This window comes from Gossypium raimondii, chromosome 9 (assembly GCF_025698545.1).
Source record: "Gossypium raimondii isolate GPD5lz chromosome 9, ASM2569854v1, whole genome shotgun sequence".
Lineage (NCBI taxonomy): Eukaryota > Viridiplantae > Streptophyta > Magnoliopsida > Malvales > Malvaceae > Gossypium > Gossypium raimondii.
The window spans coordinates 39,166,888-39,275,265 of NC_068573.1; the positions used below are offsets into that span (position 1 = coordinate 39,166,888).

The 108,378-nt window shown below is 32.3% G+C and overlaps 8 protein-coding genes and 1 pseudogene across 17 annotated transcripts in view; 3 read left to right on the plus strand and 6 right to left on the minus strand.

The window, feature by feature from the left end:
• The first annotated feature begins 17,543 nt into the window (after positions 1-17,543).
• On the plus strand, positions 17,544-18,855 carry LOC105799573 (F-box/kelch-repeat protein At1g15670). The gene has a single exon (XM_012630208.2). The coding sequence runs from the start codon at positions 17,559-17,561 to the stop codon at positions 18,642-18,644; it is 1,086 nt and encodes a 361-aa protein (XP_012485662.1). The 5' UTR covers positions 17,544-17,558; the 3' UTR covers positions 18,645-18,855.
• Positions 18,856-19,461: 606 nt separating this feature from the next.
• LOC105799577 (serine/arginine-rich SC35-like splicing factor SCL33) lies at positions 19,462-21,936 on the minus strand (annotated as a pseudogene).
• Positions 21,937-22,255: 319 nt separating this feature from the next.
• LOC105799572 (rRNA biogenesis protein RRP5) lies at positions 22,256-41,501 on the plus strand. 2 transcript variants are annotated; one of them, XM_012630205.2, is made up of 40 exons: positions 22,256-22,557; positions 22,697-22,905; positions 23,504-23,644; positions 23,793-23,966; positions 24,845-24,944; positions 26,263-26,381; positions 26,478-26,600; positions 26,721-26,792; positions 27,407-27,499; positions 27,985-28,098; positions 28,179-28,301; positions 28,448-28,633; positions 28,729-28,803; positions 29,358-29,494; positions 30,238-30,372; positions 30,646-30,791; positions 30,875-30,940; positions 31,971-32,077; positions 32,268-32,348; positions 32,445-32,519; positions 32,622-32,723; positions 33,491-33,659; positions 33,747-33,895; positions 34,076-34,159; positions 34,243-34,343; positions 34,626-34,779; positions 34,887-34,961; positions 35,067-35,202; positions 35,736-36,387; positions 37,027-37,087; positions 37,525-37,670; positions 37,753-37,936; positions 38,132-38,230; positions 38,798-39,180; positions 39,278-39,454; positions 40,148-40,244; positions 40,341-40,496; positions 40,576-40,806; positions 40,891-40,974; positions 41,084-41,501. In XM_012630205.2, the coding sequence occupies exons 1-40, from the start codon at positions 22,395-22,397 to the stop codon at positions 41,189-41,191; spliced, it is 5,787 nt and encodes a 1,928-aa protein (XP_012485659.1). In that variant the 5' UTR covers positions 22,256-22,394; the 3' UTR covers positions 41,192-41,501. The 2 variants fall into 2 exon arrangements, with proteins under 2 accessions (XP_012485659.1, XP_052476539.1); XM_052620579.1 differs by lacking the exons at positions 22,256-22,557; positions 22,697-22,905; positions 23,504-23,644; positions 23,793-23,966; positions 24,845-24,944 and having other exon boundaries at positions 26,291-26,376.
• On the minus strand, positions 41,260-42,531 carry LOC105799576 (strigolactone esterase D14). Its single transcript, XM_012630212.2, has 2 exons — positions 42,065-42,531; positions 41,260-41,764 (listed from the first exon to the last, which is right to left on the minus strand). The coding sequence occupies exons 1-2, from the start codon at positions 42,451-42,453 to the stop codon at positions 41,329-41,331; spliced, it is 825 nt and encodes a 274-aa protein (XP_012485666.1). The 5' UTR covers positions 42,454-42,531; the 3' UTR covers positions 41,260-41,328.
• A 5,335-nt stretch (positions 42,532-47,866) lies between these two features.
• Positions 47,867-61,437, minus strand: LOC105799578 (uncharacterized). The gene is made up of 15 exons (XM_012630213.2): positions 60,934-61,437; positions 59,270-59,404; positions 58,984-59,063; positions 58,780-58,863; positions 58,541-58,625; positions 58,274-58,434; positions 56,164-58,147; positions 54,384-54,691; positions 53,842-54,157; positions 53,598-53,753; positions 52,539-52,680; positions 50,664-50,740; positions 49,170-49,309; positions 48,848-48,956; positions 47,867-48,490 (listed from the first exon to the last, which is right to left on the minus strand). The coding sequence occupies exons 1-15, from the start codon at positions 61,120-61,122 to the stop codon at positions 48,293-48,295; spliced, it is 4,164 nt and encodes a 1,387-aa protein (XP_012485667.1). The 5' UTR covers positions 61,123-61,437; the 3' UTR covers positions 47,867-48,292.
• An 11,265-nt stretch (positions 61,438-72,702) lies between these two features.
• On the plus strand, positions 72,703-78,027 carry LOC105799582 (uncharacterized). Of its 7 annotated transcripts, XR_008188927.1 has the most exons (5): positions 72,703-72,896; positions 74,031-74,966; positions 75,569-76,200; positions 77,692-77,739; positions 77,837-78,027. XR_008188927.1 is itself a non-coding variant. In XM_012630218.2 (3 exons), exons 1-3 carry the CDS (start codon positions 72,888-72,890, stop codon positions 76,145-76,147), a joined length of 1,524 nt encoding a protein of 507 aa, XP_012485672.1. In that variant the 5' UTR covers positions 72,703-72,887; the 3' UTR covers positions 76,148-76,416. The 7 variants fall into 7 exon arrangements, 5 of the variants coding, with proteins under 5 accessions (XP_012485672.1, XP_052477340.1, XP_052477341.1 ...); XR_008188928.1 differs by lacking the exon at positions 77,837-78,027 and having other exon boundaries at positions 77,698-77,713; XM_012630218.2 differs by lacking the exons at positions 77,692-77,739; positions 77,837-78,027 and having other exon boundaries at positions 75,569-76,416.
• A 3,771-nt stretch (positions 78,028-81,798) lies between these two features.
• Positions 81,799-86,599, minus strand: LOC105799580 (eukaryotic translation initiation factor 3 subunit C). 2 transcript variants are annotated; one of them, XM_012630215.2, is made up of 4 exons: positions 86,361-86,599; positions 85,780-85,838; positions 83,864-85,654; positions 81,799-82,918 (listed from the first exon to the last, which is right to left on the minus strand). In XM_012630215.2, the coding sequence occupies exons 2-4, from the start codon at positions 85,801-85,803 to the stop codon at positions 81,977-81,979; spliced, it is 2,757 nt and encodes a 918-aa protein (XP_012485669.1). In that variant the 5' UTR covers positions 85,804-85,838; positions 86,361-86,599; the 3' UTR covers positions 81,799-81,976. The 2 variants fall into 2 exon arrangements, with proteins under 2 accessions (XP_012485669.1, XP_012485671.1); XM_012630217.2 differs by having other exon boundaries at positions 86,333-86,599.
• Positions 86,600-97,600: 11,001 nt separating this feature from the next.
• Positions 97,601-101,813, minus strand: LOC105799579 (eukaryotic translation initiation factor 3 subunit C). The gene is made up of 4 exons (XM_012630214.2): positions 101,732-101,813; positions 101,437-101,495; positions 99,527-101,317; positions 97,601-98,723 (listed from the first exon to the last, which is right to left on the minus strand). Exons 2-4 carry the CDS (start codon positions 101,458-101,460, stop codon positions 97,782-97,784), a joined length of 2,757 nt encoding a protein of 918 aa, XP_012485668.1. The 5' UTR covers positions 101,461-101,495; positions 101,732-101,813; the 3' UTR covers positions 97,601-97,781.
• Positions 101,814-105,152: 3,339 nt separating this feature from the next.
• LOC105799584 (homogentisate solanesyltransferase, chloroplastic) overlaps positions 105,153-108,378 on the minus strand; it is a 5,673-nt gene continuing 2,447 nt past the window's right edge. The window contains exons 4-10 of one of the 2 annotated variants that reach the window (XR_001135616.2): positions 108,361-108,378; positions 107,912-107,985; positions 107,371-107,463; positions 106,982-107,099; positions 106,753-106,892; positions 106,472-106,504; positions 105,153-105,402 (exon numbers count right to left, since the gene is read on the minus strand). The exon at positions 108,361-108,378 is cut by the window's right edge and continues 208 nt beyond it. Coding sequence is in view for 1 of the 2 variants with exons in the window: in XM_012630220.2 (XP_012485674.1) it covers positions 105,328-105,402; positions 106,472-106,504; positions 106,753-106,815; positions 106,982-107,099; positions 107,371-107,463; positions 107,912-107,985; positions 108,361-108,378 (474 nt within the window). In the remaining variant the exon portion in view is untranslated. The remainder of the gene's footprint in view (positions 105,403-106,471; positions 106,505-106,752; positions 106,893-106,981; positions 107,100-107,370; positions 107,464-107,911; positions 107,986-108,360) is intronic. The other variant, XM_012630220.2, reaches the window with a different exon arrangement.

The following is a 108,378-nucleotide window of genomic DNA, read 5'->3' on the forward strand; positions in this document are numbered from 1 at the left end:
TACTAACATTGTCATTCATATACTCCAACTATAGCTTAACACATTACCAACATATTCACTTATAGACACAACAAGTAACCATTCAAACTCAAACATCATTTATGGTTCAAAATTACCATCTTTCAAGGTAAACACACACACATATATATATATATAAACAAACCTATATACATGTCATAATCATATAACTGAGCCTAGATTTCAAAGGTCAAAATTAAAAAAAATTACCAATTTCTAAAACTAATGTAGACAATTATTATAAACTGAAAAATTAACTACTAAAACATAAGTGTTGAAAAATAAGTACTAAAAATTAAGTATTTAATTTAATTTATAAAATTTATTTAATATATTACTTAATATAAAATATTATTATAATTAAATTGTTTGATAAAAGAAAATAGAATCTTAAATGAAATAGAATAAAATAAAAACAATTAGATTAATTCTCTATTTAAGTGATAGGTAGGTCCTTGTTTACTCATTATTTCCCACATTTTTTTACGAAAAATAATCTATCTAGTATATTTCATTTCGGGTTATTAAACATGTCTAAAAAAATTAAGTTGTGCTTTAAAAAAATTATTGAAAATATTAATTCTAGGTTAATCGAATTTTTTAACCATATATCAGACAAGGAATAAGTTCATAGATTAACTAGGGGTGTGCAAAATTCGGGTAAGATCGAAAAAATTCGGTTAACCGACCGAATTCGGTTAATCAGTCGGTTAACTGAATTTTTTCAATCGGGGGTCGGTTAATTATTTTTTGATTTTTCGGTTAACGGTTAATTCGGTTCGAAACCGGTCGGTTAACCGAATTTGTTCGGTTTAACCGAAAAAATTAATAAATAAAATTATAATATATAAATAGGCCCACTATTCACCTAAACTCAATCCAAATCCAAGTATTCAACCCAACCCAATTACCCAACTCAACCCAATCATAAAAATTACAAATAATTTAATAAATAAAAATAAAATTCTAAAACTAAAACTAAAATTAAAGTCAAAAAATAATTTAATTATGTAGTGATTCAATTCGGTTAATTCGGTTAATTCGGGTAATTCGGGTAATTTTTAACCAAAAATAATATATATAATTTTCGGTTAATTCTGTTAACCGACAGAATTAACCGAAAAAATTTCAGTTCGGTTAATTTTTTTTGAAAAAATTTCAGTTCAGTTAACGGTTAAAAATTTTGAAAGGTCGGTTAATTCGATTAATGTTATTTCGGGTCGTTAACTGGTCGGTTAAACGAATGAACACCCCTAAGATTAACTGTAACTTTATTCCTAAAATAATATGAATGTATACTACTACATATAAAAAGGAAGGCCGTAAGGCCTAACTTGAGACCTGCCCATTTTCAATTTTTTAATATAATAGTCCTTGAGCCCTTCCTTATTTTTCTTTTTTTTTAAATTTTTTTAATGTGTCATTTTATAGGCCCATTAATGGGTAGATATTAGCCACAAGTTTTAAAGTTGCTCTATACCCAAGACAATGGTCGAACCTTCAACCAGTAGTTAAAGTAATAGAGACCCTCAACCATGAGTTTTTCTTTTCTTTTTAGATAATAATATAATGGCTAAATTTCAATTATAAAATCTCTATATTTTAGAGATTATGTAAGAATAGTTAATTTTCAATCTTGATCCTTATATTTCACTCAATTTTAGGATTTAATCTCTATACTTAAATTCTGGAAAAAAAAATTGGTACCTCAATTCTTATAATGTCATTAGTTAGTCTAAATATTTTATTTCGATTAAAATGTTGATGTGAATTTTCAAGAATTGTTAACACTGTTAAAATTCTCTATTAAATTTAGGTCCATTATAACCTTATTTTTACATGAATACCAAATGAGTTTTTTTTAATTTCAAATTGTCAAACCAACAAATTTAACAAACGGATTTTAGCAGTGTTAACAAATAAGCCTACATTTTTAACTAAAAAATAGAAGGATTAAATTTCTAAAATTAAAAATAAGAAAATTAAATTTCAAATATATAACTAGTACAAAATTTAAAGCATATTACAAATTTTAAATTTTATTTATAATTAAAAATAAATAAATATTTAACCCAATGCCAAGCATGAAGCAATCATACATTCATACTAGTTACAATAAAAAAATTGAATAATTTATGAGGTTGAAAGATAACTATATTGGACTTGGAATTAGAACCTTAGTAAAATCGTGGAGACCTGCTGTTTACTTAAAAATTTTATTGGAAACTGGTGATGCCCAATTTTTTTTATCCAAGTGTGTGTGATGTTAAGTTATATTCTATTCGAGTTATATATGTCGATAATTAATTGAGTCTTAGTTCGATTGACATGAATATTGTTGTCAATACAGTAGACATAAGTTCGAGTACGCTGAAACACATTAGCTTCCTATTTATGGGTTGGAAATGGATTATAAATAATTATAGGCAACTTAAAAAGTTGCTAAAAGGAAAAAGAAAAAGTAAAGCTACCAAATTGCACTAAGACAAGTTCTGTTTTTTTCTTCTTTTTCATAAAATTGTTTTCACTACGTCATAAATTTAATTAATTTTGTGTTTATAAATTATAGGGTAAATCAATTATCTCTTTCATTTTATTTTGGCTATCCAATTATTAATTCTCTTGATTTAGTCATTAAATTTTTAAAATTAAATATTTTAGTCACTTTAAGCAAATACGAGTTCTTTTTATTGGTCTAGTAACAAAATTATCCTCTATGTTTACACATTCTATCAATTTGATCTTAAATATAAAAAATTAACAATTTAACCCTTAATATTTACAAACTTTTGTCATTTTAGTTCCAATTCCAAAAATTCAATAAATTAGGCACTCAATATTTACAAAACTCTGTCAAATTAGTCCTAACTCTAAAATTAAAAAAAATTAAAAAATCATTTTTAGCCCTCTATAACCTATCGGTTAACCAACGTGAGATGTTAAAATAAGAAAAAGAGTACCCTCTTTCAAGTCACTTGCAATATAAATATAAATGTTTTATATTGAAAATAAAAATTAATATTTAATGTCGAAAAGTTTACTATGTAACTGCCCGGTCTAGACCCTAGTCAGAACAGTGGTTTCAGGACCACAAATTCGAAGTCATAAAATTATTTTAATATTATTTTTGGTGTTTATAGCATGTTAATTGAGATGTGTGAAGATTTCGTGATTTAATTTTACCGATTGGATAGTTAATTCGATAAAAGGACTTAATTGTGTAAAATGCAACAGTGGCATACTAAATGTTTAAGCGTTTATTTGCTATGATTACTTAATTATGAAGTCCTTAAGTGGTTATTTGACCCTTGGTTATTTGAGTGGACGGTTTTGGGTTTATAATATATGGTTTTCATATTAAATTATAAAGGTTAGTTTTGTAAAATTAGTAAAATATGTTAATATAATAAAACATAAAAAAAAACATGCATTAGTTCATCTTTCTTTCACCGAAACAAGAAAAGAAAAAGGGGGTTTTAAAGCTTTTGAACATTAGGCCTTGGTTCAAGCTTGATTCAAGGTTTGTTTTTGCTCGGTTTTTGATAATTTTTACGTTTTTGAGATTGTTGCTTCAAATACTGGCTAGTCCATGTAGAAATTTTTGAATTTTTTGATGTATTTATGATTTGCCATTGATGATAGCTTGTGATTTTTGTTGTTTGATGATGAAAAATAAATATATGTTGTTAGATTGTCAAGTTTAATTAAGTGATTTTTAGTAAAAATGTCTATCTAGGATTAAATTGTAAATTTTGAAAATTTAAGGGTCAAAATGTGAAATAAATGAAAGAAATGGGCTGCTAGGGACCTTAGTGAAATTCGGCCAAGCTTGGGTGTGGTGAAATTTTGAATATTTTGTGTTTTGTGAAATAGGGACTAAATTGTAAAAAATGTGAAATGTTAGGGGCTAAAATATAATTTTCCTATTTATGTGTTTTTGGATGAATTTGAATAAATATATGATTAAACAAGTCAAATTTGTATTAATTTAGATCAAGAAAAGAGGAAATTGGATTTGGATCGGGGAGAAATCAAAAGTGGTCGAATAGTCGTCCTGGTCCGTTTGTCTTTGTCCGAGGTAAGTTCACAAGTAAATAAATGTTGTAAATTTTGAATGTATATGTTTTGAATATGTCGAATTGGAATGTATATATATATATATATATATATATATATTACATATTGTCGAATTGTTATAAGTATGGTGTGACTTGTATCGAGCTCGAATCGATCAAATTACGACGTCCGAAAGCCTCGTACGAACCATAGGAATAGTTAGGATACATATGTCATGACATAGGATTTCGATATGAGATTTCGTGTAAGACCACGTCTGGGACAGTGGCATCGATGTTTAACTACATGTAAGACCACGTTTGGGATGTTAGCATTGTACGAGTTTTATGAATTGTCCAAGTATCCTTATTGATTTCGAATGGTTCAACGGACAATGTCAAGATGAGACCGAATGTGAATTTGAGTTAAATGACTCAGGTACGTATATGGTTTAAATGTTCATGAAAGTAAAGGTAAGTAAAGTACTTACATGATTATATGAATTTGCAAGCATGATAAATGTATATGTCGTAAAGATTTGCTTGATTGGCCTTGTTAAATTGAATTATGTATGTTATTGAAATAATTTTATTTGCTTATAATACACTAAGCTATTTTGGAAGATAGTTACGAGCTCGGGGATCGTCAAGGAAATCCGTCACACTATCGAACGCTATTTCGGTATTTTAAAAGCTTGAAACTTTGAACATATGACATGTTAGGCTAGCATTTGTTTTGGTTGGTTTTCAAATTTGTGTATATTTAGCTATGCGAAAATGGCTCAATCTTAATGCTAATGTTCTAATGTTTAAGTAATTTTGGTTGTGATATATGTGTGTGGTAATATTGATATACGGATGTGTTTTGATTGTGGATTGTTAATGATGTTTAGGTTTATGCAGTTTCAGGTCATGGTATATGTTATGTAGTGTGTTTAGTATATGATTTCGGTATGAAGTAAAGATATATATATATATATATATATATATATATATGTGGCTTATGATTAGTTCACTTAGGTATTTGCTTATTACTTGAGTTTATTATGGAGAAAGGTTCCATTGTATATATGCTTGTAATGTTTTGAATTATAATTGGTAATGGATGATGAAAAGGTTGGTCTATAATCAGTTATGAAAATAGCTCACTTTAAAAGTGTGTTTTGGTATATGAAACATAGGTTAAATAATGTTATGTCATTATTTTGGATTGATTATTTAGGTGCGAATGGTGATGGTAAATTATGGATATATTTTATGGTAGCTTGGTTTGATCACATGAGTTTGAAATTGTGGACCGAATATATGAATGTTGAAATGGTTGAATATATGTTATTTGGTTAGTCATTGAACATGTGAATTTGGGATACTTATGATATGATCATTTGTGATTTGGCTATCTTGACTCGGTTTGCAATGACAAATATATATACATCTATATATGCGAATTAGGTGTGCAAGGGAATGTTAAATGTGTTCATTAGATTAATGTGTTAATTTTTTTAGGGTAAGATGCATTATACATATTTATATACATCAATAGTATTTTTGACCAGGTTGTAATGTTACTAAAGTCGCATATGTGATTGCATAATAATTATTGTAATATGGTTCGGATGGCTTTATTATGTGCTTGTGCAGAAATTATGAAATGTTATGTTTGATATTTAACTAATGAAATATACAAATGCCATTAATATTAAGGTTATGTGGTTCGAACATTAATCTGAATTAAGTACATGGAATTTGGCTTTGTTGCATATTAGTTAAATTGAATATGTGGTTATATAGATTATATTAATATGGTCTAAATTTGAAGCTAGTTTGTATATGTGTTATAAGTAATAAAGCATGACAAATTTTATCTGGTTACATGTTCTTTATGTGCAAAAAATTAATTAACATGATTTTGGTGGATGGTTGATATTGGATATAGAAGTTGGTATAGCCATGTGTATAAAAATGATAAATGACTATGCGAAACTGTGTTTTGTCCGGTAATGTCTCGTAACTCTAATTCGGCGATGGATATGTGTTAGGGGTGTTACATAGTAACTATATTGAAAAATTAATAGTTAGATGACCAAAATAGAATAAAAAAATAATTGGGTAATCATTTTTAAATTTATTTAATATATTACTTAAGATCAAATATGATTATAATTAGATTGTTTGATTGATTCTCTATTGAGTGAGAGGTGGGTTCTTGTTTACTCATTATCTTTCAAAATCTATCTAATATATTTCATTGCGGTTATTAAACATGTCTAAAAAATTAAGTTACTCTTTTCGGAAAAAATACTGAAAATATTAATTTTCAACCATATATCAAGTTTATAGAGTAACTGTAGCTTTATTCCTAAAATAATATGAATGTATCCTACTACATAGACCTGCCCATTTTCATTTTTTAAACAAAATAGTCCTTAAGGTCTTCCTTATTTCTCCATTTTCATTTCATTTCTTTTCTTTTTAGATAATAATATAATTGCTAAATTTCAATTATAAAATCTAGATTATGTAAGCATAGTTAATTTTCAATTTTGATCCTTATATTTCGCTCAATTTTAGGATTTAATCTCCATACTTAAATTCTGAAAAATTTTGGTATCTCAACTCTTATAATGTCATTAGTTAGTCTAAATATTTTATTTCGATTAAAATATTGATGTGAATTTTAAGAATTGCTAACATTGTTAAAATTCTCTATTAAATTCAGAGTTCATTATAACGTTATTTTGTTACATGAATACCAAATGAGTTTTTTTTAATTTCAAATTGTCAAACTAACAAATTTAACAAATGGATTTTAGCAATGTTAACAAATAAACTTACATTTTATAACTAAAAACATAGAGAAATTAAATTCCTAAAATTAAAAATAAAAAGATTAAATTTCAAATATATGACTAGTACAAAATTTAAAGCATATCGCAACTTTTAAATTTTTATTTATAATTAAAAGTAAACATTTAACCCAATGTGAAGCACATACTAATTGGAATTTTTTTTTTTTTGAATAATTTATGAGGTCGAAAGATAATTATATTGGACTTGAAATTAAAACCTTAGTAAAGTCGTGGATAGGTCAGCTGTTTACTTAAAAATTTGATTGGAAACTGGTGAGGCCCAATTTTTTTGTATTGAAGTGTGTGATATTAAATTACATCTATTCGAGTTATATTGTCGATAATTGATTGAGTTTTAGTTTGATTATTATGAAAATTGTTGTCAATGCATGAAAATAGGTTCGAGTACGCTGAAACGTATTATTCTCTTATTTATGGGTTGGGGAGGAACTATGAATAATTCTAGATAACTTAAAAAGTTGCCAAAAGGAAACAGAAAAGCAAAACTACCAAATTGCACTAACATATCTGCTGGGACAAGTTCTGTTTTTTTCTTCTTTTTCATAAAACTGTTTTCACTATATCATAAATTTAATTGATTTTCGTGTTTAATTATAAATTATAGGGTAAACCAATTATGCCTTTCGTTTTATTTTGGTCATTCAATTACTGATTCTTTTGATTTAGTCACTAAATTTTTGAAATTAAATATTTTAGTCACTTTGAGTAAATATGAGCTCTTTATATCGGTCTAGTAACAAAATTATCCCTCTAATGCTTACACATTCTATCAATTTGATCTTAAATATAAAAATTTAACAAATTTAACCCTTAATATTTACAAATTTTTGTCATTTTAGTTCTAATTCCAAAAATTTAATAAATTAGACCTCAATATTTACAAAATCTGTCAAATTAGTCCTAACTCTAAAATTAAAAAATTAAAAAATCATTTTAGCCCTCTATAACCTATCGGTTAACCAATGTGAGATATTAAAATAAGAAAAGAGTACCTATTTCAATTTTCAAGTCACTTGCAATATAAATTTAAATGTTTTATATTGAAAATAAAATTAATATTTAATATCGAAAAGTTTAATAACTATATCGAAAAATTAATAGTTGGATGACCAAAATAGAATAAAAAACATAATTGGTAACATTTTTAAATTTACCCTAAATTATAAATAAGGATGAAAAAATTAATAAACTATATTGAAAATAAAAGTTAAATATGAAAATATAGAAAAAAGAAGAAAACAATAATAAAAAATATTAATTTCCTCAATGAAAAATCATTTATAATAATTAATTAAAAATTAAAGAAATACAATAGACAAAAATGTAGTACAATAGAAAAATATTAAGTTTTCTCAACTAATAACAAACATGAAATAACTTATAAATTCTTGAATCCAAGTTCAAATATTAATTTAAATATAATTATATTGCATGCACTTAATTAAGGGATAAATTTTAAAAATAATTACATAGAGATAAATTTAAGGTCAATTTCTGTTATTAGATTTTATCTTGGTAATATTGTACTTTAATTTGATTAATTTTAAAATTCAAATAAGAATATTATTTTTAAATCTTACACTAACGTGAAAATATGAAATTTTTTGAATCAAATGTGAAGTTAAGAGTCGTCATTCAAACTGTGGTTCTTAAATTGTTGCGAACGAGATAAACATCAATTCATCATATTTCTCATAAAGCCGTCAACAATTTAAATGTGTTTCACCTGAATATTATTTTCTGTTCGAATAAAATTAAACTTATACCATAAAACGGATGAGAATCTATATAATTATAAAAAATTATTTAAACAAATCAAAAAAAATATGATGGTAAAAATATAACTTTTAACACAATCAATGTTAGTGGAATTACATCATATATCAGTAAAAAAAGAATGAAAATTGTAACATCTCATAACAATTGTCCAGTTCATTGTAAAGAAGAAAAACATGTAAGAAATACCTTAACTAATAAATGGGTGAGAAAGTAGCCCCCAAAACACAAAACTAGCTTTACAGCAAACAATGAGATGCAGAACTCGTTACTTTATAAGTGTGAGTTTGGATGTGTTTAGTTTAATTTTTGTCTCATGTTATAATATTTAATTTCATCTTTATCACTATTTTTACACTAACCGTAAATAAACACACCATCCATCTAAACTCACATTAAATGATTATCTTTCAGCTTGTCATTTGCTTCTCTTGTGGATGTGGCCAATATTGACGGCTAAATTTGTTTTGATAATTCCTTTTAATAATATTATAAATTAGTTAAACATTTTTTATGAGTTTTATAATTTTTTAGAATATCATAATTATTTATATTTTTTTCATTTTAAATATATTTTTTAAAAAATTATCATTGAATGTTTATGAATTTTGCAATTTTAGTTCAAATTCTAGTAACTTTAATAAATTTAGTCATTGCAAATGAAAATTTTTAATTTTTTAAATTTGAGCTGCTTAAATGGTTGAAGGGTCATTGATCTTGGGATGGCCTAGGTTGGGTGTCGGACGTTTTGGATGAAACTTGAACAGCTTGAGGAGGATCCACTGTCTAGTTTCATAGTGAAGGATCTGCCATTACCAAAGATCTTGAAAATCATGTAGTATATTGTAATTAATGTCTCACAGAATTACCTTTCGATTTCAATACAACAAAAGTGAGTTTTGAAGATATTAAGAATAGTATACGTGTAATACTCCCTGCGGGGATTGGGTTTTCGCGGGGCTTTAGGAATGGGAATGCCTTACTAGACCTGTCCATGGGCTGGGCCGGGTTCGGGGCTGGAAAAATTTTTGACCCGTCTCCTAGGCCCGTCCCGAAATATAGGCCTAAAATTTTGCCCAGGCTCGGCCCGAGAAAATATCATAAGCCCGAGCCCGGCCCGGGCTGGCCCATTTTAAAAATAAACATTAAAAAATTATTTTAAAAATAAAAAATAAAAAAAATATTTTAAAAAGTATTTTAAAATTAAAAAATAAAAATAAAAAATATATATTTATTATCTTAACGAGGGGACGATTTTCCATGAACATGTGCCATCTTGCACCGCACACTTCTCCTCAAACTTATCAGATTTTGATTTAACGACGTGGTAATTAACGCCGTTTTTGATGCTATGCTGTTTCAAAGCACCAATAAAACTATCCTTGTTGGTAAACTGATTACCAACTTCAAGTTCACTGAAATCTACCCCCGAACTTGTACGATCGCGCAACCAGTGTGGTAGATCTGGAAATTCTAACGCATCATCTGCTGACAAATCAACATTATGTAGTGGGCTGGAGGTGAGTATGCTCTGAATCGTAGATTTTCTTCATCATCTGAACTCCTTTCAGCATCTTCACATTCTGTTGGAATAGGCTCCGGTTCAGAAAATAATCCCACTTCTGCACCATCCGGCCCGGGCTCTCGAGGTGGATCCACATCGGAGTCATCTTCTAACCCACAATCATCTGCAGCGTACGACATCCCCTCACCGGTTGACGTCGTAGGTAGTACGTCATCCCTTCTTCTGGGCATTTGATAACGTCCCCAATTGGATGTAGATTGTCATCCACTAGAACTTGACGCAGTTCCCCAGTACGTATTTCCAGCATCAAACCTCGAGCCACCGACGTACATGTCCCATCCACCAACAGAGTGTCTTGCGGGGGATGTGCATTCGACACCTCTACCGAACATGGGTTGTTCCGTATTTTGTAACCCGCTAACCGAGTGTCAGCTAGGGGTCGTGTATACATCTCGAACACCGGAGGGAAGAACATCAGTTGGCGACGTAAATTGTACATATAACTCAATATAAGTTGCTCCACTAGCAAGATGAGTTTGCACCATTGCCTCCAAGCTACGAGCACCTTTTATGTCGAACGAGTCATATGTCACCGGATCAACACAAGAACAAAATCGATATGTGATTGACAGAACTTTCATTGGCGTCCTGAATATTTTACGCCTAATTCTTTTATGAAGTTCTGTCAAATCTATGTTCTGGTTAAATGACAGTCGCACCGTATTCTCCGACAAAAAAACAACACCATTCTCGGTGTGGCAAACCTCACCATCGTAGTAAATAACAGCACTAATACGTTCACAACATTTTCTGCCTAATTTATAGCCTCAGCCCAAACTTGCTACTTAGCAAAATCGCGTCCACGAGGGCGCGATTTCACAATTTCTTCTCAAATTGCATCCTGGTAGAAGCGATTTTATACTATTTGCTCGAACGTCAACAAAAAATTATTTCTTACATGACTCATCAGAGCAAAATCGCGCCCACGTAGGCGCGATTTCACAATTTCTTCCCAAATAGCATCCTGGTAGAAGCGATTTTATACTATTTGACCAGAAACGTCAACTCGAAATAATTTATTCCAGAACATTTTCGGCCTAAAAAGCCTGACCCTAAACCCTAAAAGCCAAAAAAAACCAAACATGAAAAACACGTCAAAATCGTTTCCCAGAGGCGTAGCTACGTGGCAAGACACCGCGCCCACGCTACCGACTGTTGACGTGACGCGATGTCCGCCATGTACCACGACATCGCTACCGACGTATGTGATTTCCGGAAAATGGATCATTCTGGTAAATAATCAAAAAATCAGCCCATTTCGGTAAATTTTGAAAAAAAATGGGTTTTTTCTGGTAAATTGCCCTTAATATGGCATGCAACGTGTTAACTTTTTATTGCTCAGTCAACATTTGCTAACAAATAAAATCGGTAAATGACATTTCCGTTAATGGAAGGATCTGTTTAACTTTTTCCATAAATGGTTAATTGATTTTTCTATTGATCCATCAGCCTAAAAAATAAATGTCAAATACATCCTTTGGTATTCAAGTTTTAACATTTTTTTCTAACGCAGTACTTACTATAATTTTTGTCTAATAGAGTACCTTAATTTGACAAAAGTTATATATTTTGATACTGAAAAGTAATAGTGTTGACTTTTTAGTATTTAATTTAGGTTTTAAGGTTGATTTGTTGAAAGTTAATTGCTAATATTATTAAGTTTGACTTCTTCACAATCTTGGTAATAGAATAAATTTTGTGTTAATTGTGAATTTGTTAAATTTTATGTTTAATTTAGCAAATACATATCGATAGATGTGATTTAATTGAGATTTAATGTTGATTTGATGAAAATAAATCGCTAACATTATTATCTAATTATGGATTTTCATCAAATCAACACTAAAACTCGAATTTAATATTAAAGGGTAAGGTATTGTTTGTGTCCTATTTTGGTCACTAAACTACATGAAATCTAATATGTTAGTCACCAAACATTAATAGCTATTTGAAATTTCATGGGAGTTGTTTTTTTAATAGTCTACTAATAAATTTAGTCTTCTAATATTTACACATTCTATTAATTTGATTTTAAATATTAAAAAAAATTATCATTGGATGTTTATGAATTTTGCAATTTTAGTTCAAATTCTAGTAACTTTAATAAATTTAGTCATTGCAAATGAAAATTTTTAATTTTTTTAAATTTGAGCTGCTGAAATGGTTGAAGGGTCATTGATCTTGGGATGGCCTAGGTTGGGTGTTGGACGTTTTGGATGAAACTTGAGCTGCTTGAGGAGGATCCACTATCTAGTTTCATAGCTGAAGGACTGCCAGTGCCAGCCAAAGATCTTGAAAATCATGTAGTATACTGTAATTAATGTCTCACAGGAATTACCTTTCAGATTTCAATACAACAAAAAGTGAGTTTTGAAGATATTAAGAATAGTATACGTGTAATACTCCCTGCGGGGATTGGGTTTTCGCGGGGCTTTAGGAATGGGAATGCCTTACCCATTGGGTGTTGGGTTTTTTTTTTTTTACAAAATTTTTAAAAATTAAAAATGGTCATTTTTGTAAATATTGAGAGTTAAATTTATTATTATTTTTTAAAATTTAAATGAAAATGACAAATTTTATAAATATTGAAGACTAAATTTGTTGATTTTTTATATTTAGGATTAAATTGATAGGATGTGTAAATATTAAAGAGCTAAATTTATTATTAGATCAATAAAAATACCCATGTCAACATTTTCGTCAAATTTCAAGTAGTTATTAATATTTTATAACTAAAATACTTGATTTCAGTATAGTTTAATGACCAAAATAGAAATAAGCTAAAAGTTCAAGAACCAAAATAGAACGCATAAATAATATTTCAGTGACAATTTTGCACTTTACCCAATATTAATAAATTAAGATAGTTAATTCCTGGTACTAAATTGTATAATTTTTGTCCAACACAAGAATCACATTGAATTGAAAAAGACACAAAACACCAAATTAAAAAAAAAAATATTAACTGTAGATTTTTTGCTACAATCACTACTTGGGGGAGTGCTTAGTGTTTGATGTTGAACAATAGAGGATTTTAGATAATTTGATTCTTTCTCACAGGCGAAAACATGATAAAGTGTTGATATCGACCAATAGCCTAGAGGTAGTTAAAATTATTCAAAATGGGCAACTGATAATTTCAAATTCCACCTTAATAAGGAAGATTTTTCAAGTTTTAGAGCGTATTGGACAATTAAGGTTAAGGCATGTTTGTAGAGAAGAAAACAAATATACAAATTTCCTAACTAAAATGGTTTCAGATAGGAAGGAAGGTGTTTAGGTTTTCGACGAAGCTGGAGCTCATAGCTAATATTAAAAGTTTAATTTAGTAAGCAATGATTCCGTTTTCATAGTATTTTGATGTAATTGCTGGGTTTTTTTAATATTAAAAAAAAATACAAATAACTGTGAGTGGATGAAAATGGAAGTGGTTTATGTTTGATATTTATCAATTTATTCTCTTTGCTGATTTGGTAAATTATCTTTTATCAATATAGTCATCAACCTCATAATAATGTCGAGCCAGCTCAGCAATTTATTTTTCCACTGAACTTCCGTATGTTTAGCCAACTCTTCTATCGTCTTATCCGCATTTACAACATCAACAAATTTTTTAGGCTTGACCTGACCAGTAGTTGAGATTTTTATTTTTGGAATTAATTTATTTAGTTTTTATATTTTCAAATTTTGGTTTTGATTTTGATATAAACAGTTCTATTAGTATCACATAAATTTAGTCAATATTTTTGGACGGGTTTATTTTTGTGCCTATAATTTTTCAAAATTTCAAATTTGAATCTTTGATAATAAATAAATTGATTATTGTATTATATATTGAAAATAACAAAAAATATGAATTTAACTATTACAATTTTACCAAAATATAAAGAAGTAGTAAGACTAAAAATATAAGATTTATAATTTATAAAATTTAATAACATAATTAAACCTTATTTAAAATGCAAAAATAATAGTAATTATAAATTTTTTATAACCTATGTTAAGTGGATAAAGTAGATGAAGAGGTTTATCCATATCCAATTATCCACATCCAGTCAGTGCTGGGTCTCACTGTCGGTGTAGCTTAGCTGCCTCTCCCCATTTCATCACTTTGGATAATATTCTTTGCCTTTTCTTTTATTCCTATGCAACTTCCGTATTATTAGCATGATTATGTGTGATTTTCATTTCTAGGTTTTTAGTTAGTTTTTTTTTTTATTGTTAGTCATCGCTGTATGTTTTGTATTTATTTAGATATATATTTATAATCGTATAATATTTTAGAAAATTATTTTAGGGGTGGAGATGAATTATAAAGTATTAAAATTAAGATAGTATAATTTTATCATTATACTAACATGTAATTTCATAAAAATTAAGAAATTATAAAATAAATCTACTATTTTTGAGGACCAAAGCCATGTATATTTTACAACTCAAATTATTGATATAAAATGAAACGAAAGTGTGGAAGAGTCTTTGATTTCACTAGTGAAATTAACTTTTATTGTTAATGCATAAGGAGAGAAATCTTTAAAAATTAGACCGATTTGAGTTCTCCGATATATAGGTCACTTTTTACTTGGTGGTATTATTTTAAAATTATTACCGACCAAAATTTTTAAATATACAATATCAAAAATTCAATTAATGGATTCCCTTGATTAATTTTAATGTTTATCTCCAAATAAAAAGATGATAAATTGACATTTAATCCCCCAATGACAAGCATGAGATAATGGATCCCTTGGCTCATACCCTTTTACAAGAGCAAACGATGTTGTCAGACTACCGTTAATCAAAGCTTGGTAAGAGATAATGCTAATGCATTAATATTCACAATGAATTCCCAGATAAATTTCTCTTTTTAATCTTTGAATATTTTATGAGATGTTTGTAGTCATAAGGAGAAAGAATAGTGACATTTCAATATATTCGAAATCCAATTCAGAAAAAGGAATAATTACAATAATTCTAAATAAAAAAAAGTGTAATTAAAAGATTAAGAATATTGCAAATTGCTCCTAAATAATTGAAGAGGGTACCCAGGGATCTAAGACGCAAGCATTTGTCTCCATTTGTTAAATAAGTTAAATTGGTGTGGCCCAAAAGAAAAAGTTAAATTGGAAGTTAAACTAATGAGATTTTCTATTTAACAAAATAATATTATAATATACATATTTTATTGAAAAACCCTTCAAAGAGAAGAATTGCAAAAAAAAAAATCAAATCCGAATCTTACCTCTCTACTTTACAAAACATCCAGTATAATTTATCAAAATCGATCATCGTATTTTAAAAATTATTCACTTATTGATAAACACTGTATAATTAATTTTTGCTAATTTTTTATATATAAATTATTGAATTATTATGTTTTAGGAAAAAGAATTTAAGGTCAAAATTTAATAGTATTATCCAATTGAGTTAATTTATTAACTTTTATAAAATGTAAAAATCAAATTCTAACAAACATGTTTTTCATACCAGTAATTACGGTTAAGGGTTTAAGGAATTTACAAATTATACATGTTAAAATATTAAATAAATGAAAATAAAAGATTCAAATTTATTAGATAAAATAAATATATATTCATTCTCTTCATTTTTTATTAGGATAAACTATAAAAATAGTTACTTTTATTTGTTTCACATTTAGTTATTTACGTTATCGTATTACAATATTTTAGTCATGGAGCGTTAATTGCCGTTAACGGTGTAACTGTACGCTGACATGACACGTTAAATCATTATTTAAAAAATTTTAGGTTAAATTATACATTTGATCCCTATATTTTGTCATTTTGAGCTATTTATTTATTTTTATGTTGTTTGAATTTTCATTTCTTTTTCTTTATTTTCCATTTTCCCTCTGTTTTCCTCCCTTCATTTCTTTTAACATAGTTTTTCTATGTTTTCTATTTGTTAAAACTAGTCCCTTTAGTTTTTTATTTTATTTTTTGAACAATTTAAATTGACAAGATTAATCAAAGAGAGGAGAAGCAAAAGAAAGTTAAAATAACATAAAAGAAAAAAATTGCTCAAAACGAAAAAACATGAGGTCCAATTGTATAATTTAACCTAAAATTTTGTTAGAAATGATGATTTAACATGCCATATCACCTATCATTACATTGTTAATGACAATTAACGGCTCGATGATTAAAATGTTACAAGTAAGTGATTAAAACATATCATTTTAAACATAAATGACTAAAATGTAACATGAGGTAAACAAAATAACTATTTTAATAGTTTACCCTTTTATTAAATTAAAATGTTTTCTAAAAGCCAAATATTTAATTAAAAATAAAAACTACACATCGAAGTCTCAATAAACAAATTTCAACCATTAACACAATCCGAACAAATAGGCCTAATTTTTGCTTCTTATGTTGGTGCAAAATTTATACACTTGTTTCATAGAAGGAAGATATTAGGTTAAAAATTATAAAGAAAATGAAATGAGATGAAAGTTAAAAAAGAAAAGAAAAGGGAAATGTTAAAGAAAGAAAATGATGTATATTTATTTTATTTGGGTAAATAAAATTAGTAAATGAATATTACGCAAATGAATGTTTACAACGTTTGTTTGATTAATATGTGAAAAATAAAAAAATGATTATAATAGTTTTTTAAACATATGGTTTTATCTTTTTTGAGTTCAATAATATATCATTTTATAAAATAAATTGGGTAAAAATTAATAGAATAAAATGTAAGTTCTTATCTTAAGAAAATATTATTTTCCTTTCCTTAATTTTACCTCAAAATTGAAATAAATAAAACTAGATAATTCAAGAGAATTCTTTTACTTTGCTAACAAAAACCAAAGAAGGAAATTGCTAAAATTATTTTATTAAATTCACACTCTTTATACCCATTAAAATAAAGACATACAACTTCTTTTTTAAATTTGTATTTTTAAAATTAAATTTCAAACGTAAAAAATACATATTATATAAAAATAGTAAGAATTGTAGCAGTGGTCATATTGCTATCGTCTGCATATTGATACCTTGGGCGTCTATGCCAAGTTTATGGACCTTTATATGTATTTTATAAAACATTTGGTCATAAATTATATGTAACACCCAACATTTGATGGCAGGATAAGCCCCCCCCCCCTCCTCCCCAAAGTTTTCAATTATTAAATAAATAAAATAAATGTTAAAAATTTAGATTTTGCTCCACATCATAGGTAATAGAAGATTTTTTTTTTTTGTTTCTACTTATATATAGCCGTCCTATCACATGCTAACAGCAAATAAAAAGAAAAAGAAAAAGAAGAAGAAGAAGAGAGAGAAAATGGTTTCTATTGAGTTATCACCGGAGTTGATTCCCGGTTTACCTGAGGAAATTGGACTCGATTGTTTGATTCGGTTTCATTATTCTACTTACCGAGTCGCAGCTCGAGTCTGCCGACGATGGCAACAGCTTCTCCAAAGCAGGGAGTTGCACTATCTCAGAAAGCAAGCCGGATATACCCGTAAAGCGGCTTGCTTAGTTCAATTACTCAATAACACCTCCGATTCTGCTGGGTCAAAGCCGGTTGGTCCACCCACATACGGCCTCACAGTTTTTGATCCTGTGAGTGGAATCTGGGATAGAATTGACCCGGTTCCCAAGTACCCTTACGGTCTTCCTTTGTTTTGCCAGATAGCAAGCTCTGAAGGAAAGCTAGTGGTGATGGGTGGATGGGACCCGTCAAGTTATGACCCAGTGCGGGATGTCTTCATATACGACTTCACAACTCAGCGGTGGGGACAAGGGAAGCAGATGCCGGAAACTCGATCGTTCTTTGCGCCTGGGGGGTTTGAAGGGCGCATTATTGTGGCGGGTGGTCATGACGAGAACAAGAACGCTTTAAGTACAGCGTGGGAATACGACGTGAACAGGGATGAATGGACCGAGTTGGCTCGGATGAGTCAGGAGCGAGATGAGTGTCAAGGGATGGTGATTGGGTCGGAATTCTGGGTGGTGAGCGGATATAGAACGGATAATCAAGGAGGATTCGAGGGGAGCGCGGAGTTGATGGATTTGAGGACGGGTGAATGGAGACGAATTGAGGAAGCTTGGAAGGCGAGCCAGTGTCCTAGATCTTGCGTGGGTGTTGTGAAAGAGAAGAAACTCTTCTACTGGGGCGACTGTGACTCGGCGATACGAGTGGGAGCATGTGCTGTACCTTTGGGAGAATGGACACTTGTGTCTGGATCAGCTTACCAAGGTGGTCCACAGGGGTTCTTTTTGGTGGAAGGACACGGTGAAAGATTTAAGAGAATCGATGTTCCACCCCAGTTTTCTGGGTTTGTACAATCTGGTTGTTCCCTGGATATCTAATTCCTTTTGTAATGAAGTTGGTCGGCTGAGCTGATGGCCGCTTTATGATGAAGTAAATCTAAGATCAGGAAGGATAATATTTGTTTCTTACCTTCAATGCAGCTACGGATGTTGTGTATCATTATTAAAATCTAGCAGCAACAAGATATTTGCATATGCATAAGTTTATGGGTGTGTACAAGATTTTGTAATATAACGTGGACATTAGCAATACCGGGTATGTTTTCTCCTTTCAGTCTTTGCTTCTGTAAACCAGAAGATCAATGGATCTCAACAAATAACGAAATCCCACTTCATATACGCTATGAAAAGTAACTGTAAGTATATTTATTGATAACATATTAAACACGAAAATACATGGCACCAACACATGACACCAACACAACTCAGATTTGCTAGTTCTACCTAATATCCAGTCTCTTTAGCCTTTACGCAACAATATTCACGAGAGCTTGAATGTGGCAACCAAATCTATGACAGAGAACAATAAGAAAATCAACTGTGATACTGTGCAACATATTCATCAAATCCAGGGAGGAATTCTGCCACAAAATAAGCATCTACTTACCCATGCATGAAATAAGGATGAATGAAACATGTTCAAAATATTTAAGGATATAAAATCATTTTTGACATAGAATATTAAGACCGGTATGTATGTTTAAAATTATTATTACCCACAACCAGCACTAGGAACTAAACAACCAACTTTGTTCCGAGTTATATAAGAAGCAAGGCTAAACTAATCATCCAGGCACCTACGTAGAAACATATCTCCTGAGAAATACACATATTAATCCATCCACCACCAAATTTGTCACCTAGAATAGTCCAGACTTTGACACCTGCTCCTACTATAAGGCGACCTTGAGTAGGATCACCCTCTATATCTCCCATCTCTGGGTGAAATTAACCTAAAAATATCAGAAGGCAGCATTAATATAACCATTCACAATCCATAAATGATTAAAACAACAACAGTGAACAGCTTACCTTGAGTAATGCCTTTTCCTAGAAGGACAATAATAATCTGGACTGCAGGAGAAACTTCAGTCCTATCACGGTGATTGAGAATAATGAAGCAGGGAGTGCCTATCTGTCCGACTCCTGTCGTTAATATCATGCAGATATACATTTATAATCAGAATTAACATTTTCCAATTAACAACTTTATAATCAGAAAACCTTGACAAATAGAAATCTCGTCTTCCTAAATCCTTCTATGCTTTACAACACAGGAATATCAACTGAACAGGAGCTAATTTGGGAAAAGAAATAGTGGGCAAAATATGGGCATGCATCACAAAAGAACCCATGCTTACCTTCTGCGTTCTCTTTCCCTCATTTTTGAAGGCTTCTTCCTGTTTTCCTCAGCAAATACAACAGTAAGTTCTGGGCCAAGAACATAACCATCCGTATGATATTTTGCATCAGCAGCATCAGCGGGATCTAGATACTGGACAATCCAAAACCACGTGGTTCCCTGCATCACAAATAAGGTAGCCCTCATAAACATAGCATGAATATACAAAGGAACACATTATATTTCATAAGCCACACATGCTCATTGATTTTCAAAATCACAAACATGATCTTGACTCCAGAGTTATATGAAAGATCATGATGGCAAAGCCAATGCTTCACACAGTTCAAGTAAGTGACTGCTAACTTTGAGGAGCCAAATTTTAATTGAATTGATATTCTTCAGGACTTGCAATTCTTCACAATGAATTCAAAACCAACTCCGTTCCAACCTTGATGTAAATTAAGGTCATCTTGAACAGTACTCATAACTTGAAAGTGTCTTCAACAGAGTACTCTAATACTTCATTGGTGTCTTCAACATATAAGTCTTATTACTTCATTGGTGTCTTCAAAACTTTCAATAAAAACAACCAAATTTCCATAAACCAATTTACATGACAAAAGAAAAAAACAATTCCATGACCCAAACCCTTTGCGGGACTGGATGAAGACAGGCAAGTTGATATTACCAGACAGACAAATATATACACTGAGTTATCATTCTTCAGGAATCAACAAGTATTATGCTTACCCAGTATACTTATCTCAAGGCAGGTAGATGTGCTTGAGGCGACCAAATTGCCCTAAAGGTCCACGGAGATCTTCCACCCAGCACATGAAGCCCAATTAGAAATTTATCAGCTCCAAGGAAAACACTTTGACGGGACTAAATTTTTAACTTGTATTCGGGCAATCATTTTTTGTTCTTACAATAGATAGATAAAAACAAATGATAACAAAGATGCAAAATGTTTAGGGTGTCTTCCAAAAAGCTTTGCATATAATCACTAACATGAAAACTAAAAACAAATAAAGGTATCAAAACAACCGATTTCAATGAAGAGAGACAAAATTCAAACCTGCAGTCATGGCGAAGGTTGCGAACAAGAAGACTGGTGGGAAGATCTCTACTACGATCTCCATAGCAACCCCTGGGGCTAGGGCTGCGATACATTCTACCATAATCCCTTGGCAGTGAGGGACTGTAACTTCTACCCCTCATTGGAAACAAACCTAAGACATTCAATAATTATAAAATTGCCTTTAACATCGATCAAACTTGAAAAAGTGTGTCTATTTATTGCAAATAAAAAAAAAAGGAGAGAAGAAAACAGAGAAAAAACCTGACAATCCAACAGATCCAATGCAATGAAGAAATATGATATTTATAACTTTCAGCAAAATGCATGAATTAAAAATGCATTTAAAACATTTTATCATGTTTAATAGAATAAAAGCTCGATTTTTATCATTAGCTTTTTCTATATAGACAATTTAAAAAAAGTAACAATTAAAGGGAGCCAAAATTTACGAAATATATCAACAATCATATCAATCTTCCCCATATATTTTCAAATTCTGTTATTTAATCCCTAGTTCACTTTTCCGCCATGAAAATATATTCTCTAAAATAAAACTCACAACAGTCATTCCATGATCAACAGAAAATACGCAACATAAATCAGAGTACATGCACAAAAAGAAAAAAAAGTGAACGCATAAAACATAATTACAGAATTTCGAAGGAAATAAAATCTAATTACGGAACTATAAAACTAAAATTATAAAATCTTTATGAAACAAACAAAAAAAAGATTTACCAATCAGAAAATTAAAGAAAAAATAACAAGGAGGAAGAGAGAAGAAACTGTGAGAAACTTAACTGTTTAGCGAGAAAAGCAAAGAAAATCACAAGCTTTCAGTGGTTGAGTGCTCAAATAATTTTTGGCGTTCGGAATTAGATGGGTTTGTTAATCGCTCGTGTCCTTTAGAGTTTCACCTACCCTCCAAATTTAAAATCCAGCAACTTCCTGCTACTGAACACTCAAAGGAATCCTAACCGTCCACGTGTTTTCCAACAAAATAATCAACGGTGGAACGTCATTTAAGTTGGCTTAGCTAGATCCATAACGGGCCTTGATCCAACTAGAATAGAGCAGGAAGGTACGCAAAATTAAAAGCTCTTTTTAAATAAAGTGGACCAATCATAGCGTTGATCCAAATAGGCCCTTATTTAAAACCCGACCCGACATTGCGAGCCCTAGCGGCTTCCGTTGTAATAAAATGTTTGCGCTCATGTCTTAAACCTCTCTAAAGTCTAAACCCTCGTCTCCTCCTCGCTTTCAAGTTAACTCCCAAACAAACTCAAAATTTTCGAAAATCCTCAAATTTTTTTTCTCTTAATCTGAGCTCGTTAGGGTTTCGTATTTTTTTCTGAAGTAAAGAATGGCAGCGTCTTCAAAGAAATTTCAGAAGAAAAAATCCAATGAAGGGAAACCGAAGTTCAATAAAGCGTCCAAGAAACAGTTCAAAACGAAGAAGGACGGTGCCTTTAAGTCTGAGGCTGTAGCTTTGCAACTTGAAGACGATGTCCCCGACTTCCCCAGAGGTTTTTTTCCCCCTTCTCCTTCAATTTTCTATTTGTTTCCCTAGAAAAAACAAGGGTTGTCATTGAATTGGATTACAATGATTAAATTGAAAAATGATCGTTGGTTTAACGAAACGTTCTCTAAATGGGGATTTGACAGGCGGGGGGAGTTCCTTGAGCAAACACGAACGTGATGAAATTCGAGCAGAAGTGGATGCGGAGTTTGAGGCAGAGGAGCTGGCATCAAAGAAGAATAAGAGGAAGAAATCGCAGAAGAAAATCCAGGCTATGCCGGATGACTTGGGTTCCTTGTTTGGTGATGGCATTACTGGCAAACTACCTAGATACGCAAATAAAATAACTTTGAAGGTATAAATCCCAAAGGGAACATTTTTCCAAGCAAGTTTATTTTATTTTGTTTTTATCTTTTGTATTAAATTGTTATCATCAAATCATAATCTTTGTGATACTTAATGAAATGGTTCTATTAGTTCTCTTTATGAACATGGAACTCCTAATTTTGTAAATTTGTACAATCTTGCCAACTTGGAGTTATTCTTCTTCACTTGTTGTCCTTATGATGGTCATATATATTTAAAGTGGAGTTACTGGCTTTTTTATTGGTGGAATTGCATAAATTAGATTCAACGTTGTTCACTTTAATTTACAACGTTTTATTGTTCCATTCTTTTGTCACCTGCTTTAAATGTAAAATTTCATGTGGTATTTTTTTCTTTTAAATTTCATTTTGCCTTTTTCCCCATCACCGGCATCTTTTATTCTTATTTGGATGTTCTGTCACATTACTCTAGTAGGAAATGTGGGGGCATTTGATGATCTAAGTCTTAACTAGTCTTCTTTCATTGATTTTCTTTGAACTTAAGCTCTGCTTTGATTAGTTTATATGTGTTAGGTTATTTTCTAAACTTCTAAATGAACTTAGTTTCTCTCTTCTGTATGCATATAGAATATTTCTCCTGGAATGAAGCTCTGGGGAGTTGTTGCTGAAGTAAATGAGAAGGATCTTGTAATTAGTCTTCCAGGTGGCTTACGTGGTTTAGTTCGTGCTGGTGATGCTCTTGATCCTGTTGTCAGTAATAAAGTTGAGGTACACCTGCGTATAAACCTCTTTCTCAGGGGATATAGTTGTTCTTCTTCTTTATCTTTTCTTCATTTTGGTTATCCTCCCATTTTTTCCATGTCATGCATGCAATCGTTGCATTGAGTTTCTTAGGGGATGAACCTTTTCTTGCCAGAACAATGAAGGGGATTTCCTCAAAAATATATTCTACCCTGGGCAGCTGGTTTCTTGCATTGTGCTGCAGTTGGATGATGATAAGAAGGAGACTGGCAAAAGAAAAATATGGCTTTCCTTGCGTCTCTCTTTGTTGCACAAAGGCTTCACCTTGGATGCTGTTCAAGAGGGGATGGTATGTTGATTAATCATCAGAGAATTGAGTAATCTTGGCAATCTTTGTATTTCTTCCCCTGTAGGCTTAAATCTATGTCATTGGCCATTAAATAATTGTTGTTATTGAAAAGCAGCTTCACTTCAAGGAATTGGGCAAAATTATTAAATAATTGTTGTTATTGAAAAAATTAAATTATTCTCTGCAAGTTAACTATGAGGGAATTTTTTTTAAAAAAAATTGTCCTCAATGCTGGATGCTCTTAAGTTCATATGGTAAGCTATCATAAATTTTTTCTATTTTGAAGCAGCTTTTAGTTAATCAAACTAAAATTATTATGTTGGCCAAAAATAAAACCAAAATTAGCTCATTATCCTTATTGATATTGCATTTTCTCATGGAGATTATATTATCTAAGGTGAATATGGTAGTTTGACTAGTTTATCATCCACTTGAATAGTGAAAAAGATTAACCAACAGATGATATTCTTTAAGTACCTTGAAAGTTCTTAGATATGAATATTTAGAATTTCTTGAAAATTTGTTTAGTTGTAAATATTGAATGAACTTAGATGCTAATTTTTATGAACTATTATTATTGACAGTATTAATTATAATGATTGTTGTTGAACTATGTGGAGCTTTTGATTGTAAAATGGATTGAAGGAAACAAAGTTGAATGCTTCCCTGTTATGGTGGAAATTGTTGTAGGTTGAATGTTACATATGGTGGCATTTTTTAGGAATAGATGGTCAGCGTGCTTTTTCTGGTACATCAAATTGTTATAGGTTGCTGATTTTGACATAGGTTTTCCAAATTCCAACTAGATGTTTCTTTCAATGTTAATACCCTCTTGATGATGATGTTAATTTGGTATATGAAACTGGATATGATCGCAGGTTCTCACTGGATACGTTATAAGCATTGAAGATCATGGTTACATGCTTCACTTTGGACTATCGTCATTCACGGGGTTTTTACGAAAAGATGGCCATGCTGGTACATATTGGAACTTCTGTTCTTGTTACTTCTCCTTTGTCAATTGTCATTTTCCCTTGTACTATTATTGACCTAAGTAAAATCTTTTGGGTTTTTTTTTATTTGATTTTTTTCAAAGTTCTTATTTATGCTCATTTTCTGAAACTATTGAGGTTGTGAATTTGAATGATTGTTTTGAATCTTGGAAGAGGTTCTAAGAATTTGGGAAGCATGATGAAAATCTGTGGGAGTCTGGGACAACGTCATAGTTGATATTTTCTAGACTATGGTCACTTTAGATCTTTGTCAATTATTGAAGTTTTCGAAAAGCTATGCACTGCCAGTTGTCTGTAATCAGCAAAGTTGTTGTTCATTGTGGTTTTGAGTATCATCTCTCGTATTGAGGGGGGAGGAGTTAATGAGCAATTTGAGGCGGGTCTGCAATTGCAAAATCTCTCAATTTTTTATCCACTATAAGAAAAACATAGCTATCTGAGAAATCGGTATTGTAGTCCATGCAACGCTTTTTGGGTTTATGTTACCAATAAAGCTTCTTGGGTTTCGCAACTTATAATCTCACTCTTGTAGTTATGCAAGTAGTTTACTTAAAACATACAAAAACAAGAGGCTTAGACTTGGTTTTAGGAGTTTCCTGGGATATAAGTTTGCACGCTGATTTTTCCATGTTTTTGCATTTTCATGTTTCTGCAATTGCAAAACTCTCAATTTTTGACCCACAATAAGAAAACATAGCTATGCTAAGAAATCCACATAGTAGTTCATGCAAGGTTTCCTGGGTTTATGTTACCAAAAATGCTTCTTGGGTTTCAAAAACTTATAATTGCATGCTTGTTATTTAAGTAGTTTACTTAGAAAATACAAAAACAATAAGCATAGAGTTGGTTTTAGGAGTTTCCTGGGATATAAGTTGGCACCACTGATTTTTTCATATTTCTGAAACTTTTTGGCATGCTTGGGAAGGGTGCTATGTTGTATGCCAAGTTCTATTCTGTAGTGGATTAACTTATAAGTTACCTTTTTACCTTGTCTCTCTGAACACCTAATATTATATCAGTACTTTTGTTTTGGTTAAATCTTTCTTTTTAGTAAATTCTTTCCACCATTTTGAATTAAAACATTTTGGCTTGGTTAAGGATGGTGCTATGTGGTTCTTACTGAATCATTTTCATGGTAAGTTCTTTTAGTAGAATATCTTATAACTGGCTTGCTCTGCACTTCTCATAACCACATTTAAATATGATACACAAACATTTCTTTTGGTGAACTCTTTCATGTTTTTCTTAAAATTTTTCTTGTTTTCATTTTGGTCTCTTTTCAGAAAACAAGGACGTTGAAGTGAGGACTGGACAGTTTTTACAAGGGGTTATTAAGAGCATTGATAAAACTCGCAAAGTTGTTAATTTGAGTTCTGACCCAGAGACCGTGTCTAAATGTGTAGTATGGTTCTCATGTGCCATTGTTTTTCTTGTCTAATTGGTTTCTCTTTTGTTTACCCTGACTTGACATTCTACTTTTGGTTGTTTTGTTATGCAGACCAAGGATCTTAAGGGCATCTCAATTGATCTTCTTATCCCTGGCATGTTGATTAATGCTTCGGTGCGGTCAACCCTTGAGAATGGTATCATGTTATCATTTCTGACATACTTTACTGGAACAGTAAGTTTACTGATTCTCATTAGAAAACTATCTGTAGGATGTTGATTGAATCAAGAGCTAAGTTTGGTTTGTACAAGGCTACTGGCTATAATATTTTCCTACCTTGTTTGATTTATACAGGTTGATATGTGTCATTTACAAAATAAATTCCCTAATAAGAACTGGAAGGATGACTACAATCAAAATAAGAAGGTATTTTTCTTTGTAACTTTTATTGATAATAGCACCATTTTCTTTCTGATTATTGTGATTTTGACTTTGTGCCAGGGAATCAATTCCGGACATCTCTTTAAACGTAATATATGATCTTTTACATTGTAACAAGGATCTTGTATTTTAATTTTGTCATCTGAAATGAAACAGTATGACCTAATTCAGTATTATGGTATGGTAAGATAATAATAAATCAATTTTCACTGTTCATGGCATGCCTTAAATTTAAATTTGTAGGTGCTGTAGAATGAAATACAGGCTAGATCACGATTGAGCATTTGAGATACATTGCCATTAGTTGGCTCAACTATTTTGCAGCTATGTTGTGAATGATATACTATGGTTATTTTGAAGTACCTATTCTTGGGTTGCATATTAGGTATTAGTCTTCAAAAGTTCTAGTTTACAAGCATGAAACTTGTTAGTTTAATGATTATTCCTTTGATTGTTTTGCCGCCAAACTACATTTTTGTAAACTCAAGGCATATTTTCCTGGTTATGTTTTTAAGCTATTTTGTTTAACATTTTGTTGTATGTTGAAATTTCTAAATCATCAGTCTTGAAAATATACTCATATTTTTTATTTTGTTCAGGTTAATGCTCGGATATTGTTTATTGATCCCTCAACTAGAGCAGTTGGCTTGACCCTGAATCCTCATCTTGTTCATAACAAAGCTCCTCCATCGGTATGATTACTGAGGATATATTATATCTTCATGCTTGTTTTATTATAGATTCTGGGAATGTGAAGTTTGCTGTCATGACTTGAAGGTTATCTTATAATATCTACTCAATTTGGGCTCCACACTTCTGATGAAAATTTGTTTTCTGAACCTAATGCAATTCTTATCTATTTGGTGCAAGGAAATTGTGGTTCTCTGCCTTGATTTGCTGCCTATTACTTGTTCAGTTTTGAAGTGCACAAATTATTTATCATTCACATTTAATATTGTGACTTTTGAGACTGGGTAGGAAGTGTCTGCCATCATTTGTCACTCTACTGCAAAGGCACTAATGATAATTGGCATTTCTTATAATTGTTCTGTGATTATGGTCATTCAGTTTTCTTCTGAGAATAATCTCATTTCTTATAATTGTTCTGTGATTATGTTTTTAACCTAATAACCTGTCATGCCTGTTCTGGACTAATGTGTTTTGGGTGTACATGCAGCATGTTAACATTGGAGATATTTTTGATCAGTCAAAAGTGGTCAGGGTCGATAGAGGGTTTGGTCTTCTGCTCGAAATCCCTTCTAAACCAGTGTCAACTCCAGCCTATGTGAATGTGTGTTTAATTTCTGCTTCGGATTTGTTTTTCATTGATATATTTGCATTTGCATCCTAGTTGCTAATTCAGTGTTTCAGGTATCTGATGTGGCTGAAGAGGAAGTCCGCAAGCTAGAAAAAAAGTTTAAGGAAGGTTCTCAAGTTCGTGTTCGAATTCTTGGATTCCGACACTTGGAAGGGCTTGCCACTGGTATTTTAAAGGTTGCTTTTTGCTTGCTTATAACTTGAGTGTGCATTTGTTGGTAATATAAAATTCCAAAATTTCTGCTTCATTTGAGATGCTGTATCTTGTTGATTTCAGTAGATAGCTTTATACTTAATTTTCCCCCTTTGGTTTCTGCAAGCAGGCCAGTGCATTTGAAGGGCCAGTTTTCACTCACTCAGATGTGAAACCTGGGATGGTGGTAAAAGCTAAAGTCATTGCACTTGACAGCTTCGGTGCCATTGTGCAATTTCCTGGTGGTGTGAAGGCACTATGTCCCACACGGCACATGTCTGAATTTGAAATTGCAAAACCTGGAAAGAAGTTTAAGGTCATATCTGAAATGGTCTATTTTGTTTTTATTGTTTGAGTTTTTACTGCTAAAGCTCAAAGCATTGTTTCTCATTGGCATGTTTCGCTTTGCAGGTTGGAGCTGAATTAGTCTTCCGGGTGCTCGGTTGCAAGTCTAAGAGAATAACTGTCACTTACAAGAAAACTCTCGTATGTTCCTGTTTTGCTTATATTAGTGCCTTTTGAATTTCTCATTTGTTCTGCTCCTTTCCCAGTATTAGATAAGACAGCTATATGGACAAATTCTGACGTACTAGTGTCTATTGTTGGGGCATAATAGTCTTGTTGAATGGCTCTATCTTCTATCTCATTCCTTTGGATGGGGAGTTTGTATTACTCATAATTGACATTTTATTGCTGCTTGTAGGGGGAATTTCTATAGAACCATAATTGTCTCTTGCGCTCCTTAACTGCCTGTTTTATGGTGGATCTGTTTTGAATATTTAGTTACTGTTATGAACACAATAATTGCAACTATATTGTCCATAAAGATGGAATCTATTTGGGATTGAAACTGCCCGCATTGGGAATTTCTCTCTTTCTGCCAATAGTGACATTAGCTCTTAATGCTCCTTTAAAAAAAAAAAAAGATAAACAAATTTGTATGGTTATGAGTACTTCATGAACCCTCTAATATTAGCAATCCATGTCCATTAATATTCTATTAATTCTGAACAATACTTTGCTAATGGGTGCTCTTGCAGGTGAAATCGAAACTTGGTATTATTAGTTCTTATGCTGAAGCAACTGAGGGACTAGTAACTCACGGATGGATAACTAAAATTGAAAAACATGGATTCTTTGTCCGGTTTTACAATGGAGTCCAAGGATTTGCACCTAGGTTGGTTCTCCAACCACAACAGTAGAATTCCTATAATCGGTCCTTTTTTCTTTGAGTTTTTTCTCTCTTTCCTTTCATCATCATTATCTTGTGGGCTTGAAACAATTCAGTTTATTGACTTGAAATGTTTAGTTTTGCATTCCTTGATTATATTTCATGGTATATGTTGTTTGTTAATTATTTGTCATTTATTGATGAATGTATGGAAATTAAGCAACATTTAAGATAATGTATATTAAAATTTTGAAGTGATGAATTTAGGTTATGAAGGAAATTGAATGTATTGATAAGTAGAAACCCCCAGGATTCTTGAAATTAAATATGCTAGAGTAATAGTCTTATGCCTATAAGACTCTTTATCTACAATAGGAATAAAAATCTCCACTTGTTTGAAGTAATTAATAATGCAAGATGCAGGAATGTTTGGCATATTAGTAATTGCTTCTTGATGTCACTTTTTATTTTTTGCCCTCTGCTTTTTAGTTATTGTGCTGAAAATTAGATTTGTAATTCATAATATGAAAAAAATCCGAACTGCTCAAACTGGGTGCTGAAGTGCTTTTCTGGGAATCTGAAATCACACTTTCTTCCCTTAATGCATCTTCTAACACCCCCCTCCCTGACATTTCCTTGCTATTTTTATCCATGATTTTTTTCCCTTCTTTTTTATGTTGGGCAATTCTTATCATCCTTTGCCTTAGTAATCTTCATTGATAATTGATTATTCATTGTTACAAAATCAGATCCGAACTTGGCTTAGGACCAGGAGATGATCCAAATTCAATGTTTCATGTGGGACAAGTTGTTAAATGCAGAGTAACTGGTTCTTCACCTGCTTCAAGGCATATCAATCTTAGTTTGCAGATAAGGCCCGTGAGGTTTGTTTCAATGAGTATCTGGTATATATGGTTATTATGAATATATATCTTTTCAGTTAGTGGACTTATTGGTGAACTAATACTTCTTCCCTGTCACCTTTTCCTTGCTGAAAACTTGATTGGTAAATAGCTGGGAACATCTTAATGCTGGTTTCCAGTGACATTCAGCCCAAAAAGTTTTTGCTGATATATAACTATGTGCTAGTGATTTCTTTCCTCTGTGAAGTTGTATGGTGACGCTGCTCTACTTCTGCTTGAAAATTTGAATGGCAGGATTTCTGAAGACGATATGGTCAAGTTGGGTAGCATAGTTTCTGGGGTTGTTGAGGGTTTAACTTCCTCTGCAGTAGTTATAAATGTTAACTCAAAAGCTCACTTGAAGGGTATGATATCTAATGAACATTTGGCAGATCATCATGGTATGCTTTTCTTTGCCTCTATAGAATTTTCCTTTTGTACTTTCTCGTGTTGGCTTTTTCTCAGGTTCTGTCTGGTTTTGCAGAACGTGCTGCCTTGTTGAAGTCAATCCTGAAGCCTGGATATAAGTTTGATCAACTGCTGGTTCTAGGTAATCTTGTTTGTAGCTGCATCTTGTCAGTGTTTGTTATTATTTCACCTTTCCAAATTTTTAATCATCTCATTTTCTATCTGAAATGACAGAAATTTATATTTAAGGCAGTTCCTGTTAACTAACAAATAACGAATCTTCAGTGTAGGAAAGTATATAGAAAATGGATCAAACATAAGAAAAACAGATGTACTTGAGATGGGGGGAAATTGTTTTGCAAAAAGAAAAAAAAAATGGATTGTCCAAGGATGGTGACTGCAACTTTATCTGATTCCTTGGGTAGAATATGTTTTCTCTGAGAAACTATTATGACTTGACCTCTTTGAAAATGTTCCAATCATAAGTTACAAAAAGAAAGAATTAGAATAAGAAAGGCAATTATCTTGAATTTACTGGTGTAGAATTGTATATCTGGATCATCCTTGTCAGTTTTTCTCTTTAAAGAGACTCATTATGTGAGACATTGTTTTATTCTCTTAATTAGATGCAGAGGATTTATTTAAATAACACTTAAATCAAAAGTAATTTACAGCAATACAAGAAATTTGACCTTTTAAAATGCTTCCTGCTTTGTTGCCCAGTGGATTATTGAGTTAATATCTATGCTAATCTCTTAAAAAATGCACTTGATTAGAGGCTGCTTATTTTTGGTTAATTCCATTTTTATCATGGGAATCAAATCAATTTAAACATGATTGAACTTGTATTTTTCTCATCCAATCAGATCAGGCACTAGTCCTGTCACAAAACCTTCTTTGCAAATGAAAAGCCATTTTCTGTGTAGCATACTTCTGTGTCTGACTTTCATTTATGTGTGTCTTTCCCCTTTGTACATGTTTGATGCTTCATGGTCCCTCTTAACTTACGTACTTTCTGTTTCAACCTGCATCTTCAAGAAAGAAAGATTTTAAGTTTTTTAATAATTTTCTCCTTTCTTCTAGGAATGCTGATTTGTCCATATGGTGCTTTCTTTTGCTTCAGTATTTATTTTTCCAGTTTCTGTTTCTTGAGATTTCTCATGTTATTGTAGATATTGAGGGCAATAATATTGTACTCTCTGCAAAATTCTCTCTCATAAGTTCGGCTGAACAACTGCCTTCTGATATCAGTCAGATCCAACCTAACACAGTGGTTCATGTAAGTAACTGTGTTGCTCGCAATTTTTACTAGGAAATAAAATTATAATCATATCCCCACTAAATTCAGAATCAAATCATTATCAAATCCCTAACACAAATGCTCTATTTCTTTAATGCTGTCATCCGTTAGACTACACTGCAGTTTGATTAATTTTTCTGAGATTTACTTATTCTTTTTTGTGAATCAGGGCTATGTTTGTAATTTAATTGAAACTGGCTGCTTTGTCCGCTTTCTTGGGCGTTTGACTGGTTTCTCACCTCGAAGCAAGGTAACTGAGTTCTTATAGTTTCTCATATCTATTTCATCAGTATCTAGACATGTGCACATTACCTGACCTTGTTTGTTCCTTGTACATATTTTGAAGGCAATGGATGACCATAAAGCTGATCTCTCTGGAGCCTTTTACATTGGCCAATCTGTTCGCTGTAATACAGTCGATGTCAGTGAACTATTTAAAACCAAATTCTTTAATTTACTTCATATATTTGAAGTATTTAATAAGCTGATTTTTCTTGCTCCACACTCTCACCCTTTCTTCTAGGTAAATAGTGAAACAGCAAGAATAACACTTTCTTTGAAGCAATCATGTTGTTCTTCAACAGATGCAACCTTTATTCAAGAATACTTTATTTTAGAGGAGAAGGTATATTCTTGTCATAATAAGAGCTTCTTTCTGTGATTCATGTTCAAGAAATGCTTATTTCTATTCAATTATACCTAATAATTGTAAAGCATGATTTATGAAATACTGTTGTGGTGATCCTCTCTGTGTGTGAAGTTTGGCTTTATTGTGACTGGTTTAAGTACTTTTATAATCAAATTGAAGTCTCAGGTTACTTATTGTGTCTTTTTTTATTTTTCTATTTTTCCAATTATAATTATATTTAATGGGATTATTTAAAGTGCTTAAATAGTATAAAATGCCAAGCTTCCTTTATGTTATGATGATGCACGTTTATGTTCTAGTCCTACTTCATGAAGCGAGTTCATGTGTTTATTCTTGTGAGCAATTCATACTAATCTAGAGAAATACCCAACCTAATCTTGGTGGGTGATGCTGGTGTAAAGACAGAAATATCATCTGAAATGAGCATTATTCCTTTGAGAAACATGGAATGACCTGTAGGTGCCTAAATTTCTGTACAATGGATGTTGACTGTATTATGCTGTGAACATTGAACTAAATGAACTTGTTACCTCTTGACCATAATTTATTTGTCTACATCAGTAAGGTACTGATATTGTTTATTCAGGGTTCATTTAAATGTATCTGTATTCATTATATTATGGACTGAAATGGAAGCAGTACCTTCAAATTTTGTGGCATTAGCATTGATCTTTGCATCTTAAGTTTTGCTACTGGATTCTGCTATATTTTGACAATGAACTTGGCATGTCTGTTGAATTTAGATTGCTAGGCTGCAATCACTGGGCTCTGATGGTTCTGAGTTGAAGTGGATTGAAGGATTTAATATTGGCAGTGTCATTGAGGCAAAAATTGGAGAGGCAAAGGATATTGGAGTAGTTGTCAGCTTTGACAAATATAACGATGTTTTAGGCTTTATCACACACTCTCAATGTATGTATTTTCTCTTAAATTTTTTGTTATCTTTACTTTTTAATTTTCTTGCAACAATTGACACCTAGTGTGTTGTAATATTTTCAGTAGGTGGACTTTCTTTAGAAACTGGATCTGTTGTACAAGCTGCAGTTCTTGATGTTGACAAGGCAGAACGCCTTGTTGATTTATCCTTGAAACCTGAATTTGTTGAGAAATCACAAGAGGGAAGCTCTAAAAGCCAAACACACAAAAAGGTTTAGCCCTATTTCGCACTTTATTTCTCTGCAACCTTAATATGTATTTCTATCGGATGAAAAACTTTTGGAATTAGAGTTTCTCTTGTCTTTTATTTTTGAAACATTGATCTTTTCCCCTTTATGAAGTTTTTGTGGTAGACTTTGTTTTGAGCCTAACTTGAACTTTATTGATCTTAGAAGCGCAAAAGAGAAGCTTCCAAGGCCTTGGAGCTGCACCAAACAGTAAATGCTGTTGTGGAGATTGTGAAAGAACATTACTTGGTATGTAGGCAATGCTGTTCAATTTGTTGTCAGCTTACTGCAATTGTCTCATTAATTCTGAACTCTTTTTAATGTTTTATTAGGTTATTGCAATTCCTGAGTATAATCATGCCATAGGGTATGCATCAATAGCAGATTACAATACACAGAAGCTTCCCCAGAAACAATTTGTGAATGGGCAGAGGTGAGGTTGATTTTAGTGACCAATCCTTTTTTGCTTATTTTTCGCTTATTTGTATATGTAAATTGGCTGCAGTAATCTTTACTATGTTGTAATTGGTGTTTGGAGTTAATATCCTTCATTGTTTAATTGCTTCAATAGCAGCTCCATTTTTGTCTTATGGATAAGGTGTCATTTTCATTTTTGTTTGGTTTCTTTTCAAGTCCTGTAGCGTTGTTGAATGCTTGTTGTGGATGTGTTACTAATGCCTATCAAGCTTAAATACGCTCGAAATGATTGATGCAGGGTTATTGCAACTGTTATGGCTCTTCCAAGTCCTGAAACATCAGGAAGGTTGCTTTTGCTTCTTAATTCGATTGGTGAGGTCACTGAGACATCCAGTTCAAAACGGGCCAAGAAGAAGTCTAGTTATAATGTGGGATCATTGGTTCCAGCAGAGGTGAAAAATTAGTGTTTGATCTTTTAGAACTATGTTTTTCCCTTTTTTGTGCTTGTTTGATTCAAATACATCTATTGAATACTTAACTTGTGCTAAATGCTCCATAGGTTACTGAAATAATGCCCCTTGAGTTGAGATTGAAATTTGGAATTGGTTTCTGTGGACGGGTTCATATAACAGAGGTGAAATATAAGTTTCAGTATTATTGTTACTACTTATTTATGTAATAACCTTTAATGCATGTTTATATAAAAGGCATGTTTAATTTTAAATTGTCTCATTGGCAGGTAAATGACAATAATGTTCTTGAAAAGCCATTTGGGAACTTCAAAGTTGGGCAGACAATCACTGCAAGGATTGTCGGAAAGCCTAATCAGAAGGGACACCTATGGGATTTGTCTATTAAACCCGCCATGCTTGCTGGTAAGACAATTTCTTGGAAACTTCTGTTGAATGCATGTGAATCTACTTTCAAGCCATGATATAAAAATAAAATTTATTATATATTTAAAATATTAACTACAAGGCAAATTACTTTTAGTTTCACTTTTTCTACAAGACTCGAGCTTGACTCATATGATCAAAGCACACTTTAAAGTCAAAATCAAGATCAATTCATTTGTCTGTTCCTTCTTTGGACATGATTTTACAATTAAGCGGATTCAGCCCCAACTGTTAGCAAGCATCTGTGCTCATGTCGCCAGAATAGCAGTATCTATATTATTTGAGTGAATGAATCTATCGAAACATTAATTGCTTTCTTTACTTGTTTATCAGAAATTTCCATATCATATTATCATAGAAACTGTCATGATTGCTATCCATTGCTTCACTAGTTTCTAATCCTTGGGGCTCTTATAAAGGTATCTGTATCGGTAGTCTTACCCATAAATCTGTTTGCTTGATAGTGGTTCTTGAGTCTTACTGCAGCTGTCTAAATTTTTATCTGTATGCAGATACTGGTGAAATAGGTGTTAAGACTACACTGGAAGAGTTTGATTTTTCAACTGGACAACTTGTCACTGGTTATGTGTACAAAGTGGACAGTGAATGGGCGTGGTTAACCATTTCTCGTCATGTGAAAGCACGACTATTTATTCTTGATAGCGGTTGTGAACCTAATGAACTTCAGCAATTCCAGGAACGCTTTAAAGTTGGAAAGCCTGTTTCTGGTCACATTTTAAATGTTAACAAGGACAAAAAACTGATACGAATAGTGCGACATCCTCTAGGTGCCCTTTCTACTACGAATGTTGGTGATGAAGATAAAAGAAAAGGTGAATCAGATAATAACATTTCAGATGATAGTGTGATAGCTCATATACATGAAGGAGACATTCTAGGTGGTAGAATTTCCAAAATACTTCCAGGTATAGGAGGACTGGTTGTGCAAATTGGTCCTAATAATTATGGTAGGGTTCACTTTACTGAACTGAAGGATGCATGGGAATCAGACCCACTATCTGGATATCATGAGGGGCAATTCGTTAAGTGCAAAGTCCTAGAAGTGAGCCACTCAACCAAGGGAACTATTCACATTGATTTATCCTTACGGCTATCTTTGGATGGCATGATTTCCAAGAATCCTTTGAAACTTGCGAGTGATGCGTAAGTTACTTTCTTCTGGGTATGATATATTGTGACATGTTAGAATCTAAATGTTCGTGGTATCATGTTCTCTATCTCTGCATGTGCATTCTATTTTTTTAGTGTTTTGGATGTTCATTCTGTGATGAAATTTATTATTTTGCAAATTGACATTTGTATGACCAGTAAAGGAAGTGCCAATTGGTATCATTCATATTAACAGAAAGAAGTTAGAGCTTCAGAGTAAATTTTCTCATTCATGCAGTTTACTGCATTTCTGAAAAGAAATTTTTTAGGAGATTATAGAATATTTAACAGCCAATTTATGATTTTTAGTTGCTTGTTCCTGCAGCAAGTTGAGAGTTTTATTTTTTGGCCAAGAAAGTAGCTCTTTTAACTAATAACAGTTTTCATTCTAGGATTACTCTAATGATAAGCATAAGTGTAGTACAAATACAATGTACAAAAAAGAAACTCTTTACGATCTTTGCTTCCCGCCTAGATTGGCAGCATTGAACGGTCAGAATCTCCACGAAATATGTGATTGCATAATTCCCATTCTTGAAGAATGATTAGCCATATATTGTATTAATGAGCCTTCAAAATTTCTGCTGACATGACATTTATCATTTGGTTAAAAACTAAAATGCTTCTGAACAGGGATTCTACAAGCAAGCGTGCAGAAAAAGTCGAGGATCTTTATCCCAATATGGCTGTACAGGTATGAATTTGTAATTTAGCCAAAAAAATTGCAAATGGTTTTGTAACATCAAATTTTCCTTTTTAGCAATGCATTGATTTCAATGGTGTAATTCTTTTTTTCACATTTACTCTTGAGAAATGATTTCCATGAGATCTGACATTGCAAATATGCAACTTTTCCCAACCTTCTTTATCCTAAGGTGGACCATTTGCCTTTTAACTGATGATATTTATAGTAGAGATGGTTGAATTTTTAAAATCCTGCTATTTCAATTAGTCTAATGAGCTTTAATACTGATTCCTTGGTTGAAAAATCGAGCACAAATGTTTAAATGTTCTAAAACTGTTCTATATTTTAGCCAAAAATCTATGTGGGTTGATTTAGGTTTTAAATTCTTAGATGAATAATATTTTGAATTTATACCCTTCAGCTCATGTTAGTTTCTTGGCTTACAGGGTTATGTTAAAAATGTTATTCCAAAAGGATGCTTCATTATGCTTTCAAGGAAAGTAGATGCAAAAATCCTCTTGTCAAATTTATCTAATGGCTATGTTAATGACCCGAAAAAGGAATTTCCCATAGGAAAGCTTGTATCTGGAAGGTAATTGTTTTAATCTTATTTTTTAGGTTGTTCTTTGCTGATTAAAAGATAGTGGTGCTGACAATTTATGGCAATGCTGCAGGGTATTAGCAGTTGAGCCTTTGTCAAAGCGAGTAGAAGTTACCTTGAAAAATTCAGATACTAATGGCACTTCAAAATCTGAAATTAATGATTTTAGTAGACTGCACGTTGGAGATATAGTTTCAGGCAGGATCAGGCGTGTGGAGTCATATGGTTTGTTTATCACACTTGACCACACAAACATGGTAAGGAATGAGTTGTGCAATCCCTCCCCCCCCCCCGAAACCCAAATTTTTAAATATCAATATAATTCTTTTTTAACCACATTTTGGACCAGCATCTTATCTTTAGCAGGCTATAGACTTGCCAACTTCCTAATATCTATCTCTGCTACCTGGTTTCTTTGTTTAACTGCATGTCTGTGCTTGTTTTCTGGTCAGGTTGGACTTTGCCATTTCTCCGAGCTTTCAGATGATCATATTGAGAACATCCAAACTAACTATGCTGCAGGGGAGAAGGTTAAAGCAAAGATATTAAAGGTTAACATCCTTTCTGAGAAACTTTAGGAAAGAGTATTAGGTTTGTCATTAAAGCGATGATGGTATCTATTAATGTTTAGGTTGAGCAAAGCTTTAGCTACCCTTTTTACGTGGAAAATATATTTCTTTTAATAGGTTACTTTGGTCTTCGTACATTGACATAAACAATGATAATTTAGAGTACACAAATTTGAGTATTCATTGGTATAGATAATTAAAAAAAACTAATTATTACTTGCAATTTTGTTCAATTGACTATAAACCTAACAGTATAAATGGTTATTTTCCCTTGAAAGAGTTTACATTAATAAAGTGGTATAAATTGTTCTACCAAATAGTTATGTGATAAGTAATGTAGGAAACAGAAAGAAAAAAGAGTAAAACCAAAAAATAAGGACAAAAAGTACACTGTTAGAACAACAGTGTCCCATTAGTGTCCCTTAATAGGGTCTGTCATTATGGTTAACTCCAGACTGATATAATTATTTCTAGATCATTTAATAGCGTCACTCAAAGTCTGTAAACTTGGGTACTTACTTTCTTCTTTTCTTTGAACCTTTTTGTCAGTTGGACGAGGAAAGACACCGGATTTCCCTTGGCATGAAAAATTCATATTTTACCGATGATATTGACTTCCAAATAACTGAACAAGAAGAGTCTGATGAAGACATTGAAGAGACTGGTGTAGCAGATGATGATGCAGATGATGAGGCACGGTCAATACTGTTGACAGACAGCACTGGGATGGATATCGAGTACAGAAGTGGAGTGAGCGATGTTCTTGCTCAAGCAGAATCTAGAGCTTCAATTCCTCCACTTGATGTCACTCTTGATGACATTGAACACTCTGACATGGAAAATTTTATTAGTGAAAATCAAGAAAATAATGAGGTGACTGCCATTGATGAGAAGAGCAAGAGACAGGCAAAAAAGAAAGCAAAGGAAGAGAGGTCCTTTATATCCCTTCTTATCTTTTTGTTATGCCAGTATAGGGATAGGTGTACAGACTCTTATCTCTGTTCTACTCTTGAAAACTATCCTTTGCAGGGAGAGTGAAATTAGAGCTGCTGAGGAAAGACAATTGGAGAAGGATGTACCAAGAACTACTGATGAATTCGAGAAACTTGTTAGGAGCTCTCCTAATAGTAGTTTTGTGTGGATTAAATACATGGCTTTCATGCTTAATTCAGCTAATATCGAGAAAGCTCGTGCTATTGCTGAAAGGTAAAACTTTTACTGAATTGTTGGTTGTTTAGAGTATATAGGAAACTGAGATGCTAATATAAGCAATATAAAAAGTTTTCTTTGTAATGCCGAGCTTCTTTTTCTTTGTAAACCTTTCCTAGGATTTCTAGATTTTTAAGACAACTGATTGGAGTCATAAATCTGCTTGGTTTAAATTATATTATCCACATTATCATGTTCGGTAATGGGGGACAAAAACCCATATGGTCCCTATTGTCTCTTCTGGTTTACTTGGGTAGTTGGTAGCTTGTTAACCAAATTAAGCTAGACTCTATGTTTATAGGTCTCTTTGCCTGGATGTAAGTCATAGGTTGTGGTTTAGCATATTGGGTCATTGTGGTCTGACTGAAATTCATACTTCAATGAATTTCATTGTATCCTGAAGCCTCATTCTCCCATGTGCAAGCATTCATAATTTAAGGTTTTAGATTGCTTTTCCGGCTTTATTTTTTTGTATGCGCTTCCATTTATTTCATTGTCTTCTGGGGCTCATTTTACGGTTTTATTTTGGGGGTTTGCCGCATTGATATGTAATAAACAGCTGTTGAACAGAATGTATTTATAAAAGAGTGGCAGTGCTGAATGAGAGATGCTTACCCACTTTAGGACACTGTTATATTTGAATAATTTGTTACGCTAACTTTATCTTCAATATTATTCTTTTCCTTCAAGGGCTTTGAGAACCATTAACATTCGAGAAGAAACGGAGAAGCTAAATATCTGGGTGGCTTACTTTAATTTGGAGAATCAGTATGGGAATCCTCCAGAGGTAACATTGGATCTGCAAATGCATCTTTCAATTGAGTACATCTTTTTTACCAAAATTAGTTCTTGTAACTGTAACTTCATTGGGATGTTATTTCAGGAAGCTGTGCAAAAAGTATTTCAAAGGGCATTGCAGTATTGTGATCCCAAAAAGGTACATTTTGCACTTTTGGGCATGTATGAGAGGACAGAGCAACATAAATTGGCCGAAGAGCTACTTGACAAAATGAGCAAGAAGTTTAAGCACTCGTGCAAGGTGTTTCATGAATTCCTGTGTCGATTTTTCTTTTCAGAAATTTGATTAAAGCTAGTTTTAACATGGTAAGAAATTTCAGGTTTGGTTGAGACGGGTGCAGGTGCTGTTGACGCAACAGCAGGATGGGGTTCAACCTGTTGTAAACCGTGCTTTACTCTGCCTTCCACGCCATAAGCACGTTAAGTTTATTTCACAGGCGGCTATACTTGAGTTCAAATCTGGGGTTCCTGATAGAGGGAGATCTATGTTTGAGGGAGTTTTACGGGAGTACCCAAAGAGAACGGATTTGTGGAGCATTTATCTTGATCAAGTGAGGACTTTATACTAGTTGATTTTTTGGTTATATTAATATATGTATTGTGCATATGTTACCATTTTCAATCAAACTTGACAGGAAATTCGACTTGGAGATGAAGATGTGATTCGTGCTCTGTTTGAGAGGGCAATTAGTTTGAGCTTACCACCCAAAAAGATGAAGGTTTGTATACTTTTGCTTTTGCTCTTTAAGAAATTGCATTTATGTCGTATACTTGCAGTTGGCCTTTGTTCCTTTCTCGATAATCCTTATACGCCTCTTCCATTTGCAGTTTTTATTCAAAAAGTATCTCGATTATGAAAAGTCCCGTGGTGATGAGGAAAGAATTGAATCTGTCAAACGGAAGGCAATGGATTACGTAGAAAGTACTCTAACTTGAAGTTATTGAGATTTGAGACACATATCTGATCAGTTGATCTGGAATATGCGAGTACATTGGCGTAGTCGTCAAGATAACATTAAATTTGCATTAAAATAGCCCTCGTATAGAGGAAGAAATTAGATCCATAGTTTCTTCTAATTTTTTATTTGAATAGTCTCTTTTAAAACCCTAAATAGTAAATTATGAGCTGATAGATGGGGGAAATGCCCTTCTGTATTTAGTATCTTGACTGTGGCATCGCCACCAACATTGTTTTTGATGTAAAATGCTACCGATTGAGGGACAATAACATCTTTCTTGGACTGAATGATTGTGCATGGAACCATTACTTGAGGTAACTTGTGTCTGAAATCACTAGAGAAAACAGTTTTAGCAGCACTCAATGCAATGTATGGTTTCATCCTCCCTAAGGTTTTCTCGAACTTAGCTCCGGTGGCTGTATTGTTTTGTCCCGCAGCTTTTGGTGCAAAATTTTGTACCCAACCCGTGAAATTTTGTTCAATGTTTTTGTATATCTCATTGACTTCTGATCTCTCAAAGCCTCCGTAGTATCGTCCATCATTGATGTACCTACACCACACCATTAAACCGTTGGAAACCAACTGTTAGGAATCATCATGGTTCCAACATCATTGTGAATGAATTCTAGACCTATAGAATGTTACTTCTTTTATGATTGATTGCAAGAATCAATTGAATTCTGTACATTACATGATTTTTCATAAAATAATGTGTAAAATCGGGTAACGATAAGACCAGGGTTATTATCTTATATACGATGGACCATATTTTTAAACATGAAAAAGCGGTTCATATTCATGCATAGAGGGGATGGGGGCACAAAGAGTAGAAGTAAAAGGTAGGGAGCACCTAGGGGAGCCACTGAGGAGGATAAGATGGGTAAATAGGTTAGGCCTCCTGATTGAAGCCAAGCATCCAATCATGGCAGCCATGGAGTGACCTAAATAAATAGTGTTATGGAGATGGAGGTGATCCAGGAAGCAGACCAAGTCATCTGTATACCCCTTGAAATCCGTCTGATACCTCTGTGGATCATAAAGCTTGGGGTTAAGGTTTGGGGAGAAAACCATGTCGAAGACCACCACTTTGAAGTAGCAGGCAAGCAAAGGGAGGAGGAGCTGCCATGCACTCTGGTCTTCACCATAGCCATGTGCCAGAACCAGCGTTTCACTCCCATTTCCATATATCTTTGCGTTCAATGCTGTTGCAATGCCCCCCTTCTCACACACCGTTTCCATTCTTTCTCCCTTTGTGCTACCTGGGTTACTGCAATATCACAGATTCTATTTATCCCGCCTTCTTTTGCTTCAGTTTCTTGGCTTGTATTTATAGATTTCTTAGTGTGAAATGTTGAATAAAATAAGCGTGGACTCAATCAATTGTTGTATGAAATTTCAGATTCCCCTAAATTGTGTTAATTGAGTTAATGAGACGAGGAAAACAATACAACAATTGAATTAGATAATTACAAAAATACTTTTATTTCACATAGTAAATTGTATTATTTTTAGGACAATTCTATCATTTTATATTTTTGTATAAAGAAAAACACACAACGAAATTTGAAGTTTCAACCTGAACTTTTATAGTTTTAGCCATTTAACTGCAGTACTAATTATTATTATTTATTTAATATCGACGGTATATATACTTGCCATTACTTCGAATATGTTCTAAAACCATTATTTTAGTTATATTTCTATAGTTGATATTAGCTAAAAGAAACAGAATATCTTGTCTTCTTTTCTCTTGGTTTTGTATGTTCTAAACTTTATCTAATAATATATCCAAATTTTTTATATTTAATTGATAAGGAATGCAATAAACATAATGTTATTTATTTATTTATGTCTGCTTTTGGTCAAGAAAAAAAACATTGGTTTTCATTTAAAAGACAAAAACCATCTGGTCCTATTATTTACATAAACTATTATAATTACAATATATATATATATATATATCTGAGATTTCTCACGTGTGTGCAGAATGGACCAAAAGATCATGTCATTATTTTTTTAGTATGCTTATTACCAGTATACTTGATAAAATTTGAGATTTAGTTTGTGTTTTAAAAATTAAATATTTAATTTTCCTACTTTTCAATTTAAAAGTCATTGTTGATGTTGATAGTTTCTGTCAAAATTTGTCAACTTAACATATTTATTTTTCGTTCAATTATATGTCGAACAACCTAATCAAAATTCTAAATTGAATGATTTTGACAGAAAATAATTAATTTTAATATTTGGATTGAGATTTTAAATAAAGAAAATAGGAGGATTGAATTTTAAAATTTTAAAATTTTAAAATATAACAACTAAACTTTAAATTTTGTCAAACCACAAGGACTAACAACATATTTTAATCAGATAAATTTATGTGATCCAGAAATGTTATAAATGATAATTAAAATTGTATTTAGAAATAATAAATAGAAAAAGTAACATAGGGTTGTCCGACCTAAATAAAACATGATAGATAAATTAAACCGCAAGGTCCCTTTCTTTTAAAAAATTTGGCTAAAAGGGTCCATTAAATTAAATTTGACAAAGTCATGTATTTTTTGGTTTTAAATGAAAAATAAAAGGGTAAACTATATAAGTAGTCACTCAATTATTAGCACATTTTGTTTTCATCACCTAAGTTTAAAATTTTCTATTTTTAAATTTTTTATCATTTATTCATTAAATCACTAATGGAGTGCTTACGTGATCATAACCCTTCAATATTTATAGATTCTATCAATTTGGTCCTAATTCTAAAAATTTATATATTATGTCAATTTAGTCTTGATTCTTAAAAATCAAAATTAAAATTAAAAAAAACTTTAAAAAGTAAAAATTCATTGAAACATTCATTTTACAACAAAAGTACTTAAAGATTTTATAAAATACATACAAAATTATAAAATATGTATAAATAAATGAATATATAATTTTCTCATTTTCTAATATGATATTATTTATTAAGATAATAATTTTATAGCTAAAACAATTTAAGGGAAAAAAAACTCATAAAGAAGACTTAGGTAGATTGAACTTTTCCCTTTTTCTCAAAATTGACAATCACCTTATTCGATTGGGTCAAAAACTACACCCTAAGACCAAAAAGGGCAAGAATTAATGTCTTTAGGTTGTTGCTCAAAACGAGCTTGTTTGAGGTTGATCACCAAAATTTAAGAAAAATAAATTTTTTTGATAATTTGGGTAATCTTGATCACTAAAATTTGAATTATATATCATAATTATTTAAGTTTATTTTTAACTAATTAATGTTTGGATAATATTTATACTTAGATATTGCGGTTACTAAACTTTATTTTTCCAAATTATATTTAGAATGTTGCATTGTGTTAGTGTACCAAATTAAACTGAAAACGTTATTAAATGTATCATTAAAATTATATATCTTATAAAAAATCAAATTTAAAAAAACTTTGGAAAAGTTTGGGGGGCAAATACAAATTTCTCTTTTTCTAACACTAATTATAATATTAAATTAAAAATTTTCAAAACGCGAAAAGGCTTAAAAAGAAATTTTACAAAATTTAGGGGGCCAAGTACCCTGCGAACCCTTGAATTTGCCCCTGGCTGCTGCATGAAAAATCAAAGATGAATTTTATAGGCATAATGACTTATTAGGCCCTCTAACTTCATAAAAAAAAATCATTTTAGCCCTCCATTTAATTGCTTGTCTTTTTATCCCTTAAACTTGTGTTGTTTGTCAAATCAAGTCAAAATAGATGAAAAAATTAATGTTTGGTAACTTTACCAACGTAGAATACACGTGGATGCCATATAAGCAATTAATTAATTTTTTAAAATTTAAAAAGTATATAAAATTTATATTAAAAATTAATTAATTGTTGACGTGGTGTGGCGTTTACATAACAATTCATGTGTATGTCATGTCAACACAGTTAACAAAGGTTAATTTTTTTTATCATTTAAATAAAAGAGTAAAATAATTTTTAAAAAAATAAAATGGGAAGGATTATAGGAATATGGGTGGTGTCCAGAATGAAGAGGAGTTGGTTGTGGGCTTTTTGAATTGATGAATCCTAATCCCTCATGTATTAATTTTCAATTGATTTCTGCTTCATTTTCGGCCAACCCCCCTACACCTACATTTATTTATTAAATACAATATTTTTCCCAATATTTATTAATTAAAATTTTCTTTTTTATGTGTTTTTTTCATTTATATAATGAGGGTGTCTTAGTAATCGCTCTCAACTTGCATATTATCTCTGTAAATTCTCTTGACCAAGTTGACAAAGACGGATACAAAGGAGGCAGGCAGGGATCCTTTCCCAAAAAATTAGAAAATTTTAATTTTTTTATAAATAATTAAATTATAAATTAATATAAGAAAAAATTCTGCATTAGCCCTCCAAAAAATGGAAAATATTTCATTTAGTCCATTAAAAATAATAAAATCATAAACTAAAACATGATAAAACTTATATTTGGTCTTTCAAAATTTATAATTCAATTTTGATCCATAATTTTTTAAATCCATCCCTATGAGTTGATATCATTGATTAACCCAAGTTAAAAATACTAAAGTTTTAAACATATTTTTAAAAGTTAAATCAGTCAAATTATAATCTCAAAATAAGAGAATTATGAGATTGTTTTAAAAAAAATCTGGTTGATATATATATATATATATATATACAGTGTGTGTGTGTGTGAATGTGGTATGGTAACCTTTTTCGGAGTCGCTGGTGTCATGTATATTAACCATAATTTTATTTTTGTTTCAAACCGTTTTCGACTTTATGTTGATGATGTCAATTTATCCATCACTAAAATATACTTGTACACGCTTTCACATGTCATAAAACCTTATTTATATTGAAAGAGAAAATAATAAAATATAAAAGGAATTATTTTGAGTTACAGAATCATATAATTATTACATGTTAGAAAATGAAAGAAGCTGACTTGATTGCAAGTCAAGGGTTTGATCAAATTTGTAGCAACAATAAAACACTTCAGATCTTTTCATCTCCAAACTTATTTTTGTGTGATGAAAATGAGCTTCTTTAATACTAAAACTTATTTGTTCTGTGATTTTCTTTATATGCTAGTTGAATGGAAATGTCTAAGTATATAACTATGAGACTATTTAATCCATAATCAATCTAAAATAACAAATGTAACTTGGTATGTATAATATTCAATAATTATAATTATAATTACTTTCTATTTATGATTAAATACATCAAAAATATAATTTATAGTATTTTCTAAATGTATATTAATAATAAAAATTTAAACGATTAATTGTATGAAAAACTTCATCAACTTTTTTCCATTTTATTTTGTATTCTCCATGTGTCCATTTTATGGTCCATGTTTAGGGTTTGTGATTGCCCCTCATAATAATGTCCTCTCCAAGGTTTGAATTTGCATTCTCCTTTGGAAGTACAATGTGCCTTATCAATGCACTCAACACTTATATATGATCTTTTTTTCCATTTTATCAAAATATTTTTTAGAGTTAAAGTGTAAATTTGTCATCATACTATTGATGAATATTGAAATTTGTCACCATACTTTTTTCATTGATTTATGCCGTTATATGTTAAAAATATGAGTAAATTTACCATTCAACTCTTATGTGATCTAATATTATTACTAATATTTGAATTTTATTAAATTTTGCAATCAATTTTGATTTTTAATTAAATTTTATATAAATGAAATAAAACTTGGAAAAAAATAAAAATACATATATCATAAAAGATAAAAATAAGTATATTTTTATAAAATGGCCATTTTATTTTAATATTATATTAATTAAATTATTATTTTTAAAATTTGAAGTAAAATGTAAAAATACTTACTAAATTTTGTCCTCAAATTATTTTAAATTAAAATTGAAAAGAAAATTTTAATTTTAGTGGCAAACTTTAATAAAATACCAGTAAAACAGCAAAGTTCAAAATAGAGTTAAAAGAATAATAGCACATTTATCTTTAATTTACGGACAATGATAAATATCAATCAAATTAAAATATAATGATAATTTTAAAAATATAATGAAAAGTTACATATTAACTTTATAATTTACAGATTGGTTCGTAATAGTGAAAAGCTAAATGGTAATTAATATAAATAAATACCATATATTTAATATGAAATTGGAATCAAATCATGATGAGTTAGGATTTTATTATTTTCATTTTATTTTACAGTTTAAAATTACAAAATATTTCGTATAAAATTTTTATTTTGTTTCTAATTAAATCACGTAACGTAAATTTTTTAAATGATTAAAGTACATTAATATACTTTAAAAATATTATTTTATAATATTAATTTAATAATATAATGAACAATAAAAAGTGTTTCTAAGTATATTAAGAGAAGTTAAAAATAATTTTATACTTCCATAATTTTTTTATAATTACTATTTTAAAAATCCATCCGTTATATTTCACATCATACATAAAAATATATTTATCTGAAACATATCAACTTAAATCATTAAAAATAAAAATAATAACAATAATAATAATTTCCGTCACCATGCCATGGAATCCATCAAACTAAATCACTACAGAAAAACGAAAATGTGACATGCGCTTTGGTAAGATTTCTCGATAATGTTTGGCTTCTTTCTTGAGGTTGAATAGAGAGCTTTTTAAAAATAATAATAATAATAATAATAATAATAATAAACAAGAAACATGTAGTATTTTGTTGCAGAAGAAAAAACCCAATTCAATTGCTGCTTCTCAGGCCTTACATTTTCCATTTGAACCAACTATACAATGTTATTACTTACAAAGGGAAAAACATAGCACCAACTTTACCCATTTACTTCAGCTCTTTATTCCTTGCGCCTGCAGCTGTTTTACCCAACCTCCGATTTATGTAATAAACTATAAAACCAAAATGTGCAAGATTGCAGCCGGTGGTTGTCAGCTTCTTGTACCCAGCCCTCACACTGCCACTTTTGATGTTCCCTTGATATCTCGAGTCAGAACTATGAACACAAGCCATATTTGTTACTGTCATTGATCTCTCCTTCATCAACGCTGTCTCAAATAGCATGTTGTTATTATTAATTCAAGGCATAATGGACTCGTTCAAGGAGTTGCACGACCTTGCTGACCGGGATAGGTGAAGGTGGTGGTTTCGGACTCAACTTCTGAGTAACTGGAGAAATAATGGGAAATGACAATACAGCCTCTTGCTGCATGCTTGTAAGCTCCAAGAATTGAGATAGCATGTCACCGTCAAGTACCTTGGGGACGCCAGCCTTTTGTCCCCACAAACAAACAATAAACCACAGTTAGAAAAGAGGTTTGCTTTTTCTGAACCCCTGAATTAACATCAAACAGACAAAAGCAGCCTGGATCCCAAGACCCCCACCAAAGAAAGAATAAGAAGCATAACATTTTTTTAGAAAAATGGAGGACGATTGGCAAAACTAAAGAAAGAAACAGAGCACAGCAAGGAGCTAATATAGAGGCTCAATTGCTCCTAGATTTCAATATTTCATTGGCTGAATAAAGCTAGTGGCATTAAATTTTCATCAACATCTACAAGGCTCTACAGTTAAAAGTAGCTAGTGCGTACTGCTCAAGATCAAATCACCTTGAAAACACATTCTTACCGGGTTTTCACGACTACGATATTCGTTATGATCATTGCCTAATACAGGAGCAGTCAATGGATGAAGAATGAGTCTAGCTTGGACAGCTTCCAACAGTTCGTGTTCCTCCCTACAGAAACATACAATTTATCAAACAAAAGTCCCAAATCCAGAAATAAATCAAAATATCAGAACATGGGAGCCTATGCAGCGCTAAAGACCAACCATGTCTATTGACTTTCCAATACTAGTGCGTACAACTAAATGATCCAACACTTAGATGATACAGATTACTTTCCAATACTGAAATCAATTCACTTCATCCCCAACCATTAATCCATACCTTGATATAGGTATGAAGATCATTATGCTTCCCAGGAGTGTGCTGGCCATTATAGCACTATGTGAAGGGTCAAGACTTGCATTCAGAGCCTCACAGCTGTTTAACATATCATCAGCTGGAAGTTTGTAAATAAATGAACCCTACAAAAAGTATATAGAATATCTCAAACAGCTAGTTAAAGAGGAAAAACCATGTCCAGAAAAACTTAAAACGTAAATTATCTGCCAAAAGAACAAGCAACCAACAGCATAACCATGAGTGCACTGTTCAGCATTAGATACAAAAAGAAATCCACAGAATTCAGGGATAATAAGAATTTAGCATCTCACCTACCAAAAGGATTTCCGTCAAATCAAATTGAAAAGGAACATATCAGAATAAAAACCCTTTTTAGATGTATTATATTTTCTTTTATGAGATAAAAACTGCTAGATCAAAAGAGTTGCTCTGTTTTTCCCCCTCCTCATGAATACTCACTAAACTCCAAGAAATAATCACAAATGCAATAGTAAGCGGGCAAAGCATAATAGCAACTAATCATTAAAGAAAACGTCTACCTTTTTCCTCAATCAATTGAAAGCAAACTTCCACAACACCACACAGCAAGATTATTTCAAAATCACAACACATACCATGTGATTCTATACCAAGAAAAAAAATTATAAGATATAGTTGCTCCCTAAACAAAATAAATTCTAGCATATTTTGTGACTTTAGAACTCAAATAATCCAATGGTTGGGCTTAGTACAGCAGAGTGATCGGTATAATTTCCAAGAACTCCACACTGAATGAAATTGACTCTAGCTTCTCAGGACAAAAAAATGGACCCTGTGAATTGTACATAACTGTGGCAGGGATTACATGCAACCAGAAAACAGCAATACCTCTATCATCAATCTTGAGTTGTTGTGATAGATTTTCGTTATAGTAACCCTTGTTCACCACATCCACACCATCCTCGTTATTTATTCCTAAAAGCACTAATTTCCCATGCACAACTTCTCTAATTAGACAAGTGAATAACCAATATAATTCACTATGAAGGAAGCAGACCTTTTTTTAGGTAGAACCTGGAACTTACACCATCCTTTACAATTATATTGATGATACTAAATAGAATAATGTTGATAATATCACCAAGGCTAATGATTATTTGACCTTCAATTGGCTAGCATGATCTCATAAAACCTAAGGCACATTACAATATCATTGATAATGATGAACTGCAACAATACTAAATAGAATGATGCTGATAATATCACCAAGGCTAATGATCTCTATTTGACTTTCAATTGGCTAGCATGATCTCATAAAAACCAAGGCACATTACAATATCACTGATAATCATGAGCTGCAACGATACTAAATAGAAAAATGTTGATAATATCACCAAGGCCAATGATCTTTATTTGACCTTCAATTGGCTAGCCTGATCTCATAAAACCCAAGGCACATTATAATATCACCGATAATGATGAGCTGCAACGATTTACCTTCTTGATGCTCATGGCAATCTCACCCATATAGTATGCACAAATCTGCGTCAAGTTGCGTTCAGGGCTTGCATTATCTGAGACATTAAAAATTAATAAATGAAATTATCCCAGACAGAAACACAAGCATATCAGCAGCTAAAATACATGTTAAAAATTAGAATCACACATTCATTGTATATTTGCGTTTCATAAATTGAAAAATTTTTAAAGTGCTGAATTTTTAATGTTAAATTTAATAAGTACTAAACTTGGATTATAAAAATTGTTTGGTCTGTTTTTGAAAATTAACTGCTGAATATAAATATATTGTTTGATAAATGTAGATGTTAAATTTTGAAAATTTTCATTTTATATATTTGCCATTGATTTTAATTTGAATATAAAAATATTTGATAAAAGGTAAAAGTGTTAAATATAAAATATCATAAAAATAAAAAAATTAATTTTAACAAAATCCAAACTAATAATAGAAGTAATTAATTTAAAATATTGTAAAAGAAAAAAATATTCTTCATGGTAATAAGTCACTTCTTATCTACTTATCTTTTCAATAGTTTTTCACTGAAGAGGTTCTATCAAATGATTTATGATAATTGTTATTAAACACGTTTAAAAAATTAAACTGCTGAAAGTATTAATTTTCAATAAATTGAATTATTTCAACAGGTTATCAAACAAGGCCTTAAGCTCCATTATTGCATTTACAGAGGATAATAGGCTATGTTAACATTCAGACAACAAAATCCAGTTCTGGTTCCAGCTGAAGGTGATAGCAATCGGCGATGACCTCCTAATCCCACCATTAAAGAAGTTAGCATCTAATGAAACTAAAGATCTTGCTACAGATCGCAAAAAGTGCTTAACTTCACATTTGTATGGGTCTAGGGACTACTCATCTGTTTTTCTCCTTGAATGCTTCATGCTTTCTACTGTCTTTGTCAAGGTTCCAGCTGTTTTTTGTTTCTCTAAGCTATTTTACTGTAATTAAGATAGTTCCTAGTTGGGGGTTCCAGTTTCTACATCCTTTACCTTACACTTCGGGTATTATTTCTCCTTTTTGTTTTGCTACTAAAACTATCATTCCCTTGGTATATATCACAATGAGTATTAAATATGCAGTGCTGAAAATTGTGTGTAATGAAAGAAAAATCCTGCGGGAGAAAACCTACAGGGATAAAACAATATTTAAGGAGCCAGCGGCTTTATGATTCATTGAATACAATTAGCCATGTGTACAAGGTCAAAGCATATGTCATTTTAAAATGATAACATTTAAGCTGTATATGTAAAATGCAAAAATCCAAATATTTTGTCCATAAAATATATTTTCCTTCTATAACGATAAATAAAACTTTTTTCATATGATTTGGTAAAACTATATTTTAATGCAGTTGCATCAAATATGAAATTGTTATTGTTTAAGAAAACTTCAAAAGAAATGCTTTGCTTATTTAAATTATGTTCCACAAAAGCACAAATTACCAAATACTACATTTGATTAGACCATCCGATTAATAATACTTTTAGCTCACTAGTCATGTATACTGTTAAACTATTATAAAATTGTTTTACATAAATAAATATAACACGAAATTTAATTTCAGTATAACTTTTTATGGAGGACTCGTTCCAACAATCAGATTAACAAGGCTTGATAAATAAATAAATTCCTGAAGACAATGATTTCCTTCCTTGCATAATATGTTCACAACATTGTGATCAGTCTTTAGCAAACTATAGCAATAGCTACTAAGAGAACTTGAAGATAAAAAATGGCCTCTATAAAACTTAAAGAACTTATGAAGAAATACATATAAATGTAACCATACATACAACTAGACAGTAAAACAAGTCATGGTTTCATGTACTTACCTTCAAGACGATCTGAACAAGACAAGACAGCAATGCTGCCCTTACGATCTGAAACAATGGCGGTATCAGCATCTGTAAGAACACAATCAGCAACTAACCTTTGAGACGGGTCACAATATGTCTGATCCAGCTTCTTGGTGTCCTAGCATATAAGAAGGTAGAGTTGGTTTAGAATAGATATCAAAGACCACAATTACAGCGACGCAATTGGTAAGCGAGTTGTAAATAGGTAAAAGAACAATTGGTTACACCATGACAGTGTCTTATGGAGCGATTACCCCAAAAGTCATGGTGATCTACACATGGAGACTAGATCACCATGTAGGTAAGTAAGAAACTCACGGTCTTCTGGTGGCACTGATCTCTCAGAAGGTGATTTATTTACGATGCTTATTACCAATGAGAAATAATATATAGAACAATTGGTTACACCATGACAGTGTCTTATGGAGCGATCACCCCAAAAGTCATGGTGATCTACACATGGAGACTAGATCACCATGTAGGTAAGTAAGAAACTCACGGTCTTCTGGTGGCACTGATCTCTCAGAAGATGATTTATTTACGATGCTTATTACCAATGAGAAATAATATATAAAATTAACTATACTGGTGAAACCCTTTTCTAGTTAGAGTTAAAAACCTGCCCCCTTTCAAAATTGTAATCGTTTTATGTATGATATTTTACCTTTTTAAAGTAATATTAGTTGCAGAAAACTTAAACATAAATTGTCTTTTTGGCTTTCTAAATGTCGTATAAGTTTAAATAAATTTTTTTCTCCGTTTGATAAAATTTTAATAGATCTAATTCAATTTGTTTACCTAATTTATTTTATAAAAGCTAGTTTATCCCTTGATGTTATATTTTCTAATTTAACAGTTCAGTAGCATTTATGATTATTACCATAGTAGATTTGAAATCACAAATGATAAGATCACCATAATGATTTGATTACCATATTAATCTTGAAAATTATACAAAAACTATCTATAAGCATTAAAGGATATGGTTGACATCAGAAATGAATTTACCATTTGCAGTCAGCAAAATTTTCTCACCTCATTATATGAATAGAAAAGAATACCATCACGACAATCGCCTACAGCAATTCTAGTAAAATATGCCGTCAATGATGTTATCATAAACCGCGTCCTCGCTATTGCAAATCTTCTCACCCTTTGAGGATTATCATTGGGAAAAGCGCATACATAGAACTGGGGGAAAAAAGGATCAACATCTTAATAGACTAATTAATGACAGAACTCTAGCATTTAAAAGAATAAATTGTGGTTTGCAACTTACAGCATTACCAGCAGAGGCCAAGAAGTAACGGCCTAGATATGGACATATAGCAAGTACCATTCCAGGCCAAGTGGTTGTGTAAGCCGGCCGGAACTGCCATGCTTCAGTTTCTTCCAGTTTTACTCCATCACAACTAGTATCATCTGGGCTACTACAGATACTACTGCTTGATAGTTGTTCAGTGGCATGACCAACAATTTCACGAAATGGTGAGTTTCGTTGAGAAGATGACCCAGCCATTGAAGAGAACGTCATCGACCCACTATCTGAATGTTGTACATGCTCAATGCAGAGGACAATTAGACGGCCCTTGGTGCTGTAGCAAAAATATCGAGTCAAAACGTATGGAACTAAAAGCATGGAATATTCAGAAACTTTAAAAGGGAAAGGAGAATTTTTCTGTCAATTATAAGGATTCTCGAGCCCTCTTCTAAAAATTAGTTACCCAGTTTAAGTCACCATGCTTCAAGAAAAGATACAAACTTGAGCCCTTCAATACCGAAAAAAGAAAAAGAAAAATAGGGAGAACAAAGTAAATGAACCTTTCAGCTTCACCACTGGGCATTATTGCTGGACCAGAAGACAGGCTAGTTCCAACTACTAGAACCTGTTCATTTCCAGCCCTAACAAGTTCCATGCATTTTCCAGTTTCTCCAGGTCCGAGTTTGAAAGATGCCATCACAGACCCACTGAGGGGGTCCACACCACAAATTTCAGAACATGCGTCACTATTTGGCTCAGTCCTCATCACAATTAAAAGCTTACTTTCACTATGATACAGGACCTTCCGTGGAGTGCCTTCAAGATGAAACTTCTGCACATTAAGTCTCTTACTGTGCACCATCTCCACCTTAAACACAATTAAAACTAGTGACTTCAGCCAAATCATGCTACAGATTAGAATTGAGATGCTTTTAAATAAATAATAGAACCACATTTTTCTGAAAATGGAAGCTATTACTAATCATGGTTTCTTCTATGAGAAGACAAGGAATCCAATAATATCATCTAAGTCATGTAAGAGAACCATAACTAAATTACAACAACCGTCCATCACTCCACCTATGTCAATCAACCACTCACAGTTCCTTCATAACCCCACTTGTTCATTCCTACAGCTCTGACAACACCATCCACTAGCAGCCAACATTAATCTAAGTTTCACAAACATCGCACTAAAACAAAGCTACATAGTTTAATTGATCAAATAATATTAAAATTCAGACAACAGTTTTTTTATCCACTGTAGTTGTAACTCAATTGCCTTTATCAAGCTACCAAGCCACGCGCTCAAATTTCCTTTACATGACAAATAGGTGTACATACGTTCATACATATATAAATACATATCCAGAACACAAAGAGGAAAATATCCAAGTATTCAGCAATTAATTCGAACATCGGCGATAGATGATTACGGATGCAAGGAGAAACGTTCAGAAAGAATCAGGAGGAAAAGGATCAATGATAAGAATGAGAACATTGCATCCTATATTTGTAACAGGCAACCCACTAATATACAACTCTGCAAGCAGTGGCATTGCCAGAAAAGTTTTTGGGGGGCCGGAATTAAATTGTATATTTTTACGATAGTAAAAATACAATTTCACCATTTTAATAGTCTATCTTTATAATTTCTAAAGGATTAAATCAATTTTTTATTATTTTGGGGGGGCCAAAGTGCAATTTTACCACTATTAATTTAAAATTTTATAAATTATAAAGGGCCTAAATGGAAAATTTTCCATTTTAGGGGAGGGCCGGGGCCCCTGCCAGCTCCCCCTTGGCTACAACACTGTCTGAAAGTTTATTTATCATTTTTGAACAGCCAAACAGGCTTTATATGAATCCATTTGGATGAAGTATGGTCATGGAAGAGTTGAAATCAGGTCCACCCATGCTATGCACTCAAACAGTTACTAAAATGAGTCATCTAACTTGGAAGGAAGGGCTAGATGCAGTTTAATTGATAGCTCTACAGAGTTGAAGTTCCAAAATAAGAGCACCAAATTTCCCAACATAACTCATACAGACTTGTCTATCTATTACTAGGCAGACAGACAAATTTGGCAGTATTTAGGGAAGAGGGGAGAAATTTTAAGCCATAAAAGTGTATGAACCCAAAGCTTTAGACATCAAGAAAATGCCAAAAACATAATGGAAAATTAGTTTGTCAGCCAGGTTTACTTCAGAAAGTTTACTCCCAAACAGTTCCAATAAGTCCAAAGCCAACTGTTAAAGGCTGGAAATATAAACTATCATCAATAGTATGACAGCTAAACAATCACGGTAATTCAATGTTCTAAAGATAATGACACTTACCAAATGTAAACTGTTTTCTGCGACAAATAAAATTCCTTTAGGGCATTCAACAGAACACACAGGAGTTGCATGCGTGGAAGGTTGAAATGATATAGATGTATAAGAAAGGCTATGCCTAGCCGTATGCAATAACCAAGGCCTGTCACTGAGAGCTATAATATCTGCATCAAGTGAATCACTCAAGGGAACAAGGAAAACTGGGGTAATGCCAATTCTACGAGTCGCGATCAATTGAAGAGTAACAGGAAGGCCATCTTTCTCACCCATATTAACAGAACATGTTTCTGATCCAAACGAATTTAATTTTGTATTCAATAAAAAATTCTCAACCTTTCCAGGAAAAGGAATAGAACTACGTTGGCATAGTTCCGATGAAGGAGTGAAGGCAGAAGGCCACTCAAACCGAAGCAGCATTCCATTCCTCAATCCTGCCAGAACATAAAACTGATCAACAAGAACTAGCCTTACGTCTTGAGGAATGCAACCACTAATAGCAGTTTCCATAATAGTCGTTAGTGAAATTGTTCCAGCACCAAGAACTCTTAGACCTTCAGGTGCAAAAGATAGAATTTCCACAGAAGGCTTATGGGTACCAATAACAAAGGTAATACCCATGCCAACTCCAACAGGAGGAACAGCTCCACCAACATCCACCAGGTTTACATTAGAGCTTAAATGCCTCATCTCCAAATGCTTTTGAGGTATTGATATGCACGATAACTCATACTGCAATCTTACATGCTGCAGTTCATATATTTCGTAATTATATGCTGATAGTGATCTGACCCCAAGAATAAAAAGGAAATATGGATTAGAAGTGGAGACAACTATCAAACTTTGGCCAACTGCCCCCAAACTGATACTCATATTATCTGGGGACCAAGTTGTGCAGACGGGAGAAGACATAATGATACCTTCAGAATGGGCAGCCTTAGTAGGCAAACAAAGCCTAACTGCATTTTGGTGAATTTGGACGAGCTGGCCATCAGCAACAAGACCACATGCCAAAGTACAGACATCAGGTTGGAAACCAACTGAATCAGTAACATCAGTAAAGCTTAATCCAACTGAGAGTACCCTGGTCTCCTCAACAAATGATAGCACAAGAAAAGAATGATAAGAGTTCGTAAATTTCATCTGAACTGTCCACGTTCCACTTATTCCTTGGTAAATAGGGGCAGTTCTTAGAAGCTTTTCTACACTAATTCCACTTCGTATGATTCTTAATGATCCCTCAGGTGCAACACCACAGCATGCAAACATTTTATCATGTTTCTCCCCATAGTAATTCACTATTGACATGTCCAAGATGGGAGCTATATTTTGAACAGGACTTTTGTATATTAGCTTCTCATTTTCAACCTTAAGGACCAGACCATCCCCCATCTCTACAATTGCCACCAGGAACCCACCATCGACCCACAAAAGGGACTTGCAAGGTTGACTTCTGTAGAGGCAATCAGATATATTCACCTTAGGGCCATCAGAATCAAAGGAAACATCGATCATGTAAAATTCTCCAGTATCAAGACAAAAGATTATCCTCGGACTTCTATTGCTTTTCAGTTCCCAACTAAATGAGCAAACATGTTTGCAGGTTGTTTTTCCACTTCCACTTTCACCATCTATACACATTGGATCATAATCACTCAGCTGCAGTAAAGCACATGCAGCAACATTAAATAACCCATCATCATCAAATTCATGTGCTGGACATAACTCTTCAACACAAATATGTTCCTCTGGTGTATGGACTGAAAAATCTAAGGTTGTTCTATACACACAGTGAGGATTACGTGCATCTCTAAGATCCATCAAGAGAGCATCACCAACCCTAAACAGCAACGCATATCCACAGGAATGAGGAACTTCAACAATGCTATGTGCTAGTGGTCCAGCTTCAAGATACTGTGAAAGGATGTAAACTGCATGCTCTGATAGATTCCATCCCAACAATACCAGTTCATTCAGGGTATTACCTTTCCTGCAGTAACAATATGTACCCCTTTCTTAGACTAGCCCAAGCAAATATATATATTATCCCGTGGGAAGACAGATAAACCATAAATATGACTACTTCCTAGATCATCTTTATAAATTTAGTTCTTACCTATTTAAAACAATGGCTAAAACAGGATTATGCTCCTTATTTGTTTGGTTAGGATCTTTTGAAACAAAGCACATGCTCCATATTGTACCACGTACACTAATTCTTTGAGCATTTCTAGTAGAACTACCACTGCCTTCATTCTCAGGTGGATAAAATATTTTCTGAAATGCTCACAGATAAGAGCTCATAATTCCATATACACAGTAAGACAAAGTATCAACCAAAAATGCTGCAAGAACACTGAATCCAGTCTGACAATAACAATACCTTGTCAATAATATCACCTCCAGACATTGAAAGAGAAAAAAAGGCTAATCGGTCTTCATAAGCACTAGTAGCGATGAAACGGCCACTGTTAAAGGAAAATCAGGGAAGTTAGGCCAACCAATCGCATTGCTAGACATGATATTCTGTTAGTTTTTAAAAAAATGGATCTAGTTTCAACATGCACAGAGAGATAAGAAAATAACATGCACACAGATTAATCTTTGGCATAAGGGACTTACGTCGAATCAACAGCTAGCATTCTTCCAATTTGATCCCTTGCATTTCCAGGATCTGAAAGCTGAATATGGTCGACGGGAAAAAACCTATCTCAAAAAATATGTATCGTTACAGTGGAAGTAAACATACCAAAATGTCAGCCGTAGAGCCATTAGGCATGTTCACTTTCAACATGGAAAACTAAATTGCGGGATAGAAAATAAAACCTGTGCATCTCATTGCAAAATGTGAGAAAAGATAACTTTCCGGAATCAGAAATAACAACCAACAGGTCTTTCCCAGGCATCTAAATAAAGAAAACAGAAGAAAGCAAATTAACTTAAAATGAAATTATAGTATAATTGTATTACAAAAAACTGCTTCAAATCATATTAACTTTATCCAGTCCAGGAGATCTATTATTAAAAATAAATAAGGTAAGAAATACTCTCAGACAAATGAATATAAAGAGGGTATGTCCTACAATGCTTCCATTATACTTTTGGTACAGACCTGTGTATTTTGTCCATAGACCTTCTCATTCCAAGGTAGAATGGCAAGATCCTTTATCGTACCAAAGACAGTCTGCTCACAGACAGATGTCACAATACCATCTTCACCAATTATTACCAACTCTATGGACGTCTCCTGAATAAAACACCACCAAACAATCAGTTAGATTAGCTATCTTTTTACAAAAATGTCATGAATTAACAGTGGTTTTAGAAGTAATTTCCTCTCATACAATAGTCAAACGCAAAGCAGAGCAAACTAGAATGGCTCTTTTGGAGGATAACATCAATGATCCAGAAAACCTAATCCATAACCCTTATTCTTTTAATCTAAACCTATGTTCAATTGGAAAATGTTTTTTTAATATATTTATAGATGTTATCATACCATTTTCACCAATTATCACCAACTCTATGGTGTCTCATGAATAAAACACCATCAAACAATCGGTTAGATTAGCTATCTCTTTACAGAAATGCCATAAATTCACTCTAGTTTCAGAAGGAAGAAATTCATCAAATACAACAAAGAGTCAAACTCAAAACAAAATTAACAATCCAAAAATACTAATCCATAACCCTTTATCCTATCAAAATCTGTGTATGTTGTTCTCATTTGGAGAATTCGCTATATTACCATATCCCATTTCTTGAAAACCAATTCCAACCCATTTGAATATTACCCCATGACACCACTACTGCACAACAGTAAAGACCCTCTCTTTTAGATTGATTTCCCGAAACAACTCTATGGCTACAGTAGTGGGTACACTGAATTGAGTGTAAGCCATAGATTGAAATGAATGATAGCCACTTAATTGATTACTACAACTTTTCATCCTCATGAGTACACCTATCTCAACTATTGTATCGAGTCACGGATTGATGTGAAATCAACATGATCTTTTGCCTTAGTGATATCCAAGAATTATATAAACTGTTATATAGAAGTGAATTAAATTTACTTCTCTTGACAACTTTACTGTCTCCATTATGTACAGTTCTCCCAATTTCCTAAGGTAATTCTTCACAGTGTGATTGGGAAGTGCTTGCACTTACATATATGATTTCTTAATATAAAATTGAAGGAACTTATTATCAGAATTAATAAGATTAAAGTATCACCATCATTATCAAAAACAAGTTTGACAATAGGATTATAGAACTAAATACAAATAACTGAGAGGCTGTAGATTCAAAAAGAAGCGTTAAAAGTCAATGTTACAATACTATATTTGAGAATGGGAATTTAAAGAAGAAATAAAGATATCGTTATGGAAATGCTATGGGAAGAGTTAGTAGCAGCACAAGGTCTTGGATGAACCATGTAAATATCAGTTTGAAAGTAACTTCTAGTTCATATATAGAACTAAATACTAGGTCGAAAAGTGAAAACAGCATCATAAATGTCATTAAAAAAAATTGACAAGGAATATTTAAACTATTTTCCTGTTACAATTTATCTCTTACGAGTTAAGATAAAACAACACAGAGAGTTATCTTAAGGGCAAATTTTAAAGCTTATCCTACTAGAAACTAATTAAAAAAAAAAAAAGGTAAGCACTGTCTAAATGCAAGTTGATTATTGTTTGTACTAAGTAAATTGATCGAATTCGATGAATAAAAGTTAAAATTAATTAAAAACCAGGAAAAAAGTGGAAAGACCTTGCCGAAAACGACGTCCAGGGAAGAAGGAGAACGGAGATGACCGTAAGCGACCTGAAGGATAGCACTTCCTCTAAGTACACACTTGGCTAGGTAGTTAACGCCTTGCGAAGAAACAGTCGCTGACGACGATGCCGGTGAAGAGGAAGATGCCTTCGCCGTTGAGCACTCTTCCTCGGAAAGCGCCATTTTGCCCCCTTTCTTTTTACTTTTCTTTATTTGTTTGGCAGTGGAGTGCAAAAACTAGGGCTTTTCTTCTTTCCAGATCGGAAGGATTTTCCTTTTCCGAAACCCTTTTAGTTCAGATGTTTTCTGGATATTAGAAGGATCTTTATTTTGATTTATGATTTTGATATTTTAAGGTTAAGATTGGAGAGGAAGGCTTCGGTTAGGGAGTTGGTTCCATGCGGTGTGAAATGAGCAAACATCAAAGGCGTTCTCACTTCTCTCTTTCTTTCTAGAGTCTGCAATTTTTCTTTTTCTTTTTCTTTTTCTTTTTCTTTTTTCTTAATTTATTTGAATCACTGAAAGCATATATTAAATTAAGGTGACAGACCGTAATAACAGAAGTTTTTTATTTAATAATTATTGTAAAACTTTTTTTTCTTAAAAATAATTTTTAAATTAGGAATACGTGAATATTATTAATTAAAATTTAAAAGTTCTAAATATTCTTATTTATTTTTGAAAAATATTTGGCACATTATTTGAGTTTTTAGAGTTCACTGAATGGTATAATAAAATATTAAAAAGTAAACAATTAAAAATATATATTTATTAAAATTTTAAAGTTATTTGTGAAATAAAAAATTCATTGTTAATGTATTAAATATTAACCCTTTTATTATAATTTTAATTTGTCCTTTTATAATTAATCAAATTATAGTAACTTTACCGTAGAATATTGAATATATGAAGAAATATATTTAATTATCTCATTTAAGAAAGCTATGATGACTAATTAATTTAATTCTTATTTTGAACTCTAATTATTAATTACAATCAATTAAGTAATAATTCAAATAAATTAATTTAATTTTAAATCATCTTATGTATTTAGCAAGAAAATGCATTTATTGTGGATAATGATACATACGATCTTTTCTCTTAATCATCATTTTCGCTCATTCTATATTATCAGTTCTATATGATATTCGTTTTAAGTTATATTGAATTAGCGAGAGACTAATTGAATATATATAATTAAAGCTTAAATAACTTGTAATTAAGTTTTAAATCTTCGTTTATTAATTACAACATTATTTAAACGGGAGTTATTACACTAAAGTGTCATTATTGAACTCTCATTTATTGCATAAAATTACGAAAGCAATTTACAAGTGTTTATCTAATGACCTTAGTCATAAGTGTGTTACCCTTATAAGATATTATTGATCTCTTTGGATTAAATTCGTTCACCCAATATGATCTTATTTTATTTCATGGTAACTATTACATCATCTTTTATGAAAAGTCAATTATCAACAAATAGTGATTAAATCATTTGTCTTTGACAAATAACATGTGGTCACATTACTTTTCCATATATCATGTAATGCCAATGAGAGGATATCATTTATCCTTTATTGAACTATGAATTCCACTATCGTAAATGAAGTCGTGCCATATAGAAGTTATATACCCAATGTACCAATTTTCGATTCTTTAGTTATTTGAACTCAAGCTTTTAATACATCAAAGTATATGAGTCATGCACACCTAGTCAGTCACTTACTCAGAATTAAGGTAAGTCACACTATGAACGTCACAAATGAATTAATCCATAAACGGGTCTAGGATTAATTCAACTTTAGTCATATCCAATGTATTGTCAATTCAGACAATCACACCTATGTCTCTACTTTCTGGGAGTACACTTTGATACCCAAAACAAGGTATATTCCTATTTAGACTTGATAGACAACATAATACTCCTTTAACCAATTTGATTAATTTCGATTTGTTAGATTATGGACCTTTTAGATTACCTATTAATACAAATTGTCTTCTCACATGATGGTCCAACCGCGTAATGCAACTTAATATTAGTTAAATATTAGGTAATCAATGAGCTAATATTTGCTAACATTTTGCTTTGCATTCAAAAACCGTTGAGGACAAATACAAACGATATTAATGTGAATAATGAAATTTTATCTAACCAATTTGTTTAAATACTTACTAGTATAAATGACGAATAAACTATACTTAAGGCACTAGATCCTAACATCTCATTGGTATATCTTTGAGAGTAGTTTTCATACTAGATTAATGCTTGTTTTTAAGTAAAATTGTTAAGTTTAGCATTATTTTAGTATTTTAGGATTTAGGTTAGATATTCATTCCATCGCATATTTTTAGTTTATTTTGTGCGTTCCAATATTCAATACATCTTATCATCAAGTGAGCTTAATTAGTGTAAGTTGAAAGGAAATAATAATTAAAATATGCAGATGATAGTAGGTTGTGTCCTAACACTTGTTAGAGGATGTTGTGACATTCACCTTGAAATATTAAAGCTCAACCAATAATCAAAGTCTAAGTTTTGACAAAATAGGAGAGGAATTTACAATGCACAAGCCTTTAATGTTGCAGCAGCCGCACCGAATCTAATCGTTGAACAATTATTAGAAAGATTGTTAAAGGGTAAAATTAAAAAAAAAATTTAAGAATGTCACAACATTCTTCATCTTTTCGTGCAGCATTCAAGCTCAAATTACCATGTAATGAAATACTAGTTAAACAATTCACAATTTTAAAGGAGGCTTTTATAAGATTTTTCAAGTAAATATTATAAGAATGTAAAGAGGATGCTTAGGAAATTTAATTTTGAGAGGAATTTTGTTATTCTTTGATATTTCTCTGAATAAACTTTAAATCTTTTGTAATTCAACTAGATTTGCTTTGTAAATTCTAGAACTTAATTTTTTTAGTTTACATTTCAGTTGGTTGAAAAATTAAGTGTAAATAGGATTTACTCTTGGACAATTGTCCAATTGGAAGTTTTATTTGGTTGAGCATTTTTAAATCTCAATCTCTATAATTTATTGCAATTATAACGATGTTTTCCATTGTTGATGGTTGTGTTATTGAGAGATCTATGTGTAGCTAAATTGATTATGTGATAAGTGGAGGATAATGGTAATGTTGTGATTAATAGTGAATTTGGTATAATGATATTTGTTGTTGCTTGCTTGGATGGATGATCTTATGTATGTTTATGCTTGACAATCACAAACATAGTTAGAGCTAGAGAAATTGAAAGATCTGACATTGGTTGGCTATATCGATCCAACTCAATAAGCATAAACTCGGTGTTCACTAAACTTACAGAGGAAAGTTGTTGTTTAGTAGTGAATCCTAGTTCCTAAAGCGATTCGAGACACCGAGAAAGGTTAGGATTAGTAACAATGCATATTATTGTTCATGCTTAATCATTAATTCACCAATTGGATCCACTTACTAGTTTTGTACTTGAAGGGAAAGTTTCAATTGAAATTACTATAATCGTTTTTAGTTTCTTTAGTGTTAGCTTTAGTAAATACTCTTGTAATCGATTGCATTGATAAATATAAGCTTAATTAGATTGGCAACTATAACATTAGTGAACTTGATTATATGTAATGCACTAGATTTAGACTAAACAATTCTCACTCAGAGGTAGGATTCTCAAAATACTCCTACATCAAAACGTTTTATTGTAAATATATTATTGTGACGACAACTATGTGCATTTGATAATGACTGAGCCAAGATTTGAATATATTGTAAAGCACGATTTATCGTCATTAGGTGCTGTAGGTTAACAGCTTGAGTTTAGTACCCTATGACCAATTTGAATATTATTGCGACTAACTTACATCTACCTTGTCTCTTAAAACCAATGATGTAGTGCCCTCTTATCTTACCGATGGCATACTCGGGTAGGAGGGGAGGGTCCCAGCTCACTTCGAGTTGTTGTATGATTTGAGCGTTTTATTTCAATGTTTGTTGTTGTTAGAGGAGCTTAAGCTATTATTTTAGCTTCGTGCACTGTTAGCTATTTGATTTGTTGTTTTGGACAATGTGATTGTCTGTCGATAATGGTGGATACTGGTAGATTATTGTACAAGGGTCGTACTAGTTAGGATAGTCTGAATAATACTATGATAAGGGTGTATGTAATTCTTTTAGTGATTTGTAAATAGGCTAAATGGTAAGCATTGTAGTAGGAGTATCCATCATATTAGTCATTTTGGTTATATGCCAGATTTTTTATATCTTTGTCTCGTTTGTTGTCGAGAATAATCGATTGTGTCCTCTTAATTTTGGATGTTAGGAATGTTTTGGTTGGTACAATCATGGGTTGTCATTTGGTTTCTAAAAAATAACATCAATTGTTGATAAATATTTAGTAAAAAGAGGTTATGGGTGGCTTACACAATTATGTAGAGAGTCATTATAGGAGGTTATCAAAATTTGAAGATAATTGAGAGGTCTTATAAAGAGGAGCTTGGAACCTGACGTATACCCCTCAAAATGAATGTTCTATCAATTATGGTTAGTAATAGGGTCACGATGGGCTTTATTAGGATCTAACAAGATGTCACAAATGTAATTGGACCCAATAATGAGAAGTATTGGAGTTATGAATGTGATGGGATGTGACTAGAGACATCCGAAGGTAAACTTCCTTGAGATTTGGTGATGGTCCATATGACTTCCTAGTTGGACAAGGTCTCATATAGGCAAGCTTCTTTTATTCAGACAGTTAATCAGGTGAGCCTTTTCTTAATGAGACAAGCTCCTTTTAAGCATTTTTTCTTTGACGAGCTTCTCTTAGTGTGATTATGCATAACAAAGATAAACTTTAATTTATTGATTTACATTTTTTATAAATAAAAGAAAGCACCAAATGCCTTAAATCAACTTATCTGTACATAAGGAGTACCTAGTTTGTCTTACAGTAACAATCTCCTAACCTATAAATTAGGAAATTCAATGTTATCTAATTTCGAAATTGAATAGAGGCAATATTGCGCCAACTAATCGATCACCTTGTTACCTTCCCTTGGAACATGCTGGAACTTTACAAACTGAAAAGAACCACATACTTTTTGTATCTTTCGAATGAGTGTCGAATGAAATATTCTCCAATTTATCCTTAATCATCTCCAAAGCATGCAAGCAATCACTCTCAATAACCACTTTACTATAGCTCTTGGATCGTACTGCTTCTAACCCATGTAAAATTACCTACAATTTAGAATTAATTGTGGATCCCTTCCCAATGAATCTTCTAAATCCATGTACCCAATTTTCATGTGAATCTCAAACAACACCGACTGTCGATCCATTACTATTAGCTGATCCATCTGTATTAATTTTCATCCAGATCACAATGGGTGGCTATCATCTGTCATGTAAAACTCGACTACCTCTCGTTACTCCACACTTAATCCCGTTGTTGTAGATGTTAATGGTAAAACACTTGGCACTCCTCACTATCTCATCCGCATTACCATCAAAATGTTGGAAAACTCATTTGTTTTCAATTTTCCACAATAACCAGCATACGACAACAAACACCACATTAGACTCAACCACCCCATTTTTAAATTCGAACTCACTTCTCAAAATTGCCAACAACCAATTAGAAAATTCCAATTCAAAAAAACGTGTAACATACCTTCTAGAAACCACCTTTCACCATACATCCCTGGCAAACAGATAATCACGTAACACATGTATTGTCGTTTCTTGATAGTACCTACAATGGTCACATCCAAAGTCATCGATTAAGTTCCTTCTAGCCCTTTCATAGTTCGTTAGGAGTCTTTGCTTTATTGCTAACCACAAAAATGCTTTATCCTTAGGGATAAAATATTCTCCTAAATATCTTTCCAACCAAAATTTGTTAATAAAGGCTCATTATAAGTAAGACTTCTATATGCATCTTTGACAGTAAACTTACCAGAAGTGTTCGGTTCCCATAAGTATCTGCCGTCACCTAGTCCTTTTTTGGGCAAATGATACAAAACAATATATCCCAACACCTTCTTGTTAAAACATAGTTGCAATTGTCACTAGTTCTATCTACCATCAACTCAACAAAATTAGTTACCTTAACTTGTGATATTTGGTCCTAGTAAAAGGTGATCACTAAGTAACCTTAATTCAGTTATCTAGATATCTTGCAGGAGATTAATAGATTTTCCATCTCCTGTACTCTAATACAATTTTTCCTGAAACATCTCTTATATATTGATAAATGATCGCCAAATATATGAGTAGTTTGTCCTAATTATTGAATAACGACATGGTTTATTCATATTGTATTTACTCCACAATACTCGAACCCAAACAGGATTCAACTTTGTAACAAGTTGGTAAGCAAGCTTGATAAGGAACAAAAGGTTCTAATGCATCATTCTCAGTATACCCAGTCCACCAGTTTCTAATGGCTTACAACCGGTTTCCCATTTAACTAGAGCCACCTTCATTGCACTACTTGTTGACCCCCATGCAAACTTCCTCACAATTTGTTCAATTTTATCGCACAACCCTATAAATATCATTACCGATTTCATGAAATAACTAGGGATCGCCAACAAAACTAACTTGGTTAACATCACTCTACTTGTCAATGATAAAAGTTTTGCATTGAATTCATTCAGCCTTTTTGCACTTTTTCAATCACAAACTAAAAGTTATTCTTCGTGAATATCTTATGAAATAATGGGATGCCCAAATAGTTACCCAAATTATCCACCTCTTGGAAAACAAACTCATTACTGAGCAATTCCGTAATTAGCTTCTCTGTATTAGTACTGAAAAATATTTTTGATTTTTAATATTAGGTTTATGGCCCGAGTAAACAAAAAAATGTTGAAGAATTTATCTTATTGTATTTGCATTCTCAATTGTAGCCTCACCAAACAACACTAGATCATCTGCAAAAAAACAGATGTGAAAGACTAGGTCCACCTCTACCCAATTGTATTGGTTTCCATGATCGATTCACAACAACCAAATTTATTGCTTGACCAAGCTTTTCCGTAGCTAAGACAAAGAGACACAGGGAAATAGAATCTCTTGTCTAATTCCTCTCGAAGGAACAAACTCATCCATATCACTGTCATTCCATAGTATTTGCATAGATGTCGTTTATACACACTGCATAATGATACGTGTAATATTATTTGGCAACCATGCATCTTTTAAAGTATCTCTAATAAAGTCCCACTTCAACTGATCATATGCATTTTCCATATCAAATTTAAGCGTCATCCACCATTTTTTCCCTTTTTGCCTCGTCGTAGAGTGGATAACCTCTTGGACAATAATCACATTATCTACAATGTTACATCCAACAATAAAACTAGTTTGGTTATCGACCACAAGATAAGGCATAATCTATTTAACCTATTCACAATAATCTTCATAATTACCTTATATGACACCGAACAAAGGCTTATAGGTCGAAATTGAGTGATAGATTCCAGAGAAACCACCTGACTAGAAGCATTTTGTTGAAAAGAAGCTCTATCCTAACTCTTTCAAAAACCCTCTTGACCATGGAAACCAAGGATTCACCCACTATATTCCACTGGCTTTGGTAGAATTACTCATGAAGTCTATCGATCCCTGAGACTTTTAAAGGCACCATTCCAAAAAGAGCATCATATACCTCTTAAGTTGATAATATCCTTTTAAGAGTATCCACCATGTCCGACTCCAGGATGGGAAATCTATTTTGAATGGGGAAATCCCCAACATACAATACAACGTATTGAAGAAAGAAACAACTCATCTATGATCATATACTCATCATAACACCAAGATTTATCCGTAAGCTTTAAAGCTTTAATTTGTTTCACTTTTCTTTTTGCGTTTGCTTGACTATGGAAATATTTACTCCTATCACCAAAGAAAGTCAATCATTTCAAGACTTTTGTTTCTATAGCATCTCCTCATTATCAAGAACCTCTTCTAACTTAGTCGCAATTCTTTCTCAAGTTTGATGAGCTTTTCAGACTGATATTTCTCCAAAGCTTTTTGTATTCCATCAAGACGAGTGAAAATCATTCTCTTCCTCTCCAGAATATTATCATACACCTTTTTATTCCATATCTCTATTACCTCTGTAAATTCATTTACTGAGTTTTCCAGCATACCATCATTCTTCCAATTACCACTGACTATGAAGCCAAAATTGTCATGAGATAACCATACCCTTAAGAATCGAAAAGGTCGAGACTTTGTAGGAGCCACTTCATTTTCAAAACAAAATAAAATTGGACGATAGTCTGATTTAATTGTTTGAAGATGGAAAATCATCGTATTTGAGTACAAAAATTCTCATTACGAATTGCACAACTCATGGTCTAAACGTTCGAAAACATTGCATTGATTCCATGTAAAACTAGGCCCCTTATACTTAAGATCTTTCAAATTGCAAACCTGAAAAACCTGTTGAAAATCATGACAGCTGTTAGCATATCTTGTGGACCTACCCTTCTTCTCTTCCTCACTCAACGTTGCAACCAACCATAATACCACATATATACATGCCAAACATACCAACTAGATCATTAACACAAGTCCACCTATACATGCCATTATAGCCATGACTAAACCATCAAAATCTAATTGAACTGCACTTTTGCACCTTTTTCGATTTAATCATTTTTACTTAATTAAGCATGCAAACGTCAAAAATTTATTAATGAAATTTTATATGACACTACTAACATACCATAGATGTTAAAATATTAATAAAATAAATATTTTCACATTGAATTTGTAGTCCCGAAACCACTGTTTCGATTTTATTAAAAACGTGCTGTTATAGATTTGGTCCTTTTATAGGAGCCAAATTCCTCTTGAAAACCTGACAACTTCCACTCTATGCGAAAATGACATCCTAATTTGTTTGATAACGCTGTCCGCCTTATAACCATTAATCCTAATTTCAATAAGAACCATAATCTCTGGGTCATTTTCTCTCAAAAACTCATTAATAAACCTATGAAAGTTTGGATGTCTTGCACCCTAATAGTTCCATACCATAATCATTGACTTCATGAAAAAAACCATCAATAAAATTGATATGTGAATCATACCCAATTCTATATAGAATCATCTATACCGGCTGCACCCTTTTCACCACTTTAGCCCAAACCTGTCGTTTATTCGAATGACGCCCATTTTCCAATTGGGCAACAACTATCACCTCTTGATTTTCCACCAATCAGACATCATTTTGACCCTCTGCCTCCAGTTGCTTCACAATGACTTGAACAACTTACTGAATAGTGACCGAAGATTCCTGTTCAACAAACGAAACTGCTCCTTCACCTAAGCCAAATTTCAAGGCGTCTTTGGTTATTAATTTTTTCAATGAAAATGGAATAGCAAATAGTGGAATAAGATTTTTGAAACCCAAGCTGTTATTATGTCGGTAATTACATGACACGAATTTTAGGAAAAAAATTACTCCGTCCCCGACGTGGGCCTTAATAATCTGTCAGTAAACAACCAGAGTTTCAAACCTCCTGATACCTCAACAAGCTAGTATACCATCTAAAAATAAAGTAAACTTGTTAGAACACATTTTCATAAAAAGAAAAATTCTTGATCTAAAATTTAAATTTTATTAACTATTTACAATAGGTAAAACATGTGTTTGGTGACCAACTGATGCAAAAAATGACAACTTGTACAACGCCCAAGACTGCAGCAATATCAAGCACCCGTCTATGTCTTGTGTTACGTATTTTACCGCTCGACAAAGCTCATTATACAACGTTGCTAATACTACTGATCCCCAACTATGCTAACGGGCAACTTCCAAATCAGACAATATTAGGGGCAAGTACATCAAGTGGACCTTACTATTATTTGCTTCCGACATAAGTATCCCCTATCAGCTGCATTATATATGCTCGAGTAGCACACATCTTCTCCCACTTAGTGGCATTACTTGGTAAAATTTTGAAATTTCCCTTCAACTAGGAAAATTTCAAACTCGTAAATTTAGCTTCACCATCACCGGGTGAGCATCCAAGTAAGTGATAGCATAGCACCGTAGGTCGAACACTTTACTTGAACCTATGATTGCACTACCGTCGACTGGGAGCTTGAGTTGCAGTGCAACATCTTTTGAGGCGATGGTGCACTCCCCACACACCAAATGAAAAGTGTGGGTCTTCAGGCGCTACCGTTCACCCAAGGAAGATATCAAGTCGGCCTTCAAATCGAAATGCTAATCACTGCCGCTGATCCAAATCCGACAGTATTCAAGTATGGCATAATCCGTTCATTCGGCCGGTAGCCCGAACCATGGACATGGGCCCTTAACACGCGGTACTCACCCTGACCATATTCATTTATCGTGTTAGTTAAAATTTCTTAATTAAAAAAAAATAACATGCAACTTTATAAATATACCCGTGAATAACAAATAACATTTTTTTTACCAACACATTAATCATATTTGCTATGTGATCGTTTACTCTAATCAAAGAATCCATTTGGATAACTACAATTTCAATAAAAAAATTAATCATTGACTAAACAAATAAATAACCTACATTACCAACGCAAATCCTAAACATGCCTTTTTTATTTATCCAAAACAAAATTATTATTACAAAATTTATAAGCATGTAGATATACATAACAAAAATTCAACATATATCTCTAATGCATTCACATAATATCACATAATAATTTTTCAACACAAAAAAAATTTGAGACTGTAAAAAGTTAATGCAAAAATCTAATATTTCAAACAAATAGTAATTAAAAAATAAAATATACTTGCTAAGCTAAACCGATGATTCCTTTTCTTCCAACACAGAATCTTCTTCTCCTAAACTATTATTATTATTATTACTATCATTATTATTATTATTATTATTAACACCAACCGGTGGTGTATAGGTAGAGGGACCAACCCTTTATAGTGGGTTTGAATGCATATAATAAATTAGGTATGTTTTTTATTTTTTATTTTACGACTTTCCTTTTTTCATGCATTCATTGGTTAGTTTTGTCTGTAAAAAGTTGTCGCCTGGCAGCTCTTCTCTAATCTCTACCAGTTAAAAACTTATTCTTTTTACAGTCACAAGTTCCCTTATTTTTCTCCTTTTTTTAGCTTTTTTTATTACTATTTTTAAGCCTATTTTCACATTTTATTTCTTGAATTGAAAGAAATTTGAATTCGTAATTCTTACTGATAATTAGAGGATAAAATATTTTTAAGAACAAACAAATCATAATAATTTTTATCTTTATTTTCAGTCATTTTTGATGTTTTGAAGAAATTTATAAAAATAATTTTTATCAATATAATTTTCTTTTGATATCTTTAATTAATTTAATATTTATTTTTATGATAGCTCCCCTTTAAAAATAACATTATTTTCAAACCCGTGTAATCCGTATATTACCCATTATTCCTATACATAATGTACCTCCGTATACAGTGCGGCACCAAAGAAATTTAAAAAAATAATTGATGATGGCTTAATGATGGTGGTGCATGTTACTCTTCAAAACACATAAATAATTTTTTGAAAGTGATTCATTTTGATAATTAATTTATTTTTTAATATTATTTAAGTAAAAAACCATCTACTTTAAATTGCATCATTGTTGCATAATATCTCAATTTAATGTTTCTTTTTTAATTTTTATTATTCTTTTCTACGGGTGTTAAAAGCCAAGTTTCGGACTTTTTCGGTCCGTGTAAAATAAAAGCAAAAAGATCGAGTAAAATATTTAAAATGAAACCAAATGCTCGCTTTTTAACTTGTTGAGATATCCTCTCTTTTTAACGAGAACGAGAGCGGAAAGAAAGAAAAATGATTAATCCAATTTTTTAGGTTAAATTCTTGATTATTTTTCAAATTTCAAGGTTTTGTTAGCCATTTTGATCACACGTCTTTAAAACTCCTTGGCATTTAAAAATGATGGAGGTATTTCTCTTTTACGTTTTTTTTTATTTACTTTTTGTGTTATTTGATTACTTGAAAAATTAGATTACTTCAAATTTGGTTGTTCAATTGTGCTCCTTTTAGGATTACCATTGTAATGCATATTAAGGTTTTTAATTTCGCATAGGGACCGTTATATTGAAAGTTTTCGTGCTTGGATCTAAGAATTTGGTTAAATATCAAATTAAGCACAGACTGAGGTAAGAGATTTAAGCAATTGAAATTTAGTGATTAATTAGGGTGTACAAGTAGCAACATTCTTTTCCTTTCAGAACTTTTTTTATTTTTTAGGATCTGACCTGCAAAATCGTTAATTTATGACATAATATTGCCACTTGTTATAGAACTTAAAACAATTATTGCAGTTCATCCTTCTTTCATATGAAATTCAAGTTTCTTTCAAAGAATTTGTTAACTTTTTTTTTTTAATTTATAATGTGAAGTTCAATTAACATAACTATTTGCTGGAGTTACCTTTTATTTTGATTTTGAGTTTAGCTGAATTGGTGAAGGTCTCCAAGGACAGAAATGGCTGGCAGAGATAATTTCACATGGATTCCCCAGGGGATACCTGTTTAATTAATATAATTCAGACGGTTAATTGGTTGTTAGAAATATTTCTTAATTTTGTTTACCGTTTAATTGTCAAAATAGTTAGAGGAATATATTTCACCAATAACCAGATCAAAGTTTCTAATTTGATGATACACCATGTTCTCAGAGAAATTTACTTACTTATATAAAATGTCGCCTTGTCTTTTTCTTATCTTTTTTGTACAACAGAAATCGTAGCATGGAAAAACAGAAGGAGTTGAATGTGTTAGATTTGAATTCTAAACTTGTTAGATGTCACATCTTAATGTGATTGTATGAACCAACGAGACAAACACAGGTTCATATCTTTGTTTTTTGTGGTAGAAGCTCGATGGATATGTTTTCTCATTGCTCATAGGCTTAATGATTTTAAGTCTACTACTCTTTTTGGTTGTCAGGGTAGTTTTTATCAAACCAGGTAATGATCATAGGCTTAATGATTTTAAGTCTACTATTTTTGGTTGTCAGGGTAGTTTTTATCAAACCAGGTAATGATGTGTTGTAGGTGACATCATTTTGTAGGAATCTCCATTTACGGATCTTCCTCAAAATGATGTGGAACTTACACCAGATAAAGTCAAGGATGAAAAGGAAGGAGGTCCTACATTTCACTGTGACCTTTGTGATGCAGAACTAGTTTACACGATTGCTCAAGCATTCCTCCCAGGGTTATCTACAGCTTGTGTTGACAATACAACTGGTGATGTTTTCAAGTCCCCTGGTTCAGTAGCAGCTGAAATTAGAAAAGAAATGGTGGAGTATCTAACGCAAAGAAGTGAAACTTTTGTGGCTGAATCTGTGGTCTTGGATGCTGGTCTAGAGGTACAAGCATCTGACCATCCTTACGATATCATTGCATTCTTGATTGATGAATTTGCAACTACAAAGAGGAATTTGTTCAGTCGAGTTTCGGAATGGTTACTAAGTGATAAAAGAGAAGACAAGATAGATGATTTTTCACAAGAAATGGAAATTAATGGATTTTGGTCGATAGACAAGAGAGAAGCAATTGTACAAACTTTGCTGAAGAATGTTGACTTAAAGAATGAATTTCACTGTGACATGAAATTTTATTCAGCTGATGAACTTGCTCAACATGTGCCAACTTGCAAATATAGATCAATGACCTGCCAAAATGAAGGTTGTTATGCCAAATATTCAATTAGCCAAATGGAGAACCATGATTCAGTTTGCCCTTATAAGATGATTCCTTGTGAACAAAAATGCTTGGCTAGCCTCATGAGACGTGATATGGATAGACACTGCATAACTGTCTGCCCGATGAAGCTTGTGAACTGCCCTTTCTATTCAGTGGGTTGCAAATCTGCCATACCCCAATGTAAGATTGAAGAACATCGTTCCTTGGACTTTCATTCTCACCTGCTATATATTCTTCAAGGCATTCACAAGGAAGCATCTGTAGAGGTTCTAAGAAAACGAGTGGAGCAACTACTACAGGTGAGTTAAGATATGATTGTGAATATTTTGCCCTATACACGTATTTCTTTTTTATTTTTTGCATCTAAAATACAACCGATTTCTAAATATCAAATGAGATATGAATTACTATCTAAGCATTGGATATCTTTTTGTTGTTGTTTCTTGGCAAGACCATTACATGAGACATCATGATGAAAAGACTTTACAGAACCATATAACATCATAACTTTTATGACTAACTCCAATTTCTCTCTCAAAACAACCATATTAGGAGAAACCTTACTAACCCATATCATGAACCAAATCAGTTGGTGTATACTTAGATTATTGAACTGCAACCTTGGAAACAGAGAATAAATGTTGGAAATCATATAAAAGATGCCTGCTAGATTTAGGATATCAAGATGATATGTAATTAGGATGAGTTGCTAATGCACATACATTTAGCTTGACTATATGTTCATCGTGTAATCATAATTACAATGTCATTTTGAATTGTTTAGAAAGTGTCATTGACGTAAATTTTCATGTTGCTATGCTATTCTGATCCTCTTGTGAACCTCTAGACAACAAGTTTCTTGTCTCTTTTATTCAAAGCTACAATTTTCATTTCACTACAGAAATATTCTAGTAAGCTAGCGAACATCCGAGATTTGAGATCACTAACATACAAAGTCAAGGATCTTGATGCAAAGCTTGGGCCGCTGAAAGTTTGTGCAACAAACGAAGTTGATGTAGCCACAAAGACTGCAGGAAAGCTTCAAATTTTGGAAGCTAGTGACACCAACAAGGTTACAGAAAAAGGTGCAGAAACCAGAGTCGTAGGTTTTGAAGCAAAGCCTCAATCATTAGAAGTTACCCCTACAAATAAAGACAGTATAGAAGCTGTAAAAGCTGAAATAAAGGATTCTGAAGCAAAACTGCAGTCATTAGGCGTTAAATCATTAAACAAAGTTAGTAAAGAAGGTTTAAAAACCAAAGCCACAGATGTTGAAGCGAAGCCGCAATCATTAGAAAATACTATAACCAACAAAGATAGTGGAGTAGCTCCAGGAACGACAGTAAACCACCATGAAGCAAGGCCTCCATCCTTAGAAGTTACTCCTAAAAAGGTTAGTGAAGCAACAATAGAGAATTCAGTCAAGGATGTTGAAGGAAAGGTTCGACTTTCAAAAGTTAGCACTGGAGAAAACTGGTGAAGATGGCAATGGAACTTCAAACCATGGTCCTAAAACAAAGTAGAAAGCTAAAGGTACGACTTGTTGGCTAACAGTTATTACATTATATGAAGAAATCTTCTGCTGCTCATACATATAACTGCATGTTGACTTTTCCCTATATTCTTTCTTTTCTTGGACTTGGGTTATATGCTTGGCCCTTTTTGTTAGCTATCATTCTGTTTTTAGCACAATTGTCATTACAATTTTGGGACATTAAATAGAATTTCGTAGGTGAGAATGTATTTATACGAAGTATCTATGCAATTATTTTTCTTTCACGATTTCATTTTTTGGTTAAAATACTAAAACAATCCTTAAAACTATTTCATTTAAAAAAAAAAAAAAGCACCTATTCCAATAAGTTATTATCATTTAATTTGTGGTAAAATAATTCTATTTCAAATTTAATGTGATTAATGTTAAAGATTCTTTAGCTAGCATTTGGAAACTAGAATTTTAGAATTTTGATTTCAAAAAAGTGTAAATTGAGTTGTAATCTATTTAGAAATGTAAAATTTGTAATTTCCGGATTTGTTAAATACTTGTTTGGTAATGAATTTGAAATTCTTAAAACATTTTTAGATTTGACAAATCCATATTTTTATACATTTTTTAATATATGTTACACTAAATTTCAGTTAATTTATCTATAATATACACATTTTATTCTTTTCATTTATATGCTAAATGAAATTTAAATTCAAAATTTATATCCTCAAATAGAGCCATTGGTTTTTCTTCGGGTATAAATTAAAGTTAAAGCGTAGATATATATATATATATATATATATATATATATATAAATTAGAGGTTAAGGGTTTTTTCCTTTTGAAATAGTTGAAAATTTTATTGGGAAGTAATAAAAGTAGAAGGAATTTTCTAATCATTTTTTTCTTTAAGCAAGGAATACGGAGGAAGAAAATGAAAATGTGAAAAATAGAAATTTGTAATATACTGATTTAGGGAAAAAACAAAAATTAGAGGAAAATGGAGAAGATCTTCTTTCATATTTTTTTGTTTATTAGCAATTAACTTCATCAAATAAACCTTAAAATTTGAAAAAAATCACAACAAATAGATTATATTTAACTCATTGATCACACAATTAAACAAATTCTATTAGTAAAATCATCAAAATTCAAATATAATAATATTAACAATTATTTTTATCAAATTAACCTTAAAGCTTAAATTAAATACTAAAATGTTAATCACTGATACTTTTGAATACCAAAATATAAAACTTTTGTCAGATATATCAAACTTAAATACTAACAACATGTTTGGTTGGACTATTAGCATAGTCAATACACCCCTAATCGGTGGCCCCACCCAATCCTCCCTCATTCCTATGTTTGGTTCATGGTATTGGTAATACCATTGTAATCGGTTACTGCTTTAATCGGTGGATTTCACCGATTTGTAATCCCCCCATTTTACCCAGATTAGGCGCCGCATAGGTTAACCATCCCTGTTATACCCTCTCATCTGTTTCCCCTTTGTTTCTCTTCTGTTCCCCTTAGCTGCAGCTTCTTCAAGCTTTCGAACTGCACTTTCTGATTTCCTTGTTGGTAAGTTAATGGGTTCTTCAAGTTCTTCTTTTCCCCTTCAGATTTGTTTCACTCTACTGATTCTGCATGTAATCGGTTTCCACTTTTTCGATTCTGTGTTCTTCTTCATCGCACTGTGCCCGGATTTGGTCATTTACAGGTTAGTTTTCCATAGTTATTTTGTTTTTGGGTGAGGAATTGTTTCTTTTAATTCTTTTTCGAGTTGAGAAAATTGATAGTCTCCTTCCTATTAAAAATTTGGGACATTATTGGGTTCTTCTTCTTTGGTATCTCAAACAATTTCTCTTTATTTCTCTCAGAATATGATGTTAACAAATAAGAAGATTAAGGCTACCGGTCTTTCACTCTCTATTGTGAAAAGAATAACAGGATGGGAATACAAGGGCTTTTGCCTCTATTGAAATCGATTATGGTACCAATCCATATCAAGGAGCTTGAAGGTCAGAGCGTAGCTATTGACACCTATTCTTGGCTCCACAAAGGAGCCTTGTCTTGCAAAGACTCACTCTGTAAAGGATTACCCACCTCCGTGTTCCTCTCTTACTTTACTGACTTTCTTTTCTTTTTATCACCTATAAATGCACGACCACCGACTATCAATTCATAGGTTGCTCGTTGGGGATTTTAAAGTTTTGGATGAAATGGGTTAATGGGTATTAGTTGAATGATGCTTTTTTTTTCATTAGGTTGCCTCAGCAGTGAAAAGTATGGAGATTGTATCAACTGGGTAATTTGGGTGATGTGTTTTAGTTTGTGTGTAGCTCGCTTCACTTCTCGTGACTGTTAAAGTTGTTCTTACGATCATTCTTGCTTTCATGGTCGAAACTTTGGGTCGATTGATCCATGGTTGCATTTTAAGGTTGATAGTGAATTTTAGATAGGTATTGTTACTAGAAATAAGTTGTTCTTGTGAATAGTTCTTGCTTTCACACAGTCAAAATTTTCAATGACATTGACCATGGTTGTATAATAAGCCCGAAATCGAAGTTTAAATAGGTATTTCTTGAGACCTCTCGTGAGATAAGTTATGTTCTTTCTTCATTCAAAGTGATTCGTATGAAAAGTTATCTTCTCGAGGTGCACTGTGATGTTCACAAGACATGAATGCTTCCTATTCGTGCAGTACTAAACCGCTAAAAGTGTCTAATTCGTAATGTACTACAAACTCAACTGGCTCTCTTTGGAGCTTTATTGTGATTTCCCTCTCTAGTCTCTATTGTTTAGATGCTAGGGGGTATGATATACATTGACTCCATTATTGGTTCTTTTGAATTATTGATCTTTTAGTATGGTCTAAAGAAATGTTCCATGCCTCATAAATGCAGGGCAAGGAAGGAAAATCTTGCACGAGCAGTTGAACATGAGCAGTTGAACATGAGTCATGAGTCATGTCATTGATAGATCTGCAAATTTGGATGCAGGGCAATTACATACTTCTCCAACATATTAGACAGTAACGATGAAGCACTATGTAAAAGAAGATGTGAGGCTCTTGCTTTAGTATTTGAATCCAACTGTCTGGAGAAATTCTCAAGTAAAACCAAGGATTCAAACAAAGACTTTAAGGACAACATTATAAAGCAACTCGTAAGCGGTTGTCGAAACAGCAATGAAAGAATTTCTAGTCAAGATCCAAGAAGTGGTTCAATTCGCCTCTACCGCTTTAGATTTCCTAGAGTACCGATTTGACTTTGTTTTATGCATATATTTAATAGATTGTATCTTGAGTGTCATAATAGTCTTAATAACTTTCAGGATGGGAAATGTGCAATCTCATGGATATTTTCATTGAAAAATTCATCTTTTGTCTTTATATTGTTGATTTACTTTTCTAGGCTGGCTTTGTGTAGCTGATCATTGACCTTAATTCCAGCAGTAAACAGGCTGATTTTCCAATGTTTCTATTTCATATAAATGCACTTTGTAGGACTTCTTTGGCACATGAAATGACCATATTAATTCTTTTTCATGGATTTTTCTCTCAAACCTTTCTAATTATTTTTGTTGTTGATATTCTGATAGACATTATTACTATTTACATTTTTTAAGCAAACCAATGTCAAGTATTGATTTTGAGTTTAGAAAAGCAAAGATACTCCACGTCATGATTCATAATGAGAGTTTTGTTTCATTTCTTCTTCTAAGTATTTCATTATTGGCATGATTCAGTTGAAAGAGCAATCTAAAGCTAATGGTGCTCAGAATGGGGCTTCATACTATGCTCCTACCCAAGATCTTAAATCAGAATAGACGCTCATCAACAGAGCAACTTGTGGAGCACTTCTTCAAAGATACCTCTCGACGTGACGACTCATGGAAATCTGATTTCAACTTGACACCATTGTTAGTGTACATTTCTTAAGTGATTCAGATGAAGAGTAACACGGCCATTTGAAATGTGATTTGGGGTGTAGCTTGACGAATATATATCAGTTCTCTTTGTCTAGGTTTTAAAGTCTGTCATGTGTTTATAACCTTTTTGTCTAAGCTAAGAAACTATAAATCGAATCATGGTGTGTATTTTGGGTTGTGCCCCAAAATTATTTAAGGGGTTAAGTATAGTATCTCCATTTGTTGATCACTGGTCATCTTCTCAACTTTGCCATATTCTTTCTCCATATTTGATGTCAAGTTGAAAAGAAAATTTTTGGTATGCACACCCCACGGGCTTCTTTTTGCATTTGACAGCCAAATGCACCTACAATTTGAATGTTATTTAATAATAATTATTTTAAATTATATTTAAATTATATTTAATAATAATTATTTTAAATTATATAAATTCATATAAGAAAATTTATTATCAAGAATTTTATGAAATTATATATCATTATTAAATTATATTTAATAATAATTATTTTAAATTATACAAATTCATATAAGAAAATTTATTAGTTATAATTATTTTAAATTTATTAAATCATATATTTTAATTAAAATATATTTAATATTAATTATTTCAAATTATATTTGATAGTATCATATATTATGATTTTAGTAAATTCATATAAGAATATTGATTATTAAGAATTTTATTAAATTATATATATTAATTATAATATATTTAATAATAATTATGTTAAATTATCTTTTATAGTATCATATATTATGATTTGAGTAAATTCATATAAGAATATTAATTATTAAGAATTTTATTAAATTATATATTTTAATTATAATATATTTAATAATTATTATGTTAAATTATATTTTATAGTATCATATATTATGATTTGAGTAAATTCATATAAGAATCTGATTATTAAGAATTTTATTAAATTATATATTTTAATTATAATATATTTAATAATAATTATGTTTAAATATGATTAAATTATTTATTATTGATATTAATAATCTTATTAAATTTTAAATAACAATAACAATAATCATTTACCTAAACAAATTTATGCTAAGGGTATTCTAGTCATTTTAGTTTTTCCCATTATGCTATTACACCTCTATTCCATTCAACCAAACACAAGATTACTATTACGCCTCTATTCCATTACATTCAACCAAACAGTTGATTTGCTACTACACCTCTAATCCAATACAGCGAACCAAACGCACCCTAAATGATGTATTAAGCATATGACATTTTAAAGTCCAATGAAGGAGCTCCATATCAATATATTCCAATTAATATTTAAGGAACTAATTAAAAAAGAATAAAAATACGTTACAAAGATAATTCAATAGAATTAGTTTTTAAAAAATTTTATATTTTGTAAACCAAACAATTAAATCAAATGACCTAAATACAGTAATACGTTGAAGTAATTTTATATTCCGATTATTCTAATGCCAAAAATAACCTTACCTCTACCCAAGGAAAATACAACTTGCATATCATTTTCCATAAATTGAAATTTTGCCATTAGGCAACAGATTTTTGAAATTAGTACAAGAATTTTTTTTTCTTCGAGAGAACCCAGTGATTATTATATAGGAAAAATTTTGTAACTAACCAGTGGGATGATGCGAGTACATCTACTTTGATGCAAAAGAAGTAAAGTATACAATCCTAAGGTTCGATGTGTCAAGCAAGCACTTGAGTTGATAAAATCTGGAATTCTATTGAGTATAAAGGAACATGATTCAGCATAAAACATGAAAACGCCATAATGAGTCCAGCTATTGCATAAATGGCAAAACACAAAATCCAATAATCAAGTTCAACCCCTAGTAAATAACTTTGACAAAATTAGGTTAAGATTACCGCTAAGAAATACAACTAACCGCGAACACCCCGATTGAGACTAACCATGCGAGCTGAAGCATCCATCTGGGAACCTCTCATTCCTGAACCGGCTCTCCCAGAGTAACCGCCTGTTCCTCGTGATTGACCTGACCGATCCCTTGAAGCCTGTCCTAATGCCAATGGTCTGCCACCGCCAGTATACGCGGCACGTCCAGAACTACCTTGCCTACCCTGATTGTAGGACAAGTCTGGCCACCTACCGCCGCCACCGCCAGCTGTCCCAGCAGCATATTCCTGGTTATCTCGCCGCCTTAGTGGCAGATCCAATCCACCACCACCAAATCTAGCCTCGACTGCCCTCTCATTACTCTCAGCAAGTATTGAAAGCTTTTCTGTCAACTGGAATGCCAAGGCCTGCAACCTTGAGTACTCAACATCATGGAAGATGATGCATCGTGTTGGCTGGTCCCAGCTTGCATGGAGTTCGTCATTTACCAACATCTTGCTAACAATGCTATGAATCTGGGCATCCGAGAGGTCAAACATTTTGGTGAGCTGGTCCAGGCCTAGTGTATCATAGGAAGAACAGTAGGTAAAAAGGTAAGTCCTCAGAGCCTCTTCCTTGATCTTAGCTTTCAGCATTTCAAGCACGCTCTCTCTATTCCTAAGGAGCTTCCAAACATCAAGAGAATTAATGACGTCGAAGGCCTTCTGGAAATCTCCCTTGCAGAGGGCCCGGGTTGCAGCCATTACATGGTCTCGCACATTTTCTGGGGGACCTGTAAATGGCTGCCTCTCACTCACCTCAAGCAACCGCCTGAATGTCTTACTTATCACATTGCGTTTGGCGTCAAGGGAGTTGGCTGCCATGTTAGGAACCTCAAGAAGCATAGCACATATCAAATGCACAGCCTCCAGAAGCTCAAGGTTTATGTGCATATGGTAGGGCATCTGACGCCTCCTTTCCAACCTTTCCTGATAGATCCAAAGTTTAAAAGAGTATAAGTCCACAAAAAATTGATGAATGTACATAGCCAGTCCCTCTATTATAAGGAATAGATCAAATTAGTCCCTTCACTGTTAAATAGATCAATTTAATCCCCGTACCATTAAAATGAATCAAATAATACCAATTTTCAACAGAGTTAATATTTTGAAAGCTTTTTATGGTTCTACAAATGAAATCTTTTGTTTGAACTTAAACTGCATATGAAAAAAACAATTTCATGTCATTTTTTAAATAGTAAATGTTAATTTGCCCTTACTCAATTCTTCTTAATAGCATAATGATTAAATCTATCCATTTAATAGTAAAAGAACTAATTTGCTCCAACACCTATAATAAAGGGACTCAGAAGGTATGGCACTTTCACCTCAAAAAATTATAAAGTAGCATGTAAGTGCACATGTTATCACGCTGTTCAGTTGTTCGCAAATGAAGCGTATGACTTGAACGCATTTAAGTCAGAATTTCACACAACAAGGGCTCATAGATCAACATGAACATCCCACAATTATTCGTTACAATTATGCCAATAGTTAGATATATAGTAATTATTTCCAAAGTAAAAAGAACTGATCAGTGGCAAACATACTTCAATAACTAGATTTCCGAATGAATTCATTGTCTTGTAACTGTTGTTTATGCTACTGCATTTGTATCAACTTCTTAAAATATCCGAATGCCTAATAGAAACATTGTGTCAAAAGAAATATCCTTCCAATCCCAACAGAAACAATACCATCTAACCAACCAATCAAAAACTATTTACTAAAGTGTAAAGCCAAAAAAATAAAATTAGCATGCAAAAACCATCAAATGCAAACAGTAAAAGAAAACAAAACTGTACAGACTCGAGGATTATCAGTTAAAGCTATTGTTAATTATGATCTGTCAAGGAATTCTATTACGATCGATACCTGTTCTGGGGTTTTCTCATGATATCGACTTTGTGAAACACCTTGTGCAAGCAATTCCTTCACCCTCCCACCAGAATACAGTTCAGAAAGGCAGCCATGTCCTTCAGCAATTAGTCCAACACGGAAGGCACAGAGGCCAACCTGAGCCATTGCCCGGTTAAAAAGTATCTGTGTTGAAACATCCATATGCTGAATATTATCCTGTAAATGACTCATCAGCAGCAAATCACGAGCTATTGAAAACTCATCAAAAAGGGCATGATGATAAATATCACAAAGCATTGCACGGGCTTTGGTCCTCTCATCTCCACTTTTGTATATGAGAGTCACTAGGATATCCATCAATGCTCTACTATTCTCGGGGAATGTCGGCTTCCGGGACACGAGCTCAGGAGTAACAACAAACGCAGATATACCCCGTGTTTCCTCCACTTTAGTCTCATCGCCATCTGTTTCTCCATCTTCCGATAGCTCAGCCAGTTTCCTCATAGCATCATAAACCTCTTGAGGCTTGTAATAGACAAGTTCAACCCGCCTTAGAGCAACCTTAGCAGCAGACTTCAAATCACCAATACGCTCTAAATACTCCTGGACATTTTGAGCAAGGACCAAAAACAAAGGTTCATCTCTCAGTCTCTCAACATACTCACGAGTGTGTGGATCAATGCATTGCAAGCTCTTAAAGAACTCATTATCTATTCTCTCAAGGAAGGCCACCAAATTTCCCCAAACACGGATTGTACCATCATAGTCTGCTCCCTTTTGGGTTTCATTCTCATCAGGCTCAACCCTATCATCGACCACAATGTTCGGGTACTGAACAAGAATGTCCAATATGACAAGCATATTCTGTACACATTTCTTCCACACATTTATAGGCATGTGTCCACTAAGACCTGGATTAACATCAAACTGTGCAGAGATAACACTGAAAAGGATCTCAAGCTTCTGAGCAGGAGTCTTGGCAACCTTTGTCAAAAAGGTAAGCTGCTCGACCTGTTCAAATTTTCCAGTTCCCTTCCTTCCCCTAGCAGCCACAACTTCTTTAAACTTCTTGTTAACAGTATCCCAGGTGATCTCACTAGGATCTTTCTTAAACTCCCGATCCATCAGCTTCTCTTTCTTGCTTAGTTTCTTCTCCCAGGCCCCATCAGCATCATCATCATCCATATCTTCCCCCTCATCATCCTCATCACTAGACTCAGCAGCAATCTGTGAGGGGTCCTCCAACTCAGAGCCAGATTCATCTTCATCCTCATCTTCGTCCTCATCTTCAAACTTCTCCTCTTCACTCTCAGGATTCTCCCTATACTTGTTAATCAATTCCTCATACTGCTTATTATTCTTCTTGAGCTTCTGTTTCATTGCGTTCAAAGCCTTGTGATTACTGCTACTCATTTTCTTTTTGGCTTCCTTATTAGCCAAAGCTTCAGCTAAGAAATCTTCCAACATAACAAGACACTTAATATAAAGATTTGGAACTCTGTCGGACTCGGTAACACGCATAACCTTCTCCAACTGTTTATTAATCTTATCAAAACTCTCTTGCAAGCTAACCCAGTCATTGATTTTCATTGCATTCTTCATCTGATCAACCGTACTTGCCATCTCCTCAAACCTCTTATCTTTGGCGGATCTAACCACCCTCTTTTGCCCATCGGAATCATCACTATCACTAGCATTTGTTTGTAGATATCTGCTTCCCGCAGCAGCAGCTGCGGATTCTCCAGCTCCCCCATTCTCAATTTCATCTTCGATATCAGTCTCCTCTTCCTCAGTGTCACTACCACCCTATCGTAAATTTAGAAAAAAAATTATATATGTATGACCTCCTCAATACAATATTAGGTAAAGGCTAGATATTTTAAATTCATACGTCAAAAAAGATAAATTAAAAAAAAAAAAACCAAACAAACCTGAGTCCAGAATTTAGATGCCATTGGCTTCCCCTTTCTCGAGTTCAATTACTTCAAAGCTGCAAAAAGAAAATAATATGAATCAGGCATTAATACGGAAAGCTGGATGAACAAAATATGAGCTTAAAATTAGCGACAACCAAATTTCGGATCTATAATTCGGTACTGCGATTCAGGAAGGTATTCAATTTTTTAAAGAAAGAAGCACAACAGAGAAACAAAGTTACCTGACCTGAGGCTAGGGGTGTTCGAAAGTATAAAACATATAAAAAAATAACCTTGTGATTTGCCAGGTAACTGAACACACAGACTACATTTTCTGTCTTAAATTTGTTCTGTCATGTCCTTTTTATACGTAAAATTCTTTAAAGGTGATACAAAGAACAAAAAAAAAGAAGCTATGTCTCTACTAAATACTTCCCCGTGGTTAGGGGCAAAACTAAAAATTTTGTGAAAGGTTTTCGATAAAATTAAAAGAATTTTGGCATAAACCCAATCCTAAACTAATCGCCAACACTGTCCATTTATCAATAAACAAGGCAACTAATTACACCTTGAAAAACCGAGAACCCAGAAAGAACCTGAAGGCAAAAGGGGTTCCAGCAATGATGAGCGACGACAACGGAGAACCCAGAAGAGTGCAAGCTGCTTGAGCCTTGAAATATCGGACGGTGGTGAGTGAAGTGACCGGACGGTGAAGGTGCGTCACTGCGTTGGGTTACGGTAGTCGGGGGTGACTGGTGGCTGTCGGCACACGGTAGTAGGGAGATCTCAGAGGAAGCTAGATATTTGGGGAGATAGAATATTAGGTTACTGATTAGGGATTTTTGTGTTAGTTTTTTGTTTTAGGATATGGACTTTCGGGTTGGGCTAAGGTTATTGAGTTAGGATTAGTGGTTATTGGAATGGGTTTATTGGGTGGGCCGGCGGTTGGGTTTGGGTGGACAGTGGGCTAATTAGCAAAGTCCTGTAATATATAATATTAATTTTTGAAAGTTCAGTTAATTCGATTAATTATCAAATTTTGAGTCGAATTAACCACTAATTAAATTTTTAAAAATTATTAACTGAATTCTGACCGAATTAAATCGGTTAATCTATCGGTTAACTGAATTAGATCAGTTCGGTCAATTATTCAATTTTAATCGAAATTTAAACATCTCTATCTAAGGTGACGAGTGAGTTCTCAACCGTCGACTAGATTTTTTTTTTTATGTTAGCAGCACATCAATATTCTACATCTATATATATAATTCAGCTAAGGGTGGGATTTTGATTTTTTTTTTACGTATCTATGCTAGCATGGGTTTTTTTTTTAATGTACCATGAGGTTTTTTACAGTGATACAATCCTATTATGTTATTAAATTAATTAAGAGAAAATATTTAATACAACTCTTTAGACTCTATAAATGTTTTATAAAAATGGGATATAGTAAAATATTAAAAATACATATTAAAAAATCGGGTCAATTTTTTAAATTGTTTGTAGAATAAAAAAATACAATATCGATATATCAACTATTCACTCATTAATTAAAAATTTTAAAAATGTTATTAAATCAATATTAGAAAAATATGAATAGCTTTTGAATTTACATATTATTTATTATTAATTAATATTAATATGGTTTTCAATCCACATTTTAGATTGGCGTAAATATTTATTTATATCAAAGTACAAAGTAAAATTTTGAATATTAAAATATGCTCTAAGTTCCTATTCTTTGAAATTTAATTTTTTTATTTTTAAGATTTTAATCCTTTTATTTTCGGATCTAAAATTTAGGTATAATTGTCACCCTTCATTAAATTTCTTCTATTAAATTATCTTGTATAACATTTTGAAAATTTAAATATATACATATATATATATTTGGTTGTCGTGTCACAGTAAAAATGACACCAAAAGTATTAATCAAGAATTTTTTCTTAAAAACATTCATTCGAGTTTGTTATAATAAATTATTATTTTTGATGGAATAGTATTCTTAAAAAAATTGACATCAATTTTTGATTGAAATAGTTAACTATATTAATTATTTAGTCTAACTAATAACATTACAAAAATAAGCAGATCAAATTATGTTAAAAATAAAATATATAGATTAAATTTTAAGTTTCAAGCATAGTCTACGAGTCAAATTTGAAATTTGACCATTTTCTTATGATGTAAAAACCAAAACTTCAAATAAATTTGACGTCATGCATTCGTCTCTAAGAGTCTTAGAACATTCAAATTATTTATAACCACGTAATAATTTAATTAAAAATTGACAATATTAATTATTTGAACTAATAATAACATTATAAAAATATATAAATCATGTTAAAAATTAAATCTCAATTTTAAGAAAAATAAAAGAATCAAAACTAAAATTTAACTAAAATTCTAAAATGGAGAGAGAAAAAGAGAGTGTGGGTGTCCATGTGTGTAACACCCTATACCCGATCTGGTCATCTGACCCGAGTTATAAGGTAATACAATTGTAAAACTTTAACATTATTCACTATTCAGTCAAAAATAATTAAACCATTCATTCCATAATTATATTACATTAATTTTCATGTTATTCACTCATATTTGAGCCTAAATCGAGCATATGAAGCCTTTAAAATAAATTGGGAACAATTCTGGACTAAATTGAAACTTTTACATAAATTCAGGTAAATAGTAAAAATAGGGACCACACGATCGTGTGGTCAGACCGTGTGACAGAGCTCAGCCCGTGTGGCTCAAAAACATAGTTGTGTGGCCAAATCGTGTAACTATTTGTGACTATGTAATTTAGGGTCACACAGCCATGTCGCCAGGTCGTGTGACTCTCTGTGACCGTGTGGACAAACCTGCACCAAAAATTAAGGACGCCACATGGCCGTGTCATGCAACTATGTGGGACACACAGCTGTGTGGCAGATTGTGTATGCCCAAAATACCTTCAACACAAGCTAATTCACCTAAAAGTGACTAAATGATCCATACTTGATAAGCATTATAAGTTTAAACACTATGTACACAAAAGACATATCTATGTCATGCTCATCAAATAACATACACACTAAATTTCATACATAAAAGCCCTATACATGTCATTTATAACCATAGCCAAAATAACTCAAAATTAGCTAAAATGATTGTTGGATAGTGTAATAGGTCTCCGACAAGATTCCAACCGATCAAGCTTCCGATGACCTACAAAATAAGAAAAACAAATACATAAGCAACAGTGCTTAATAAGTTCGTTTAAGAGAACTCAAACTTACCAAAAACATGATTTCATGATTAACCATTCAAGCATTTTAATCCCTATATGCACAATTCTTCCTATACACACCACATCACAAGTTAGTAACTAAATACATAATTAATTCAAAGTTTCATACAAACCTTTACTAAATGGTTCTTACCATAAATCCTTTTCAATAAACCTTTCCATTTCTTAACCCTTTTAGGGTGACAACCTTTTTCAACCTTTTCATTGGATATCTGTTTCGGATATATCCTTTACAACCATTTTATTTGATATCCATTTCGGATATACCCTTTTCAACCTTTTCAAGAATTCAAAAATACTGAATGTAGTGCCATGGTGTCTTTCAACCATAGTCTTTTCCTTTTCAAGTGTAATACCATAAGGTATTTAAATCTCAATCCTTTCCTTTTCACAATTCAAAGCAATCTTATACATTAAAACATAATTACATACACAAGAAAACTATCAAATATTCTTACCAATTCAATTGTAACACATAAAACATAAAATACGAACTTAACTCGATAAAAAAATTGTAAAAACGAGGCCGATGATTAATATACCACTTTAGCTTTTCCTCGATCTAAGTTCGGTTGATTATTACATTAATCTAAATATGAATTTCATTCATTTAAGTAGTTTCAAATAGCTCAAAACAACCAATTCCAACTTATAACTCCTTTTACTATTAATTACAATTTTACCCAAATATTTTAACTTTTATACAATTTAATCCCTAAGACCAAAACGTGCAAATTCACCATTTCTTATCCAACATATGCTAGCCGATTTTTCGTCCTACCTATATCAACTCACATTTTTCCTTAATTCATAAAAATATGCATGAAATTTATCATTTTAACAAATCAATCCTAAACCTTAAATTTACTAAAATTTACTTAACAAAACATGTTCATTTAACAACCAAATTTAAGAATATATCATTTAACATTAAAACACACCAAACTCTATCATGGCAAACCCCTCAACCTTTAATAATTTTGCAAAGTAACTCATAGGCGACATAGTTTAAGTGAAAACGAGCTTGAAAATATAAAAATCATTAAAAACGGAGCTCAAATACATACCATGCATGAGGAAATTTCAAAACTGAAGCTTTCTCCCTTCCTTTAGTGGCTATTCGGTTTTGTCTAAGCCAAAATAGGGAAGATGATGACCAAATTTTCACTTTTATTTTGTTAACATAACATTAATTATTAAATTACTAAACTAACCTTTAAAAACTATTAAAATCACACAAAAACCTTTCCATCACAATCCACTATATTAATATATGTTTTAATTGCCATCTAAATCCACTATATTAAAATTTCATAGCTATTTAACCCTTTTAGCTAATAGATTTCTACTTTTGCATCACTTATAATTTAACCATTTTTTACTTAATTAACTATTTAAACATTAAAATTTCTTAACAAAAAATTAATACGACCTTAAAATAATCCTCTAGACATTAAAATATTACTCACTTGTCGGAATCGTGGTCCCAAAACCACTGTTTTCAACACCACTAAAAACAGGTTGTTATTTGCATTATTAGCACATCATTGTCACTGTCATTTGGCATGTATATCATGCCCACAACACAACACAATTCAAAATAGCCATCATATACATCTCATATCACAATATCGCATCATAATAATCAATCCACAATTATTCACATAATCACATAATCACATAATTTGCCAAAATAAAATAAGGGAAATAGAAAGCTTATACTCGGAACTTAGGATAGGGGTTTAGGCTAATCATAAGCTCCCAATTAATACTATGAATCGTGTCTACTAGCTGCGGTTCCAAACACTCACCATTCACGCTTTCACCTTGTAACACCCCGTATCCGTCGTAAGAGTAGGGTTATGGAGTATTATCGACCAATCCAAAAATTAACAATCAATTCATGAATACTCATAAGCATGTATTAAATCATAAAAAAAAATGTGAATTGTCCCTAAATCGAGCTTTAAAGGTCTTAAAATTTCCTTAGAAACATTTCAGGACTAAATAGAAATCATTTGAGAAGTTAAAGAAAAAGTTGCAAAATTTTGACTACAGGGGTCACACTGCTGTGTCCCAGCCCGTGTCCGTACCCATGTAACTCACTGACTTGGGTCACACGGCCAAGCCACACGCCTGTGTGTCAGGCCGTGTAACTGCCTGACTAGCATGCAAAGGAACCTACAGGGGACACATGGCGTGTCACCAGGCCGTGCGTCACACACGGCTGAGACACACGCCCGTGTCTCAGGCCATGTGGAAATTTTTTTTACCTAAAACAAGCATTTTCCAAATCCAAAACAAGCATGATCACTCTACCCATTTAAGCACATCTGAAAAGGGTCTTAAGGAACAACAAAACATAGTCAAACATGCTCAAGCAAGCATCTTAAGTGCCTAATCAATGTGCACTCATTGACACCACATACAATTCTATCATCAACAACTAATATACCATCCATAGGTATCTCAATCAAACTCAAATATACAAATCATTGAATTTGATAAATGCACAACCTACATATATCATTCCCATTCAATTCACAACCCAAGTGACACAAAGAATAGCTTTTCTTTATCTACCAAAAAAACAACCTAGGTAAACCACCAAAATGACCAAATCATTTAAGCAAACATTACTTTCAAGTATTGCATAAAACTTCAAACATGTATTTACAATCATTTACACTTAAAAATTCATATTCCCAAGAACTTACTAAACAAAAGGGACATTATTACTAAATTTGCATCCTAGGTACATGCCAAAAACACAAAAGAAAACATCACCAATATTGAGTACGGGATTCTTGAAGGATGCCGAGTCCGGTTCTACTATTTATCTAACCTACAAACATGTAAATCAATTTACAATTAACAGGTTTCATTTATTAAATAACCACAAGAACAATCAATAACAATATGAAATTATAACTTAACCAAATAAAAATTTTAGTTCTTTCGATAATTCAAGTAACCTTGCCGTATGATCTATTAGCTACGTGGCACTCGGTGCCTAGCGGGTAAACCGCAGAGGAGATTACGGTCAGCGCTAGTCGGATTAACCGACAGTATTGAATGTGAGCCCAGCTTTAGTTGGATGAACCAACAATGTTTGCGCCCAGCACTAGTTGGATATACCGACAATAATAAATGTGAGCCCAGCTCTAGTTGGATGAACCAATAGTGTTTGAGCCCAGCGTTAGTCGGATAGACCGACGATTGTGTGCCCAGCACTAGTCAGACAAGCTAACAAAGATTGCGCTCAGCGTTAGTCGATTATATCAACAAAATCCACAGTGAGCCCAGCTCTAGTCGAATATATCGACGACTATATAATTATTTACTTCCACAATTTCCTCATTCATTTTACTTTACATTAAATTGATAATACACATACATTTTATATCAAAAGCTAGATTAGCATTGTTTAATTAAATAGTAATTAGAAAGATTAAGTTCGAGTCCACAAACTTACCGGAATTTTGCTCATGAACAATTATTCAAAAGCTTTCTCTTTTCCACGATTGGCAATGGAAGCTCTCGTTTCTCGATCTAGAAATATTAATTTAATTAGATCAATTACTCAATAATTATAGTTACACATTTAACCATTAACAATTGTTATTCAATCAACTTAATCCTTGCCACAAATATAACTAGACACCCAATGTCTACAATAATGTCCTCATACAACCGAGTATATTTATATACATAGTCCTTATACTCTTGGAATTTATCACTCATTATCATGCTATCTGAAATTTAACAGCAGCTACATCCTTATCCATCAATTCCATTCAAAATCATCATACAATCACATTAAAATGACAATTGAAATTAACATCTCTACTTCATTTAATTATTTTTTTTCCAGCTCATAAGCATTCAAAGAAAGACAGCCCTTGCATGCCAAATTTCTCCCAACAACCTTAAACTCAATCTCATTATTCAATATATCACCAATGTGCAAATCATAAGATTATCCTTAACAAGTTTTTCCCTAAAATATCCATGCATTTAAGCTCACCATTAAATCCAAAAGAAAATTTAAACTGCATCTATGGCATTATCCACTACTTCCAAAATTTCTCCATTCTAGCATAAGGATTAGCTAAATTAATCGATTCCCAACTCAAAAATATAATCAAAATGAAAATCCCTTTGAGAAATACTTACATGCATTAAAAGATAGCAAACAAAATAACCAAGCTTTTCCTCTTAAACCTTCAATGGTTTTTCGGCAGTAACAAAGAAGAAGAAAAACATTCTCCCCCTCCCCACTCACTTTCTTTTCTTTATTATTTTCTTTCCTATCAACATTAATATTTTCTTTTCTTTTATTAATTTCCCTACATATTATAATTATCCTATTATAATTTTTAATAATATATATATATATATTATTCTCATACTCATCCACTAATAAAACCCATTTAAGTAATGGTTTATTTCATTTCTAAGTCCTTTGATATTTATCTTCTTTATAAATTTAGTATTCTTTCCCACTTTTAGCACCTATTGATTTAGTCCCTTTTGAATAAAATAAAAAAAATTTATTTAATTAATTAATACTCAATTCACTTTTAAAGTAACTCCCAAAAAATATAGTAATAATATTTTTGAGCCCGATTCGCGCAGGCGGGGTCCCAAAAGTATGTTTCCCGACACCCCTGACTTACGGGATATTACACACCTAGTCGTCGAAAACTCAAACTAGCTTTTCCTTTCCTTTTACCTTGCTCGCCAAAGGCTCCAACACTTCTGTATCTCCACCAAAGTTAACCACACAATAACCATGATTAAAATTAAGCTATAGACACTCTTAAAACAACCAAAACACAGGCCTAAATTAGTTCATATTGGAACCGAAACCTTCGACATAGCAAACTTGAAACTCAATTATCTCAATCTCCACTCATCCTCTTTGCGTAAAACTAATTCCATTCATCTAATTATTCATCTAAGATTAACTCTTAACCTTTAAACTACACAAAATTACCCAATTCGTGGCTACAAAATTTCAACGTAAAATAGACATTTTTCATGAAAACTCAATAAAACCATAAAATCTCTTAATGAAACTTTACGGAAAGTATAGAAACCTTCTAATCATGTCAAAATAAGTTTAAAAAACACTTTGAAACATCATTTTATGCAAAATCCCAAATTTCACCATTAATGACTTAATTTTCAGCTTTTATTCAAATATTTCGATTTAATGGATTAAAACTCAATTTAAAAGACTAGATAACATAAAAATTAATAGGAAAATGATTTTAAAACTTTGGTATAATTTCTTTATAACTACTCCTATTTTGCACCCTTTTACAAAATAGTCCTTATTCAAAATTAAAGGTTTTTTGAAACTCATTTTGGAAAATTGATTTAATTTTCTAAAAGCTATAAACGAAGACATTTCCGGTTTATCATGCTACAAAATTCTGAGCATAAATGAGCTAAAATTCTCATTTTACCCTCAAAATTCCTAGGCCCAATTTTGGGGTGTGACATGGACGCCTTCGTAGCTATCTATTGATCAAGCGTATGTCTGTAGACAAGGGAAAACATCTGAAGTAAAGAAAACACCTTAGTGGTGCAATTTGTGGAATGACCTCGGGACAAAGATTCAATGGCAACACCAAAATGGCGAACTCTAAAGAGAAGCATAACTATCCAGTTTGAAACAACGAAAGAATGGCGAGAAATGCATGATGATGAGAAGCAAACGAAATCTGCCTTAGGAAGGTGAAATGGAAAGTGAGTTGCCAATACTAACCCGTAAGTAAATCGTATGACACCGACTGAGGTAAGAATGTTTACAGAATATGAATGAGTACAAGATATGAAGAGATTTAATACATGTTTTGCTGAGTTAGATGAATATCTGTCTTGTTCCATAAAGTAAAGTGCAATGTTTACACCCTATATGAAATGATGAATAAATGTATGATAATACCTCATTAAGTTCTCATGAACTTATTTGATTGATTGTAGGAGTTGTTAAAAAGAAGGGTGGCGAGAGACAATGCCAAGGCTACGCCATAGGAGCAGCAGTCTGTGCTGATATGCATGCAGAGAAGAAAAAGATCGTGGCGAAGTTACAATCCACGCCAAGGAAAAACTAAGAGAGTCATACGATTAGTTAGAAGTATTGACAACACACAAATTTACACGAGAAGCCTTATGGCAAAGTTTAAGTCTACGCATAAGATGTAATACTTTGTATAGTGATAGAAGTAAGGCGAAAACAATAGTCATATTACTTTGATTGTAAATGTAATATTACATTGTACAATAAGTTTACACAATAAGTAAAACGAGGTATTTTAGGTAAAAAGACTTAAAAATTTTATTAGTTGAATAGTTACATAGGAGAGCAAAGTAGGAGTCTAAGTACGTCGATCCTTAGGAGTAACACTCAAAACTCGGATCCAGTTTATCAGGTCAAGTGGAGGGCATTACATTAGGCGTTAAATCATTAAATAAAGTTAGTAAAGAAGGTTTAGAAACGAAAGCCACAGATGCTGAAGCGAAGTCGCAATCATTAGCAAAGACTATAACAAACAAAGATAGTGGAGTAGCTCCAGGAACGATAGTAAACCACAATTAAGCAAGGCCTCCAACCATAGAAGTTACCTCTAAAAAGGTTAGTGAAGCAACAATAGAGAATTCAGTCAAGGATGTTGGAGGAAAGGTTCGACCTTCAAAAGTTACAGAGGAGAAAACTAGTGAAGATGGTAATGGGACTTCAAACCATGGTCCTAAAACAAAGTAGAAAGCTAAAGGTACGAATAGTTATTACATTACATGAAGAAATCTTCTGCTGCTCGTACATATAGCTGCATGTTGGCTTTTCCCTATAATCTTTCTTTTCTTGGACTTGGGTTATTTTCTTACCCCTTTTTGTTAGCTATCATTCTTTTTTTAACACAATTGTCATTACAATTTTGGGAGATTAAATAGAATTTCGTAGGTGAGAATGCAGTGATACGAAGTACCTATGCAATTATTTTTCTTTCACGGTTTCATTTTTTGGTTAAAATACTAAAAAATTCTTAAAACTATTTTTTTAAATAAGCACTTATCTTCTATTGTACCCAATAAGTTATTATCATTTAATTTGTGTGATTAATATTAATTCTATTTCAAATTTAATGTGATTAATATTAAAGATTCTTTTTAGTCAACGTTTGGAAACTAGAATTTTAGAATTTTAGATTTCAAAAATAGTATAAATTGAGTAGTAACCTATTTAGAAATGTAATATTTGTGATTTCTCGAACTCCTAGATTTGTTAGATGCTTATATAGTAATGAATTTGAAATCCTTAAAATATTTTTAGATTTGACAAATCCATGTTTCTATGCATTTTTGTGTATATTATATTAAATTTCAACTAATTTATCTATAATATACATATTTATTCTTACCATTTATATAATAAATGAAATTCAAATACAAATTTTCAAATTTATAGGTCTTTTTAATTAGAAGTATTTTCTTCGAGTATAAATTAAAGTTAAAAGCTTTTATATATATTAGAGGTTAAGGGTTTTTTCCTTTTGATAAAAAGTTTATTTGGAAGCAATAAAAGTAGAAGGATTTTTCTAAACATTTTTTCTTTAAGCAAGGAATATGGAGAAGAAAATGAAAATGTGAAAAATAGAAATTTGTAATCTACTAGTTTAGGAAAAATAAACAAAAGATTAAGGAAAATGGACATATTTTTTAGCAATTAACTTCATCAAATAAACCTTAAAATCTTAGGAAAAATCACAACAATTGGACTACATATAATTAATTGATCACACAGTTAAATAAATTCTATTAACAAAATTAAAAAATTCAAATATAATAATATTAGCAATTGATTTTTATTAAACTAGCCTTAAAGCTTAAATTAAATATTGAAAAGTTAACACTGTTACTTTTGGATACCAAAATACAAAACTTTTGTAAAATATAACTAACACGTATACAAAAAAAATGTCAAACTTGAGTATCAAGTGATGTATATTAAAGTAAACTGTAGAATATAAAATGTCTACAAAAATTTTAGAGTTCAATTAATGTTTTAAGGAATTAATTTTAAAAAAAACAAAATAATTACAACATAATTTAATAGAATATGCTTTTAAATAATTTTAATTATATTACCTCTATCCAAGAAAAGTACAACTTGCATATCAATTTTCATATATTGAAAACAGATTTTTGAAATTAGTACAAGAATTATTTTTTTCGTATGAACCCAGTTAAAGGTTTGATAAAGATCGATGTAATGTCTCGTGTGTGAAAAAAATTGGCCAACATTTCTATCAACAAATAGAAAGTTGTTCAAGTTACCTACTATCGTGGTTCGTAATCTACAAATCATTTTGACTTTCTCAGAATCAGAAAAGAAATGGCACTTGCGATTGTAGCATAGAACATCATTATCGGTTGAAAATTTTACAACTAAAACCAGTGGGTTGATGTGAGTACATCAACTTTGATGCAAAAGAAGTAAAGTGTACAATCCCAAGGTTCGATGTGTCAAGCAAGCACTTGATAAAAATCAGGAATTCTGTTTAATATAAGGAACATGATTCAGCATAAAACATGAAAACGCCATAATGAGTCCAACAGCTATTGCATAAATGGCAAAACACAAAATCCAATAATCAAGTTCAACCCCAAGTAAATAACTTTGACAAAATTAGGTTAAGATTACTGCTAAGAAATACAACTAACCGCGAACACCCCGATTGAGACTAACCATGCGAGCTGAAGCATCCATCTGGTAACCTCTCATTCCTGAACCGGCTCTCCCAGAGTATCCGCCTGTTCCTCGTGATTGACTTGACCGATCCCTTGAAGCCTGCCCTAATGCCAATGGTCTGCCACCACCAGTATACGCGGCACGTCCAGAACTACCTTGCCTACCCTGATTGTAGGACAAGTCTGGCCACCTACCGCCGCCGCCGCCAGCTGTCCCAGCAGCATATTCCTGGTTATCTCGCCGCCTTAGTGGCAGATCCAATCCACCACCACCAAATCTAGCCTCGACTGCCCTCTCATTACTCTCAGCAAGTATTGAAAGCTTTTCTGTCAACTGGAATGCCAAGGCCTGCAACCTTGAGTACTCAACATCATGGAAGATGATGCATCGAGTTGGCTGGTCCCAGCTTGCATGGAGTTCTTCATTTACCAACATCTTGCTAACAATGCTATGAATCTGGGCATCTGAGAGGTCAAACATTTTGGTGAGCTGGTCCAGGCCTAGTGTATCATAGGAAGAACAGTAGGTAAAAAGGTAAGTCCTCAGAGCCTCTTCCTTGATCTTAGCTTTCAGCATTTCAAGCACGCTCTCTCTATTCCTAAGGAGCTTCCAAACATCAAGAGAATTAATGACGTCAAAGGCCTTCTGGAAATCTCCCTTGCAGAGGGCCCGGGTTGCAGCCATTACATGGTCTCGCACATTTTCTGGGGGACCTGTAAATGGCTGCCTCTCACTCACCTCAAGCAACCGCCTGAATGTCTTACTTATCACCTTGCGTTTGGCATCAAGGGAGTTGGCTGCCATGTTAGGAACCTCAAGAAGCATAGCACATATCAAATGCACAGCCTCCAGAAGCTCAAGATTTATGTGCATATGGTAGGGCATCTGACGCCTCCTTTCCAACCTTTCCTGATATATCCAAAGTTTAAAAGAGTATAAGTCCTCAAAAAATTGATGAATGTACATAGCCAGTCCCTCTATTATAAGGAATAGATCAAATTAGTCCCTTCACTGTTAAATAGATCAATTTAAATAGTAAACGTTAATTTGGCCTTATTCGATTCTTCTTAATAGCATAATGAGTAAATCTATCCATTTAATAGTAAAAGATCTAATTTGATCCAATACCTATAAAAAAGGGACTCGGAAGGTATGGTACTTTCACCTCAAAAAATTATATAGTAGCATGTAAGTGTGCATGTTATCACGATGTTTAGTTGTTTGCAAATGAAGGGTACGACTTGCACACATTTAAGTCAGAATTTCACACAATAAGGGCTCATAGATCAACATGAAAATCCCACAATTATTCGTTACAATTATGCCAATAGTTAGATATATAGTAATTATTTCTAAAGTATAAAGAAGTAATCAGTGGCAAACATACTTCAATAACTAAATTTCCAAATGAATTCGTTGTCTTGTAACTGTTGTTTATGCTACTGCATTTGTATCAACAACTTAAAATATCCGAATGCCTAAAAGAAACATTGCGTCAAAAGAAATATCCTTCCAATCCCAACAGAAATAATACCATCTAACCAACCAATCAAAAACTATTTACTAAAGTGTAAAGCCAAACAAATAAAATTAGCATGCAAAAACCATCAAATGCAAACAGTAAAAGACAACAAAACTGTACAGACTCGAGGATTATCAGTTAAAGCTATTGCTAATTATAATCTGTCCAGGAAATATATTATGATCGGTACCTGTTCTGGGGTTTTCTCATGATATCGGCTTTGTGAAACACCTTGTGCAAGCAATTCCTTCACCCTCCCACCAGAATACAGTTCAGAAAGGCAGCCATGTCCTTCAGCAATTAGTCCAACACGGAAGGCACAGAGGCCAACCTGAGCCATTGCCCGGTTAAAAAGTATCTGTGTTGAAACATCCATATGCTGAATAGTATCCTGTAAATGACTCATCAGTAGCAAATCACGAGCAATTGAAAACTCATCAAAAAGGGCATGATGGTAAATATCACAAAGCATTGCACGAGCTTTGGTCCTCTCATCTCCACTTTTGTATATGAGGGTCACTAGGATATCCATCAATGCTCTACTATTCTCGGGGAATGTGAGCTTCCGGGACACAAGCTCAGGAGTAACAACAAACGCAGATGTACCCCGTGTTTCCTCCACTTTAGTCTCATCGCCATCTTTTTCTCCATCTTCTGATAGCACAGCCAGTTGCCTCATAGCATCATAAACCTCTTGAGGCTTGTAATAGACAAGTTCAACCCGCCTTAGAGCAACCTTAGCAGCAGACTTCAAATCACCAATACGCTCTAAATACTCCTGGACATTTTGAGCAAGGACCAAAAACAAAGGTTCATCTCTCAGTCTCTCAACATACTCACGAGTGTGTGGATCAATGCACTGCAAGCTCTTAAAGAACTCATTATCTATTCTCTCAAGGAAGGCCACCAAATTTCCCCAAACACGGATAGTTCCATCATAGTCTGCTCCCTTTTGGGTTTCATTCTCATCAGGCTCAACCATATCATCGACCACAATGTTCGGGTACTGAACAAGAATGTCCAATATGACAAGCATATTCTGTACACATTTCTTCCACACATTTATAGGCATGTGTCCACTAAGACCTGGATTAACATCAAACTGTGCAGAGATAACACTGAAAAAGATCTCAAGCTTCTGAGCAGGAGTCTTGGCAACCTTTGTCAAGAAGGTAAGCTGCTCGACCTGTTCAAATTTTCCAGTTCCCTTCCTTCCCCTAGCAGCCACAACCTCTTTAAACTTCTTGTTAACAGTATCCCAGGTGATCTCACTAGGATCTTTCTTAAACTCCCGATCCATCAGTTTCTCTTTCTTGCTTAGTTTCTTCTCCCAGGCCCCATTAGCATCATCATCATCCACATCTTCCCCCTCATCATCCTCATCACTAGACTCAGCAGCAATTTGTGAGGGGTCCTCCAACTCAGAGCCAGATTCATCTTCATCCTCATCTTCGTCCTCATCTTCAAACTTCTCCTCTTCACTCTCAGGATTCTCCCTATACTTGTTAATCAATTCCTCATACTGCTTATTATTCTTCTTGAGCTTCTGTTTCATTGCGTTCAAAGCCTTGTGATTACTGCTACTCATTTTCTTTTTGGCTTCCTTATTAGCCAAAGCTTCAGCTAAGAAATCTTCCAACATAACAAGACACTTAATATAAAGATTTGGAACTCTGTCGGACTCGGTAACACGCATAACCTTCTCCAACTGTTTATTAATCTTATCAAAACTCTCTTGCAAGCTAACCCAGTCATTGATTTTCATTGCATTCTTCATCTGATCAACCGTACTTGCCATCTCCTCAAACCTCTTATCTTTGGCGGATCTAACCACCCTCTTTTGCCCATCGGAATCATCACTATCACTAGCATTTGTTTGTAGATATCTGCTTCCGGCAGCGGCGGCTGTGGTTTCTCCAGCTCCCCCATTCTCAATTTCATCTTCAATATCGGTCTCCTCTTCTTCAGTGTCACTGCCACCCTATCGTAAATTCAAAAAAAAAAAACGCATGTCTAACCTCCTCAATAAAATATTAGGTAAAGGCTATATATTTAAAATCCATACGTCAGAAAGATAAATTAAAAAACAAACAAACAAACCTGAGTCCAGAATTTAGATGCCATTGGCGTTCACTTCCTTGATTTCAATTACTTCAAAGCTGCAAAAAGAAAATAATAAGAATCATGCATTTCAAATAAATAAAATTGTACGAAAAGCTGGATGAACAAAATATGAACTTAAAATTAGCAACAATCAAATTTCGAATCTATTATTCCGTACTGCGATTCAAGAAAGTATTCAAACTTTTTTTAAAATAATCACAACAGAGACGAGATCTTTTTTTCTCTTTAAATTATCAAGAAAAGAAGAATTACGATCTAGAAAAAAGCTTACCTGATCTGAGGCGGCAGCGAGTTCTCAACAGGGTTTTTAGGGTAGCAGTACATCAATATTGTATGTATATATAATTTCAGCTAAGGGTACTTTAGGGATTCTGATTTTTTTAAATTTTTTCGTAACCCATACAAACTTATCCTGTGTGTTATTAAATTAATTAAGATAAAGTATTTGATACAACTCGAATTTTTAAATTCCACAAATATTTTATAAAATTAGATATAATAAAACATTTAAAATAGATATTCAAAATAAATCACAAGTCAATTTTTAAATTTATTTGTGAAATAAAAATATATCATTAGTATATCAATACTCACATATTAATTAAATAGTTAAAAATATTATTAAATTAATATTTAAAAATATGAATAATTTTAAATTTACATATTATTTATTATTAATTAATATTAATATGATTCTTACAAAGTAAAATTTTAAATATTAATATATGTTTTAAATCCTTATTTATTTCTTAGATTTAAAATTTAATTTATTATTTTTATTTTTAAGATTTTAGTCCATTTATTTTCAGATCTAAAATTCAAGTATAATTGTTACCCACCATTAAATTTCTTCTATTAATCTCTCCAGTAACATTTTGAAATTTGAAATATATACTTAGTTGTCAAACAACAATAAAAATGACACAAAAATATTAATTAAATTTTTTCTTAAAAATATTCATTCGAGCTTATTATAACAAATTAATTTTTTTGTTGGAATAGTGTTCTTGAAAAAACCGATGTTAATATTTTGATTAAAAATTAACAATATTAATTATTTAGTTTAACCGATAACATTATAAAAATAAACAGATCAAATTATACTAAAATTTAAAGTATATAAATTAAATTTTAAGTTTCAAGATAGTTTAAGAGTCAAACCTAAAATTTAACCATTTTCTTATATTGTAAACAAAATCTAAAACTTAAAATAAATGTAAAGTCATGTATTCATCGACTCTTAGAACATTCATATTATTTATAACCACGTAATTTTTAGTCAAAAATCGACAATATTAATTATTAGAACTAATTAATAACATTATAAAAATATATGAACCAAAACTAAAATTTAACTATTTTTCTAAAATGGAGAGAGAAAGAGAACATGAGTGTCCACGTGTCAATAAAGGAACGTTCAAAGTTCATATATTGCTTAATGTTAAACTGTTTAATTTTATAGGAGAAAGGAAAGACTAGAAAAAAATTCAAAAGGTTAATTGATTTTTTAGGAAAAAATTGACTTTTATTAAATTAAACTACAAATTCATAAAATTACATTTTAGTTCAAATTTTTCATCATTAAATTCTGAGAATGAAGATTCACCGATTACTTCTATCATTATAGTTTGTTCAGAAAATAAAATACAAAATAAAGAAAAATAAGTATAAAAGTATTTGAAAGAATAGATTTTTATTTATATATTTACAATAAAAAGTAAATATATTAACTATATTTTAAATATTAAATATTAAATATTCGGTTTAACTGTTCAAAATCTTTATTCTTATGAGTAACTCAAAATTTAATAATAAAATCAAATATCCAAAATAATTATATTAAAAATAGAGTGAATTTAAGTAATAAATATTATTTACCTCATATTTCTATGCATCATGAATTAATACCCAACAATAAATCTAATATTTAAATATAATATATATAAATCTGTAATAAATAAATAAATAAATAATTTTGAATATTTAAATTTCTATTTTACATTAAATGAGTATTTATATTATACATTATATATATAAGAATGATTGTGTTAGGTATAGGTTGGTTTTAAGTCATATTATGGTATTGAGCACTCTTTTATGCTTAAATTTATGATTTAATTTGTATATTTTTGTTTGGTCTAATTTACTCCTGCTGTTATTATAATTTGACAGCTGATGTGGATTTTTTCAAAACATTCATTTCAACTTACAATGTCAATTTTTTTTCATTACAGTTGTGTTTTAATACTTACTTTTCAATAATTTTCTTTTAGTATTTAATTTAACAGTTTATCAAACATACCTTAAATAGTTATTTTTTAGAAATACCAAAGCGTTTTTGTTTTTTTTTTAAAGACATTTTGGTTTAGATGTATTTTAAGCCTAGTTTGAGAAATGATTAAAAAATTAAATCAGATGAAGATTAATATTTTCAATAATTTATTTCTTTTATACATGTTTGATAATTCAAAAGAAAAAAAATTTAATAGGAATTTTCAACAAAAAAAAGTAGAAAATGTAGGAAAATAACAACTAGTTATCACTCAATGGAAAATATTTTCATTTAATTCAATTTTAATATTACATTATCCTATAAAAATTATAAAATTTTAGTTTTTGTTTAGAATAAAGTGAAATATTTAAAACTAAAAAAAAGTTTAAATTTGACAAATAGACGATCACGTCACAACTTACCTTATCTTTGCGTTACAATGTGCATATATGTAAAGCCAAAAGTTCAAAATTGACAAATAAACAGTCATATCACAACTTACCTTATCTCTGCGTTGCAATGTGCATATATGCAAAGCCAAAGGTGTTCCAACTAGATGATCACATCGCAACTTCATAAGAGAGAATGTCGCGACATGGGTTTAGAATGTTGAGACTTCAATTGTCATCTACGTCGCAACTTCCCGTTTCAGAAAAAAAAAATGAACAAACTACATCTTGTGCCGTGTACATATATGCAAAGTCAAAGGTTCAAATTTAACAAATAAATGGTCACGTCACAACTTGTGTTGCAATGTGCATATATGCAAAGACAAAGGTGATCCAACCAAATGATCACATCGCAACTTCATAGGAGAGAATGTCGCAACATGGGTTTAAAATGTTGAGACTTCATTTATCATTTTCCATGACTCCCCATTTAAAATAAATAAATAAATAAAAACACGAACACTCTCGACTTGTGCCAATGAGATTTCTCCCAACCGTTCCTTTTCCTCTCTTATTTCATTGAAGTCATTTTATTCCTTGTTTGCTCTTCACGTTCTTTGTTCTTTTAGTTATTACTCTCGTCTGGTCTTTCATTTTTCCAAGGCTTCAACAACTGGGGAGGGGGGTGAGGTTTGCAAGATTCTTCAGGATTTCCTTCTCATTTATTGTCACAAGCAAGGTGATATCTTTCTATTCTCTTTTCTACTCTTGTAGTTCTTATTTTGTGGTGATTATTGTGCCCTTGCATCATTTGTGTTTTATTGTTTGCTTGACATTTGTGGGTTCTAGTTACCAACATGCCTTCCCCAAAGAGGAGAGCGGTCCAACCATCGTCGGGGAGCAATGCTCTGCCGTATGATTCTTACCGTTTTAACCATCATATCCACACCAGTTTTGGTGCTTAACAGATGTCCTAATCTCATGAGCATGCAAGCAGCATGTAGTACACTCAAGGCAGGGATCAGACCATCTTTGTTTTCTATTGAATTTATTTATTTATTTGCATAAGAACTAATTCAAGGTAGCGTTATTAAAAGATGCAATGAATATTAGATGGGAATTCATATAGATACTCACGTAACTACTCTCCCTCTGTGAAAATAAAAATTTGCAAAACAAAAAGTATGGAGGGTGGAGATTAGGATTCTACACGAAGGGGAAAATCGTATACTCTGCATAGAAGAGATTCCATATGAAACGATAGAACCCCGAGATTGCTTCCTGCAAAATTTCAATCAAATATAAAATCAGGTGTTGACCAAAATCTCTTGCTCCCTGTTTGTAGCAGGAAAAACCCTCACATATGAAGGATTCTTTGCAGTTTGAAGTTCTAATTAAGTTAATAAGAAAAGAACCCTCACACATGAATCTTACAAGCATTAGTCACTTGACAATGAAAATATGAGAACTGACTAGCTGAAATAAATCAGTAGACTGTGTTCGCTGTAATGCAGGTATAATCATTTATTTCTGATGGTTATAAAAATAAGTTCCTGCAGTGGTAAGTGCAGCTAAACTAGTCATTGCGCATGCAATAATCCCAGACTCAATCCCTGGGCAACCCCTACCTAGACACTTATCAGAAAAAATTGTGACTGAAGTGCATCCGGTTCACTTAGGCAAACATATTACTGTCTTGCTAAGACATTAGCCAGTGGAAGATCATCCTCAAGTAGTAACAGGCAAAGATGTAGTCACTAGACTGTGGTTAGAGAATATGACAGTAACCAAGAAATATCCATACAAGTAGTAGTGTTTCCAACATATAGTTGAAACTAAATATTATCATATTTATTAAATCCATAATTTGATACAAAGAGATCATTTTATATGCTTCAAAATCCATTAACTTCATATGTTGAAGAGTATGCCAAATTTCAATTTCTAAAACGTCAGTCTATACCGATGTTACTTGGACTTAGGTGTGAGTGTCAGATGTTGATAGTGTTTGACATGTGTATGTTCAATTTTGTTTAATAAGTTTTTCCATGTGTTAGGAAAGTCTTTGGAGAGTCCCACCCCCGTAACTATGTCCAAATGTGTCGGACACAGATACTTTAAGAAAAATAAAAAGTTGGAGCACCATAGGTTTGTCATTTATACAAACTAAACAGCCAAAGGCAGCCCTAGTTTATGAACACCATGACTCCAGAAGGACTGTGAGTCAAGATAACCATTTGCTATGTGGTCATCCATAATCACCGAAACTGAAAGAATTCATTCAACTAAATTATTATATAAAAGGTCAAATCTGCTAATGTGATATGATCTACAAGAAGGTAGGCATTACCTTTTTGTAATTTGCTTGTTCCAACACCCATGCCTGAACCAATTAAAATAAAAATTTGCATCAGAGACCATAACTATGAAAGAACAATCAGTCACAGAGTGTACTGACATTATAAAGTTAAATAATACTCCAACGATTAGGTTTTCTTATGAACAAGCAATTGTTATTGAAACACAGATTCATTCAAGAATGGCCATTTCTGGAAACAAAGAGTAAAAAACGAATCATATGATTCCTGGTCAATATTGTATTAGGAGAAGTCTTAAATCCAGGAAACGCACCTGAAAAATCAAGCAGACCGCCAAAAAGATATGAGCAGGTATCATTAAACTACGCCTGAAAGCCTGTAACATATGCAATTGAAGAATTTACTATTTTCGATAATCTCCCTTGAAGATAGATGTAAAGAAATCAAAACAATCTGCATCCATAAGCTACACAAATTAAGCACTGAATTCAGGCACAAATAGTAGCGAATTATAAGACGGGCTTCGAGTGCTACTCGTTCACCTGAGGCATGTATATTGCAGCCAACACAGCAGCAACATAATTCACCAGTAGAAGTCCGGAACCAAGAAATGCAATATTTCTAACTCCAAGCTTTGTTGCTAATGTTGATATTTGAAATCTGTATATATTGTACAAACAGATCTGAGACACTGATGTCCAAAAATTTAGTAACCAAGACAGTAACATAGGCTTGAAATCGAATAGAGAAGAGAAACTTTCAAAGCAATACGGAAATTGAGGCTCAAGGGAAATAAACATTCAAAAATTAATTAATATTTCACCACTCATGAAGGAAACTAAACCAGGGAACAGGGAAACGTGATATCAACAATGTCAACAGGAGAAGAACAAAAACAAACAATATATGTTAAATTGATCATATAACTTACTTGCGATCTCCTTCTACATCTGGAAGATCCTTGGTTATGGCAATAACAAGTGCAAACAATGTTACAAAAGTAGTGATAAATGCCACGGGTGCACTGCAGACAGAATACGGGTCAAAGACATATTTAGCTCTCTCAGTTGTTTTCAAACAGGTGTTCATAAAGCTAAACTTCAAAATATACAAGGCAAATGAAATTCTTTAATACAAAGCAGAACCTTTACCAATGATGCCTGTTTAAAAAAGTAGAGCACAGATCTTAGGAGTTGATTAGATGGAAGAAAGTACAAGAAAGGTTCCACCGCACTCAATGATGGAAAAGAACTCAGAGGCAGTTCATGGATGATAGAGGGTCTAGCTCATGAACTAAGGGCCCATACTTTTATAAAGGTGCAATACTAGGTTAGGAATGTAATAGAAGTGATTGAACACTTTTTCATTTGTTTATGGTCAAGGATATATGTATTGAGTGTAATGAATGGTTACCCACCTCACTGAAAAATACAACAATATTAAGAAGTCAAACGTAATGAAAGGTTACCCACCTCCACTGAAATGGAAGTCCAAGAGCAGCTCTTGTAGCATAGTACACCCCAAAATTGAGAAGGAAACCCCTCACCTGCAAATTTCAATTTCTTAAGATTTTTTCCAATAATGCCTTTAGAAACAAACATGACAAGTTTTTGTTGTAGTAAATGCTGGTCCACTCACTGACCAGACTTCATTTCTGTTTTACAACCAATTCTGGACCCAAATCAATCAACATTTGTGCTGCATAAAATTCAATTAACCAATGCACCAGACACAAGGATTGAAATATGATATAAGCTTCTCTCTGATGACTTCTGCAATGAATTGCTTCATTTTCTACTACCGAGAAGAATTTTTTGTCCACACTTAACATTTGATCAGTTTCAGGCAACCCTTATTTGTCAGCTTCATATTTCATGTTAATAAACAATATGTGCTTCACAAAAATAACATAAAAAAATACCGTGGCAATTATTAGAAA

Coding starts and splice junctions, on each gene's coding strand:
- LOC105799573 (XM_012630208.2), top strand. CDS start 17,559: ATGCTAACAGCAAATAAAAAGAAAAAGAAAAAGAAGAAGAAGAAGAGA.
- LOC105799572 (XM_012630205.2), top strand. CDS start 22,395: ATGGCAGCGTCTTCAAAGAAATTTCAGAAGAAAAAATCCAATGAAGGG. Junction 29,495..30,237: donor GTCCAAGGATTTGCACCTAG/GTTGGTTCTCCA, acceptor TTACAAAATCAG/ATCCGAACTTGGCTTAGGAC. Junction 35,203..35,735: donor TAAACCCGCCATGCTTGCTG/GTAAGACAATTT, acceptor ATCTGTATGCAG/ATACTGGTGAAATAGGTGTT.
- LOC105799576 (XM_012630212.2), bottom strand. CDS start 42,453: ATGGAAACGGTGTGTGAGAAGGGGGGCATTGCAACAGCATTGAACGCA. Junction 41,765..42,064: donor CTCCTCAGTGGCTCCCCTAG/GTGCTCCCTACC, acceptor GGTGTGGTGTAG/GTACATCAATGATGGACGAT.
- LOC105799578 (XM_012630213.2), bottom strand. CDS start 61,122: ATGGCGCTTTCCGAGGAAGAGTGCTCAACGGCGAAGGCATCTTCCTCT. Junction 58,864..58,983: donor TTTTGCAATGAGATGCACAG/GTTTTATTTTCT, acceptor TTTTTGAGATAG/GTTTTTTCCCGTCGACCATA. Junction 50,741..52,538: donor TTGTTCAGATCGTCTTGAAG/GTAAGTACATGA, acceptor TTAATGTCTCAG/ATAATGCAAGCCCTGAACGC.
- LOC105799582 (XM_012630218.2), top strand. Junction 74,967..75,568: donor GAGTGGAGCAACTACTACAG/GTGAGTTAAGAT, acceptor ATTTCACTACAG/AAATATTCTAGTAAGCTAGC.
- LOC105799580 (XM_012630215.2), bottom strand. CDS start 85,803: ATGGCATCTAAATTCTGGACTCAG. Junction 85,655..85,779: donor CATCTAAATTCTGGACTCAG/GTTTGTTTGGTT, acceptor AATTTACGATAG/GGTGGTAGTGACACTGAGGA. Junction 82,919..83,863: donor ATGAGAAAACCCCAGAACAG/GTATCGATCGTA, acceptor TGGATCTATCAG/GAAAGGTTGGAAAGGAGGCG.
- LOC105799579 (XM_012630214.2), bottom strand. CDS start 101,460: ATGGCATCTAAATTCTGGACTCAG. Junction 101,318..101,436: donor CATCTAAATTCTGGACTCAG/GTTTGTTTGTTT, acceptor AATTTACGATAG/GGTGGCAGTGACACTGAAGA. Junction 98,724..99,526: donor ATGAGAAAACCCCAGAACAG/GTACCGATCATA, acceptor TGGATATATCAG/GAAAGGTTGGAAAGGAGGCG.